This window comes from Ranitomeya imitator, chromosome 4 (genome assembly GCF_032444005.1).
Source record: "Ranitomeya imitator isolate aRanImi1 chromosome 4, aRanImi1.pri, whole genome shotgun sequence".
NCBI classification, from domain to species: Eukaryota; Metazoa; Chordata; class Amphibia; order Anura; family Dendrobatidae; genus Ranitomeya; species Ranitomeya imitator.
This window is the reverse complement of record NC_091285.1, coordinates 571,713,130-571,857,308: the sequence shown is the minus strand read 5'-3', so window position 1 is coordinate 571,857,308 and position 144,179 is coordinate 571,713,130. Positions and strand designations below refer to the sequence as shown.

At 46.2% G+C, this 144,179-nt stretch overlaps 2 protein-coding genes and 2 pseudogenes across 4 annotated transcripts; 2 read left to right on the top strand and 2 right to left on the bottom strand.

Annotated features, from left to right (window-relative positions):
* The first annotated feature begins 23,148 nt into the window (after window positions 1–23,148).
* Window positions 23,149–44,025, top strand: SNRPA1 (small nuclear ribonucleoprotein polypeptide A'). Its single transcript, XM_069766331.1, has 9 exons — window positions 23,149–23,307; window positions 28,755–28,902; window positions 29,839–29,917; window positions 30,000–30,046; window positions 31,458–31,560; window positions 33,254–33,333; window positions 33,770–33,845; window positions 36,553–36,646; window positions 43,857–44,025. Exons 1-9 carry the CDS (start codon window positions 23,226–23,228, stop codon window positions 43,931–43,933), a joined length of 786 nt encoding a protein of 261 aa, XP_069622432.1. The 5' UTR covers window positions 23,149–23,225; the 3' UTR covers window positions 43,934–44,025.
* Window positions 44,026–54,496: 10,471 nt separating this feature from the next.
* LOC138676752 (nucleoporin NUP35-like) lies at window positions 54,497–119,285 on the bottom strand. 3 transcript variants are annotated; one of them, XR_011320818.1, is made up of 11 exons: window positions 119,140–119,285; window positions 117,370–117,528; window positions 101,694–101,821; window positions 99,364–99,412; window positions 85,325–85,463; window positions 84,708–84,777; window positions 76,020–76,148; window positions 74,788–74,928; window positions 58,784–58,898; window positions 58,573–58,651; window positions 54,497–56,044 (listed from the first exon to the last, which is right to left on the bottom strand). XR_011320818.1 is itself a non-coding variant. In XM_069766328.1 (9 exons), exons 1-9 carry the CDS (start codon window positions 119,165–119,167, stop codon window positions 73,334–73,336), a joined length of 921 nt encoding a protein of 306 aa, XP_069622429.1. In that variant the 5' UTR covers window positions 119,168–119,285; the 3' UTR covers window positions 71,412–73,333. The 3 variants fall into 3 exon arrangements, 2 of the variants coding, with proteins under 2 accessions (XP_069622429.1, XP_069622431.1); XM_069766328.1 differs by lacking the exons at window positions 54,497–56,044; window positions 58,573–58,651; window positions 58,784–58,898 and adding an exon at window positions 71,412–73,411; XM_069766330.1 differs by lacking the exons at window positions 54,497–56,044; window positions 58,573–58,651; window positions 58,784–58,898; window positions 76,020–76,148 and adding an exon at window positions 71,412–73,411.
* LOC138673810 (5'-AMP-activated protein kinase subunit gamma-2 pseudogene) lies at window positions 63,482–64,310 on the bottom strand (annotated as a pseudogene).
* On the top strand, window positions 64,384–66,285 carry LOC138676753 (5'-AMP-activated protein kinase subunit gamma-2-like; annotated as a pseudogene).
* Window positions 119,286–144,179: the final 24,894 nt, after the last annotated feature.

The following is a 144,179-nucleotide window of genomic DNA, read 5'->3' as shown; positions in this document are numbered from 1 at the left end:
ATTTACACACATTTTCCCCCAGACCAAGCATTCTCATTTTGTGTACCAACCTCTTGTGCGGCACGGTATCAAACGCTTTGGAAAAATCGAGATATACCACGTCCAATGACTCACCGTGGTCCAGTCTATAGCTTACCTCTTCATAAAAACTGATTAGATTGGTTTGACAGGAGCGATTTCACCCTCACCAGAGCCCCCAGGCCGACCAGGATGAGCCACATGAAAGGCACGAACAAGATCGGGAGCATGGACATCAGAGGCAAAAACCCAGGAATTATCTTCCTGAGCATAACCCTTCCATTTAACCAGATACTGGAGTTTCCTTCTTGAAACACGAGAATCCAAAATCTTCTCCACAATATACTCCAATTCCCCCTCCACCAAAACCGGGGCAGGAGGGTCAACAGATGGAACCATAGGTGCCACGTATCTCCGCAACAATGACCTATGGAATACGTTATGTATGGAAAAAGAATCTGGGAGGGTCAGACGAAAAGACACAGGATTAAGAACCTCAGAAATCCTATACGGACCAATGAAACGAGGTTAAACTTAGGAGAGGAAACCTTCATAGGAATATGACGAGAAGATAACCAAACCAGATCCTCAACACGAAGTCGGGGACCCACACGGCGTCTGCGATTAGCGAAACGTTGAGCCTTCTCCTGGGACAAGGTCAAATTGTCCACTACATGAGTCCAAATCTGCTGCAACCTGAAAGGAAAAAGACAAGTCAATGCCCATCCTACCACAAAAGGCTCGCCAAAACCTCGAAACAAACTGGGAACCTCTGTCAGAAATGATATTCTCTGGAATGCCATGCAAACGAACCACATGCTGGAAGAACAATGGCACCAAATCAGAGGAGGAAGGCAATTTAGACAAGGGTACCAGATGGACCATCTTAGAAAAGCGATCACAGACCACCCAAATGACTGACATCTTTTGAGAAACGGGAAGATCTGAAATAAAATCCATAGAGATATGTGTCCAAGGCCTCTTCGGGACCGGCAAGGGCAAAAGCAACCCACTGGCACGAGACCAGCAGGGCTTAACCCGAGCACAAATCCCATAGGACTGCACAAAAGTACGCACATCCCGCGACAGAGATGGCCACCAAAAGGATCTAGCCACTAACTCTCTGGTACCAAAGATTCCAGGATGACCAGCCAACACCGTACAATGAACCTCAGAGATAACTTTATTCGTCCACCTATCAGGGACAAACAGTTTCTCCGCTGGACAACGATCAGGTTTATTAGCCTGAAATTTTTGCAGCACCCGCCGCAAATCAGGGGAGATGGCAGACACAATTACTCCTTCCTTGAGGATACCCGCCGGCTCAGGTAAACCCGGAGAGTCGGGTACAAAACTCCTAGACAGAGCATCCGCCTTCACATTTTTAGAGCCCGGAAGGTACGAAATCACAAAGTCAAAACGGGCAAAAAACAGCGACCAACGAGCCTGTCTAGGATTCAAACGCTTAGCAGACTCAAGATAAGTCAAGTTCTTATGATCAGTCAATACCACCACGCGATGCTTAGCTCCTTCAAGCCAATGACGCCACTCCTCGAAAGCCCACTTCATGGCCAGCAACTCTCGGTTGCCCACATCATAATTTCGCTCAGCAGGCGAAAACTTCCTGGAAAAAAAAGCGCATGGTTTCATCACTGAGCAATCAGAACCTCTCTGCGACAAAACAGCCCCTGCTCCAATCTCAGAAGCATCAACCTCGACCTGGAACGGAAGAGAAACATCTGGTTGACACAACACAGGGGCAGAAGAAAAACGACGCTTCAACTCTTGAAAAGCTTCCACAGCAGCAGAAGACCAATTGACCAAATCAGCACCCTTCTTGGTCAAATCGGTCAATGGTTTGGCAATACTAGAAAAATTGCAGATGAAGCGACGATAAAAATTAGCAAAGCCCAGGAACTTTTGCAGACTTTTCAGAGATGTCGGCTGAGTCCAATCATGGATGGCTTGGACCTTAAGAGGATCCATCTCGATAGTAGAAGGGGAAAAGATGAACCCCAAAAATGAAACCTTCTGTACACTAAAGAGACACTTTGATCCCTTCACAAACAAAGAATTAGCACGCAGGACCTGAAAAACCGTTCTGACCTGCTTCACATGAGACTCCCAATCATCCGAGAAGATCAAAATGTCATCCAAGTACACAATCAGGAATTTATCCAGGTACTCTCGGAAGATGTCATGCATAAAGGACTGAAACACTGATGGAGCATTGGCAAGTCCGAATGGCATCACTAGATACTCAAAATGACCCTCGGGCGTATTAAATGCAGTTTTCCATTCATCGCCTCGCCTGATTCGCACAAGATTATACGCACCACGAAGATCTATCTTGGTGAACCAACTAGCCCCCTTAATCCGAGCAAACAAATCAGATAACAATGGCAAGGGGTACTGAAATTTAACAGTGATCTTATTAAGAAGGCGGTAATCTATACAAGGTCTCAGCGAACCATCCTTCTTGGCTACAAAAAAAAACCCTGCTCCTAATGGCGACGATGACGGGCGAATATGCCCCTTCTCCAGGGATTCCTTCACATAACTGCGCATAGCGGTGTGCTCAGGCACGGATAAATTAAACAGTCGACCTTTTGTGAATTTACTACCAGGAATCAAATTGATAGCACAATCACAATCCCTATGCGGAGGTAGGGCATCGGACTTGGGCTCATCAAATACATCCCGGTAATCAGACAAGAACTCTGGAACCTCAGAAGGGGTGGATGATGAAATTGACAGAAATGGAACATCACCATGTACCCCCTGACAACCCCAGCTGGACACCGACATGGATTTCCAATCCAATACTGGATTATGGGCTTGCAGCCATGGCAACCCCAACACGACCACATCATGCAGATTATGCAACACCAGAAAGCGAATAACCTCCTGATGTGCAGGAGCCATGCACATGGTCAGCTGGGTCCAGTATTGAGGCTTATTCTTGGCCAAAGGCGTAGCATCAATTCCTCTCAATGGAATAGGACACTGCAAGGGCTCCAAGAAAAACCCACAACGCTTAGCATATTCCAAGTCCATCAAATTCAGGGCAGCGCCTGAATCCACAAACGCCATGACAGAATACGATGACAAAGAGCAGATCAAGGTAACGGACAGAAGAAATTTTGACTGTACTGTACCAATGGTGGCAGACCTAGCGAAGCGCTTAGTGCGCTTAGAACAATCAGAGATAGCATGAGTGGAATCACCACAGTAGAAACACAGCCCATTCAGACGTCTGTGTTCTTGCCGTTCAACTCTGGTCATAGTTCTATCGCACTGCATGGGCTCAGGTTTAATCTCAGGTAATACCGCCAAATGGTGCACAGATTTACGCTCACGCAAGCGTCGACCGATCTGAATGGCCAAAGACATAGACTCATTCAAACCAGCAGGCATAGGAAATCCCACCATGACATCCTTAAGGGCTTCAGAGAGACCCTTTCTGAATATAGCTGCCAGCGCAGATTCATTCCATTGAGTGAGCACGGACCACTTTCTAAATTTCTGGCAATATACCTCTATCTCATCCTGAGCCTGACAAAGAGCCAGCAAATTTTTTTCTGCCTGATCCACTGAATTAGGCTCATCGTACAGCAATCCAAGCGCCAGGAAAAACGCATCGATATTACTTAATGCAGGATCTCCTGACGCAAGAGAAAATGCCCAGTCCTGAGGGTCGCCACGCAAAAAAGAAATGACGATCCTAACCTGTTGAACTGGGTCACCAGAGGAGCGAGGTTTCAAAGCCAGAAATAGTTTACAATTATTTTTGAAACTCAGAAATTTAGTTCTATCTCCAAAAAACAAATCTGGAATAGGAATTCTCGGTTCTAACAAAGAATTCTGAACCACAAAATCTTGAATATTTTGAACTCTTGCCGTGAGCTGATCCACACATGAAGACAGACCTTTAATGTCCATTGCTACACCTGTGTCCTGAACCACCCAAATGTCTAGGGGAAAAAAAAGGCAAAACACAGTGCAAAGAAAAAAAAATGGTATCAGAACTTCTTTTTTCCCTCTATTGAGAATCATTAGCACTTTTGGCTTCCTGTACTGTTGTGATAGGCAATTCATTATCACAATGGACATAGCGGTCAGAGCACATACAGTGATCTGACAATAACCCAAAATAATAGAACGAGCTCTGAGACGTGGGAACTCTGCAGACCGCAATCCCTAATCCTCTCCAAACAACACTAGAGGCAGCCGTGGATTGCGCCTAACTCTGCCTATGCAACTCGGCACAGCCTGAGAAACTAACTAGCCTGAAGATAGAAAATAAGCCTACCTTGCCTCAGAGAAATACCCCAAAGGAAAAGGCAGCCCCCCACATATAATGACTGTGAGTTAAGATGAAAAGACAAACGTAGGGATGAAATAGATTCAGCAAAGTGAGGCCCGACTTTCTTAACAGAGCGAGGATAGGAAAGATAACTTTGCGGTCTACACAAAACCCTAAAGAAAACCACGCAAAGGGGGCAAAAAGACCCTCCGTACCGAACTAACGGCACGGAGGTACACCCTTTGCGTCCCAGAGCTTCCAGCAAAACAATTAGACAAGCTGGACAGAAAAAATAGCAAACAAATAGCAAAGAAGAACTTAGCTATGCAGAGCAGCAGGCCACAGGAATGATCCAGGGAAAAACAAGTCCAACACTGGAACATTGACAGGAAGCATGGATCAAAGCATTAGGTGGAGTTAAGTAGAGAAGCACCTAACGACCTCACCAGATCACCCGAGGGAGGAAACTCAGAAGCCGCAGTACCACTTTCCTCCACAAACGGAAGCTCCCAGAGAGAATCAGCCGAAGTACCACTTGTGACCACAGGAGGGAGCTCTGCCACAGAATTCACAACAGGCGAGTAGAGTTGAAAGCCCAAGGTCTGATAATTGTAGATATTGATCAACGAGAATGTAACCCAATGATGACTCTAGGTACCAATGTGATATAAAATTGTCTTGGCAAGGTAATTGATTTATTGCAGCAGGTAGCCGAAACAGCCAGTTCCGGTGAGCAACAAGTCCTGCAAAAAGAGATCAAAGCCCTGATGCAGAGACAACAGGTAGAGCTGTCTGGTGGAGAAGTCGGCAGTATCAGAGTGAGTGATCCAATCCCCATTGCAACACCCCCTAGGAGTGAAATGTTAGTCTAGTGTCGAGTAGCAATAGGCCTCAGGGGTCAAGACTACCAAGCCCTGGTAGAACCCGTGTACTCTGATAGTAGGCCCTCCATCCTGACAGCCAGAGGGGTAGTAGATGTCTGCAAGGGGAGGGTGCCGATAGGCATCCTGAATTGTGGGGGGAAAGAGGTCCATTTACCCCAATATGCCACCCTTGCTAAGCTGCTCACTGTAAATAGCAACACAATACAGGCAGTAGAACCCTTGCTTCGGTCTGAGCAGGTGGAAGACAATGGCTCTGAGGGGCAGTTGGAGGATTGGTGTCAGAAGTTACACTTAGGCACTGACTCCTCCCTGTTGCACCAAAACCATGAGGCTTACCGGGTGCTCCAAGAATGTGAACGGGTCTTTAGCAAACACCCTCTAGACTTTAAGGAAGTAAAAGGGGTTCAACACCATATCCCCACTAGAGATCATCCGCCCATTAAAGAGAGGTACCGGCCTGTACTTCCAGCGCAATATCAATGTGCCAAGGGTATGTTAGGTGAGATGAAGGAGGCTGGGGTGATCAGAGACAGTTGTAGCCCCTGGGCAGCTCCATTAGTCCTTGTTAGAACGATGGTACAATGAGGATGTGTGTTGACTACAGGCAGATTAACCGCATTACACATAAGGACGCCTACCCGTTACCCAGAATTGAGGAATTATTAGCTGCACTGAAATCCGCTATTTCTCCACCTTAGATCTCACCAGTGGGTATTGGCAGGTTCCCGTGGCAGAAGTGCATTTTATCCCCTTTCTGACCTCGGACGGTATAGTATGTTCGAGGTCAGAAAGGGGTTAAAATGCAATAACGGGCGATCAGAAGAACGTATCTGAACCGAAATGGTATCACTTAAAACGTCAGCTCTGCATGCAAAAACTAAGTCCTCACTCAACCCCAGATCACGAAAAATGGAGATGCTACGGGTATCGGAAAATGGCGCAATTTTTTTTTTCTTTTTTAAAGTTTGGAATTTTTTTCACCACTTAAAGAAAAAATTACCTAGACATGTTTGGTGTCTATGAACTCGTAATGACCTTAGGAATCATAATGGCAAGTCACTTTTAGCATTTAGTTAACCTAGTAAAAAAAGCCAAACAAAAACAAGTGTGGGATTGCACTTTTTTTTGCAAGTTCAACGCATTTGGAATTTTTTCCCCGTTTTCTAGTACACGACATGGTAAAACCAATGGTGTCATTCAAAAATACAACTCGTCCCACAAAAAACAAGCCCTCACATGGCCATATTGACAGAAAAATAAAAAAGATATGGCTCTGAGAAGAAAGGGAGCAAAAAACGAAAACGCAAAATCAATAAAAGCTCTGGGGTTAAAGGGAACCTGTCATGCTAAATAACGCTATTAGCCTGCAGATATTGAGTTACACAAGTGGTCAAAATTGTTAGTACCCTTCGTTTAATCACAGAAAAACCCACAATGGTCACAGAAATAACTTGAATCTGACAAATGTAATAATAAAGATCTATGAAAATGAACAAATGAAAGTCAAACATTGCTTTTCAACCATGCTTCCACAGAATTTAAAAAAAAATATACTCATGAAATAGGCCTGGACAGAAATGATGTGATGTCAGCAGAAATGGGGGAATTGTCAGCAAGAGCCGTGACTGCTCTGAGCCGGCAGAGATCATCGCCAGGCAGAATAGGCAGGTAATTACCAACTACCTTTTAAACCAAAGAATAAGGAGTAATTCAATAACCTAATATAAATTCATACTGTACTATATAAGGTTCAAGTAGACACCAGACACTATAAATAAACTATGAGAACTAAAATTTTAATAAGCAAAAAAATATAATACAAATAGTGTGTATCAATATAACAATGTTTTTATTAGAGATACCAATCAAGATTAAAATTAGAGATACCAATCAAGATTAAAATTAAAAAAGACATGATAAAAAAACATGATATGCAATTAAAAACAGGGGGGTACACAGGTAATGTACACATGATCCAAGATTATATACCAAAATAACACTTTAATAATAATAATAATAATCTTTATTTATATAGCGCCAACATATTCTGCAGCACTTTACAGTTTAACCCCTTTCTGACATTAGACGTACTATCCCGTCGAGGTGGGGTGGGCCCCTATGACCAGCGACGGGATAGTACGTCATGCCCTTTAATGCGACACTGCGACTTAAGTCGCGGTGATCGCATTAAAATTCGTCATGCTCTTTAATGCGACACTGCGACTTAAGTCGCGGTGATCACATTAAAATTCCGATGCCATCTTACCTCCTGAGGTATGGCGTCCCCCCCCCCCCCCGTCTCCCGATCGCTGTGATTGGCTGTTCAATTCTGAACAGCCAATCACAGCCTTTCTCATTGTTTCAGCCAATCAGCTTGGCTGAAACAGTGAGGTCCCAGGCTAGGATCGAGTACCGATGTACTCGATCCTGGGGCCGGTGCCTGGCAACCCAGGCACCGGCCAAAACTCCCCCGGATTGGCGCGATCAACGAAAACATCGATCGCGCCAATCGCAGGGCACAGTGGCGGTGTTATCGCGCTGTGCCCTGCTTGAAAATACCTGATCCGGAGCCTTCCTCAGCTGCCCTTCTGCTCCGGATCCTGCCGCTCTGATTGGCGCGATCGATGTGATCGTCGATCGCGCCAATCAGAGGAACAGACCCGCCGGATTGGCGCGATCGACGATCACATCGATCGCGCCAATCGCAGGGCACAGCGGCGGTGTTACCGCGCTGTGCACTGATTGGAAATCCATGGAGCCTGTGCCCTGCCTCATCTCCCTGCCACCTCCGTTGCCAGATCCTGCAGCTCTGCCAATCAGGGCACAGCAGCGGTGTTCCTGCGCTGTGCCCTGATGGTGACCTGCCGGTGACCTGCCTATGATCGGAGCTGTGAGCTCCGATCATAGGCTGGTGCCTAGCAACACCGGCGTCACCAGGGCCTCCTCTGATTGGTGGGATCGATGTAATCATTCGATCCCACCAATGACAGGTCACAGCAGCGGTGTGACCGCTCTGTGACCTGTCTCACCTGTCCCTGACCTGTCTGACCGCTTTTTAGGAATCCTCACACTTGGTGAGGATTCCTGCAGAGCGGTCACGCTGACAGATTCCCTCCTGTGCTGAGACTTGTGGTGCCACAGTAGCCTGTGACACCACAATTCTTGCTAAAGAAAGAAGACAGAAGAAAGAAGAGAGACTACAAACGTAAGTGTTCATCCCCGATCCCGGCCCGATCTTACTTCACCCCCCCCCTTACCCCCTCCTTACCCTTCCCCCTTCACCCCCACTTTGCGCCGCGTCCGTCCGTGCCCAAATTTAGCAGCCGCCGAGCATTGAATGGTGACGCAGTTCACCGATCAACACTCATTCTCGCTTTTCTTTTTCTCCCCCCTTAGCGCCGCCGAGCGTTGATTGGTGACGCAGTTCACCGATCAACACTCGTGCTCACTTTTCTTTCCCACATCCCCATACACGCACCCAGCCGCTGCATCTAAACCCGTGCCTTTCTTCTTTTTTTTTTTTTTCCACATCCCCTTGCGCGCACCCAGCCGCTGCGTCTAAACCCGTGCCTTTCGTTTCTTTTTTTTTTTCACATCCCCGTCCGCGCACCCAGCCGCTGCGTCTAAACCCGCGCCTTTCGTTTCTTTTTTTTTTCACATCCCCTTGCGCGCACCCAGCTGCTGCGTCTAAACCCGTGCCTTTCTTTTTTTTTTTCACATCCCCGTCCCCGCACCCAGCCGCTGCGTCTAAACCCGTGCCTTTCGTTTCTTTTTTTTTCACATCCCCGTCCGCGCACCCAGTCGCTGCGTCTAAACCCGTGCCTTTCGTTTCTTTTTTTTTTTTTCACATCCCCGTCCGCGCAACCAGCCGCTGCGTCTAAACCCGTGCCTTTCGTTTCTTTTTTTTTTTTCACATCCCCGTCCGCGCAACCAGCCGCTGCGTCTAAACCCGTGCCTTTCGTTTCTTTTTTTTTCACATCCCCGTCCGCGCACCCAGCCGCTGCGTCTAAACCCGTGCCTTTCGTTTCTTTTTTTTTTTTTTCACATCCCCGTCCGCGCACCCAGTCGCCGCCGAACTTTGATAAGTGACGCGGTTCACTTATCAGAGCTCTCGTGCCTGCCGTTTTTTTTCCACATCCCCGTTCACACACCCAGCAGCCGCCGAACTTTGATAAGTGACGCAGTTCACTTATCAGAGCTAGGGCCTGCTGTTTTAGACTATTCCTTTCACAGGTATTTTTTTTTCCCTATTTGCTTTTTTTTCCTTTAGCTTCTTCCTTTCAGAATAGTTTGCACCACACACTATCCCCCCCCCCCCACACGTACACATAGTTACCAATAAATATTACACCCAAGCACCATACTCACAAAAAAATGTCCCGTTCGTCCCAGCAGCGCTATTCATTGGAGGAGGCATATGCTTTCCTTGCCTCCGACACTGATAGCGAGGGAGAGGATCCCACATTCCTTTACTCTTCAGATTCTTCATCCTCTTCCTCCTCCTCCTCATCTTCTACCTCGGGTCCTGCGGAACCGCCACGCAGACGCCCCAGGAGAGAAGATCAGGCAGCGCCCACTCCTGAAGATGAACCAGCGCGACCCTCTTCGGACCCCATATGGACCTCGCCCCCCGAAAATTACGAGCCACTGATTCCTGATTTTGTGGCAGAATCAGGAATCAAGTTTGACACCACCGGCCTCACAGAAATAGACTTTTTTAAAGTCTTTTTCTCTGAGGATTTTATTAACCTCATGGTGGAGCAAACTAATTTGTATGCTCGGCAATTTTTAGAGCAAAACCTCGGCTCATCATTTTCTAACTGGTCTCCTGTAGACACAGTTGAAATGATGCAGTTTTGGGGCCTGGTCCTCCACATGGGGATCGTGAAGAAGCCAGAAATTCGGCAATATTGGAGTGTAGATATTTTATATAACACTCCAGTGTTCCGAATGGTCATGGTTCGGACGCGTTTTGAGGCCATCCATAAGTTCCTGCATTACAACGATAATGCACGGTGTCCCGCACGAGATGACCCCAATTTTGACTGTCTGTTCAAAGTTCGGCCGGTCATCGAACACTTCAGCAAAAAGTTTGCTGAAGTGTACGTGCCCGAAAGGGACATCTGCGTGGATGAGTCCTTGGTTCATTTTAAGGGGCGGCTCAGATTCTGTCAATACCTGCCCAGCAAAAGGGCCAGGTACGGAATCAAACTCTACAAGCTGTGTGAGAGTACCTCAGGGTACACCTACAGCTTTAGAGTGTACGAAGGGAAGGACAGCAGGATTGAACCGCCTGAGTGTCCTTCCATCCTGGGAGTGAGTGGGAAAATTGTGTGGGATTTGGTGCACCCACTGCTGGATAAAGGTTATCACCTCTACACCGATAACTTTTATTCCAGCATCCCACTCTACAAATCCCTCTCTGCGCGAGGTACCGCAGCCTGCGGTACTGTCCGCAAAAATCAGAGAGGCCTCCCGAAGACGCTACTTGGGCAGATGCTCAGAAAAGGTGAGAGCAAAGCCCAATGTAGCGACCACCTGCTGGTGGTCAAGTACAAGGGGGATGTCCTTCTCTTGACCACCATACACAGTGATGGCAGTGCCCTCGGCAGTGTACAGGGTACCTCTACACAGGTCTGCAAACCGGACTGTGTACTGGGGTACAACAAAAACATGGGGGGCGTTGATCTCTCCGATCAACTCGTCCAACCATACAGTGCTTTGAGGAAGGCCAAGGTGTGGTACAAAAAGCTATCCGTGTACATCGTACAAATGGCAATGCTCAACGCTTTCCTGCTGTCACGATGTGCACGACACACTGATACGTCGTACCTTCAGTTCCAGGAGGTAGTGGTTAAGGCCCTGATATTTGGCACGAGGGAAGGAGCGGGTCCCAGTACTTCCGGAACTGAGGGTGTTCGTATCGTACCAGGTCAGCATTTTCCGGGGGTGGTCCCGCCAACTGATAGAAAAGGTAAGCCGCAAAAAAGGTGCAGAGTGTGCTGCAAAAGAGGAGTATGCAAGGACACCATCTATCAATGCGACACCTGCCCCGACAAACCTGGCCTGTGTATGAAGGACTGCTTCAAATTGTACCAAACCTCCATGCACTACTAATTTACTTAACAGGAACCAGTAGATTAGTTCCAAAGAGGGGGCACATCTAAGTAAGTTCCTTGGGGGTCTAGGTTCCAAAATGATGTCACTTGTGTTTTTTTTTACTGTTTAGACACATCAGGGGCTCTGCAAACGGGACATGACGCCCTCAGAACTAGTCCATCAAAGTCTGCATTCCAAATCGTCACTGCTTCCCTTCTGAGTCCCGAAGTGCCCAAACAGTTTTTTCCCACATATGGGGTACCAGCGTACTCAGAACAAATTGGACAGCAACTTTTGGGGTCCAATTTCTCCTGTTACCCTTGGGAAAATAAAAAATTGGGGGCTGAAAGATCATTTTTGTGGGAAAAAAATAGAATTTTTTATTTTCACGCCGGGCATCATAGACTTTAGTGAAGCACTTGGAGGTTCAAAATTCTCACGACACACCTAGATAAGTTCCTTAGGGGGTCAAGTTTCCAAAATGGGGTCACTTGTGGGGAGTTTCTACTGTTTAGGCACATCAGGGGCTCACCAAATGGACCATTATGCCCGCAGACAATTCCATCAAAGTCTGCATTCCAAAAAGTCACTACTTCCCTTCCGAGCCCCGAAGTGTGCCCAAACAGTAGTTTTCTCCCACATATGGGGTACCAGCGTACTCAGGACAAATCAGACAACAACTTTTGGGGTCCAATTTCTCCTGTTACCCTTGGGAAAATAAAAAAATTGGGGCTGAAAGATCATTTTTGTGGGGAAAAAAAATAGAATTTTTTATTTTCACGCCGGGCATCATAGACTTTAGTGAAGCACTTTGGGGATAAAAGTGCTCACGACACATCTAGATAAGTTCCTTAGAGGGTATAGTTTCCACAAGGGTCACTTGTGGGGGGGGGGGGGGGGGGTTCCACTGTTTAGGCACATCAGGGGCTCTCCAAATGCAACATGGCGTCCGATCTCAATTCCAGCCAATTTTAGCTTGAAAATGTCAAACGGCGCTCCTTTCCTTCTGAGCCCTGCCATGCGCCCAAAAAGTGGTTCCCCCTCACATATGGGGTATCAGCGTACTCAGGACAAATTGGACAACAACTTTTGAGGTCCATTTTCTCTTTTTACCCTTGGGAAATTAAAAAATTATTGCTGAAAGAACATTTTTGTGACTAAAAAGTAAAATGGTAATTTTTTCCTTCCATGTTGCTTCTGCTGCTGTGAAACACCTGAAGGGTTAATAAACTTCTTGAATGTGGTTTTGAGCACCTTGAGGGGTGCAGTTTTTAGAATGGTGTCACTTTTGGGTATTTTCAGCCATATAGACCCCTCAAAATGACTTCAAATGTGAGGTGGTCCCTAAAAAAATGGTTTTGTAAATTTTGTTGTAAAAATGAGAAATTGCTGGTCAAATTTTAACCCTTATAACTTACTAGAAAAAAAAAATTTTGTTTCCAAAATTGTGCTGATGTAAAGTAGACATGTGGGTAATGTTATTTATTAACTATATTGTGTCACATAACTCTCTGGTTTTAACAGAATAAAAATTCAAAGTTGGAAAATTGCAAAATGTTCAAAATTTTCGCCAAATTTCCATTTTTTTCACAAATAAACGCAAGTTATATTGAAGAAATTTTACCACTATCATGAAGTACAATATGTTACAAGAAAACAATCTCAGAATCGATAAGATCCGTTGAAGCATTTTGGAGTTATAACTTCATAAAGAGACAGTGTTCAGAAATGTAAAAATTGGCCCGGTCATTAACGTGCAAACCACCCTTGGGGGTAAAGGGGTTAACAGTTTCAAACACAACAGTCATAAGTAACAATGTTAACAATACAATAATTAAAGCAACACAAGATGACCCTGCTCCTGAGAGCTTACAATCTACAATGAGGTGGGGGAGATACAAAGTACAAGTGTGTGTTTACAATGATGTATTTACAATGATGGTTCAGCCATCTTCAGGGGGTGGGGGATAGATGGAGATAGTGAATGGGCTACACACACACAAACATAACATGACTTTGATTAGGGAACGTGATAGGCCGCCCTGAACAAATGTGTTTTGAGGGAGCGCCTAAAACTATGCAAATTGTGGATGGTCCTAATATCTTGGGGTAGAGCATTCCAGAGGATGTGGGTGGTGGATGCATCCAATAAACTGTTGTTACATCTCCATCCCTGGTGTGTGGACATGTATGTGTTGGTGCTTGTACCCTGGCCAGGGTTATCGCATGATTGTATGTGTGTATCACCTATGTCTGTGTAAGCCTTATTTTCCCTGGGACTGCTGTGGCGATGGGTAGGTTAAAAATCCTTGCTGTCGGTGGGGGCCGTGCCTATTTTGCCGTACTTTTGTACAGCAAAATGGATGTTGGAATGATATCTATTTGGTCAGCACCGGCGGCCATTAGAGAAACCACACACTCATCTGGCGCAGGCGCTTTAGCCTATTGTTATATCGCCGGACTGTATGCACCTTATGCATGGGGGAATGTATTCCCCCTGTGGGTGCATGCGCAGTACGGGGCGATGAATGATATGTAAAAAAAAAACCCTTACATGTGGTGAGCTAAGTGCTCCTATGTTAAGTGCCCAGCTGCGCTGTCGGATCCGCGCACTTTGATGTTTTGCGGATGCTTTGTATGTGACTTATGTTTGCGGTTCCCATGGTGATCAAACCCGAACTTTGGCTGCTATGCGCATGTCCTGATGCCCGCGCACAGCCTCTTGGGACTTTGACCTCTCAGCGCCTGCGCAGTACATCGTCCATGACGCCGGGTGGAATTTCCGGCGCCGCCATGCCCTGGCACAGCTGCTAGGTGCTCTACACATTATTTTTGGACCATATATATCAGGTAACAACGTGAGTAGTACCACACTGACCTTGAGGAAGACGCCTTGAGCGTCGATACGTGTGGGTCTTGGCACCCACACAGCTTTACTGATCTGACATGACGTGCCTGCTGGCTTAGGATTGCCTCTATAGGTGTCGGCACTAGGGCTGGGCAAGAGATATTTGTGGATCGCTGAGGAGGACTTAGTGGGGTAACTATTGTGTTCTGAAAATCTTTGTATTATACCCCCACCCGGCAATAGTATATTTGTGGGACCACGTTTTTCTGTGGCCTCTGAGTGACAATCTAATTGCCCAGCACCTTGGAACATTTATCTTTTTAATGTGGACACGTGCATTGGGTGTGCTGTCGGTATCAGTTGTGACTTATACTAAATGGTGATAAAGTATTTGCATTAGCTGTGTAGGGTACATATTTCTGCCAACATTTATTTGTTATTATGGTGGACCCATTATCTTTGTTTATATGTTTTTAGATGTTTTTAAATGTCTTTGTGCAAGTTGTTCTTTGAATAAAGATTTTTTCTACTCTTAGTTATACTGTGGTGATCCCTATCTTTATGCATACGCTTGTTCTTGTTTGCTGTTACTGTTTATTGGTATGCATATGGTGATCCCCTCTCACTAGAATATTTGGATGGTGCCCGCTCAAACCAATGTTTATATTTCATTCCAGAGGATTGGCGCAGCACGGGAGAAGTCTTGTAGATGGGAGTGGGAGGTATGGATTAGTGCAGAGGTTAGTCGAAAGTCATTTGCAGAGCGCAGAGTTCGGTTAGGCCGATAGACAGAAATGATGGAGGTGATGTATGGGGGTGCCGCACTGTGGAGAGCTTTGTGGGTGAGAACAAGTACTTTGAATTGTATCCTGTAATGAATGGGCAGCCAGTGTAATGACAGGCGAAGAGCAGACACGTCCGAGTAACAATTAGCCAGGCTGCCAGGTGGATGACCCTGGCTCCTGCATTAAGGATAGACTGGAGAGGGTAAAGTCGAGTGAGGAGGAGGCCAATTAGTAGAGCATTGCAGTAGTCCAGGCGGGAGTGGATCAGGGCGACAGTGAGGTATTTTTGTTGTTTCCATGGTAAGAAAAGGGCGGATTCTAGAGATGTTCTTTAGGTGTAAGCGGCACGAGCGGGCAAGAGATTGTATATGGGAGGTGAAGGAGAGATCGGAGTCAATATATATAAATTATAAAGAGAATGCCCTAACGTTTAAAATATATACTTTATTGTTAAAACCAAGGCCAACTGCCGTGTACAGAAGAAAAAGAAAACCAACACAAAAAAGAACCAAACAAAACGTGCTCAAAACAACAAAAAATGCTAAAGGGGAAAAAAGACTAGATTGCCCTAGCTACGGCACCTATATACGTCCCTGCCTAGCTGCGGAGGTTGGCACCCTAGGGGGGAGCGTAATGGCGCCCCCGCTCCACGTTGGCTGTCTCTATTGGCCCTGATAAATACTACCACCGCTAGTGAGCACCTCTACCCACAAGCTAAAGGATCCTCTAGCACTAGACAGAGGACTACCTATGCTAGGGAGAATCTAGAACCCCCAGAATAAAAACATTGTATGAACACATAGGCGTATATAAAATAGGGAAACAGATATCACGCCCTTTTAGGGGATCACTTATGTACCAACCTCTATGATCTAGGTATCAATTTAATAAGTGTCCCAAACAGTAGAGCAAAGGTCAAAATGTATGCAGACCAGGACAATGCACAATCTTGATTAGATACATACGTCATTAAGTGCAATGCAGGACAAGTATAGCACATTAATTAAATCCCCTACAAGAACCAGTCTGGTCCTGGTAACAACAAGATCACAATTCAAACGTGCCAAAGTATATGGAATACATAAATATACTCATCTCCCAATCTGTCAGCGGTGGTACCCTATACGCCTTTATTATATAGCGCGCCTCTACGCGTTTCGCCCATGCGGGCTCCTCAGGAGGCCTGATACAAAGATAATCTGTGTCATATCCGATGGTAAGCAATCTGCCATAAGGCACATACCTGCTCTTATAGTCCCCGCCATCTCCAACACAGGAGAAGCTCCCCCTCCTCATTTCCTTTGGTGTTCATCGCTCTCGTCTGCGCATGTCCGCCCTGGACCGCATATGGGGCGCAAACAGAGCCTGAATGCGCATTGCGCATGTCCACCATGGACCGCGCACCACTAACAGTGGTCCACCCTCTAATGACGTCCGTCCGCTGCTGCTTCCGGTCCCCCGGATACATATGCAGCGACATGATCTGCGCATGTCTGCCGTGGAACGCACACAGAGACAGAGCGCATGCCCGCCCTGGACCGCGCTCCGCCCATAGCAATCCACTCTCTGACGTCAGTCCATGCCGGGCAGAAGGCGCACAATACAGGATATCACTGCGCATGTCACCTCTACTCGCAGTCGCCATGGCAGCACTATCCAGTGAGGAGCAACAAAATAGATCAGGCATCACAGACCGCACACGTCGCCTCTTCTCACGAACTGACACCAGTATCCAGTGAGGAGAGGCCCGATAGGTCTAGCATCACAGCCTGCGCATGTCGCCCCTATTCACACTCTAACAAGAGCGGCCAGATAAACCGGGCATGACAACCTGCGCATTCATTCTTTCCCAAATACTAAGCTGCCTTATCGACAATATATCTATAGGGCTCGCGGGCCATCACCCACCGTCTTAAGTCCCAGACAGCCATATGAGGCATTTACAATATAGGGAAGCAGCAGTGGATATACATATTATCACATCACTTACTGTTTGCCATGAAACCAACCCACCGAGCCATACTTTTTGACAAATCGTCGGCTTGTCAGTATATTCTTAGGTCCCAGAGGCCATAGATAAAAAGCACATATAACAGTGCCGGATATACCGACAAATAAAGGGCCTAACGGCCCCAATGCCCAAGTTCCTCCTCATCAGGGAACTGTCGGATCGAAAGAGCGACGTATGGGAGTTTCAAATATTGATAATATTATTCTAAGAACAAAAAAATGGAAGACAGGGGGAACCATAGAATCAGGTATGTATAAAGATATTTTTATTTACAGGGGCAATGCCCACATTAATGTACCATGCAGATCCATGTGATTCCCTAAACTATAAGGAATCCATCAAGGTAATGGTATAGCTCAATACTCTCAGAAGGACACCGACCTAGGATCTATGCACATTTTCGTGCATCTTCCCCCTACGAGCCAGTTATAAAAAGCACATATATGATATCTGCTCATTCAGTCCCTTTGGTTCCAAAGACTCCAACCTAAAAATCCACTCACATTCTCGTTGGAGGATCGTTCTATCATGGTTACCCCGCCTAGGATTCACCTTCACCACCTCTATAACCGTGAACCTCACATCTGTCGGATTCTCATTATGGTAAGTGTGCATATGTTTGGCTAGTGGGGTGTCTCTTTTATTACGGATATCTCCCATATGTTCCCCCACTCTTCTTCTAAACTCCCTCTTTGTTTTTCCCACGTAATCCTTCGGACAGGAGCAAGATGCCACATATACTACACCTTCTGTTTTGCAATTAGAGAATTCACGCTGATAGAAGATTTTACCCGTGGTGGAGCTTTGGAACTTTTTACAGGGTCTCATCCATTTGCATAGGCTGCAGTCACCACATTTAAAGAAGCCACATGGTCTCCTATGTAGCCATGTATCCCTTGGCCTCGGTCTCTGGTACTGGCTATGAACCAGCATATCCCTAAGGGATCTCCCCTTTCTGAAGGTGATGTTCGGACGCTCTCCCACACAGTCCCTCAGGTCCGGATCAAATCTAAGTACGTCCCAATGCCTAGAGAAGATCCTTCTAACTTCCTGATGTTGTGCATCAAATGTACCGATGATCCTCAGGACGTCATTTTGATTTGAGACACCCCACTAGCCAAACATATGCACACTTACCATAATGAGAATCCGACAGATGTGAGGTTCACGGTTATAGAGGTGGTGAAGGTGAATCCTAGGCGGGGTAACCATGATAGAACGATCCTCCAACGAGAATGTGAGTGGATTTTTAGGTTGGAGTCTTTGGAACCAAAGGGACTGAATGAGCAGATATCATATATGTGCTTTTTATAACTGGCTCGTAGGGGGAAGATGCACGAAAATGTGCATAGATCCTAGGTCGGTGTCCTTCTGAGAGTATTGAGCTATACCATTACCTTGATGGATTCCTTATAGTTTAGGGAATCACATGGATCTGCATGGTACATTAATGTGGGCATTGCCCCTGTAAATAAAAATATCTTTATACATACCTGATTCTATGGTTCCCCCTGTCTTCCATTTTTTTGTTCTTAGAATAATATTATCAATATTTGAAACTCCCATACGTCGCTCTTTCGATCCGACAGGTCCCTGATGAGGAGGAACTTGGGCATTGGGGCCGTTAGGCCCTTTATTTGTCGGTATATCCGGCACTGTTATATGTGCTTTTTATCTATGGCCTCTGGGACCTAAGAATATACTGACAAGCCGACGATGTGTCAAAAAGTATGGCTCGGTGGGTTGGTTTCATGGCAAACAGTAAGTGATGTCATAATATGTATATCCACTGCTGCTTCCCTATATTGTAAATGCCTCATATGGCTGTCTGGGACTTAAGACGGTGGGTGATGGCCCGCGAGCCCTATAGATATATTGTCGATAAGGCAGCTTAGTATTTGGGAAAGAATGAATGCGCAGGTTGTCATGCCCGGTTTATCTGACCGCTCTTGTTAGAGTGTGAATAGGGGCGACATGCGCAGGCTGTGATGCTAGACCTATCGGGCCTCTCCTCACTGGATACTGGTGTCAGTTCGTGAGAAGAGGCGACGTGTGCGGTCTGTGATGCCTGATCTATTTTGTTGCTCCTCACTGGATAGTGCTGCCATGGCGACTGCGAGTAGAGGTGACATGCGCAGTGATATCCTGTATTGTGCGCCTTCTGCCCGGCATGGACTGACGTCAGAGAGTGGATTGCTATGGGCGGAGCGCGGTCCAGGGCGGGCATGCGCTCTGTCTCTGTGTGCGTTCCACGGCAGACATGCGCAGATCATGTCGCTGCATATGTATCCGGGGGACCGGAAGCAGCAGCGGACGGACGTCATTAGAGGGTGGACCACTGTTAGTGGTGCGCGGTCCATGGTGGACATGCGCAATGCGCATTCAGGCTCTGTTTGCGCCCCATATGCGGTCCAGGGCGGACATGCGCAGACGAGAGCGATGAACACCAAAGGAAATGAGGAGGGGGAGCTTCTCCTGTGTTGGAGATGGCGGGGACTATAAGAGCAGGTATGTGCCTTATGGCAGATTGCTTACCATCGGATATGACACAGATTATCTTTGTATCAGGCCTCCTGAGGAGCCCGCATGGGCGAAACGCGTAGAGGCGCGCTATATAATAAAGGCGTATAGGGTACCACCGCTGACAGATTGGGAGATGAGTATATTTATGTATTCCATATACTTTGGCACGTTTGAATTGTGATCTTGTTGTTACCAGGACCAGACTGGTTCTTGTAGGGTATTTAATTAATGTGCTATACTTGTCCTGCATTGCACTTAATGACGTATGTATCTAATCAAGATTGTGCATTGTCCTGGTCTGCATACATTTTGACCTTTGCTCTACTGTTTGGGACACTTATTAAATTGATACCTAGATCATAGAGGTTGGTACATAAGTGATCCCCTAAAAGGGCGTGATATCTGTTTCCCTATTTTATATACGCCTATGTGTTCATACAATGTTTTTATTCTGGGGGTTCTAGATTCTCCCTAGCATAGGTAGTCCTCTGTCTAGTGCTAGAGGATCCTTTAGCTTGTGGGTAGAGGTGCTCACTAGCGGTGGTAGTATTTATCAGGGCCAATAGAGACAGCCAACGTGGAGCGGGGGCGCCATTATGCTCCCCCCTAGGGTGCCAACCTCCGCAGCTAGGCAGGGACGTATATAGGTGCCGTAGCTAGGGCAATCTAGTCTTTTTTCTCCTTTAGCATTTTTTGTTGTTTTGAGCACGTTTTGTTTGGTTCTTTTTTTGTGTTGGTTTTCTTTTTCTTCTGTACACGGCAGTTGGCCTTGGTTTTAACAATAAAGTATATATTTTAAACGTTAGGGCATTCTCTTTATGATTTATACCTTTTCCCTAGTATATGCATTTACTATTAGGAGATCGGAGTCAAACATAACACCCAGACAGCGCGCCTGCTGCCGGGATGTTATTATGGTGCCACCCACGGAGAGGGAAACGTCAGGTTTTGGGAGGTTAGTAGACGGCAGGAGCAAGAGTTCAGTTTTGGAGAGGTTGAGTTTCAGATAGAGAGCGGACATGATGTCGGAGACTGCAGACAGTCAGTGGCGTTCTGTAGTACAGCAGGAGTAAGGCCAGGGGATGACGTGTATAGTTGTGTGTCATCAGCATAAACATGGTACTGAAAGCCAAATCTGCTGATGGTCTGTCCAATTGGGGCCGTGTAGAGGGAGAAGAGAAGGGGGCCAAGGACTGAGCCCTGAGGTACCCCGACAGTGAGAGGAAGAGGGGAGCAGTCAGAAAGATAAGAGGAGAACCAGGAGAGAGCAGTGTCCTTAATGCCGACTGACTGGAGCATAGAGAGTAGGAGAGGGTGGTCAACAGTGTCAAAAGCTGCAGAGAGGTTGAGAAGAATGAGCAGAAAGTGGTCTCTGTTACACTTTGCAGTCAGAAGGTCGTTGGTCACTTTGATGAGTGCAGTTTCTGTCTAATGTAGGGGGCGGAATCCAGAATGTGAAGGGTTTTTACTGTACACTTTACTGTGCTCATGTATATATGGACACCGCCATACATGAACTATATAGATTTTTCTATAATTATCCAATAACATTTGAATGACAACTACCTATATGCACAGCACTCCCTGCAACTTCCTGCCTGCCTCTCCGCTCCGTAGCGGACCTTTCCAGCACTGATGGCTTTATTTGGGCTGCCATAGTGCTTCAACCAAACACATTAGGCGCACCCCATGGTACAGGTAGTATTATTACGGTTACATGGGTCGGGCACCCACATGAATTATTTCTCTTGTACTTTTTGCCTTTCACCCTCTTTTCATTTGTGTGCTGGTTTGGTGTATGTGCATAGATCCCGCATTGCAGGCATACTCTCAGCTGACGCTTATGCATGTGTATAGGTCGTATTATAGTCACTGTTTGTGTTGGATATTGAATATATTGCTTAAACCTCATAATGGTATATATTTCACCATAAGGCGGTTGAGGGGTGCGGCTTGTGGTCTTATTACGGACATTGATGTTTGTGTCTGGCTTTTGTTTTTATCCTTGGAGTGTTTTTTGTACGTTACTAAAGATTAAATACTGTAACTTGTTAGTGATCTCTGTGATTAATATGCCTTTTTTCTTGTTGTTATTTATTCTATAAACTACTGACACGTCTCTGAAACTCAATGCTAATTTTTTTTTTTTTTTTTTGCAGCAAATAAGAAATCATCAAAATAATAAAAAAGAAACAGTGCTTTCAGACCACAAATGCAAAGAAAACAAGTTCATAATCATTTAGAAACAACAATACTAATGTTCTAACTCAGGAAGAGTTCAGAAATCAATATTTTGTGGAATAACCCTGATTTTTAATCACAGCTTTGATCACCTAATCAGAAGCACATTACGTACAATGAGGTGTCCTTTGGTTGGAATGGCTGTCAGACATGTAGGGAAGATGATTTTTAGAAAACTGTGCAGTGGTCTCTTAGTTTTTGCCAGAGCTGTGTATAATAATCATATAAAACCCAAAGAAATGTATTAGAATATCTAAAATGCCACCAACCTGTGGCTACACCTGAAAGAAACAAAACACAAAAAAACACTGTGCAAAATAAGTGTAGGGGAACAAGACAATCCCTAGATAATAGCTGTACTGATGGCTGCCTATCAGCGGGGGTTGGCGCCCTAGGGGGAACGTTGTGGCGCCCCCGCTCAACAATGGCTTGCCCTAGGGTCCCTGGATAGCCCTAGTAGATCCACTGGGTCCCTCTACCCACACAATCGGGAATAAACTAAAGGAATCCCTTGACAGCTAGACAAATAACACACCTACAAATAGGGAAGCCTATACCCCAACACTGTGAATATAAAAAACAATGAGAACATGTGGTGGGCTCATGACAGGTGTATATGATCTCCAATATGCACCTAGACGATCTTGCAAAGAACCAAAGATTTTGATACTGATATCTGTTATCATATTATTATGTTACCCTTGCATAACAAACATCAGTATCAAAATCTTTGGTTCTTTGTTCTTTATATTCACTTATTTTGCACGGTGTTTTTTTGTGTTTTGTTTTTTTTTCAGGTGTAGCCACAAGTTGGTGGCATTTTAGATATTTTAATAAATTTCTTTGGGTTTTATATGATTATTCTACTTACTAGCCCAATATAGTTTGATATACGATAGTTTTTTTTTTGCCAGAGCGGTGTATACAGTGGGGAAAGTCTTCAGTCAGCCACCAATTGTGCAGGTTCTCCCTTGGATTTTTCCCGTTTCCCGCCACATTATATGGTGTCACGTTACCCTACAACACAAGGCGCCGTGTTCGTGTCAATGGGAACATTTTAGGAAAGTTGTCACTCGGTCATGAAGGGGTGAGGTGTAGCCGTGGGTGTAATAAGGCGGATACGGGGGCTCTGCGGCCATTTTCTTTCCCATGGGCCTCCACGATATGTCCACAATCCCAATACAAAGATCTAATCCCAGAAATGAATCCGTGCGAGTAATAAGCGCCGCTCTCGTCTCCATTATACACGGATCCTGCTAGTGAGCAGTCGCTGCCGGCCTGACGGTGCTCGGTAACCGCGCACTAGTGAATGAGCAGGCCAGGCTAGCTGATCCTGGATAATCGTGCGCTCGATTCGTTCGTTGATCCTTTTTTCTGTCTAGTCTGACATTCCCCGTCTTGTGATTGGTCACCTCTGAAGCGCGGTACTTCCTTCTCACCGGAAGTGACGTACAAGGCCCGGCCATCCTGTGCAGCGGCGTGTTGCAGACTGTCCTCCGGAGGCGCCACCATGGTGAAGCTCACTGCAGATTTGATCGAGCTGGCGGCGCAGTACACGAATGCCGTGCGGGACAGAGAGCTGGATCTGCGGGGTAAGAGCCGGGGCGGACACCTTGGTACACGGCGCCGCTGGCTGCCACGTAGCTGACGGCTCCAGTGTGCGGCCTGGGAGGTGCACGGTTTGTTGGACCTGTAGGGGGCGCTGTGCTGTTCTCAGCTCATGTGCTCGGCGAGGTTTCCACTACGTGACGTCATTATAGGTCTCTCTCCATTATAAATGGTGCAGGGCCGGAGAGCGCCCCCCTCAGGTCATAATGGAGCGTGCAGTCTAGAGGAGGCCGGACCGCAGGCAGAGATACTGTCTCTGGGTGCAGGTGTGAACATGGCCTGAGGCTTGTGGCAGATGTAGCAAAGAGATCATATTGGGCCACGTAGCTGGGGTACAGGGAACACAGAAGGGGCACATAGCTGGTATGGGGGCTTTTAGTTGGGGGAGCGAAGAGATCATATTGGGGCACAGGGATCACAGGAGGCACAGGGATCACAGGAGGCACATAGTTGGGGGGCACATCACAGGAGGCACAGGGATCACAGGAGGCACATAGTTGGGGGGCACATCACAGGAGGCACAGGGATCACAGGAGGCACATAGTTGGGGGGCACATCACAGGAGGCACAGGGATCACAGGAGGCACATAGTTGGGGGGCACATCACAGGAGGCACAGGGATCACAGGAGGCACATAGTTGGGGGGCACAGAGATGACATGGGTGCACGTAGCTGTGAGGCCCAGAGATCACCAGGGGCTTATAGTTGGGGGGCCAAAGAGATCATGTTCATGTGTAGCATTACAAAGTGACAATTTCAATGAATGTGCTGTGTGTACAATACAGGACCGTTCCCACTTCCCAGGGGCATTACAGAATGCTGTAGATAAGCCCCTGATGGCGGTGACAGCAGTTTATATACGAAATATGAGGTGACCGATTCCCTTTAATAATGATTTTCAGTAGCTATTACATGATTTTTTTAGTTTTATACAACCAATTTTACCCATGGAAGGACATAGGATTAACCCTATAAGTCTGTATGAAGTGTTATGGTTTTTGTGTGTAGGCACTGTTGGCCGTACAGTTCTAGATGGGATGTGTTTATTTCAATACACTTTGTAGCAAAGAAATCTGAGCATTGAATCGTAGGGCAAGGCACAATAAGTTACTGAGGCCCATATCTTAAAAATGCCTATCAGTAGTTTGTTCAAGTGGCATTTATGATCCGAGAATAGGACAGCTCTTCTCCTGTGTGTGACACGGCCCTAAAGCCGGCCTATAGATGTCAATTGGCCTGAATGAAGCTTCAGATGATTGTTCGGCCAACAGCCATCATGCCCGTCTCTCCCAATGAACGATCATTTGGCCCAATCGCTCCTGTATTCTCTGAGAAAGCTGCCAACAGACATCTATCCTGATATCTTATCTCCGGAATAACAAAGTAAATCAATGTCTGAAAATGGACAGAAGGGACCGACTTCTCCTTTCTCCAGCTCGCCGGCGTCCCCATACACATTGGAGTGTCAGACAAACCCATCAGTATTGACAGGCTTGGCCGAAATTAATTCCTCTGTTTATAGGAGCTTTAATGCTTGAGCACCACCACTGTCCTAACTATAGTCATGGCTAGGAGGTGGAACAATATAGGTTTTGTTTTTTTTAAATGTTAGTAAGGTCTCACTCAGACCTCCTCGTTGCACACACCTGTTTTATTCATGTTTTTCACTTACCAATCACGTTCCCATTATAGTCTACTAGCTATTGAACCCGTTCTACGCCCGGGTGGCGAGCATTTATATTGGTATATTGTCTCCATCATGGTATGTGCTGCTCCATCCTGCGTCCCCATCCTGTCATGCGCTGCTCCATCCTGCGTCCCCATCCTGTCATGTGCTGCTCCATCCTGCGTTCCCTTTCCTGTCATGCGCTGCTCCCATCCTGCGTCCCCATCCTGTGATGCGCTGCTCCCATCCTGCGTCCCCATCCTGTGATGCGCTGCTCCCATCCTGTGATGCGCTGCTCCCATCCTGCGTCCCCATCCTGTCATGCGCTGCTCCATCCTGCGTCCCCATCCTGTCATGCGCTGCTCCATCATGCGTCCCCATCTTGTCATGCGCTGCTCCATCCTGCGTCCCCATCCTTATGTGCTGCTACATCCTGCGTCCCCATCCTTATGTGCTGCTGCATCCTGCGTCCCCATCCTTATGTGCTGCTGCATCCTGCGTCCCCATCCTTATGTGCTGCTGCATCCTGCGTCCCCATCCTTATGTGCTGCTCCATCCTGCGTCCCCATCCTTATGTGCTGCTCCCATCCTGCGTCCCCATCCTTATGTGCTGCTCCATCCTGCGTCCCCATCCTTATGTGCTGCTGCATCCTGCGTCCCCATCCTTATGTGCTGCTGCATCCTGCGTCCCCATCCTTATGTGCTGCTGCATCCTGCGTCCCCATCCTTATGTGCTGCTGCATCCTGCGTCCCCATCCTTATGTGCTGCTGCATCCTGCGTCCCCATCCTTATGTGCTGCTGCATCCTGCGTCCCCATCCTTATGTGCTGCTCCATCCTGCGTCCCCATCCTTATGTACTGCTGCATCCTGCGTCCCCATCCTTATGTTCATGCTGCATCCTGCGTCCCCATCCTTATGTTCATGCTGCATCCTGCGTCCCCATCCTTATGTGCTGCTCGCATCCTGCGTCCCCATCCTTATGTGCTGCTCCCATCCTGCGTCCCCATCCTTATGTTCATGCTGCATCCTGCGTCCCCATCCTTATGTGCTGCTGCATCCTGCGTCCCCATCCTTATGTGCTGCTCCCATCCTGCGTCCCCATCCTTATGTTCATGCTGCATCCTGCGTCCCCATCCTTATGTGCTGCTGCATCCTGCGTCCCCATCCTTATGTTCATGCTGCATCCTGCGTCCCCATCCTTATGTTCATGCTGCATCCTGCGTCCCCATCCTTATGTGCTGCTCCATCCTGCGTCCCCATCCTTATGTGCTGCTCCATCCTGCGTCCCCATCCTTATGTGCTGCTCCATCCTGCATCCCCATCCTGTTATGTGCTGCTCCATCCTGCGTCCCCATCCTTATGTGCTTCTCCCATCCTGCGTCCCCATCCTTATGTTCATGCTGCATCCTGCGTCCCCATCCTGTTATGTGCTGCTCCATCCTGCGTCCCCATCCTTATGTGCTGCTCAATCCTGCGTCCCCATCCTTATGTGCTGCTCCATCCTGCATCCCCATCCTGTTATGTGCTGCTCCATCCTGCGTCCCCATCCTTATGTGCTTCTCCCATCCTGCGTCCCCATCCTTATGTTCATGCTGCATCCTGCGTCCCCATCCTGTTATGTGCTGCTCCATCCTGCGTCCCCATCCTTATGTGCTGCTCAATCCTGCGTCCCCATCCTTATGTGCTGCTCCATCCTGCGTCCCCATCCTTATGTGCTGCTCCCATCCTGCGTCCCCATCCTGTTATGTGCTGCTCCATCCTGCATCCCCATCCTGTTATGTGCTGCTCCATCCTGCATCCCCATCCTGTTATGTGCTGCTCCATCCTGCGTCCCCATCCTTATGTGCTTCTCCCATCCTGCGTCCCCATCCTTATGTTCATGCTGCATCCTGCGTCCCCATCCTGTTATGTGCTGCTCCATCCTGCGTCCCCATCCTTATGTGCTGCTCAATCCTGCGTCCCCATCCTTATGTGCTGCTCCATCCTGCATCCCCATCCTTATGTGCTGCTCAATCCTGCGTCCCCATCCTTATGTGCTGCTCCCATCCTGCGTCCCCATCCTGTTAGGTGCTGCTCCATCCTGCATCCCCATCCTGTTATGTGCTGCTCCATCCTGCATCCCCATCCTGTTATGTGCTGCTCCATCCTGCGTCCCCATCCTTATGTGCTTCTCCCATCCTGCGTCCCCATCCTTATGTTCATGCTGCATCCTGCGTCCCCATCCTGTTATGTGCTGCTCCATCCTGCGTCCCCATCCTTATGTGCTGCTCAATCCTGCGTCCCCATCCTTATGTGCTGCTCCATCCTGCATCCCCATCCTGTTATGTGCTGCTCCATCCTGCGTCCCCATCCTTATGTGCTTCTCCCATCCTGCGTCCCCATCCTTATGTTCATGCTGCATCCTGCGTCCCCATCCTGTTATGTGCTGCTCCATCCTGCGTCCCCATCCTTATGTGCTGCTCAATCCTGCGTCCCCATCCTTATGTGCTGCTCCATCCTGCGTCCCCATCCTTATGTGCTGCTCCCATCCTGCGTCCCCATCCTGTTATGTGCTGCTCCATCCTGCATCCCCATCCTGTTATGTGCTGCTCCATCCTGCGTCCCCATCCTTATGTGCTTCTCCCATCCTGCGTCCCCATCCTTATGTTCATGCTGCATCCTGCGTCCCCATCCTGTCATGCGCTGCTCCCATCCTGCGTCCCCATCCTTATGTGCTGCTCCATCCTGCGTCCCCATCCTTATGTGCTGCTCAATCCTGCGTCCCCATCCTTATGTGCTGCTCCATCCTGCGTCCCCATCCTTATGTGCTGCTCCATCCTGCGTCCCCATACTGCCTCTGACCCGCTCGGCGCCGAGTGCTGGGGGGCCTGAGCAGGTGGGGACACCGGCGCGCTGTGGGGGTCAGGTGCCGGTATCGCCGCCAGCTCAGGCCCCCCCAGCACTTACTATACTCACCTGTCCGGCGTTCCATCGCTGAGCGCCGCCATCTTCCCGGTCTCCTGGCCGTGACTATTCAGTCAGAGGGCGGCGCCGGCGCGCATTAAGCGCGTCATCGCGCCCTCTGAACTGAAGGCCACAGACCGAAGATGGCGCCGCTCAGCGATGGAACGGGGACAGGTGAATATGGGCCGATACTCACCCTCCTGGCGGTCCCTGCTTCTGCGGTGGAGATCGCGGTGTGTGTTCAGTGTGAACGCACACCGCGATCTCCCGGGAGCGTCGCTCTGTGAGGCCCAGACTGCGCCGGCGCTTGCGCAGTCTATAGAGGCTTTGGGCAGAGTGACGCTCCCAGCGTTATATTATAGATGGTGTAATTCGCATGTGTGTTTTTTTTTATTTTTTTTATTTTTTATTATTATTATTTTACGCACTGGGTGTCTGTGCACAAATCACTGAGGTGTCCGTTTTTACCAGTAGCATGGATGAAAAGTACGAATACAAGTCTATGGCTCAGTGAAAATCAGACACGGATGGCATCCATGTGCAGTCTGTGATTAACATTGCAGATAGGTGAAGCTTTGTCATCTATTTATCCAAACATGAAAAACACTGATTATGCTGGGGCCAGTTTTTTTTTTCATGTATGTGTTTAAAACCAAATCTCTGAATGAGGCCTAAGTGTTGCACCTTTTAATGTTTTAGTCCCTAAAATCGGTGACTAGAAGTCCTTATATCAAGGTATACATGTCAACCGAGGTGCCTGCATTAAAATTTCGATTTATTTTATTTTTTTTTTTATTTATTTTTTTTTAATCTCTCTCTAGGTTACAAAATCCCAGTGATTGAAAATCTCGGGGCCACACTGGACCAGTTTGATACTATTGATTTTTCAGACAATGAGATCAGGAAGATGGATGGATTTCCACTGCTGAAGAGACTCAAATGCTTATTACTGAACAATAACCGAATCTGGTAAGAGGGTCCATGGTCATCCCCTTTCTTTCTACTTTTCTTTTATGCCAGTATCACTACTAGTTATGAGCGAGTGTGGTCATTGCTTGGGTGGTCTCCGAGTATTTTTGGAGCTGCATGATTTCCGGCTGCTAGACAGGCTGAGCACATGCAGGGATTGTCTGTTAAGCAACCCCCACATGTATTCAAGCTGTCTAGCAGCCGCAAATCATGCAGTTGCGTTGACATAAACTAAATCTCCGAGCATGCCAAGATACTCGAAGACCAGCCGAGCATGCGCAGAGAAACCCGAGTGACGAGCACACTCGCGCATCACTAATTGCTACGTTTAGGCTGTGATGTGGCTTCAGGGAGAATACATGCAGGCAGTACCCGGTCCAAAATGATTAACCATTTTATCATAAGACCTACTGAAACTGGTTACATAATGTTAGTAATGCAGTGAACTTGCATCTGCCTGCATCATTAAAAAAAAAAAAAAAACTAAAATAGTTTCAGTGAGATCTAAAAAAAAAAAACAACACATTTGCTAGTGTTACATCTGCAGAAAACAATTAGCTTGTCATTTTTACAAGACAGTAAAAATCAGACCCAAGTATTTATGGTTAATTCCCACCACCACCTCTGTTCCCATTCCCACTGCATTATTCAGCGGTGGTGGCATTCATAGCACCTCTGGCAAAAAAAGAAAACAGGCTATCGTTCATATTTGTCAGCCTGAAAATCTAAAATGACTCTTGGAAGCAGTGGGGTGAATAAAAAAAAAAGACCACAGCTTTGAGGGGTTAAAAGAAACTGGTGGATTTAAAGACATGGCGACTCTTGTATGAAGTGAACTGAGTAACTCTAGCTACTAATGGGTTAACTATGTCCTTTTATTTATTCTCGCTTTGTTTCAGTCCTGCAAAGTAATTTTTTTTGGTTTTTTTTTCCTAGCCGTGTTGGGGAAGGACTTGAGCAGGTTATCCCTAATCTCAATGAGCTGATCCTCACAAATAATAGTATTGTGGAGCTGGTAAGTTATGTTTTTTTCCCTTTTTGTTGTGTATTTTATTAGAAACTTTACAGTATTGATATATTCTCTATTTTATCTTTAGGGTGACTTGGATAATTTGTCAACACTTAAGAATCTGACGTATCTCTGGTAAGTCATTGTTGCACTACATAAGGCCAGTTTACAGATATTGTATAGTCTGCTCAAACCTGAAGCTTATGGGAGAAGTGGGGCCTGGAACTCCTAAGTTATTCTGGGCTGATCACAGACCGGTGGCTTTTTTTTTTCTACTGGCCCAATACAAACGTGCCAGAAAATGTAGGTTTAGGCGGATATTATGTTGCATTTCCCTAATGTTTAATAATGTAAGATCTTGTATAAGGAGATTGTAACACGCTGACCAAAAAAACAAAAAACCGCGAGGATCCCTAAAATATATCTTTTAATAATTAAACCTAAAATCTGTTTGTTCCAATTTCTGAAACATTGGTATTAAGGGAAATATGAACACAGCTCAAAAACCAAATCCGAACTAACTGACCCTGTCAAATGCCCTAATACTGGTCCCTACCTGACAGCGGAGTTTGGCACCCTACGTTTCTGCGGTAGGTGCCCCCGCTCCTCGACGACTGGCCCTAGTAGCCCTAGATAAACCCTGTGTTCCCTGAAAGAGACGTAATAAATAGTGATATCCTCCCTATTCTGCCCGACGCGTTTTTCCCCCGTGGGAATCCTGGGGGTTCATCAGGGGACATGGAGCAATGCCACAAAATGAAAGGGTGCCTTTGATTATTTTTTTGATTTATTTTATTTTTATTTTTTTGCTAATTTTTACATTTTTTTTTTTTTTTTTTTTATATATATATTTTTTTTTTTCTGGGTATTACTATTTATTACGTCTTTCAGGGAACACAGGGTTTATCTAGGGCTACTAGGGCCAGTCGTCGAGCGGGGGCGCCTACCGCAGAAACTTAGGGTGCCAACCTCCGCTGTCAGGTAGGGACCAGTATTAGGGCACCTGACAGGGTCAGTTAGTTCGGATTTGGTTTTTGAGCTGTGTTCATATTTCCCTTAATACCAATGTTTCAGAAATTGGAACAAACAGATTTTAGCTTTAATTATTAAGTTATATTTTAGTTCCCAAATATTATTTGTTTGAGTGGTTCTCTTTTGATTGTAACACTCTGCTCATGGTAGCAATGTAGAAAGCGACACAGAATGAAGCCCCCTCCCCCTCAAGTGTTACTTGTACGCTTAGGTATTGTAGCCGACATTCATACATGGACATATGCCATGTGCTTAAATCATGCAGGATAGCCTGTGGAGTGCGTAGGGTCCTGATATTACCCGAAACTGCCTCCTGGAAACACTATTCTCTCCTGGAAATACAGCGCACGGGAGTGAATTCCTCCTTAATAGAGAAAATATTCTTCACACTATCCATCTGCTTTCATAATAAACTAAGCCACATGCCTAGGGCTAAAAGACACATTTGGCTGCTTGCTTGCCTTGTAGCCATTGTTTCCAGTCACCGTGACCATTCATTGCTTTCTATTTTCAGTTTATTAAGAAATCCAGTCATTAACAAGCGACATTACAGATTGTACGTGGCTTACAAAATACCACAGGTCCGTGTGCTGGACTTCCAGAAAGTCAGGCTGGCAGTAAGTGGTCTTCTCTGATGTCTTTCCTTGGCACGAATTGATGTTCTCTATAGGAGAAATGCTTTCTTTATTAGCACAAGTATGTGAGAAGTTATGTAATCTACTATGGGGAGTCTGTAAGTACAAAATGACCTTTTTTATCATGGGCACTGTGTGTACCCTTGGTGTGGCCGAGATGTGGTGCTCCTTCCTTCCCACTTGCTTCCTCTCCGTCTATCTTTGGCTCCGGTAAATCCTGAGTCGTAAACCAAGAAGGGTGGGATGCGGCCTTGAACGGTTTGGTCACACCAGGGGTGCACAGACCGCCTGTGCATCGTTTCAGCTAGCATTTTATGCTTACAACCCACCTTTTAGGCATAAGCATGTCCATGCCGAATGTGCTTTTTCTGTAGCAGTATAGGAAAGGCATCAACAGCACATAAGTGTCATGTGTAGGATCAGACTGTTTGCTTCAAGCAATTTTGCATACGAAAATTAGTAAAATATTAAAATGTGAGTCCTCAGTGGAGGATACCTTTTTAATGGCTAACTGAAAAGATGGTAACAAATGGCAAACTTGGAGACTGCTCAGGTGTCTTTATCAGGCTCAGTATAACACGAAGTCTGAAGAGTCACATATTTATACACAACAGGGCAGCAGAATAATGCAGTAATTAGGACACATCAATTGTCTTATGCTTCATTATTCCTGTTGTCCATTAAAAGGTATCCAACCACTGAGGACAGTCAAATTGTAACACTGTGCAAAGATATATTTTTCCTGTGCAAAGAAAAAGAGAATTTATTTCAATATAGAGAATTTATCATAAGAAATCAGAATGAAAGGGATTTAATGACCACTTTGATCACCCGCTGGAGCTCTAGATGAGGCAAATAATGGTGGCCATATATTCGGGGTAGGGTTTTTTTTTGTTTTTTTTTTTTGAGGGTTTTGAACAGATTGGCCACAAAAGCCACATAAAAACTAGCCTAATATAGTCTAGTCTAGACTTGTATGTGCAGTTTTAATGTCGCTCATTAAATAATTCACTTTCTTGTTAGATACCCTGCCAACAAGTGTTTGCTGCATCATCTGAGTGCATCATGATATAGAGGCAGATACCTTGATTCCAGCAATGTATCACTGCTTGCTGTAGTTGTGAAAAAAAAAAATCACTTATTAGTAGATTGTCACTAGAAGGTTGATAAATCTGCTGTCGGGTAGTACTCCATATCCATGAGTTCTGTATAACCCTAAACCTAACCCTGGCAACTTTCTGCATGTGCACAGTGTACATAACAAACTGTCAATGGGTGATGTGATTATACAGAGCTCAGCATTTAGAGAACTTGTTGATCTTCAGCAGGTAAAACCCTTATTTTATCAAAATGACAGCAAGCAGCCGAGTAAGTCACACAACTCTGTAATCAGGGCCTCTGCCCCTACATCGTGCTGCTCTCCGATTCCCTTTAAACTCGAAGGCATCCCTTTTTTAGTGGACTATTTTCTGCAGCAGTGTAATGTTCTGCATGTATAGGACAGTATTTGGCCCACACACACCAGTGTTGGTGCCACCCTAGATGGCTTTGGTTCAGTCTCTGAATCCATGCCGCTTAGATCTCGTGTAACCAGACGATTGCTGAGCAGTTAGTCCCCAGTCTTCCGTTTGCTCTTGCTGATTCTCATTTAACTCTGTGTATGGTATCGCTTCAGGAGCGACAGGAAGCAGCGAGTATGTTCAAGGGCAGGCGGGGTGCACAGCTTGCAAAGGATATTGCCAAGAGATCAAAAACGTAAGATACGAATTTCTCTCTGAAGCTTGAAAGTTTCATTCACAAGCACCTTTCTCTGACACATCTTCATAAACAAAATTCTGCAAACGGCATATATCGTGTTTTGCACTGTTTACCTGCAATTATGGCATCAGTTGCAGTTAAGTCTCAAGAGATCCAATTCGTTTCCCATCTCCAACACTTAAAGGCCAAATGATTACAAACATTGTCTCATCTGACCGTATAGTCATTTCACATCCTTTGTTTCTAGACCACAAATCCGATCTCCACAAGGTGCTTCTGGAGAAGCTTTCTTTATGTATCAGTTGTTAACCAAGATAAGATACTACACTGGGTTGAAATCACTTTCATGGCGACGCCTATGAAAGATGAGAGAAGCCAATAACCTTCTATGAACTGATGTTTTCTAATCCTTTGTCTTCCCTTCTGTCCATAGATTTACTCCCGGTGCTGGTTTGCAATCAGAAAAGAAGAAATCTGGTCCCTCACCGAGTGATGTTGAAGCCATCAAGGTATTCTTCAGGTGTAATTCTATGTCGGAGCTCTTCAGCAGGTCATTAATAGTCTCACAAAGTCTTTGCTGTGGCTGGCTTGCCTGAAGTTGGTGCCCAGGACCCCTTAGTACAGTGTTTAATTTTGAATTGATAAATTGCCCTCTTTTGCCTTCATTTATGTTGACCACAAAAAACATTTATCATATATCCACATTTGTTGAAGCTTTTGAGAGTCAGGGCACAACATTGGGCGCAGGTCTCCCATTCTGACGTTTGGTAGGATTTGCATGGGCTGCCCAATATTTTTATACTGATGACTGGTCCTTTGAGTATCTAAAAGCTTGATGGGTGTCTGACACTTATCATCTAGCATCACTTCCAGTTTAAGCCGGGTAAAGACGTTTTATGGAGCAGAACACCACCACATACACTGTTTAATCCGTAATCTGTAGAAGAGCCGCTATTGAAGAGAATCCGCAGTTCTGCACCTTACAGTGTTTACATTTAGCCACCACAGCCGGTGATGATAGCCCATCGGTGGGCGTGCCAGACACGCAATCCTCTCCCAAATTATTTACCTAGTCTATGGTGTAAAAGTAGGGGGCAATAGTAATGAGCGAGTATACTCTTTGCTGGGGTTTTCCCGAGCACGTTCGGGTGGTCTCTGAGTATTTGTAACTCCTCGGAGATTCTTTTTGTTGATGCAGCTGCATGATTTAGGGCTGCTAGCCAGCCTGAGTACATGTGGGAGTTGCCTGGTTGCTAGGGAATCCTCACATGTATTCAAGCTGTCTAGCAGCCTTAAATCATGCAGCTGCGGCAACGAAAACTAAATCTCCGAGCACTAACAAATACTCGGAGGTCACCTGAGCGTGCTCAGGAAAACACGAGCAACGAGTATACTCGCTCATCACTATTTATGAAGTCCAAAATACCTCTCTACAGGGACTGTTAATGACTGTCCAAACTAAGTCATGCTTCACGGCAGGGCTAATCATTTACATACACCTTCCCACCTGCTTGTTTTCCCTCATTCTCCACCATAGGGTCAGAGAAGGGTGGAGATGGAGGCAAGCCAAGCAGGTGTGAATTAAATTATTGGCCACAGCACGATGCTTAGTTGAACAGTCGTTCTTTGCTGACTGTCCCTATAAGGTGGTGATTCAGTTTTCTACAGAGCTGTTGATTATCTTTGTTAAATAATTTTGAAGCACTACTAAAGAAATGTTAACCCAACGCAACTCATGTCTTCTAAAAAAGAAACAGATTTGGGAGGCAATCCCTTTAGGGTATGTTCACACGTTCCTGATTTCCATCCTTTTTTTTTCAGGACTGTTTTTTAAAAAACTGCAGCTCTTGGCAGAAAACGCAGGTCCTTTTTTTGGTCCTTTTGGTCCTTTTTTGATGCGTTTTTTGATGCAGTTTTCTAGCCAGAGTCTGTGTGTTTTCTAGGAATTTTTTTAGGGTTAAAATGGCTGAAAATACCCTACCCCTAACCCTACCCCTAACCCTAACCCTACCCCTATTCTAACCTTAGTGAAAAAAAAAAATTCTTTATTTTTTTTATTGTCCCTACCTATGGGGGTGACAAAGGGGGGGGGGGGGTCATTTACTATTTTTTTTATTTTGATCACTGAGATAGGTTATATCTCAGTGATCAAAATGCACTTTGTAACGAATCTGCCGGCCGGCAGATTCGGCGGGCGCACTGCGCATGCGCCCGCCATTTTGCAAGATGGCGGCGCCCAGGGAGAAGACGGCCGGACAGACACCGGGAGGCCGGGTAAGTATAAGGGGGGAGATTAGGGCACGGGGGGGGGGCATCGGAGCACGGGGGGGGGGGGCATCGGAGCACGGGGGGGGGGGGGGCATCGGAGCACGGGGGGGTGGGATCGGGGCAGCCACACTCCACCCACGCACTTCCGCCCGCTTCCCCGCACTTCCTGCTGCAGCGGTTCTGCACCACGAACCGCAATAAAACCCGCAGATCTATTTTTGATCTGCGGGTTTTACTGCGGGTTTGACCTCACAATGGAGGTCTATGGGTGCAGAACCGCTGCTGTTTTACAAAAAGAAGTGACATGGTACTTCTTTTTTACCGCAGCTAATCAGTGCGGTTTTTTTTTTTTCAATTCAGGACCATGTGCACAGTGAGTCCTGTTTTCCATAGGGTACAGTGTACTGTACCCTGCATGGAAAACAGCCGCGGAACCGCAGCGGCAAAACCGCTGCGTTTCCGCGGTAAAAAACGCACTGTGTGAACATGGCCTTAATGGTTTGTTTATCTTACAATTCTTCATAAGTTAAAAAGATTTGCCTGACATTCACTGGTGGGCCCCAATAGTCTGTCCCAGCAGTGATGGCATCCCTGACCACCCATGGGATTGGCTGCAGAGGTCACATATAGTCAAATAGTAGCAGTGAAACAAAATAATTCACAGTTGATGTGCACCAAGATTTCAAAATGTCCAATATATTCTGTTTTGAAAAGAAAATCAAAAATCCTCTGGCATATTTTTCTTCAGTGTAGAACATTCCTGTGAATTTGTGATTCATCTAATTATTTAGCAAAATGATAATGTAGAATGTGTCCTCTGCTTTATTCCCTCCCACGTCATTCATTATATAATTGTATAATAGTGTTTTAAAGAATTTTAGTTTTAGACATGTACTGTTGAATTATTAAGGAATTGGTTATATTTGTCAAATTCTTGCCATGTTCCAGAATGCCATTGCTAATGCTACAACCCTGGCGGAAGTGGAAAGGCTGAAAGGTTTGCTGCAGTCTGGTCAGATTCCTGGTAGAGACCATGCTCCTGGTAACTTTTTCCTTTGCTTTCTCGTATTGCTTTTCTTACTAGCTTATTTACCTAATAGGCTGGTCTGTGGATTTTAAGTAATAAACTGATAACAGAATTTTTGGTTGCTTACCGTAGCCTTCATTGGGGGACACAGGAACCATGGGTGTATGCTGCTGCCACTAGGAGGCTGACACTATGCACAAAAAAAGTTAGCTCCTCCTCTGCAGTGTACACCCCACCGACTGGCATTATGCACTTCAGTTAGTGAAAAAGCAGTAGGAGAAAAACATAAGGTTGAAACATAACCACAAACATGAGCACTGTAAACTTGAGAAACAGTCATAGAACACAGAACAACAGGAACTGAATAACATGGGAGGGTGCTGTGTCCCCCAATGAAGGCTCCAAGAAACAGATTTTACGGTAAGCAACCAAAAATCCTGTTTTCTCTATCGCCTCTCATTGGGGGACACAAGAACCATGGGACGTCCCAAAGCAGTCCCTGGGGTGGGAAAAACAGACTTCCATCAGGTCAGAGGACTCACCACTGCCGCCTGCAAGATCCTTCTGCATAGGCTGGCGTCCGCTGAAGCGTAGGTATGGACCTTGTAAAATTTGGCGAACGTGTGGATGGAAGACCAGGTTACCGCTTTGCAAAGCTGTAGGGCGGAAGCCCAGTGGTGTACCGCCCAGGAGGCACCAACTGCCCTGGTAGAGTGAGCCTTTATCCCAGGAGGGGGCACTCTGTTCTTGACCCGGTAAGCCTCGAAAATTGCCGTTCTGATCCAGCGAGCAACAGACGCTTTGGAAGCCGGCAGGCCTCTACGTGTGCCATCAGGAATGACGAAAAGAGAATCAGTCTTCCGGAAAACGGCCGTTCTAGCCAGGTAGATCCTCACTGCCCTGACAAGGTCCAGCTTGTTCAAGGATGAGTCGTAGCTGGACAAAAGGAAGGTAGCACGATGTCCTCGTTGAGGTGAAAGGTGGAAACCACCTTAGGGAGAAAGGAAGGCGGAGGCCTGAGGACCACCTTGTCCTGGTGGATAACCAAGAAAGGAGATCGGCAAGAAAAGCCCAACTCTGAAACACAGCGGATCGAAGTGATGGCCACAAGGAAGCCACCTTCCAAGATAGAACCGACAGGGAAACCTCCCTGAGAGGTTCAAAGAGGGAACCCCTCAGAACGTCCAGCCCAAGATTTAAATCCCATGAATCCACAGGGGACCTGTACGGAGGGACAGCGTGGGCTACTCCTTGAAGGAAGGACTTAACCTATGGCCGAGAAGAGCACGTCTTCTGAAAAAGGATGGAGAGCGCAGAAACCTGCCCCTTCAGGGAACTAAGAGCGAGGCCCGAATCCAGCCATGCCTGAAGGAAGGCCAAAATGGAAGGCAGGGAAAAGGACATAGGTGAAACGCGATTGGACTCGCACCAACGGAAGTAAGCCTTCCAGGTACGATAGTAGATCCTGGAAGATGAAGGCTTCCTAGCCTGGATCATAGTATGAATCACCCGATCGGAAAGGGCGGATGCTCTTAGAACTGCGGTCTCAACAGCCACACCGTCAAACTGAGTCACCGAGAATTCGGGTGGCAGATCCGGACCCTGGGACAGCAGATCGGGTCTGTCTGGAAGGCGCCAGGGGGTGTCCGCGAGAAGATTGACAATCTCCGCAAACCAAGAACTCCTGGGCCAATCCTGGGCGATCGGAATGACCGGCACCGTTTCAGCCTTGATCTTTTTCAACAGCTTGGGAAGCAAGGGAAGGGGTGGAAACAGGTAGGGGAGCACGAACTGCGACCAAGGAATGGCCAGAGCGTCGACGCCCACTGCGAGAGGGTCGCGAGACCTGGAGACTAACCGAGGAATCTTCCTGTTCATTCGGGACGCCGTGAGGTCCACGTCCGGAGTCCCCCATAGAAGACAAATCTGATGGAAGACCTCCAGATGCAAGGACCATTCCTCTGCCGCGAGACCCTCGCGGCTGAGGAAGTCGGCGGCCCAATTATCCACGCCGGGGATATGCGCCGCGGATATCACCGAAACCGTTGCCTCTGCCCAGAGGAGGATCTTGGATACCTCGGCCAGGGCCAAGGATCTCCGAGTTCCCCACCTGATGGTTGACATATGCCACCGCCGTGGCATTGTCCGTCTGGATTTGGATAGGTAGACCCCTGAGAATCCTTTCCCATTAACGGAGAGAGAAAGAAGGCCCGAATCTCGAGGACGTTGAGCGGCAGAGAGGACTCCTGCGCCAATCAACGACCCTGAACAGTCCGGTGCCGAGACACCGCACCCCACCCTAGTAGGCTGGCGTCCGTCGTCACTACCTGCCAGTGAACTGGAAGGAAGGACCTGCCCAGGGAGATGAGGTGACGTCAGCCACCAGTTGAGGGACCGTTTGACCTGGGGAGAGAGTCGGATCGGATGATCCAGGGAGACGACGGACTTGTCCCACTGTGACAGGATGGCCTGCTGAAGAGGTCGTGAGTGGAATTGGGCGAAGGGAATCGCTTCCAATGTTGCTACCATCCTCCACAGAACCTTCATGGCTAATCAGAAGGAGGGAAAACGAGGACCCTGGATCAAGCGTACGTCCCGACTAAGGATGGATCTCTTGTCTTCGGGAAGGAAGACTTTGGTCTGACGAGTGTCTAAGAGCATGCCCAGAAAGATGAGGCACTGGGAAGGAACAAGACAGGATTTCTTCTTGTTGACAAGCCACCCGAAACGGGCTAGTGTCGAGGACGATGGACAGACTCTCGTGAGCCTGAGAAAAGGACGGAGCCTTGATGAGTATGTCGTCGATGTATGAAAAAAGTACCAGTCCCCTGACCCTCAAGATGGCTATCAGCGCTGCCATGATCTTCGGGAAAACCCTGGGAGCGGCTGCGAGACCGAACGACAGGGCGACAAACTGAAAATGCTCCTGATGTACTGCAAAATGCAGGAATCTGTGATGTCCCGGGAAGATCGAGACATGGAGGTAGGCATCCTGGATGTCTACGGAGCACAGGAATTCCTGAGCCTCCATGGAAGAAATTCGAACGAATGGATTCCATCCTGAAGTGTCTCAGACGAACCCTCCTGTTCAGCAATTTGAGATCCAGAATGGGATGAACCTTGCCGTCTTTTTTCGGTACCACAAAAAGATTCGACTAGAACCCTGTGAACCGTTCTTTTTCTGGAACAGGAACAATTACCCTGGATTCGAGGAGGGAAGTGATTGCTGCAAAGAAAAAAACCCAGAACTAGAGCTGGGTCTCTTGGGGGGCAGGATTCGAAGAAACGATCCCGGGGCCGTGAAATGAACTCTATTTTGTATCCTGAGGATACCACTTCCCTGACGCCATGCGTCCTCCACTGAGGAGATCCAGACGTCCCTGAAAAGAGAAGACGGCCGCCCAGCTTGGGAGGTGCGTTGGGGTCTTGCCGTGAGTCATGCTGAAGTGGATCTTCCAGTCCTAGACCTGGAAGATCTACCTTGGGAGTAGCGGGGGATGCCAGGAAGTAGTGGGTCTAAAGGATACCGCCTTCTCTTGACGTGCCTGTGGCCTCTGCTGCTGCTGGGAAAAGGAGTTTGACGCCGCAAAGCGACGAAAAGGTCGAAAGGGACGAAATTGTCACCTAGGAGGATCCCGGCGAGGTTTAGACTGGGGAAGAAGAGAACTTGTGCCTCCGGTGGCGTCCTTAATGATTTGGTCCAGCTTAGAACCAAAGAGACGTGAGCCTTGAAAGGCAGACTGGTAAGGACTTTTTAGAAGACAAATCCGCCTGCCAGGCCTTGAGCCAAACGGTCTGGCGGATGGCAACGGCATTGCTGGACGCCTGAGCCACACAAGATGCGGCGTCCAGTGAGGCGGAGACCAGATAATCACCCGCTTGAGAAATCTGATTGTCAAGCTCTGCCAGCTGTCCGGGTGGAGCTCCGTCCAGCATGCCCCGACGGAGTTGTTTGGCCCATTTAGATATGGATTTGGAAACCCAAGTGGAAGCCAAGGCCGGGCATAGAGTAGCTGCAGCCGCTTCAAAGGCTGACTTCGCAAAGGATTCTATGACTATCGTTAGAATCCTTCAGAGATGCTCCGCCAGACAGTGGAAGGACCGTGTTGGTGGACTGCCTGGAAACTGGGGGATCCACCAAGGGAGAGACAGTCCAATTGGCAGTAAGTTCTGGAGAAAAGGGATATAAAACGCCAAGGCGCTTTCCCCTCTGAAAACGTCTGGTCGGATTCTCTCTTTCTCTGCTCATGATCTCCTCGAATTCAGGGTGAGGAGCAAAAAAACTTGGAAGGTGGTTTAGACCGTCTAAACGAAACCGCCTGATCTGCAGGTTCCGTAGAGGTATCTTTGATGCCACAGGTCTGATTTACAGCTCTGAGTTTCTGAACCATATCCCTCATGCTAGCGATTTGGTTAGAATCCAGCTCCGAAATGTCCTCCGAAAGCGCGTCAGAACGCCTCGCCTGACTCAGGGGAGGAGGACCGGGGAGAGGCCAACTGCAGAGAAGGACCGTGTGGCGAGATGGAACGAGAAGAGGACTCAGATCGGCGTTCCTGTCTGGACCTTTAGCGACCTATAACGGTAGGCTTGGACGGAGCCTTCTGTGACCTGCTGGCTACTGCGGGTGTCTGCAGGGGCAACCTATCAAGCACGGACACAAGGGTTTGAGACACCCGTGTTAGATCCGCTACGGATTGAGACAGAGAAAGCCCAGGCTCGAGTGGAGGCTTCGCTCTGTGGCAGAACAGCAGGAGGGTCCTGGGCAGTGGGCATGATGGGGTTGCTGCAGGTCTGACAGAGGGGAGAAGGAGGACGAGAGCGACTTCCCTTAAGATTAGACATGGCGAATGAACCCCTGAGGAATGCCAGAAGGTTAGGGGACAGGAAAGCAGAGGAGAGTGTCAGACTGCAGAGCGGAGCTACTCACGACATGTGATGGATGGAAAGCTGCCAGCTTAGGAGATGCACCTTAGATGTGGTGATCCTTAACGCAGGGGTGCAGGCTGAGCCGCAAGGGATGAGGACGCCAGGATATGCGCTTTGGAGGAGGCGGAGCAAGGCGTTCCTGACGCCGAAAACAACTTCAGGGGCGCAGGAGAAAGTGGGCGGGGCTAACCGCCAAGAGTAGCGCCAAGATGGCGCTGGTGGGCGGAGCTCGCAGTTTAAACCGGTCGGGCGGGAGAAAAGCCCGCCCGATGGAAGGAAGTGGGCAGAATCGCGGCCGGAAGTAGGCCCCGGCAGAAGCCAGGGCCTAAATTAGAGGCCGGCAACCGCCAGTTCAAGACCCCGGAGCCGTGCGCCGCAGGTAGGAAGCGGCGCAGCAGCCTGTCAAGGCCGCCGCGCTGTAACAATGGCATCGCAGCCGCAGAGAGCGGCCGGAGCAGCGCGGCGGCCTTGGCAGGCAGGCTCTCTGCGGCTGCGATGCCATTGTTACAGCGCGGCGGCCTTGACAGGCTGCCGCGCCGCTTCCTACCTGCGGCGCACGGCTGGCACAGGTGGCAGGGCAGCCGCTAAGGGTGGCCGGAACCGCGCGGTCGCAGGGGCAAAAAGCGGCGCCGTAGCCTGTAAAAGGCCGCCGTGCCGGAACAGGAGGCAGAACGGCCGCAGCCACGGAAGCGGCGCGGCAGACAGAAAGAAGCGCGGCCGCAGCACGACAAAGCGATCCCAGCCCGTGCGGCTGAAAAAGGCCCCTACATCTGCGTGCAGCTGCCCGCTATGCAGCAGGCAACGACCAGTGAGGTCCCCTCAATAAAGCACCCCCTTTGAAGATCTGGGATGGGATGGAATGGGGAAAATACTCACCTTAAACATCCCACGCCGTTACTAACCTGAAGAGGATTGAGACGTCCAGGGAGCTGGTGATCGACGACGTCGTCTCCGCAACCGACAGGCTCTGGTAGGCGAGTGGGTGGGGGACGGATGCAGGATCGGACTTCTGAGCAAGCACGTGTGCTAGGATCTTGGTCCTGCAGAGGGATCTATGAGGATACGGGGTGGCAGTACACGCCGTACTCATAGTCCACATAGTGTGACTACAGGCGTGACTGTTCACGCTGTATCCCTTCTGGAAAAACCTGGAAGAAAACTACGCACATTGAGGTAGATAGGGGTCTAAAGAAAGACCCGTGTCCACCTCCTACTGACACTAAGCTAAACTGAAGAGTATAATGCCAGTTGGTGGGATGTACACTGCAGAGGAGCTAACTTTTTTCGTGCATAGTGGCAGCAGCATACACCCATGGTTCCTGTGTCCCCCAATGAGAGGCGATAGACAAATTAATTTGTGGTAATCAGTAGCGATGAGGGAACGTGCGCTGAGGTGTCATCCAAGCACGCTTGTGTGCTAATAATATCTTTGGCGTGCTCGAATGCTCTGTGGCTGCTGTCGTACAGCCGGGGGACATGCAGCCACGACGACTGGAATATAGCATCGAGCATGCCTAAGATATTCTATTAACACACGAGCATGCTCAGATGACGCCTTATCAGAGCACTAATCGGTATACTATGATTCATAGTCTTTGGGGTTTTTGTTCTCAGTTTAATTCCTGCTCATTTTGGGCTTGAGCCCAGGACTGGTTCTAGTCACTGACAGCTATCTCTGTACACACACACACACACACACACACACACACACACACACACCGATTCTGTCCATCACTAATGACGTCACCCATTTGTCTTCTAAGAGTATGTGCACACGTAGAAAGCTCCTCTGCGGATTTTTCCGCAGTGGATTTGATAAATCTGCAGGTCAAAACCGCTGTGGTCTTTCCTGCGGATTTATCGCGGTTTCTATTGCGGATTCCGCTGTGGTTTTACATCTGCAGTTTTCTATTGGAGCAGGTGTAAAAACGCTGCGGATTCCGCACAAAGAATTGACATGCTGCGGAAAATAAAATGCTGCGTTTTTTTCCGCAGCATGTGTACTGCGGATTTCGTTTCCTATAGGTTTACATTGTACTGTAAACTCATGGGAAACTGCTGCGGATCCGCAGCTGCGGAAACGCTGCAGATCCGCAGCAAAATGCGCAACATGTGCACATACCCTGCCTACAGTTAGCAGAAACATAAAGGGAGAAAAAAAAAGGAAGAGCAGGAGGAAATATACTGAATATTTCACAAGATCGTGTAATCTAACCAAGGCTGCACGCAAATATGGCTGCATGTGCAATGTGACGAGGGATTTCATGGTCTTACTTTGTTTTTCTGCACAATTTTTAGGCAATGAAGTGTTCATTTCGGAGGAGGCAGATGAAGAAGAAGAAATGGAGGAAGGCACAACTGCCAATGGGTCCTGAGCCACCGTCATTACTGATACACTATTGCCAGACTATTTTGTTTCATTGTAAATGTTCTTCTGTAAATTTTGAATAAAAGTTTTTGTATTGTATTTGTATTTTATTTTGCTGTGTGGTTTGAAGTAATTACTATGTTATCGGCTATGTTACCACGATGAACTTTTGGTGCGTTTTTGATACTGCAAAATTTATGCCTCTTTAACCCCTTCCCGACCTTTGATGCCCTGGTCTCACCCCCCTTATACTTACCTGGCCTCCCGGGGACCGTCCGTCTTCTTTCCTGGGCACCGCCATCTTCCAAAATGGCGGGCGCATGTGCAGTGCGCCCGCCGAATCTCGTTCCAGAGTGAATTTTGATCACTGAGATAGATTATATCTCAGTGATCAAAATAAAAAAAAGTAAATGACCCCCCCCCCCCCCCTTTGTCACCCCCATAGGTAGGGACAATAAAAAAAATATATATATATTTTTTTTTTCCACTAAGGTTGGGGTAAGAACTAGGGTTAGGGGTAGGGTTAGGGTTTCGGTATCTCTGCGGATTTTTCCGCTGCGGATTTGATAAATCCGCAGTGCTAAACCGCTGTGGATTTATCGCAGATTTACCGCGTTTTTTCTGCGCATTTCAATGCGGTTTTACAACAGCGATTTTCTATTTGAGCAGTTGTAAAACCGCTGCGGAATCCGCAGAAAGAAGTGACATGCTGCGGAATGTAAACCGATGCGTTTCCGTGCAGTTTTTCTGCAGCATGTGTACAGCGATTTTTGTTTCCCATAGGTTTGCATTGAACTGTAAACTCATGTGAAACTGCTGCGGATCCGCAGCGTTTTCCGCAGCGTGTGCACATACCTTTAGAATTAGGCTATGTGCACACGGTGCGGATTGGCCGCTGCGGATCCGCAGCAGTTTTCCATCAGGTTTACAGTACCATGTAAACATATGGAAAGCCAAATCCGCTGTGCCCATGGTGCGGAAAATACCGCGCGGGAACGCTGCGTTGTATTTTCCGCAGCATGTCAATTCTTTGCGCGGATTCCGCAGCGTTTTACACCTGTTCCTCAATAGGAATCCGCAGGTGAAATCCGGACAAAAAACACTGGAAATCCGCGGTAAATCTGCAGGTAAAACGCAGTGCCTTTTACCCGTGGATTTTTCAAAAATGATGCTGAAAAATCTCATACGAATCCGCAACGTGGGCACATAGCCTTAGGGCTAGGGTTGAGTTGGAATTAGGGTTGTGGTTAGGGGTGTGTTGGGGTTACGGGTGTGTTGGGGTTAGGGTTGTGATTAGGGTTATAACTACAGTTGGGATTAGAGTTAGGGGTGTGTTGGGGTTAGTGTTGGAGTTAGAATTGAGGGGTTTCCACTGTTTAGGCACATCATGGGGTCTCCAAACGCAACATGGCGCCACCATTGATTCCAGCCAATCTTGTATTCAAAAAGTCAAATGGTGCTCCCTCACTTCCGAGCCCCGACGTGTGCCCAAACAGTGGTTTACCTCCACATATGGGGTACCAGCATACTCAGGACAAACTGCGCAACAATTACGGGGGTCCAATTTCTCCTGTTACCCTTGAGAAAATAAAAAATTGCTTGCTAAAACATCATTTTTGAGGAAAGAAAAATGATTTTTTATTTTCACGGCTCTGCGTTGTAAACGTCTGTGAAGCACTTGGGGGTTCAAAGTGCTCACCACATATCTAGATAAGTTCCTTGGGGGGTCTAGTTTCCAAAATGGGGTCACTTGTGGGGGGTTTCTACTGTTTAGGCACACCAGGGGCTCTACAAACGCAACATGACGTCCGCAGACCATTCCATCAAAGTCTGCATTTCAAAAGTCACTACTTCCCTTCTGAGCCCCGACGTGTGCCCAAACAGTGGTTTACCCCCACACATGGGGTATCAGCGTACTCAGGAGAAACTGGACAACAACTTTTGGGGTCCAATTTCTCCTGTAACCCTTGGGAAAATAAAAAATTCTGGGCTAAAAAATTATTTTTGAGGAAAGAAAACGTATTTATTATTTTCACGGCTCTGTGTTATAAACTTCTGTGAAGCACTTGAGGGTTCAAAGTGCTCACCACACATCTAGATTAGTTCCTTTGGGGGTCTAGTTTCCAAAATGGGGTCATTTGTGGGGGATCTCTAATGTTTAGGCACACAGGGGCTCTCCAAACGCGACATGGTGTCCGCTAATGATTGGAGCTAATTTTCCATTTAAAAAGCCAAATGGCGCGCTTTCCCTTCTGAGCCCTGCCGTGCGCCCAAACAGTGGTTTACCCCCACATATGGGGTATCTGCGTACTCAGGACAAACTGGACAACAACATTTGTGGTCCAATTTCTCCTATTACCATTGGCAAAATAGGAAATTCCAGGCTAAAAAATCATTTTTGAGAAAAGAAAAATTATTTTTTATTTTCATGGCCCTGCATTATAAACTTCTGTGAAGCACCTGGGGGTTTAAAGTGCTCAGTATGCATCTAGATAAGTTCCTTAGGGGGTCTAGTTTCCAAAATGGGGTCACTTGTGGGGGAGCTCCATTGCATAGGCACACAGGGGCTCTCCAAATGCGACATGGTGTCCGCTAACAAATGGAGCTAATTTTCCATTCATAAAGTCAAAAGGCGCGCCTTCCCTTCTGAGCCCTGCCGTGTGCCCAAACAGTGGTTTACCCCCACATATGAGGTATCGGCGTACTCGGGAGAAATTGCTCAACAAATTTTAGGATCCATTTTATCCTATTACCCATGTGAAAATGAAAAAAGTGAGGCGAAAAGAAATTTTTTGTGAAAAAAAAGTACTTTTTCATTTTTACGGATCAATTTGTGAAGCACCTGAGGGTTTAAAGTGCTCACTAGGCATCTAGATAAGTTCCTTGGGGGGTCCAGTTTCCAAAATGGGGTCACTTGTTGGGGAGCTCCAATGTTTAAGCACACAGGGTCTCTCCAAACGCGACATGGTGTCCGCTAACGATGGAGATAATTTTTCATTCAAAAAGTCAAATGGCGCTCCTTCCCTTCCGAGCCTTACCATGTGCCCAAACAGTGGTTTACCCCCACATGTGAGGTATCGGTGTGCTCAGGAGAAATTGCCAAACAAATTTTAGGATCCATTTTATCCTGTTGTCCATGTGAAAATGAAAAAATTGAGGCTAAAAGAATTTTTTTTGTGAAAAAATAGTACTTTTTCATTTTTACGGATCAATTTGTGAAGCAGCTGGGGGTTTAAAGGGCTCACTATGCATCTAGATAAGTTCCTTGGGGCGTCTAGTTTCCAAAATGGGGTCATTTGTGGGGGAGCTCCAATTTTTAGGCACACGGGGGCACTCCAAATGTGACATGGTGTCCGCTAAAGAGTGCAGCCAATTTTTCATTCAAAAAGTCAAATGGCGCTCCTTCCAAGCCCTGCCGTGCGCCCAAACAGTGGTTTACCCCCACATATGAGGTATCAGCGTACTCAAGACAAATTGTACAACAACTTTTGTGGTTCAGTTTCTCCTTTTACCATTGGGAAAATACAAAAATTGTTGCTGAAAAATCATTTTTGTGACTAAAAAGTTAAATGTTCATTTTTTCCTTCCATGTTGCTTCTGCTGCTGTGAAGCACCTGAAGGGTTAATAAACTTCTTGAATGTGGTTTTGAGTACCTTGAGGGGTGCAGTTTTTAGAATGGTGTCACTTTTGGGTATTTTCAGCCATATAGACCCCTCAAACTGACTTCAAATGTGAGGTGGTCCCTAAAAAAAATGGTTTTGTAAATTTCGTTGTAAAAATGAGAAATCGCTGGTCAAATTTTAACCCTTATAACTTCCTAGCAAAAAAAACGCAATCCTGCGTTTCAGGAAGGACCGCCAAGAATCACCTGCTTGAAGGGGAAGGCCGCGCCTGACTATCCTGATGGATGACAGGTGAGCAGTAAACTAGTGCTCTGGGTTACCATTGCAACTAAACAGCCATTATTTGAGAAACCAAACTCTGGCTGTTCTGACAACCCTATTGAATCACTGGGGCAAATGAGTGATGTCTCATCCTATCAAGCGGTCTGTGGCCGACACCTTTCTGGGCACAGTTGCCTCAGCCTGCCGCCATCCAGTGCACTTTCTGCAACAATGCAGTGTTCCTGGTTGTGTGCGGCTTCCCTCCAAGGTGGGCTCACGGTATTACCAGCTTCACCTGTTCTTCTAATGATATTTGGAGGCAGCACAGGTAAGTGCACAGTGTAAATCCTGTCTCTAAAGGCAAGGCCTCTGTGCTGATATTGGCCTCATGCCTTTATGCCAAAGCTAGGTCATGTGCTGATGATTTGGCTTCAAAGTTTATCTTAGGCCGATCATGTTTATCCTTATTTTGTGGCTGAATAACACTCAGAGGGTTTCACTGTTGTCCACCAGACCCAGTATAGGTCTATTCCATGTCTGTAGGAGGCACATGGTATTAATACAACACATCCCTGTGAAGGCTGCGCCTCATTATCTGGCCAGTCTGACAATTGTGATGTGAAGGTTTATCCTGAATGGATTATTCTGATAAATGTAAGCCTGAGTTTGGTCTTGGGTGTTGTGGCTCATGGCACCATAGTACCTTATGGTACCTTTAGGGCAGGGGTCCCCAACCTGTAGGTCGGGAGCCACATGTGGCTTGTGATGTGTGGCTCCCGGCTGCCTGTCATCTTGGTGCATTAGCACCAGGTGTAAATAACTATTAGGAGCAGAACTCTAAATGGTGACTTTTGTGTGAAGCCCTGCACAAAATAGCAGATCTGAATGGGGGTGAGATAGGAAACCGTGGAGCTTTCCATACTGCCTTGGTGTGGTTACAGTGGAAAAGCTTTGGTTGTCATTATAATGTCAGTACTGTGAGTGGGGAATGAGCTGGTTGTGGCTCACCATGCTCTATCAGAGCTGAATGTGGCTCTCAAGGTCAGAAATATTGGGGACCTCTGCTTTAGGGCCTCATGTCACCTTTTGGTGCCTAACAGCGCCTCAGGGCACTTCTTAGCTCTTCCGTTCTATGAGGCACTAATAAAGCACAGGAGTCTTAGGCTATGTGCACACTTTGCAGATTCCACTGCGGATTTTTCCGCAGCGGAATTGCAAAATCCGCAGTGAAAACCCATCGCGGTTTTTACTGCGGATTTATCGCGGTTTTTACTGCGTTTTCTTCTGCGGATTTTCAACTGCAGTTTTCTATTGGAGCAGCTGAAAATCCGCAGAAAAGAAGTGACATGCTGCGGAATGTAATCCGCAGCGTTTCCGCGCGGATTTTTCTGCAGCATGTGCACAGCGTTTTTTGTTTCCCATAGGTTTACATTGAAATGTAAACTCATGGGAAACTGCTGCGGATCCGCAGCGGTCAAATCCGCTGCGGATCCGCAGCAAAATCCGCAAAGTGTGAATATAGCCTTAATTCAGCATACTACCTAGTCAGGAATTTAAGACTTGGCCCTTAATGGCTAAAGTTGGGATCCTATTTCATAGTTTATGGTTGAAGAGTCATATGTCTATTGAGTTAATCCTATAACACAGGCTTGGGCAAACTGAGGCCCGCGAGCCACATCCGCCCCGACGGTTCTTGTGCGACCTGCTGACACAGCCAGACAGGTGGAGAAGAACTGATCTTTCTCAGAATCTTCATTGCAACTATAGCCGCCTTCTCATTGGTGGATGTGGGGCTGCTCAGTTCCTGGCTTGCAGACTAGAGCTGCTGAAGCCTGTGCTGGAGGCAGAGCGGACAGGAGGAGGGAAGCAGGACTACAGCACCCATCTGCTGCAGATAATGGGCAAGTAGATTATAAGGCTATGTGCACACGTTGCAGATTAGCCATTAGCCTTAGGAATTTCTGGTGCGGATTCTGCCTCTCCTGGCAGAAAACGCACCTGCGGATTTGTCACGTTTTTGTGCGGTAACGCAGCGTTTTTTTGTGCATTTTTTTTCTGCGCTTTTTGCGGATTTGCTGCATTTTTTTAACCCCTGCGGTTTTCTATAATGAAATGGGTACAAAAACGCTGCAGATTCGCAAAAAAGAAGTGACCTGCTACTTCTTTTAAACCGCAGTGGATTTTCCGCAAAGTGTGCACAGCATTTTTTTTCTCATTGATTTACATTGTACTGTAAATCAATTGCGGATCTGACAGCGTTTCTGCACTGCAAAAAAACGCTGCGGATCCGCAGAGAATCCACAACGTGTGCACATAGCCTAAGGCTATGTGCACAGGATGCGGATTTAGTGCGGATCCGCAGCAGATTTTTCCGAGCAGCAACGCTGCAGGTCCGCAATTGATTTACAGTACAATGTAAATCAATGAGAAAAAAAAAATCTGTGGGAAAAAATCTGCGCGGAAGCGCTGCGGATTTAAAAGAAGTGCATGTCACTTCTTTTGTGCGGATCTGCAGCGTTTCTGCACCCCTCCATAATAGAAATCTGCAGTGGTAAAAACCGCACAAAATCTGCATCAATTCCGCATAAAAAAGCGCATAAAATCCGCACCTGTGGATTCTGCCAGATGAGGATTTTGTGCAGAAAATTCTGCACCCTATTCCGCAACCTGTGCACATAGCCTAAGGCCTCTTTCACATTTCCGTCGGTACGGGGCCGTCGCAAACCATCGGCCCGACGTACTGACGGACGTGCAAAATTGTGCACAACGTGGGCAGCAGATGCAGTTTTCCGACGCATTCGCTGCCCAGTATGAAGTCCGGGGAAGAGGGAGCGGAGTTCCGGCCGCGCATGCGCGGTGGGAAATGGCAGATCAGACGGACGAAAAAACGTTACATTAAACGCAAAAACACGACGCATCCGTTGCACGACGGACGCGACATATGGCCATACGTCGCTAATGCAAGTCTATGGAGAAAAACCGCATCCTGCAGGATACGTGTTTTCTCCAAAACGAGCATTGGGACGTTGGCCAAACGACAGAAGTGTGAAAGAAGCCTAAGAGGAGGCCAGATACCACCTGGGAGGCAGCATCCTGTGTCCGCTGTGCTGAGGAGGTCACCGCACCTGTGTTGCTTCCTTTCACACTGTGGAATGAAAGTTGTGGGACTGCAGTTTATGTTCCTGGCAGCTGATAAAACATTGGGGCTGAGTATTCCTTCTGAATACAGGATCCAGCAGTGAAGTGCCCCCTCACCTCCACTACATACAGCCTGCAGATGGGATATTCTATGTGCTCCCCAAACTGCTCTTGTGCCCCACCATGTACTCTGAAGCATCCTCACCTCTGTATCTGAGGGTTAACCCTTACCGCCCTCTTTGCTCCCAGCTTGTACGGTTGTATATCTTGTGCAGGAGAGGTAAGGGTTAAGCCCCCCCATAGTGCTCTCCCTGTGATCTGTGGCTTATCACATCCCATCCATAGACTGCAGTAAAGGTACCGTCACACTAAGCAACGCTGCAGCGATACCGACAATGATGTCGATCGCTGCAGCATCGCTGTTTGGTCGCTGGAGAGCTGTCACACAGCTCTCCAGCGACCAACGATCCCGAAGTCCCCGGGTAACCAGGGTAAACATCGGGTTACTAAGCGCAGGGCCGCGCTTGGTAACCCGATGTTTACCCTGGTTACCATTGTAAATGTAAAAAAAAACACTACATACTTACATTCCCGGTGTCTGGTCATGTCCCTCGCCTTCAGCTTCCCGCACTGACTGAGCGCCGGCCGTAAAGTACAGCGGTGACGTCACCGCTGTGCTGTACTTTACGGCTGGCCGGCGCTCACCAGTCAGTGCGGGAAGCTGACGGCGTGGGACATGACCAGACACCGGGAATGTAAGTATGTAGTGTTTTGTTTTTTTTTACATTTACAACGGTAACCAGGGTAAACATCGGGTTACTAAGCGCGGCCCTGCGCTTAGCAACCCGATATTTACCCTGGTTACCAGTGAAGACATCGCTGGATCGGCGTCACACACGCCGATTCAGCTATGTCAGCGGGAGATCCAGCGACAAAATAAAGTCCTGGACTTTCCCCAGCGACCAACGATCTCCCAGCAGGGGCCTGATCGTTGGTCGCTGTCACACATAACGATTTCGTTAACGATATCGTTGCTACGTCACAAAAAGCAACGATATCGTTATGTGTGACGGTACCTTAAGGCTTTCTGGGCCCCTGCCTGTCACCTCCTGCCCCATATGTCATGTGGATCTATGCATGTGGAGCAGAGGTGGGGAACAACATTTTTCCAATGTTCCCAATTTATTGCTTGAGCAACTACTATTACTTGTTACAATAATGTTTATTGTAACAAGTATTGTCAGGCTATGTTCACACTACTGTAATATTTGTCCAAGTGCTGTCTGTGGAAAAAAAAACTAAACCCGACCTCAGACAGAGCACTAGGAGCAATGTCATTCAATTGGGCTATCCAGATTACAGTCAGAAAATGTCTGTAAGAAAGATCACAGAATCCTCCGGTCTCTTCTGTATTTCAAATAAGACTCGCTTGTTGAAGTCTGAAAAAATAAATTGATCCCATATGAATTATCCGATTAGCATCTAATTTTTAATAATAATAATCTTTATTTTTATATTGCGCTAACATATTCCGCAGCGCTTTACAGTTTGCATACATTATCATCACTGTCCCCGATGGGTTTCACAATCTAAATTCCCTATCAGTATGTCTTTGGAATGTGGGAGGAAACCGGAGTACCCGGAGGAAACCCATGCAAACATGGGGAGAACATACAAACTCCTTGCAGATGTTGTCCAAGGTGGGATTTGAACCCAGGACCCCAGCGCTGCAATGCTAACCACTGAGCCAAAGTGCTGCCCTTCTATTACTGACAATGGACACGGACTTTTATAAATTTTATTCACTTATGATGTATAAAAATTAATGCTATACAGTTGACAATACTGATGGAAAATCGTCTCTTTCTAGATGAAAATAACCATTTTTTTTATACACTCATGTAAACTTAATCACATAAGCAACTGCTTTTTATAAAGTGACGGAATTAATATTATGCAGAATTAAATAGGTGATCCGAAATCAAAGGCGACTTTCATACTACAGTAAATTTAATTCAATAATCTAATCACTGTTCTAATAGTTCAGTTAAAAAATTTCTACCTTTCCTTTTTTTTTTTTTTTTACTTCCAATTACCTTTTTTTTTTTTTTTTGAGAATCCCAGTGCATTTTGGAGAACTCACATGGGACATCATTAGTGGGCAGAGGCTGCGGTCACTGCCACAGCTGCTTTCCCCACCATGAAATAAAGCGTCATCTGTTTCAGAGACTGGACTGGTCCCTGCCGGGTCAACACTTCTCTTTAGAGCCAGCAAGGGAGCGCACTGTCACTGCATTCAAAGGAATACAACACAGAAAACTCAAACTGAGTATGCGTCAGAATTTACAACCGACGCATTATCAGGTGAGCAGGACTAGCCGAGCCTCCAAAATAGACATCACTGATAGTGCCTCATTTCAAAGAAGGCACAGAGGCTGCCGCAGTGATTGCAGCTTCTGCCCCTGATGACGGCTCAATTGAGTATCCCAGCATGCACTGGTGAATCTCAAGGAAAATGTCGTGGGATGTTAAAATAAAAATAAAGACAAGGAGTCAGAATGTAGAGGGTACAATAGGGAATTTTTCATTGAAGTTTATTAAAAAACAAGATTGGATTAGAACAATGAATAGATATACATTTAATATGAAATTCACCTTTGGTTTTGGCCCGCCCCTTTAATTACAGCCGATTGGTTCGGCCCTCCATAGCAGTGACAGTTTCTCATGCGGCTCCTTGGGAAAATTAATTGCCCACCCCTGCTATAACACAACATACTGCTATTAGAGAAAAATTCCCATGAGGTAGATGTTCTCATGTGGAGGGTTCCTTCCCAACTCCATATACAGCAATTGGATTAGTTTCCTCCATGAACATCCTCAACAAATTCTTGTCCCATAACCTCTAATATTATACTCATCAAAGAAGGCATCCAGGCTCACTTTGTATTTTTTATCGTGGATCAACAGCACACCCTCATGTGGTTGAAGATCCCATACTCGCTATTCTTTCAGTAAAGAAGCCATTGTTGCGGCTCTAACAGTTAAGAACCCATTGTTCCTCTGCCCTCACAGTAGAGAATCTCCCTCTGATTGGAAGGAAACCTTCTTTTCTCTGGTTCTAGAGGATGATGGTTGTACCGATATGATTTAAACTATTATCTCGTGCTGTTATTTATTTGCATGTATATATGTATGGGGCACGACTGATAACGGCATTTATTTAGACCATTTTCATTAATTCCAGACTTCCTGTGTCATTAACATCGACACCACAGGAGTGATGAGCCACACTTCCCTATCGGGTGATCTGATGATGACCCAACGTTGGTAATGACAGGCAGGGCTGCCACTAGGAATTTCAGGGCCCCATACTGACAAAATTTTTGGGGCCCCCTTGAGACACCACCTAGGCTCCACCCCTTGAACTGTCCAGTCAAAAGATTTTTTTAAGTAAAAAGATCAACGTGTGCACAACCTTAAAGAGGTGCATGGGTAGGTTCCCAAACCATAGGATAACTTAATTACAAAACCCAGCACTCAACTTGTTGTGAGAAGAAAATTGGGTACTTTATTTTATCCCAACGCACAATTCAAACGTTTCGGTCACACATGTGACCTTCGTCAGTGACTGTCAAAATAATACATCAAAATAAGGTACAAAAAAAATGGGATATACAAATCCAAAATAATACATAAATAAAGTATATACAACATAAACATGGACACCCGTACATGTATATGGCAAACAAGAGAGATAATATATCTGTGAAGCGTATGTGATATATGAGAGCTATAAGACTATACTGGCACAGTGAATGAAGAGGGAGATGTAGAGAGATACATACCAAAGGTTGGGATAGTAGATATATACTGATGGCTAAATACGTTGCCTAAAATGAAGGTGAGAACATGGCAAATAACCGGTTAAGCCCGGGTGAAGTGAGAAGACAAAGTAGGTGGGAGGATGTAAAAAGATACATACCAAAGAATGGAATGGTACATAAATGCCTATGGCTATAGGCGCTGCCTAAAATGAAAGTGAAAATATGGCTAGAACCAGTGAGTCCTGGTAAAGTGAGGACTAAAAGTCAGTGGGAAGCATATCATTTGAGGCCTACCAGTGTTATCCAGAGTACAGCGTCTATCTTAAATGAGAGTCTCTTAATGCAGCCTAGAGAAAGGGAACAGGTGTCCTAGTCGGTGTGTAGTAGGTGTAATATCCATAATACAGTACCTTCAGGAGAGCTGAATCCGCGGTGTCCACCGCTGTAAAGGTAACAAAAACTGTGTGGATAGGGCATATAAGCCCAGAGGGCGGGATAACCGCCGGAAATGTCAGGGCCGGGAAGCGTTAACGCCCAAAATAGGGTGGAGGTAACGCGCTATGGCTAATGATGCTAGCCGCTCAGTGTAAAATGCCGAACGAGCTGGCAGAAGCCGGATATGACGAACCGGAAGTGGGGCACCGGACGTCATATGGAAAGGTGTTGCCGCCATATTGGATGAGGCTGTATTATATGTAATAGTAGGAAGGGACCGGATATGACGAACCGGAAGTGGGGCACCGGACGTCATAGGAGAAAGTATGGTCACCATATTAGATGAGGCTGTGTTATGCGTAATGGCAGAGACTAAGTGTAGACCGGACGTTGGGCACCGGCTGACGTTTCCATATGGGATATGATAGGGCTGCACTATGTAACGCCGCTAGTGTAATGAAATAAACAGGTCATGACGTACCGGAAGTGGGGCATCGGACGTCATATGAGGGAATACCGATGCCAAATTAAAAGAGGCTGAGTAACCTGATGTGTGAATAACGGTATAGGTTAGGAGCGCTAAACATGGCAAAGAATAGAGGCAGAGACTACAGTCACATGATAATAGGTTATTAAAGTTCCATAGATAGAGGAACGTGGCTATGGGTGACCAAATACAGAGAAAGGACAAAAAAAGAAAAAGAGAAAAGGGAAAAGAAAAAAGAGAAAAGAAAAAGGATGATGAGGGTGGACGTGACCCATTCGGAGCACAGTGATAGCCAGTGGATAGGTTGGTGATCGTGATCCATGGTGCCAACAAATCAGTATAGACGACTCTAGAAAGATAGAAAAAAGCAAATTAAAGATCATATACAATAACAACTGTTAAACAAACGCCATAAGTTCATAGTCACGGTTGAGACCCTTGGGAGCTAACGTCTCCAAAGTATGAATCCAGAATGCCTCTTTTTTGTGTAGTAAAGTGACTCTGTCCCCACCCCTCCTGGGGGGTGGGACAGTGTCAATGACCTGATATCGTAACTGAGAGATGGAATGGCCCAGTGTATAAAAATGGTGTGGGATCGGCAGAAGTAAGTTCTTGCACCGAATTGTAGATTTGTGCTTTGAAATCCTATCCCTTACTGACTGCGTTGTCTCCCCCACATATAATAGCCCACATGGGCACTTGATAAGGTATACCACATAGGATGACTCACACGTAAAGAAATGATTGATTTTAAAGGTTTTACCTGATCTGGGGTGTTGAAACGTATTACCCTTAAGTACGTTGTGGCACTGTGCACAATGAAGGCATGGAAAAGTGCCAGTTTTGGGGCGTGATAGAAATGTTTGTCTTTTCTGGTCCCCTGTCCCAATGTCGGCCCTGACCAAACTGTCCCTCAAATTGGGTGGCCGTTTAAAACACGGTAAAAATGGTGCCCTGAACTCCGGAATGTCCGGATGTGCTGTGGACAGGAGATGCCAGTGGCGTCTTATGGATTTGTGAAGGATAGAGGAGAAGGGGTGATAGGAATGTACAAAGGGAATGCGTTTGCCCTGATCTCTGGTGGGGGACCTAGACGGAGGGTCCCGAGATTGTGCGAGGACCGTGGGTGGATATCCTCTCTCTAAGAATTTAGTGGTCATTTTCTGGAGTCGATCATCACATAAATCTTTGTCTGGAACTATACGTTTCACTCATTGGAACTGTGAAATTGGTATGGAACGTTTGGTTGCTGGTGGATGGAAGCTACGATAATGTAGCAAGCTGTTTCTATCTGTCGGCTTAGAGAAGAGGTCTGTAGTTAGAACACCTGTAGGATCCTTAATCACCATTGTGTCCAAGAAGTTAATACGATGAAGATCATGGCTAATAGTAAATTTGATACCTGGCCAAGCTCCATTGAGGAACTGAAAAAATTCCTGCAGGGACTCCAATGTGCCACCCCAGATGCAGAAAATGTCATCTATGAAACGTTTCCATAAGGAGACGTTTTGAATGAACACAGGATGCCCATAGATGATAGAGGTTTCAAATTCCGCCATATATGTATTAGCATACGGGGGTGCCACATTGGAGCCCATTGCGGTGCCTCGTTTCTGGAGGTAGAAAGTGTCCTGAAAAAGGAAGAAATTGTTATATAGGACAATAGTCAATAACTCAACACACAAATCAATCTGGTCTTTGGTAAGGCCCGCTGTAGTCAAAGAATGATGTACTGCGTTGATGCCATCAAGGTGGGGAATGGACGTGTAAAGGTCCTTAACGTCTAATGTGACTAAAAGGGTGTCCGTGGGTACCCTATGTAATTCACTAATGCACTGTAGGAACTCCCCTGTGTCCAAAATAAAGGAGGGGGATGTCTGTGTAATAGGAGTAAGGAGTTTCTTGAGGTATATTGAAAGCGGAGACAAAATAGAGTCCGTGGAGGCCACGATTGGTCTACCCGGTGGGTTAGACGGATCTTTATGTATTTTAGGTAAAGTGTAAAACACTGGTGTTATGGGGTTGCTTTTCCTGAGGAAGTCACATGTTTTAGTATCGATTATACCTAAAGTGGAATACTTGGATATTACAGCTTCTATTTTGCTCCTAATCTCCGAAGCGGGGTCCCTTGAAAGTTGGATATAAACTGAAGTAAGTTTACACTACCTAAGCCAAAACGTTTTCCCCCTTTGAATCTTTTTCCTGAGATTGAGACATTTGTTAAAGTGGTAACTGAAGACTTCAGGAAAATTCCAGTGGAGTCACAACATGACAACCTGACTGGGGGCAGCGACAGGCACTAACTGAACTACGCTCTTTGAAACCAGTATTAATCAAACCTGCCGATAAAGGTGGGAATGTTGTGTTGTGGCCCACTGAGATGTATGAAAAAGAGGCATTCCGGCAATTACGTGATGAAGACACATATAGGAAATTGAGCTTCAACCCTACCTCTGTTTTTCAGGCCGAACTGTTTGATATACTGGAAGAGGCATTTACTGATGGTTTAATTACGAAGGATTTGAGGGATGGTTTGATCCCTGGTGCACCACGTACACCTTGCCTGTATCTGCTGCCCAAAGTTCACAAGAACTTGATGTGCCCTAGTGGTCGACCTATTGTTTCCGGAAATGGAGGACTCACTGAGAATATTGGTAAGATGTTGGACTTTTACCTTAAACCAATTGTTGAAACCCTACCATCCTATCTTAGAGATACGGGGGATATTTTATCCAAGATCCTGAATATCAACATGGAATCTGATATGTGGCTAGTTACATTAGACGTCGAGTCTCTCTACACCTCCATTAGGCATGCAGACGGCATGGAGGCAGTTAACTTTTTTCTTAGTAATTCTGACACTAATATTAAACTTACCTGCCATTACAGCCGCGACAGTGTTGACTTCCTTGATGTGCGTATCCATAGGGGTGATGACGATCTGCTACAGAGTGACCTACATCGGAAGGAGACATCAGTCAACAGTCTATTACACTCCACATCAGCCCACCCGAGACATCTAAAGAATAGTATCCCCTATGGACAATTCCTTAGAGCGAAACGTATCTGCTCTCAGGAGACATCTTACCAAAAACAAGCAGAAGACATCTCTAACCGGTTCTTGGATCGAGGTTACTCATCTAGGATAGTCAGACGATGCAAAAGGAGAGCTTCTCGGATTGATAGAACAAGTCTTTTGAGGACTAAAAGGGAATCCCAAACATCCAATCAGGGGAGATTTATAGCCACCTATTCAAGTAAATCTACGATGGTAAGAGATATTTTGAGCAAATATTGGCCCATCATTAAATATGATACTACAATTACCAACTGTCTCACCAACCAACCCTCCATAACGTATCGAAGGAATAAAAATCTCCGTGACTTGCTAACCCACAGTTACTACAAAGGTCAGGAATCTAAATGTGCTTTTGGTTCTAAGGGTCCTAGATGGGGCTTTTTCCTCTGCCGCGATTGCACAGCATGTAAGAATCTAGAACGCTGTTTCTCCTGCCTCTCTAGTGATGGATCCAAGGAATTTCGGATAACTCAGCACATTACTTGTTCCACAGATCATGTGGTGTATTACGCCACATGTCCCTGTGGACTCATTTACGTGGGTCTCACATCGCGCCAGCTACGAGTCAGAATTAGGGAACATATCCGGGACATAAAAGCAGCATTGAACTCATCGGCTGATGAATTCTTGAAGCCAATACCTAGGCATTTCAAAGAAAAACATGGCTGTAATAGTCAGTTACTGATGGTACGTGGCATCGATCGGGTGCTGGCTGATGGCCGAGGAGGAGATATGAAGAAACGCCTTGCCCAGTTAGAGGCACAGTGGAAAGTCCGCATTGACTGCATTCGCCCCAAGGGCCTTAATGAGGTCCTTAGTTTTGTCCCATTTTTATAAGGTTTTTTATAGCTTTATGGTTTATTATTGGATTTTCTATATAAAACCTTTTTTTAGTCTAGTGTTTAGTGGTTTTTATAATTGTTTTTCTGTTACTCATTGTCTTTTCCTTTATTTTAACAGATTGTCCTCACTATGTTTTCTTTCATCCCTCATGATCTCAGGAGGCGTTTACTGACTCTTCTTCTTGTTTACCATGAAGCTGAGGATAAACCCCATCAGTTACCACAGTGTTCTTGCGTCTTTTAATTATTTTATTGTGTCTGATTGTTTGTGGCTGTTCCCTGTCGTGTTTTTTATAGGACAGCATATAAATATGCTTTTCACATTCACATACATATATTGTCATTTATTATTCACATTTAGTATGACTCACAGTCATTTTTACGGTCTATTTCCACTGCATAGCAGGGTGACTTGTATTTACTAGTACTTATGTCCCTACACCTTATTTGCATTTTGCATAATGTATCTTGCAACTATTTGATTATATTTGCACTTAACTGTGCACGTCACACATTTCTTTTGCACTTGTAGTTATGCTCTACCATCCAACAGTGCCCCTCATTTATCGGCATCTCTATTCTCCTCTTGCAGGTTATGTCCTTACATGAGTCACGTGCACTGCATTTTCCCATGTTTCTTTCCCACCTTCACTTGCACTGATCTTGTATGTGCACTTGTTTCCCTCAGCTCCTATCTGATCGACACCTTTTGTTCGGCCGCCTCCTTCCTTCATCTCCGCCCCTAGCGGTGTGCGCTTGTCCCGGCCGGCTTGTCCTGGTTGCCGTGGATATGCGTCCTGTTTGCGTCGCGCTTCTGGCCCCTCCCACTGATGCGTCAGTGCGGGGCACAGATGCGTGACGTCGGACGCCGACTCCGCCGCTTCCGGCCACTGCAGTGCTGGGGCGAGCGCCGACATTACCGCACAGGGTGCTTGTTAGGGATATAAAGAGACCCCCATTCCTCCTTACACTAGCACCCCCCGAGGAAGCAACATATGCGAAACGCGCGTCGGGGCTCCCTCTCCCGCACACGGCTGCAGGTTGGTACTCTGTGTATGCACTGTTTTTTCAACATTTCGCAGGCAGACTTTAGGCTCTATTTAATTATATGGGACTCTCCCTCGATGACTCATCCATGCCTTCGGTCTTGGCAAATTTGTGCCATATAGTATACTTTGCCACATTTAACTTATACTTAGTTCTCCACTGATATTACTTGTTACTGCTTAGTATACATCATTCTGCACTAGGCACTTTACTTAAAAATATATTTTTTATTGCATACCGTGTATCTTCCTGCATCTGCACGCTATCTGTGAGCATATATCATTTGTTAATTACTTTCGGTTGCCATATGTTCATATACTTATACATTTAATACATCAGCTTGACCTCTACTATTTGCACTACGCAATATATATTGATCTTATTGGGGGCTGTTTGATATTTGTACTTATGGTATCAGTATAATTGACCTATTTGTTTGCTCTATAAATATATCACTTGTTCCGTGTGTGGCACTAGTGTCGCCTCTTTTATCTTCTTTTTTTGCATCTTGTTACTTGGTTTTTACTCTGAATATCTGTATTTTGTCTATATGGTTTTTCAATAAAATTGTTATATTTTAGCTCTTAGTGTCCATTTCTCTTTTGGGTTTCTATATTATATATTATGGCGGAGCTTTTTACCTCCGGTGCCCTTTTTGTAGGTTTATTGCTTAGTTATTAGGCAACTTCCTTTCCCTTTGTCAAAATGGGTCAGAAGAGAGATTTGACGGCTCTGAAAAGTCCAAAATTGTTAGATGTCTTGCAGAGGGATGCAGCAGTCTTGAAATTGCCAAACATTTGAAGCGTGATCACCGAACAATCAAGTGCTTCATGGCAAATAGCCAACAGGGTCGCAAGAAGCGTGTTGGGCAAAAAGGCGCAAAATAACTGCCCATGAATTGAGGAAAATCAAGCGTGAAGCTGCCAAGATGCCATTTGCCACCAGTTTTGCCATATTTCAGAGCTGCAACGTTACTGGAGTAACAAAAAGCACAAGGTGTGTGTGATACTCAGGGACATGGCCAAGGTAAAGAAGGCTGAAAAACGACCACCTTTGAACAAGAAACATAAGATAAAACGTCAAGACTGGGCCAAGAAATATCTTAAGACTGACGTTTCAAAGGTTTTATGGACTGATGAAATGAGAGCGACTCTTGATGGGCCAGATGGATGGGCCAGAGGCTGGATCAGTAAAGGGCAGAGAGCTCCACTCCGACTCAGATGCCAGCAAGGTGGAGGTGGGGTACTGGTATGGGCTGGTATCATCAAAGATGAACCTGTGGGACCTTTTCGGGTTGAGGATGGAGTGAAGGTCAACTCCCAGACCTACTGCCAGTTTCTGGAAGACAACTTCTTCAAGCAGTGATACAGGAAGAAGTCGGTATCGTTCAAGAAAAACATGATTTTCATGCAGGACAATACTCCATCACAAGCCTCCAACTACTCCACAGCGTGGCTGGCCAGTAAAGGTCTCAAAGAAGAAAAAATAATGACATGCCCCCCTTGTTCACCTGATCCCCATAGAGAACCTGTGGTCCCTCATAAAATGTGAGATCTACACAGGGGTCCCCAACTCCAGTCCTCAAGGCCCACCAACAGGTCATGTTTTCAGGATTTCCTTTGCATTGCACAGGTGATGCAATTATTACCTGGGCAAGACTAAGGAAATCCTGAAAACATGACATGTTGGTGGGTCTTGAGGACTGGAGTTGGGAACCCCAGATTCTACAGGGAGGAAAACAGTCCACCTCTCGGAACAGTGTCTGGGAGGCTGTGGTGGCTGCTGCACGCAATGTTGATCGTAAACAGATCAAGCAACTGACAGAATCTACGGATGGAAGACTGTTGAGTGTCATCATAAAGAAAGGTGGCTATATTGGTCACTAATTTTGGGGGGGTTTTGCTTTTGCATGTCAGAAATGTTTATTTCTAAATTTTGTGCAGTTATATTGGTTTACCTGGTGAAAATAAACAAGTGAGATGGGAATATATTTGGTTTTTATTAAGTTGCCTAATAATTCTGCACAGTAATAGTTACCTGTACAAACAGATATCCTCCTAAGATCTAAAAAAAAAAACCCACTCCAACTTCCAAAAATATTAAGCTTTGATATTTATGAGTCTTTTGGGTTGATTGAGAACATAGTTGTTGATCAATAATAAAAATAATCCTCTAAAATACAACTTGCCTAATAATTCTGCACAGTGTATTAAAGGGATTGGTCTGATCTTCTGGCAATCCAGATCCTCCTTGTGGTATGGTAAGATGGTCTGTAATCAAGGTGTAGTCTGAGCCCAGAAGACAGTCCTGTGTTAAGCACATGTGAGGTTATTGGTCTGCAACGATCCTTGTGGTGGTTGTGGCAGTGGTTGTCACCATACTTTTACTGTGCAATAAGGCTAGCTTCACACTAGCGTTCGGCAGGGCTGCGGACAAAAGCCTTCTTCCTCCGTGAAGCCCCGCCCACTGCTACGCCTCTTCCTTCAGCTCCGCCTACGTCTGCATGCATCCTGCGTACACTATCTTTAATATTGGGTACACAGGCCCTGCGGATGCCTCGGCATGCATCGTCTTGACGCTGTGCTGACCTGTGTCAAATGCAACATGTTGGATTTTGTTGTGGTCGGTACAGCTTCTAAACGACACATGCGGAGGCATCCGCATGGCCTGCAAACCCAATGTTAAAGATAGGGTATGCAGGATGCATGCAGACATAGGCGGAGCTGAAGAGGTGTGGCAGTGGGCGGGGCTTCACAGAGGAGGAAGGCTGCCATCCGCAGCCCTGCCGAACGCTAGTGTGAAGCTAGCCTAAGAGGTGGTTAGAAGTATAATCTGTCTAATAATCTCTGCGGTTCATTGATGTTGGGATACAACAGTGGAGTGTCTCACTCGCTGTTTCTGCTGTATAATTTGTCTACCACATTTATGCGGATTATTTGGACATATATCTAACTTTCCTTCCTTTTGGCACCTGCAGGAGACAACACCAGCGCCTGTAGGATATCCGAGCGTGAAATAATGCCAACAATGCTATGTGCCTCATTCACAACCACCAGTCTATGCACCTCTGCTCTGACTATTCGGTCCACTATAGTCTCCAGTGTTTCTAGCTTATTGCATTTTACTACACCCTCGAAATACTGTGAGCGGTGTTCCAGCACTTGTGTCACCGTGATGTCCATGTTGTTATAGGTTTTCTCAGCAGCAAGGTTAATGACATCAAATTTGGAATAAATATCCACTACTTTACCCGACTCATCCACAACCGGCAACGCAGAAACTTGTCGTTCTACAAATATATTCAAAGCTTTGATGATGGGAGTGTGGGGATGTATGAAGGCAATGTTGTGGTATGTTCCTATCCCAAGATCCTCTAGGTTTTTCTTCATGAAGGCAGGCTTTGGCATTTCTGACACAAAAAGCTGAAGAAACTTGAGGATTCGCTTGTGGGTAAGTATATAAAGTGCATTCCCGCTGACTGGGTCGATTACTGGTAATCTGTGGATTTTGTTCTTGATGAGTGAATACACTGCATCGTATAGGCTTGCATCTGGAGTTATATTCACCAAAGGCTTGAAGGTTTCTTGCAAATACAATTCCCTCCAGGTCTCAATCTTGTGCTCCTGCTCCTGTCCCAGTGCAGTGTGTAGAGACTAGATTTGGTGCCGCCGCCTCTCCTCCCCCTGTATGACTGCTCATCCCCGCTCTCTGCCTTCTCCCCACACAGGCTCAAGGCACCATTGAAGGCATGCTGGAGAAACTGGAGCTAGAAGATGAAGCTGTTGAAGAATCGGAGAGTGACATATACATGCGCTTCATGAAATCCCACAAGTGTTATGACATTGTGCCCACCAGCTCGAAGCTTGTTACAAGTAAAGAAGGCACGGTGGCGCAGTGGTTAGCACAGCAGCCTTGCAGCGCTGGAGTCCTGGGTTCTAATCCCACCCTGGACAACATCTGCAAAGAGTCTGTATGTTCTCTCCGTGTTTGCGTGGGTTTCCTCCGGGTACTCCGGTTTCCTCCCACATTCCAAAGACATACTGATAGGGAATTTAGATTGTGAGCCCCATCGGGGACAGCAATGATAATGTGTGCAAACTGTAAAGCGCTGCGGAATATGTTAGCGCTATATAAAAATAAAGATTATTATTATTATTAAGGCCTTTTTTGCGCTGGTAGCTAATGGTGTAAGGGCTGCACCATTATGGGAAACGAAAAACCAGAGTTTTGTAGGAATGTTAACTATTACAGATTTCATCAATATATTGCATCGATACTACAAGTCTCCAATGGTACAAATATATGAATTGGAGGAGCACAAGATTGAGACCTGGAGGGAATTGTATTTGCAAGAAACCTTCAAGCCTTTGGTGAATATAACTCCAGATGCAAGCCTATACGATGCAGTGTATTCACTCATCAAGAACAAAATCCACAGATTACCAGTAATCGACCCAGTCAGCGGGAATGCACTTTATATACTTACCCACAAGCGAATCCTCAAGTTTCTTCAGCTTTTTGTCAGAAATGCTAAAGCTTGCCTTCATGAAGAAAAACCTAGAGGAACTTGGGATAGGAACATACCACAACATTGCCTTCATACATCCCCACACTCCCATCATCAAAGCTTTGAATATATTTGTAGAACGACAAGTTTCTGCGTTGCCGGTTGTGGATGAGTCGGGTAAAGTAGTGGATATTTATTCCAAATTTGATGTCATTAACCTTGCTGCTGAGAAAACCTATAACAACTTGGACATCACGGTGACACAGGCGCTGGAACACCGCTCACAGTATTTCGATGGTGTAGTAAAATGCAATAAGCTAGAAACACTGGAGACTATAGTGGACCGAATAGTCAGAGCAGAGGTGCACAGACTGGTGGTTGTGAATGAGGCACATAGCATTGTTGGCATTATCTCGCTCTCGGCTATCCTACAGGCGCTGGTGTTGTCTCCTGCAGGTGCCAAAAGGAAGGAAAGTGAGGCAGATTGATCCACCCTAACCCATCATCACATTTTCTCAAAGACGAAAAAAAAAATAAAAAAACTTGAATGATGTTTTTGTGTCAAACATTCACCTTGGAAATACTGACATATATCTAACACTTGCTACGGTGACTTGTCTTTGCATAGTTGTCTATTTTCTTCTGGTTTTACAGATCATTTCTAGATCTAACCTAGTTCTGCCCTGGACTTCTGTACCCACCCTATTTGGTTTCCAGAATTCCCCAGGACAGCACCCTTATTTGACCTCCCTTATGTTTATCTTTGGCTCCACATCATTGGTCACTACTGAGCATGTGCATAAAGTGCAGCACAGATTCATCTCATCTACGATCTCACAGCCCTGGTCACTACTGAGCATGTATATAAAGTGCAGCACAGATTCATCTCATCTATGACTCCACAGCACTGGTCACTACTGAGCATGTACATAAAGTGCAGCACAGATTCATATCCTCTATGACCCCACAGCACTGGTCACTACTGAGCAGGTCCATAAAGTGCAGCAGATTCATCTCACCTACAGCTCCACATTATTGGTCACTACTGAGCATGTACATAAAGTGCAGCACAGCTTCATCTCATCTACGACCCCACAGCACTGGTCACTACTGAGCATGTACATAAAGTGCAGCAGATTCATCTCATCAACAACCCCACAGCACTGGTCACTACTGAGCATGTACATATAGTGCAGCAGATTCATCTCATCAACAACCCCACAGTGCCAGTCACTACTGAGCATGTACATAATGTGCAGCACAGATTCATCTCATCTACGACCCCACAGCACTGGTCACTACTGAGCATGTACATAAAGTGCAGCACAGATTCATCTCATCTACGACCTCACAGCACTGGTCACTACTGAGCATATACATAAAGTGCAGCACAGATTCATCTCACCTAGGATCCCACAGCACTGGTCACTACTGAGCATGTACATAAAGTGCAACACAGATTCCTCTCATCTACGACCCCACTGCACTGGTCACTACTGAGCATGTACAGAAAGTGCAGCACAGATTCATCTCAACTAAAAGCCGAGATCCCTAGATCAGGAACAGAACTGAAACCAATTTATTATATATTTTAGAAGTCTGAGTCAGTCCATTTTATTCCAACTCCAGGACTCTGACTCGCAAGCCTGGAATGTAAGTCTGTGTGATCCAGTGTTACTCCAGCCACTGATACATCCTAGGACTTGCCACCCATCAGTGCTATCCATTGTGAAGGTTGTGACGCGCTCCTTTTTGTCCATGGCTGGCCCTTGGTGAAGTACTGGTGACTTACACAAGCAGCAAGGATAATAGCACAATTTGTTTTTAATAAAATGTTTTTTTTTTACATATCAATAACCAAAAGAAAAAAAAAAATCAGTAATGTGACTATTAATGCCTTTACTTTCCCCATATTTTAAATATATTAAGCAATTCATCCCCCGCCACCCCCCCTCCAAAGGAAAAAAAAAAATCTGCAGTTGGTCAAAACAGTGATTCAACATGAATACTTACATAAAACATTGCAGGTTAGATGTGAATAGAAAAAAAAAAAGCTCCATTCATATTTGTCTCCGGCCCATATTATAGCAAATGTATATTGCACTCTTAAGCCCCATCTCCAATAATGCACTAAAGGTTAAATGTGTTTTGATACAGGACCGGCCATACTGATCCACTGCAAAAATAATTTTGTGTTTTTGCTTTGATGGTCAGGCTTTTTTTTTTTTTTTATCTGGGGCACTTGGTATTTGGCTACCTTATGGTAACTACTAGGGATGAGCGAATGCATGGACAGCCTGTGTATGGTGACTGTCACACAGCCCTGACACATGCAGCTGCGGCACCGAACAGCTGAGTATCGGGAGCGGTCCAGGTATCCGGGTTCCCGATGCAGTTATTCGGGACGCGCTATAGCTATTCACAAAAGGAGTTATCCAAAGCTATTCGCTCATCCCTAGTAACTACCACTCTTAGTATTGGGGATTGCATCTATACATATACTCTTTAATGCAGCCAGCCACTACAAAATGCCACTTCCTGTGCCAAATTATTCTCCCAAAAGGAAAATTCTCAGCTTTCTTCCCTCTGGAAAAACTAGTTTACATATCTTTTCCCACAAAGCATTGCCAATACGGCTCTACACAACTGGTTTGCTCAATAAGAGCCAGCACCTTTTCCTACCCTTTCAAAAGAAAGATCACAAAAGTAATTAACATTCTGCCAGTAAAAGCGCACGTAGACAGGCTGACCGTCGCAGTTATACCACCATCGATCAGCTACATGTAAGCCTATTGTTTGATGGTCTGCTTAGACAGGGAGATCGCACTTGACATGAACAGAGAACAATTCTTGTGTGCCCAAGTCATAATTCTCGTGTTTCTCAATGCAGTGATTCCAGAACACTGCCCCCATCCCTTATGGGAAATATGCAGATGCATGTAAAGAAGCTGCGGAGACAATATCACGTGTTTCTCGACGCAAGCAGTGAAAAGCCAGGCCTTTCCCCGGGAAGGAACAACCACGGGAAGGGCAGCATCCTATGAAGGAAAGCCACCTATGCCAAGCATGGTATCCATCCACAGACAGCTGTTTCGGGGTTTTTGCCCCTCATCAGTGTGGAGTAGGAATCTGGCCATTAGGAGCAGTGCCTAGTAAAAAGGCTATAAAGGCACAGATGATTGGCCTCGGGGAGACCAAAACATCCAACACCGCGGAGACACCATCACGTGTTTCTCAACGCAATGATTCCAGAACACTGCCCCCATCCCTTAGCCAGGGGAAAGGCCTGGCTATTCACTGCTTGCGTCGAGAAACACGTGATGGTGTCTCCGCAGCTTCTTTACATGCATCTGCATATTTCCCATAAGGGATGGGGGCAGTGTTCTGGAATCACTGCGTTGAGAAACACGTGATGATGTCTCCGTGGTGTTGGATGTTTTGGTCTCCCCGAGGCCAATCATCTGTGCCTTTATAGCCTTTTTACTAAGCACTGCTCCTAATAGCCAGATTCCTACTCCACACTGATGAGGGGCAAAAACCCCGAAACAGCTGTCTGTGGATGGATACCATGCTTGGCATAGGTAGCTTTCCTTCATAGGATGCTGCCCTTCCCGTGGTTGTTCCTTCCCGGGGAAAGGCCTGGCTATTCACTGCTTGCATCGAGAAACACGTGATGGTGTCTCCGCAGCTTCTTTACATGCATCTGCATATTTCCCATAAGAGATGGGGGCAGTGTTCTGGAATCATTGCATTGAGAAACACGTGATGGTGTCTCCGCGGTGTTGGATGTTTTGGTCTCCCCGAGGCCAATCATCTGTGCATTTATACTAGGCACTGCTCCTAATAGCCAGATTCCTACTCCACACTGATGAGGGGCAAAAACCCCGAAACAGCTGTCTGTGGATGGATACCATGCTTGGCATAGGTGGCTTTCCTTCATAGGATGCTGCCCTTCCCGTGGTTGTTCCTTCCCGGGGAAAGGCCTGGCTATTCACTGCTTGCGTCGAGAAACACGTGATGGTGTCTCCGCAGCTTCTTTACACAAGTCATAATTCTCGGCAGCAGAGACAATGTGCTGTTGAGACTGAATATATATATTTTTTAATGGTGTTCTCCGGCCTTAGGCTACACGTATGCAGCCACTGACTGCAGACTAATGAATCTTCTCACTGCGCATGCACTGGCGGTGGGTGCGGGTGGTCACATGACTGCAAGTATGCAATTTCTGTAAGTATGCAATTTGCATACTTCCAGCCACATTCAGACTAGTCTTGTATTAAGAGAGACTGCACCTTTCTACTTGGCATATAACCAAATGTATTCAAATCACATTCTTGTACCCACCGCTCCCAACGGAGAATCTTCATAGCACGCATTTTACACGATGTGAGGACTCACAAGTCTGCAGCCAGAGTGACCCGAGGCCAGACGATTCCTTTAAGTAAACTTGAAAGTATCATTCCTGACAAAATGATCTTACCAGCCTGGCTAAATCAGCCCTGATGGGATGTTAGTAATGTAGCAAAGCTTCTATAGACAGGTAGATTACACAATAATTACATTATTTCCATACACATCATCTGGAAATATCCATTGAGTAAATAAGGCAAAGACAACAGAACATATCTTTTACAGATAATGATTTGACAAAGTGTCCGAGGCACTGATCTCTGGGACGGAATCTTCTTTGGTATGCTTGTAATGGCTTCACCCGATTTGTCTGCATGAGCCTTCCTAATAAAGTGAGTCGTGTACAGCTCCCTTTGTTTAAATCTGACTTTTGTTCTTTGTTGTACAAAGCTACGTAAAAATTGGTTAAAGTATAAAAATAATTTAGAGGTTATTAAAAAGTTTGGTATATATACAGTTGAAACCAGTTTACATACACTATATAAAAAGACACATATGCATGTTTTTCGCAATATGTGACATGAAATCAGAATAAACCTTTCCCGTTGAGGTCTATTAGGATTACCATAATTATTAATACTTGCCAAACGCCAGAATAACGAGAGAATGATTTAAGGCATTTTTATTACTATGCAAAGTCAAACGTTTACATACATTTCATTAGTATTTGGTACCATTGCCCTTATACTAAAGGACTTGGGTCAGACATCCTTCCACAAGCTTCTCACAATAGTTGGTTGGAATTTGGGCCCATTCCTCCTGACAAAACTAGTGAAACTGATCCAGGTTTGTAGGTCGCCTTGCTCGCACCGGCCTTTTCAGCTTTGCCCATAAATTTTCAATAGGATTGAGATCAGGGCTTTGTGATGGCCGCTCCAAAACAATGACTTTGTTATCCTTAACCCCCTAGTGACAGAGCCAAATTTTTTTAAATCTGACCAGTGTCACTTTGTGGTAATAACTCGGGAACGCTTCAACGAATCCCACTGATTTTGAGAATGTTTTTTCTTGACACATTACACTTTATGACAATGGTAAATTTAGGTCGATATTTTTTTTATAAATAAACACAAAACATATCAGAAATTTGAGAAAAATGTAAAAAAAAAAAATAGCAATTTTCAAACTTTTAATGATTATCCCTTTAATCCACATAGTCATACCACAGCAAAACATTAATAATAATCTTTATATAGCGCTAAGATTCTGCAGCACAATGTTTGCACACATTATCATCACTGTCCCCGATGGGGCTCACAATCTAAATTTCCTATCAGTATGTCTTTGGAATGTGGGAGGAACCCGGAGGAAACCCACGCAAACACGGGGAGAACATACACACTCCTTGCAGATGTCCTTGGTGGGGTTTGAACCCAGGACTCCAGCGCTGCAGTGCTAACCACTGAGCTGCCCAAACATTTAATAAATAACATTTCCCTCATGTCGGCTTTTCATCAGCACCATTTGTAAAATGTTATTTTATTTTGTTAGCATTTTAGGAGGTTTAAAAATGTAGCAGTAATTTTTAATTTTTTCAAGGAAATTTACAAAATTTATTTTTTTACGGACCTATGCATGTTTGAAGTGTTTTTAGGGGTCCCATATATTGGGGAACCCCCCCCCCCCCAAAGTTATACCATTTTAAAAACAGCACCCCCTGACATATTGAAATCTGCAGCCAAGAAGTTTATTAACCCTTCAGGTGATTTTCAAGAAATAAAAGGGAACCTGTCACCCCCAAAATCGAAGGTGAGCTAAGCACACCGGCATCAGGGGCTTATCTACAGCATTCTGGAATGCTGTAGATAAGCCCCCCCCCCCCCCCCCCCCCCCGATGTATCCTGAAAGAATTCTGTAGATAAGCCCCTGATGCCGGTGGGCTTAGCTCACCTTCGATTTTGGGGGATGACAGGTTCCCTTTAATTCAAAGTGGTATGAGAGACATGAAAATGTGTGTTTTTACCACCTAAATGCCTCTAAATTCTGAACAGGTTACAACAGCTGTCAGACTCTAAGGCCGCTATTTGGCCGTGAATTGCCATGGCAAACATCAGGGTCACACAATCATGATCTGAGGGCGCCAATGGGGACAAACAGGAAGCCCCCACACTGTTAACCATTTATAATGATGTAGTCACTATTGACAGCCACGTCTAAGGGGTTAAACAGATTTGGACAGTGCAAACACTGATCGTGGCTGATGCAGTAAGTTGTCAGCTATAGTGCACAGCCGACAGCTGCTGGATTGTCTCCTGTATGGGGAGGCTAGTCTCATATCTCAGGTCAGTTAAAAGACGTATTGGTGGTCATTAAGAGGTTAAGCCAGTTTGTTACCATTTTGGTCATTGTCTATTTGGAAGACCTATTTTCACCTAAGCTGTAACTTCCTGGCTGATGTCTTGAGATGTTGCTGCAGTATTGCCACAGTCTTCTGTTCTCCCGATGTCATCTATTTTGTGAAGTGCACCAGTCCCTCCTGCAGCAAAACAACCCACAACATGATGCTGCCACCCCCCGTGTTTCAGGCTGTGCGCACACATTGCGGATTTTTCGCTATAAAAAACGCATACATTATGCATCTCATCATTTAGAATGCATTCCGCAATTTTTGTGCACATGATGTTTTTTTTTCCCGTGAAAAAAAACGCATTGCGGTAAAAAACGCAGCATGTTCATTAATTTTGAAGATTTTTCGCATTTTTCCCGCTATTTAATGCATTGGGAGGCTCTGGAAAAAAAACACGTCAAAAACGTGTCAAACACGTGAAAAAAAAAAAAAACCATGCGGATTTCCTGCAGAAAAAGTCCAGTTTTGTTCAGGAAAATTATGCAGAAAATCCTGAACGGGTGCACATAGTCTCACAGTTGAGGTGGTGTTCTTAGGCTTCCAAGCTTCTTCCTATTTCCTCCAAACTTAGCTATGGTCATTATGCCCAAAAAGTAAATTTTTAGTTTCATCAGACCACAGGACATGTCTCCAGAAATTAAGGTCTGTGTTCCTGTGCGCATTTGCAAACATTAATCTGGCTTTATGTTTCTTTTAGGGTAATGGCATCTTCCCGGCAGAGTGGCCTTCAGCCCTTGTTGACACAGTTCTCACTTCACTGTGGATATTGACACCATCTTACCAGCTTCCGCCATCTTCTTCACAAGCTCTTTTGCTTTTGTCCTTGGGTTGATATGCACATGTTGGACCAAAGCACATTCATCTCTGGGACACAGAACCCATCTCCTTCCTGAGCGGTATGATGGCTGGACATTTCCATATTGTTTGTACTTGCATATAATTGTTTGCACAAAAGAACGAGGCACCTTCAGGTATCTTGAAATTGTACCCAACGATGAGCCAGACTTGTACAAGTCCACAATTCTCTTCCTGATATCTTGGCTGATTTCTTGAGACTTTCCCATGATGCTACACAAAGAAGCAGTGTGCTTCAGGTGTGCATTAAATACATCCACCGGTGTGTCTAACTTAGGTGTTGCCAAAAACCCCCAAAAAACTATCACAAGCTTTCAAATACATGACATCACCATATGGGCAGTCCAGAATTGTTTAAAGGCATAGCAGTCTTAGTGTATGTAAACTTTTTACTTTGCAGTAAGTAATTAAAAAGTGGCTAAAAACACTCTCTCATTCTAGCATTTGGCAAATATTAATAAATTATGGTAATCCTAATAGACCTAAAAAGGGAAAAGTTTATTCTGATTTCATGTCAGATAATATGTATGTATCTATCTTTATATATTCCACTACCATCCAAAGAGATATTCAAGAGCTTTAGATACTAATGTGTTATCCTTTTTTGGGGTCTGTCTGTTCATGAATACCTGCAAGACAAAAAAAAAGGTTTCTGTTTTAGCAGGTTTTCTTTTTTTAGAACAATTTTTTAATTAATTTTAGTATTATTTTGTACAGATGTCTTACACCTGGCCTTTTTGACAATCCATAGATAAAGCAAAGGCAGAGCTATAGGAAGCATTTAACTTCACAGCTCTACTGATCTCAAAATACTTTCTGTAGACATTCTGATTTTCCACATTATACCCCCTCCCCAACATAAAAAAAAAGCATAAATGCTATTCAGGATACAGAAGTGATGTGATCAGTGATGGTTCAAAAGAGCCTAATTCCATTTCAATACAGCAAAAACAATCAAACATTGAAAATATTACATATAACCCAAATACATATTCCTATCAGAAAGTGAACTATTATTTCAGGTTTTTGCACACACTTAGGCTTCAATACTAATGATGGGGTCAGAGTCTGATCATTGTTGATAATTTACATGTGTTGTTTCCTGAAACAGGAAATTAGAGTTCTAAAATAACCTCAGTGTGAAAATTACAAGGTTACTAATTTTTTTTTTTTTTTTTTTTTTAACAAAGATTGTGATTAGTGATGAGCGAATGTGCTCAGACATGGTCTTATCCGAGCACGCTTGTGTGCTATCAGAGTGTCTTCGGCGTGCTCGAAAAATATTAGAGTCCCCACAACTGTTAGACAGCTGCAACACAGGCAGGGATTGTCTACAAACAGGAAATCCCTTCACGTGTTGTGGCTGTCTAACAGCCGTGAGACATGCAGCCACGGAGACTCGAACCTATTTTTCAAACACACCGAAGACACTTCGAGCATGTTCTGATGACACCTGATGACACCGGAGCATGTTCTGATGACACCTTATCCCAGCACATTCGCTCATCACCAATTCTAAACAAAAGAGACCTACCAACAATGTAAAAAAAACAAAACAAACAAAAACATTTTGTCACAAAAATCTGGTTTCAATAATAGGTCATTTTCTGAAGATACAGAAAAAAGCAGCTTCCTTTCAAGATCTACTTTGTTGTTTTCAAAGGTCAAGTAATCCTCTGTGCAAGTGTATTGGGGTACACAATGTGTGGGGTCAGCATACCTTTATCAGAAAAGAGGAAGAGAAAGGTTGCAGAAACCTTGGATGCATCAGTAAAGACTTTTCCACAATTCCATTATAATGGGATATAAGCATCCTCCACCTACTCAATGTATTGGTAAGCTGTGTGTCGCAGGAGAAAAATACTAATTATAAGTGCTCGGAGGCAGGAAATACTATGGTGGTCCTCACTGGTAATGTTATGCCCCTTGGCTGGGCTGGTCAGTAGGTGGAAACAGTGTACAGCACACCAAAGATGAAGAGCCTGGTCGGTGGAAAAAAAAATACCTTGTAGGGACTAGTTGTGGCCCTGTAAGCTGCAGCAAGAGGTCTCATTCCTGATCGAGGGGAGCTTATGGATTTTACCCGAGGCGTGACGCATGAATACACTGAGGACACAGGCGCCTTCTCAGTACTTTCCATTAAATTCTGAAAGCAAGATCGCAATAGATTAATCTAAAGTCCAAACTGTTAAGAATACCAGTAATAAAATGATTATACACATTCTAGACAAACATCCCTTTATTAAAAGATTATTCCCATCTCAGCCTTTTATGGCCGAGATCGAATTAGCTGCATCCGATCCCTGGAAGTGGAGATACAGAAAGACTACAGATGTAGAAATAAATGGCTACTGTTCAAACCAAGCACAGGCATTGGCGTCACCGCGCAGTTCACTGCTCATTCCCAGCTAATGGTTCTCCACTAGTGATGAGTGAAGGACAGCTGTTCAACAGCCACAACACACGCAAGGACTGTATCTGGTAGGCAATCCCTGCCTGTGTTGTGGCTGTGGAATAAGTGCGAGACATGCAGGCGAGGGGGCTCGAACATATTGTTCAACACACCGAAGACACTAGGTTAGCACCTGGGCATGCTCGCTCATCACTATTTTCCACCTACCTCCGTCCAGTACTTCACTCGTTTTATATAGATCAGGATCTATGTGTGAAAATTAATTTGAGAAGAAAATACATTCCAGTGGCTGGAGCCTAGACAGTTACTTTCAACTCAGGCACAAAAGGCTGATGTAGGAAAGACCCTTTAAATCTAGTGACTTATGGAATTGGGGTTATATTCAACATTCACAGCCCTCATGTGTTTACTTTGCTGCAGTTACCAAGATTGCTTCTCAGTAACCCTACAGATCAATATTTAAAGACTTAAAAAGGGTTTTCCGTGATTTTACAAAATCCTTAAATTGGGGAGCCCAACAGCAGGACAAAAGGGCATGAGAGATTGTAGGAGCACAGCGGCCGATTCCCTGCAGTAACTTACCCAGCACGTCTATATGTGGCCATGTCTGGGGCTGCACCTCAGTCTTCTGAACTTAAAAAAGGAGTTTGTCAGGATAAAATGACTGGTCAAACCAAGCACAGGTGCTCGGTGCACCCTTGGTGTGCCTAAGCAGTGCACTGTCTGACCTACTTGTTTTCCATCTATTTCCACCCTCCATTGCTGCACCTGTTTTATATAGATCTGTATCTGTGTGTGAAAACTCGAAGAAGAAGGACGAATACCTTATCTATACAAGGTTTTACACCGATCATAATGCAATCGCCAAATATCTTGCCATCTTTACTTAGAGCCTTTCTTGCCTGCAGCTTGGACTGGTATTGTAAGTGCATCCAGTTTCCAGCATTTGACATCTAACAAACAGAAAAAAATATATATTTTGACAGATCAGATTAAGCTTATTTTTCAGACCATAAGACGCACCCGACCATAAGACGCACCTAGGTTTTAGAGGAGGAGAATAGAATAAAAAATTGAAGCACAAAAATGTGGTCATGACACTGTTGTGGGATGGGGTGGCTGCTGTTGACACTGCTAGTAAATCCTAGCACAAAAACAGGATTCAAAGATCCTCCAAAAATTCAGAAAAATAGCAAAAAGGGCAGGAGATGCTTACCTGCCTAGGCCTCCAAACAAATGCACTATCAGGATGCAGTGGACCCATGTGATAAAGATGGCAACACAGGTGCAGAAATACCGATGAGGCAGCCACTCACAACCTACCAAATTAATGGAGGGGGTGGCTGCTTGGCATATGACTGCACATTAGAGACTTGTATGTGGCGCTGTTCACACAATGAATGCATTGGTTAGAGTAGGACTCGTAAGCGTGGGGACCCGTGACGTTGGGTTACGAGCTTATATATTTTGGCCAGAATATAAACATGATCGCAGTGTGCCCTGCGGGCTTCCCTGAGACCCCCGAAGCAACGCGATGTGATCCAGTGTGCAGCAGGCCTGGATCCAAAATGGCCACGGCATCCGGGTCCTGCAGGGAGGTGGCTTCACTGCACCTGCTCAGAGTAGGCGCCGGGAAGCTAGGAGAAGGGCACGTCAGATCGCTGATCTGACACAGTGCACAGCAAAGTGTCAGATCAGCGATCTTACACTATTAACATGATGCCCCCCCCGGGGCAATGTTAGAGTGTAAAAAAAAATATTCACATGTGTAAAACATTTTTTTTAAAATTCCCCCCCCCCCCCCCCCAAAAAAAAAAAAAATAAAAAAATAAAAAAATTTCTTCCTATAAATACATTTCTTTATCTAAATAAAAAAAAAAGAAATAAAAGTACACATATTTAGTATCGCCGCGTCCGTAACTACCCCTCCTATAAAACTATATCACTAGTTAACCCCTTCAGTGAACATCGTAAAAAAAAAAAAAAAAACAAGGCAAAAAAAAACAACGCTTTATTCTCATACCGCCAAACAAAAAGTGGAATAACACGCGATCAAAAAGACGGATATAAATAACCATGGTACCGCTGAAAACGTCATCTTGTCCCACAAAAAACGAGCCGCCATACAGCATCATAAGCGAAAAAATAAAAAAAAGTTATAGTCCTCAGAATAAAGCAATGCAAAAAGTTATTTTTTCTATAAAATTGTTTTTATCGTATAAAAGCGCCAAAACATAAAAAAATGATATGAGTATCTGAGTAATCGTACTGACCCGAAGATTAAAACTACATTATCAATTTTACCAAACGCGGAATGGTATAAACTCCTCTCCCAAAAGCAATTCGTGAATAGCTGGTTTTTAGTCATTCTACCTCACAAAAATCGGAATAAACAGCGATCAAAAAAGGTCACGTGCCCGAAAATGATACCAATAAAAACGTCAACTCGTACCGCAAAAAACAAGACCTCACATGACTCTCTGGACCCAAATACGGAAAAATTATATATGCATTATATTATTATATATTATTATGCATTATTATATATTATTATGCATAATGCATAACCGTGCGGGGCGGGGATTCCAAAGGTGGCTGGCCGCAATGCCCGCGCAGTCTGCAAGCCTGGCTGGGACGTCAGACGGCCAGAGCTTACTGCGTCTGCACAGCACAGCACTACACTGTGCAGGCGCCGGTTTTGAAACGTACACAGCGCTGAGGGGGAGGCGCCGAAAGCGCAGGAAGATTGGAGTGATGGCAGAGGAGCGGTTAGAGCTGGGGAGTGAGGACCCGCCTCCCTGGCTAGAGACAGGAATTGTGGCCAAGTATAAAAACGCTTTATTTGGGGTGTACTTGAACCTAAAACTAAAAGAGCCACCTTGTTAGAATGCAGCATTACTGCTGCACTAGGTAGCTCTTTTAGTTTATAACGGCTGGAGGGGGGGGGGGGGGGGGTGACAGTGGCCCTTTAACCCTTATAACTCCCTAGCAAAAAAAAAAAGGGGGTTCCAAAATGGAGCTGATGTAAAGTAGACATGTTGGAAATGTTACTTATTAATTATTCTACATGACATATCTCTGATTTAAGGGCATAAAAATTCAAAGTTGGAAAATTGCAACATTTTCAAAATTTTCCCCAAATTTCCATTTCTACACAAATAAACGCAAGTTATATCAAAGAAATTTTACCACTATCATGGAGTACAATATGTCACGAGAAAATAATGTCAGAATCGCCAAGATCCGTTGAAGCGTTCCAGAGTTAAAACCTCAAAAGGGACAGTGGTCAGAATTGTAAAAATTGGCCTGGCCATTAACGTGCAAACCACCCTTGGGGGTAAAGGGGCTGTGTGTGTGTGTGTGGGGGGGGGGGGGGGGGGGAGGGGGGTGTTATGGTTTTATTTTGAATAGGGCGAAAGGGAGGAGATTTTAACTTTTATATTTTTTTGTTTTCCTACATTTATTTTTTTTTAAACTTTTGACTTGCTTTAATAGACTCCATGGGAGACTAGAAGCTGCAATCTTCTAATCGCCTGTGTGTGTCAGAAATGCTCGCTTGCTATGAGCACCGACAGCTGGGTGGTGCACATAGCAATCCGGCAATGACAACGACAGGGGTCTGCTGGAGACTTCTGGTTGTCATACCCACCGATCGGTCACTGGCGATCATGTGACATGGGCGCCGATGGGCGGGATTAGTGACGAACTTCTGGCGCAATCACATTAAAAGCCGCTGTCAGAGATGGACAGTGGCATTTAACAGGTTAGCAGCTGCGGCAGGATCACAATTCCACCCGCGGCTGTTAGGGGCACGTCAGCTGTTCAAAGGGAAAGACACGACATGTGCCGTACAAGTACGGTGCATGTCGTGAAGGGGTTAAAGAAAATAAATATTCACTGCTCCACATGGCCATAGTCCCTCCCACCTCTTTGCGTCAGCTTCAATGCATAGAGGTGGGAGGGACTATGGGCGTGGGGAGCAGTGAATATTAATTTTCTTTAATAGCGGGGACAGTGTTAGCCGCAGCTGCCAACTCCTGCCTCCTGTGACCCGCTCCTTAGCCTTTGATCTACCATCTAGAGGGAATAGGTTGATATACATTATATTTAAAAATTTATATTTATTACATTTGGATTATAAGATGCACCCCTCACTTTCCTCAAATTTTGGTGGAAAAAAAGTGAGCCTTATGGTCTGAAAAATCCGGTAAATGGTTTAGGGTTTTGTCGACAAAATTACCTTTGGCATAAGTCCTAATATAGCTCATTAAATTTGGCAGCACAAGGGCGGTCTGAATGCGGCCTAAGGCACAGGAAAAAACAGATTACAGCCCAGTGTTCTCCATATATTAAAAAAATACACATTTTTCCTCATGGATTGCAAAATATGCCCTCTAAAAGTTCTCGCCATTCTAAGCCATAGTAAGCAAAATATGTTTCCCTTAAAACAGGGATTTTTGTGTACTCACCATAAAATAATTTTCTAAGAGCCACAGGACCATGGGTGTATGCTGCTGTCGCTAGGAGGCTGACACTACGTGAATACAAAAAAGATTAGCTCCTCCCCTGCAGTATACACCCACACACTGGTTCTAGCCGAACCAGTTCAGTGGCAAAGCAGTAGGAGAACAAACATCAAATAAGGTTGCAACATGTCAAATCAAAGAACAAAACCAGCCATCAGGCTAATAGGGTGGGTGCTGTGTCCCCTAGTGAATGGCTCAGAGAAAAGGATTTTCCGGTGAGTACACAAAAATCTTTCTCCTTCACCTCATTGGGGGACACAGGACCATGGGACGTCCAAAAGCAGTACCTTGGTGGGAAACCGATGTAACAGATCAAACCTCAAGTATCAACTGTCTAGAGATGCGCTAACGCAGCTTGCAATATCATCTGCCCAAGCCCGCATCTGCAGAAGCCTGGGTGTGAATATTGTAGTGCTTTGAAAATGTATGCAGACTGGACCAAGTCACAGCCTTGCAAACGTGTTCCGCCGACGTCTGGTGCTGAATCGCCCAAGACATGCCTACCGACCGAGTGGAGTGTGCCTTAATCCCCGCTGGGATATACTTGCCTCTGACACAGTAGGACTCCTGAATCGCCGAGCGAATCCACCTGGCTATTGTGGACTTTGAAGCGGCTAGTCCTTTCCTGTGACCCTCCGGGAGAACAAAGCATCCGACTTACGGAAAGACGCTGTCTGAAACACGTATTTTCTGAGGGCTCTCACCAGATCCAGAGTGTGAAGGGCTCTCTCCACTCTGTGTACTGGCGCTGGGCAGAGTTAAGGCAGGACAATGTCCTTATTAAGGTGGAAGAAGAGACCACCTTTGGCAATAAGGATGGGGACAGCCTAAACCACCTTGTCCTGGTGGAAAATTAGGAAAGGAGCTCGACAGAACAGGGCAGCAAGCTCCGAGACCCGCCTGATTGACATCACCACAAGAAAGGTGACCTTCCAGGAAAGGTAGGTTAGCGAGCCGTCCTGCAGTGGTTCGAATGGCGCCTCCTGCAGGACACCCAGGACCAAGTTAAGGTCCCAGGTTTCCAGCTGCATTTTATAGTGGGGAATCACATGGGAGACTCCCTGAATGAAAGTTCTCACTTGTAGATTGGAAGCAATTCTGCGCTAGAACAAAATGGATAAAGCCGAGATCTAGCCCTTGAGGGAACTAAGCGCCAGACCTGAATCCAAGCCGATCTGGAGGAATTCCAAAATGGTTTAATGAGAAAAAGGCTTTCCATATGCGGTGATAAATGTCCACCGATGTAGGCTTCCGGGCACTAATCATGGTGGAAACCACCGATTGGGAGAAGCCAGCTTGGGTTAGGACCCAGGATTCAACGGCCAAGTGATTAAACACAGGGCCCCTGAGTTCTGGTGTGAAATCGGACCCTGGGAAAGCAGATCTGGTCGATCCAGCAGTTGCCAAGGCACGTCGGCGACGAGCTGCACAAACTCCACGTACCACACTCTGCGTGGCAAGTCCAGAGCGACTAGGATCACCGAAACCCCCTCCGCTTTGATCTTCCTGATGACTCTCGGGAGCAACGTAAGCGGGGGGAAAACACGTATAGAAGATGAAACTGACACCATGGAAGGACCAGAGTGTCCGCCCCGATGGCTTCTGGATCCCGATACCGAGCTACAAACTCTGGCACATTGGCATTTAATCTTGAAGCCATCAGATCCACATCTGGAGTCCCCCAAAGAAGACAAATCTGGTGGAAAACCTCCGGATGAATAGCCCACTCCCCAGAGGAGAGACCCTGGCGGCTGAGGAAGTCTGCGGCCCAGTTTTCCACGCCTGGAATGTGAACTGCTGAAATGACAGAATGGTTCTTTTCGGCCCAGCGGAGAATGTGAACTACCTACTGCCCCCAGCTAAGGAGTCTGGCGTCGGTAGTAGTGACCACCAGCCATCGAACCGGAAGAAAGGATTTCCCCTGGCTGAGGGAAGACTGCAACATCCACCACCTGAGCGCTTGTCTGACCCGCGGGGACAGATGGCACAGCCGGTCGAGGGAGAACGGGTTCCTGTCCCAGGCCGCCAAAAGCGCATGCTGCAGAGGGCAGAGGTGTAGCTGGGAGAAAAGAACAGCTGCCATCACTGCCACCATTTTCCCCAGGACCGTCATGCCGAAACGGATGGAGAGAGGGGATTGACGACAAAGTGCCCGGGCTCCCTGTTGAAGGGCTAAGACTTTGTCTCGAGGGAGAATCACCAACCCTCGGGAGGTGTCCAGGAGCATCCCTAAAAAGGATATCTGCTGAGCTGGAACGGGAGAGGACTTGCTTAGATTTATAAGCCAGCCCAGACAAGAAAGAGTATCCAGAGTGATACACGCACACACTCCGCACAGGCCTGGAAAGATGGTCCCTTGATCAGAAGGTTAATAAAGTATTGCAAAACAACCATGCCCCGAGAGTGCAGAATGGTTATGACGGCCGCCATGTCTTTCGTAAACATTCTGTGGGCGGTGGCGAGTCCGAATGGAAAGGCTGTGAACTGGAAATGCTCTTCGCCCACAGCAAAGCGCAGGAACCTCTGGTAAGGGGGAAAGATCGGAATATGGAGGTACGCATCCCAGATGTTGAAGGATGCAAGGAACTCCTTTCCCCCCCCCCCCTTCTCCATGGAGGAGATGACCAAACGGAGGGACTCCATTCTGAAGTGCCTGACCTTGACAAATTTAAGAGTTTCAGATCCAGGATGGGCTGCACTGTTCAGTCTTTCTTTGGAACCACAAATACGTTCGAGTAGAAGCTTTCGAACCTCTCATTTTCTGGGACCTGAATAATGACCGCGTCGTAGTGTAACAAATCGATGGGTCGGTAAAAGGACCGTGCCCGCACCTCTGTTTTGGGGGAACGAGAGGGGAAGAATAGTGTCAGGGGACAGGAAGAAAATTCTATTCTGTATCCAGAAGACACCAGGTCCCTGACCCATTCGTCGTGAACGACGGAGAACCAAGCCTGACGAAACAGGAGTAGACGTCCACCTACCCTGCAGGTGCTGACCAGATGAAGCGATGAGTCATTGGGTCAAGAATCTATGGGATCTAGATCCCATAGTTCTGGACTGTCCCTACGTGGTTAGGGTCCCGATCCGGAAGAGGCGGTCGTAGTTGACCAGCCAGGGTTGGTGCGAAATGACCGGAAACAAGTTTGTTGCTGACGGCAAAAAAGGTTGTCTGGTCTTTGGCTAGGGAGGAATTAACTTTTTCCCCTGTAACATCAGTGATAAGCTGATCCAGCTTCTCTCCAAATAAACGACGGCTCCGATAAGGCAGAGAGGTTGCGCGAGAGGGTTCGGGAGACGTACTATGGGTCAGTTTCCTAGCTGTCCATGTATTTTGTGCCAGAGTGCAGCCCCTGCTGGCCGACGGTTCCCTTGTAGAAGAGGAATCTTCTAAATCAGGCAGACGAATGCCCGGACCTGTGGAGGGGTCCTGGAGGAACTCAAAGGCTTTAGCCAGTGAGGCCATGGACTGCAACAGTGACGAGGCCCACTCAGGGGGACTAAATACGCTGGGTTCGGTAGTGGCGGAGGACTCCTGAGCGCATTTGGGGTCACCAGCTTTGCCGAGAGGGTTACTCTGTCCCCGGGGGAACCGAAGACTGACAGATGGTACATGAGGAGAAAAACACTGTATGGGTCTTGGTAGCCCTCCTGGATGTCTTAGAAAATGACATGGTGTACCCCAGTATATCCTGACTCTGCCAAGTGCCCCAGTGAAGAGAAATGCCCAGGAACATACTGCAGGGAAAGCCAATAGTGTCGCAGCACAGCTCTTACCCATGGTCCTGTGTGCCCAAAGCAGTCCTTTGCTAGAAACCCGGCTGGGATATGGAGAAGTCTGCAGTGCAGGGGAGCATTCGGAAGCAAAGTAATGGCCGCCGGGAGCAAGCACAGTAGTTTGCGTTGTGAAGATGCGGTAAGAGTGGGGGGAGCTGGCTGAACGAACACAAGCGAATGGGCGGAGCTTCTGGCTTGTGGCCTAGCAAAGGCCGAAGCCGGGGAGTAAATTTCCGGCACCAGCCGGAAGGTACCTTGGCCTGGGGAAGTGCAGCGCAGTCAGGAGCCCTCCTGCCGAACCTGATCCGGAGGGCCGCTGTGGGGAATCGCAGAGCTTGACCGCTCTGTCTGCAGGTCACGTGCTGCAGATTAGACGGTGCAGGGACCCTCCATCCCCTTGTTAGGGATGTGGAGAGGGACCGTCCGCCTCCTTACATCACCGCTGTTCTATCAGTGGTGATGCAGTGGTGGGCGCTCAGATGCCATCGATGCCTCTGTACTTCCTAGGGGGTTAACTCCCCCAGGATGGGACAGGGCTGTTGTCCGGCTCTAGCGAACCTCACTGCAGAAGTGGGTACATGGAGTTGACACTCCATGTTACCGTCTGTTGATGGTACAGGGAGAGTGGTGCACTTAAGGAACTCGTCGCCCCTAGAATAGAACTCAGGCATGGCTATAGACTGTGCAGGAGGGGGTACGTGGAAGCGACACTCCACGTTCCCGCCTGTTTGTTGTGGGAGATCGAAACCCTGAAGGGATCCGTCACCCCTATAATCCTTGAGAAAAATTGGTAAAAAAGTAAAAAAATAGAATAAAAAAAAAAAAAAAAAGATTTTTTTTTGTCTGACTATCAGACTCACGTGCCTCCTACGGACACTAAGAATGAACTGGTTGAGCTGGAGCCAGTGTGTGGGTGTATACTGCAGAGGAGGAGCTAACTCTTGTATCAGCCTCCTAGTGGCAGCAGCATAACACGCATGGTTCTGTGTCCCCAATGAGGTTTCTGTGTCCCCAATGAGGTGAAGGAGAAAAAAAACGTTTACCCTAGCAAAGAAGGGAAATGAAAAAATACATTACAAATGAATTGCTAAATAATTGTAACAATCGTCAATTTATTTATAATAATGCATTGTTTCATTTATTGATTTGTTTTTTGCTTCATTAAAGGTGTTTTTCAGGAAATAAACTCAAAGACAGGAAAATCATCCTTACCACATGTTTTATTATATTCCCATACTGAGCAAACTGTAGTAAGATGTAGGAAGAAGAGGCTTGAGGAAACCTATAAATTAAGGGAACAAGAAGGAGATGTAATGAAATGAAAACACAAGAAAAACATTCAAGCTTTCTGCAGATGGCCATGATACTGTATGATGGCTTCCTACAAGAGTCATAACACAGTTTGCACATCTCAGTAATATAGAACCACAGAAGCACCATATTCTCTCCCCAAAACCCAGAATGCCAACAACTCGCTCCAGCTTTGCAATCTGGATGAGGCATTGCGCATAATATATTACATGTTTAAAGACTTTCCTAACACTTGGATGTAGATAACAGACCCGCTGCCATCGGAGTACATCATTTTTATTTATTTTTATAAGTTTCTCTGACATTCGGCTGCAGTTTACCTTCTCGCACAGGAATGTGATTAACATGCCCCTACAGAATATGCTTCTGTTAACTATCAACTTCATTACTACAGTGTATAGAAACTTGTAGTGATGGACAATAGATGACATCCTTAGATTCCCCAAACATATCTCACCCTCATTTATTCTCTAGTCCTATAAGTTGGGAGGAAAAAAAAAAAAAACAGCATAGCTCACCCATATACCGTAACCCACGTATCATCCAGGTGGTTATTTGAGGTCAAAGCGTCACCTTGTGTGTGAAATGGGTCGAGCTGAGCAGGTGATAAGGCTTTTCTGCTCTGTATCATGGTCGATGGACTGAATGCTCTTGAATCTGTATACATAAAGATTAATTTACTAATTAATTATAAAACCAGACTAAAATAGGGATTTTTGTGTACTCACCGTAAAATCCTTTTCTCCGAGCCATTCATTGGGGGACAAAGACCGTGGGTGTATGCTGCTGCCAATAGGAGGCTGACACTAAGTGATACAAAAAAAGTTAGCTCCTCCCCTGCAGTATAAACCCTCCTGCTGGCTCTCAGCTAACCAGTTCGGTGCAAAAGCAGTAGGAGATCAATAACAATATATGAGCGTATAGCATGTCATATTATATATGAGAGTATAGCATGTCAGATTATAAAAAACAATCATAAGCTAATAACAGGGTGGGAGCTGTGTCCCCCAATGAATGGCTCTGAGAAAAGGATTTTACGGTGAGTACACAAAAATCCCTATTTCTCCTTCGCCTCATTGGGGGACACAGACCGTGGGACGTGGCACTGTGTAACCGCTACTTACAAGTGCGCCACCGCGGCCTCCAGAGTCCGCCTGCCCAGACTCACATCTGTGGAAGTGTGGGAATTATAGTGCTTCAAGAATGCATGCGGACTGGACGAATCCGCAAGCTTGCAGGCGTGCCTTGCTGACGCCTGGTGCCTAGAACCCTTGATAGACAGGGAGATAGGCTGACATCTAGCACGGAAGGACTCCTGGATGGTGAAAAGAATTCGTCATGTTATCATGGTCGATGAAACGGCTAAACCCTTCCTGAAAATGTCAGGAAGCCTTCCTCTACCGTCAGGAAGCCCAAATAAAATGTGCAACCTTCAGAAGGACGCCGTCCTCAAGACGTACCTACTCAGAGCACTCACTTCGTCCAGAATATGGGGGATCTTATTCCATTTTGTGGACTGGAGCCAAAAGAGATGAAGGAAGAACTATGCCCTCATAACAGTGGTAATACAGTACCACCTTGGTAACAAGGGATGGAGATGGCCTGAGGACAACCTTGCCTCGAAGGTAATAAGGGAAAAAAGTCTGAAAGAGCAGAGAAGCTAGCTCCGAAGACTCGTCAGAGTGAGAATATCGCAGAGGAGAACGGGACGACTTTCCCTGATAGTAAAGTCTGCCCGGATGAAAAAGGAGCCTACTGTAAGGCTCCTAGGAATAATAAGGTCCCAATGATCTAACGGTATGCGATAGGGAAGAACTACGTGTGAAAACTCCCTGTGAGAAAGTCCCTACTTGCGGTTGTGCTGCGATAAGGCGAGAAGATACTAGCTCCGCAAACAAAAAAACGGACGTGGTCAGTGCGGATCTCTGAGGATTACTGGGGCCCCTTTCTGCTTCCGAAAGGCTTTCGGAAGCAGTGGAAGGGGAGTTATGGAAACTGGTACCACGGCAGAACCAGAGCATGGAGAGCGATGGCTCTTGGATCTCGAGGCCGAACCACGAACTCGAGTACATTGGCCTTCAGTCTGGATGTCATCCCACCTACAACTGGAGAGCTCCAGTAAGAACAGATCTGATGGAAGACTTCGAGGTGAAGTTCCCACTGACTTGAGGCGGAACCCTGACGGCTGAATTTGTTTGCCGTTCAGAGTTCTACTTCTGGGATATATACTGCCGAGATCACCGAATAATAGACTTCGGCCCATCAGAGAAAGTGAGGTACCTCGGTCATGGCGCCTGACCGTGGGTACCTGCTAGATGACTGACGTAAGGCACCGCCGTGGCATTATCCAATTGAATTCGGATAGGGAGACCCGCCAGAAGGCAGTGGACCTGCTGTAAGACTACCGTTCGGATCTCCAGAACAATGATGGGGAGAAGACGACTGGCATTGGAAGTTACTACGGTAATAACCATTGAACCGGGAGAAAGGCCCTGGATGAAGAAGGAGCTCAGAGACTATTGTCTGAAAGTCTGCTTGACTTGCTGAAAACGAGCGGAGCGAAGTAAACCGCTTCCATTGTCGTCACCATTTTTGCTCAGAACTCTCTTAGCAAATCGAATGAAAAGAGGGGGTGAGTAATCAAGTCCTCAGAACTCTCCTTGAGCGAGCTCCCTGTTGAAGGGCCATGACCTTGTCTCGAGGAAGAATTACCATCCTTCTAGAAGTCTGCAGGATCATCCTCAAAAAGGATATCTGCTGGGCTGGAAATGAGGAGAACTTGTCTAAGTGTAGCTGCCAGCCCAGGAGAGAAGGTATCGCAAGAGATATAGACGACTCAGCGTAGTCCTGGAAGGGCGGCTAGACAGACCAAACAGGGCAGGACGAGCACGCCTCTAGAGTGCAAGAGAAACATGACATCCGCCATGACCCGAGCGAACACTCTGGGTGCGGAAGCAAGGCCGAAGGACAAGGTTGTGACTGGAAAATGCTGTTGACGAATGGAAAGGCGAAGGAATTTTTGCAGAGGGCAAGCAACCCGAATGTCGATGGATGCCGGAAACTGCACCTTTTTCTGTTGAAGTAATGGCTGAGCGGAGGGACTCCATCCAAAGAAGGAGGACCATGTCAAAGGTTGTTAGAAGTTTGAGGTCCAGGGTCGATCTTACTTTTCGTTCCCCTGTTTGGAACCAAGATCCCTTAGATCTAGACTGTGCTGGACAATCCTTATACAATCCTTTGTCAGTCTCCCGCTCAAAAGATTTGATTGGCCAGTTGTTGCTGGTGTGAATCAAGGTAGTTAAGGTCTCCAGCCAGGAGACCATTGCTCTAGCAATCCATGCGGCCGCTAGGGAGGATAGAGCGCTGGACCCAAAGCCGCAAGACGGAACGAACCAGATTTGCTATCTGACAGTCCGTGGTATTTTTAATTGATGACCCATCAGGTAGGGATACTGGTAGGTATACCACAGGAGATTCTACCCGGTTAAACTGCCCCATGGCAGAATGTGCGGCTGCATCCAGCAGGTCATAGTCTCTTGCCATCTCCTCTTTTCACTGTGCAGAGATAAAAATTAGGAACCCTCGATCCATCAACCTCTTAACAGGGAAGTGGAGAGGAATTGTCCGCCCTCTTGCATCATCCACTAAATAGTGGTGATGCAGAGGGGGGAGCTCGTACGCCAAAAAGGGTGCCTCTATATGTCCACAGAGTTCAGGTCTCCAGGTGGACAGGACAGGTTGTCTGGCGTTAGGCCTGGATGCAGAAGAGGAAACATGGAGACGACACTCCGTGTGCTCGTCTGTTGATGGTGTGGGGAGATCGGTGCCCTTTAAAGGACCCGTCGCCCTTAAAAAACAGGCCAGGCATGGCATCCCACGTAGAGGCTTCTGTCCAGTGAATCGCTTATCCGAATTGAATGGCAAATGCTCTCGAGGGAGTTTAGTCTCTGAAGCTCTGGCAAGCTCAGGCAATATCCAATCCATATTCAGAGCCTTGTTGTCATCAAATCATTGGTGAGGGAGCAGGAAACGAAAAACTTCCGTTTTCTAGATGCCTGTATGTTTCTAGACGTCTGCACGTTTCTAGAATACTTGCGGCCCCTGCTAGCCGACGGCTCCCATGTAGGATAGGGACCATGTATATTGGTCCTGCGAGCACTCCAAACACAGAGGGTACACAGAGGGATTCTCTTGGTCCGAGAACCATGGATTGGTCAGTGAAGAAGTCCACTGAGGGGAACTAGAGGATAAAGCTGGGGTCGGCGGCGGAGGGCTCCTCGGACTGATCAAGCGCCTTTAAGACCAGGGAATACTGGTCATGCACCTTTAAGACCACGAAATACTGGTCATACGCCTTTAAGACCAGGGAATACTGGTCATGCGCCTTTAAGGCCAGGAAATACTGGTCATGCGCCTTTAAGACCAGGAAATACTGGTCATGCGCCTTTAAGACCAGAGAATACTGGTCATGCACCTTTAAGACCAGAGAATACTGGACATGCACCTTTAAGACCAGAGAATACTGGTCATGCACCTTTAAGACCAGAGAACACTGGTCATGCACCTTTAAGACCAGAGAATACTGGTCATGCACCTTTAAGACCAGAGAATACTGGTCATGCACCTTTAAGACCAGAGAATACTGGTCATGCACCTTTAAGACCAGAGAATACTGGTCATGCACCTTTAAGACCAGAGAATACTGGTCATGCACCTTTAAGACCAGAGAATACTGGTCATGCACCTTTAAGACCAGAGAATACTGGTCATGTGCTTTTAAGACCAGGAAACACCGGACTACGTACCAGTAATGCTCTTTTATAGAGCCACGACAGCACCCACTTGAGAGAGGGGATCCGCCCCTAGGAACAGGAAACCCTATGGAGAGAATAAAAGGGGCGGTCCCCCTCGCTCCCACAGTTGGGTTTACAGAGATTGCGAGGAACCGCCCACCAGACTTTAGTAGGTCATTCAATATCATCATTTATAATTAGTTAACTTAAGCATGGCTAACTATAAGAACCAAACACCCTTAACCGTGCTTATAAATAAAAACCTATAAGGGTGGGAAGTGAAGGGGTGCTGTCGTGGCTCTATAAAAGAGCATTACCGGTACGTAATCCGGTGTTTTCTCTTCGCCACGACAGCACCCACTTGAGAGACTTTCAGAGATAGTCATTTGGGAGGGATCACCGTGTTAAGGACTGATCTACCGAAGGACAAGTCAGATGAAGCAGATAGATCTAATCTATAGTGATTATAGAAGGTAGTAGGTGAAGACCAGGTTGCGGCCTTACATATCAGTTCTATCGGAACCTCGGCTCGTTCAGCCCAGGATGATGCAATCGCCCGGGTGGAATGTGCTCTTGCGGTCTCAGGCGGATTCTCCCCTTTGGATGAATAGGCCAGACATATTGCATCTCGAATCCACCGAGATAAAGTACCCTTCGTAATTCCAGCCCCTTTTCTATGACCCTGGAACGAAACAAAGAGAGCCCCGCTTTTCCTCCAGGCGCTAGTCCTATCCAAATAGGCTAATATGGCTCTCCTCACATCTAATGTGTGGTATCTTTGTTCTTCCTGACTTGTAGGGTTATCATAGAAGGAGGGAAGGTAAATTTCTTGTGTTCTATGAAATTTAGTGCATACTTTGGGTAAGTATGAAGGGTCTGTTTTAAGGACAACTCTGTCTGGGAAGACTGACATAAAGGGAGGATCTATCGATAGTGCCTGTATGTCACTTACTCTTCTTGCTGACACTAAGGCGACGAGAAGAGCTGTCTTGAGGGAGACATGTTTTATGTGAGCTGAATGTAGAGGCTCAAAAGGGTGATCTGTAAGAGCTTCGAGAACTAAATTAACATCCCAAGGTGGTACATGGGGAGTTCGAACTGTTTCTGACCTCTGGCATGCTGCAACAAATCTGGCTACCCACTTATTACCTGCGATATCAAGACCATATAAAGCCCCCAGCGCAGAGATGTGTACTTTTAAGGTACTGACTGCCAGACCTAGATCGCGCCCTTTTTGAAGAAATTCTAGAATCATGGGAATGTGAATTTCGTTTGACAGGGCCGTTGGGTAGAGGTTTAGAAATTTTTTCCACACTCTTGCATAGATGGAGGTAGTGGACTTTTTCCTACTTAGTAGTAGAGTGTCAATCACTTTGTTTGAGAACACCCTCATCTTTAGCAGCTGCCTCTCAAGTTCCAGGCTGTTAACCGTAGACCCTTCACCTGAGGGTGGTTGAAGGGGCCCTGGAAGAGAAGATCCCGATCCTCCGGGAGGATCCAAGGGTCTGAGATTGACATGGCTCTCAGCCAGGAAAACCATGGCCTCTTGGGCCAGAATGGAGCAATTAGGATCACGTTTGCGCTGTCCTCCCTTATCTTCCTGATCACTGTCGAAGTAGTATCAGCGGGGGAAAGGCATATGCCTTCTTGAATACCCATGGTACTTGTAGGGCGTCGAAGATATCTGGATTGTCAGATCGGAACAATGATGCGAATTTTTTGACTTGCCTGTTTCGTCTTGTCGCAAAGAGATCTATTTCGGGAGTGCCCCACTTTTTTTATTATCATACAAAAGATACGACGATTTAGAATCCACTCTCCTTGATGGAGAGTGTGGCGACTGAGGAAATCTGCTCTCGAATTGTCGATTCCTCTTACATGTAGCGCTGATATGGACAGGAGGTGTTCCTCTGCCATGGCTAGAATATCGTTGGCTATACACATGAGTCCTTCCGATCTTGTTCCTCCTTGGTGGTTTATATAGGCTACTGCTGTCATGTTGTCTGAGAAGACTCTTGTATGTGTTCCGTGTAGCTGCGGAAGAAATTCAGATAAGGCATGATAAACAGCCTTCAGCTCTTTTTTATTAGAAGAATCATCTGATTCTGTAGGAGACCACAGACCTTGCACTATTTGATCTTCTAAATATGCTCCCCACCCACTAGGACTGGCGTCAGTGAAAACAGTTTTCGATGGTTTTACCACCCAGGGGACCCCACTGGAAAGATGGTTCGGATTTAACCACCAAGTGAGAGATTGTATCACGTCTGTCGTTAAGGAAATACGAGAATCTAATCGGCCAAGTAACCTTTCTTCCTCACGAAGTATTGTATACTGCAATTTCCTACTATGGAATTGGGCCCACGGAACAGCTGGAATACAAGAGGTGAAGGAACCAAGAAGGGACATACCTTCTCTTAGGGAAATTAGAGGGTGGTTAATCACTGATTGTACTTTGTTTATGATTGCTATTTGTTTTGACTCGGGAAGAAAGCACATTTGATTTGTAGAGTCTAGAATAATTCCTAAAAATTTTTGATCAGTTGTGGGGGACAATCTAGATTTTTCCCAATTCACTAACCACCCTAACCCCTGTAAGGATGAAATTGAATCAGACACGCGTTGATGACATTGAGAAAGAGAGTTCCCGACTATCAATAGGTCATCCAAATAAGGTATTATGAGTGTATCTTTTAACCTCAAATATGACATTACTTCTGACATCAGTTTTGTGAAAACTCTAGGGGCTATTGATAGTCCAAAGGGCATTGATGTGTATTGATAATGCCGTATCTGACCTTTGACCATAACTGCCACCCGTAGATATTGTTGATGCTCTCTGAAGATTGGCAGATGATAGTATGCATCTTTAAGGTCAAGAACTGCCATGAAGCAATGGGGAAACAGAAGCTTGATAGCTGACCGAATGGATTCCATTTTAAACGTTTGGTTCTCTAAGAAGACGTTTAGTCTTTTGAGGTTAATTATTGTTCTTTATGATCCGTCAGGTTTTTAAATCAAAAATAAAGGGGAATAAAATCCCCTTCCTTTTTGATGAAAAGGGACTTCCACTAATACTCCTTTGGACAGGAGAGTTATTATTTCCTGTTCCAAGGCCTCTTGTTGTGAAGGTGAACCTAAGGCAGTCAAACAAAACGAGTCCGGCGGAACTTGAGAAAATCTTAGTTTTAGGCCTGTAGTTATAAGGCTAGTTGCCCATGAATTAGAGGTTATTGCCAGCCATTGTGTGGAGAAGAAGGACAACCTACCACCAACAGGTAGATCTGTCCTAGCGGGGTTTATCCTCAGGTTTGAAGGGGCGTTTTCCGAAGAAGGCTCCCTTCTGCTTAAAGTCCTTATTAGCCCAACGGTCCTGGTTTTTATAGTCCCGTCTTCTGTTGAACATGGGCTTTCGGAATGCTCTCCTATAAGATGGAAGATAAGAGTTATTGGGGAACCCTTTCTTCCTCTCACCCGCTTTGGTAAGAATGTCATCCAACTGAGCACCAAATAGGTACTCACCTTGGCAGGGCAGACCACATAACTTGGATTTTGTTTGTGGATCGCCTTTCCACCCCTTTAGCCACAAGGCGCAGCGAGCCGCGTTGGTTAGGCCTGCTGATTTGGCTGCTAGTCAGATGGAATCAGCCGAAGAATCTGCCAAAAAGGCAGTAGCTCCTCTAATCAACGGAATGGATGACACGAGTTTATTGCGGGAAAGGCCACCTTTTAAGCCTTCTTCCAGATCATTCAACCAAACCATCAGGGACCTAGCAGTACATGTGGCCGAGATAGCTGGTCTAAAGGCTCCTGTACAGGTTTCCCAAGCTCTTTTTAAAAGGGAATCTGCTTTCCGATTGAGCGGGTCTTGCAGGGATCCTGAATCTTCAACAGGCAATAAAGATTTCTTAGAAGTGGATGCCACTGCCGCATCTACTTTTGGGGCTTTTACCCATTTGGAGAAATCCTCGTCATTAAAGGGATAGCGACGTTTTGAGGAAGACGGCAACCCTCTTTGCCCCTGGCTTTCCCACTTTTTTTTAACTAACTCCTTTATTGCTGGAATAATAGGAAAGGAAGGTCTCTTTTTCTCGGACAGGCCAGCAAACATCACGTCCTGTGGTGTTTTAAGGGTCTTAGTATCTTCTATACCCATGGTGTTACGTACTGATCTGACTAAATTGTCAATGCTTTCTGTAGGGAAACATGTATCCTGTTCACCCTCCGAGGATATAACCTCTTGGGAACTGTCCGACTCCTTATCCTCAACCTCAGATGACTGTTCAGATATAGGAGAGCTGTATTTCTTCCTACTTCCAGGAATTTTATCCGAGTTTCGAAAGGCTCGCAACTCCTCTCTTATCATACTACGTATATCATCCGACCTTACTGAAGGTGGATTCGATGCAAGACTGGAATAACTTTTTTAAGTAGGTATCCGGGAGCGGCTGAGAGCATAAGGCACATTGCTTATGTTTTGATTTCCCTGTTCTTTTAACCTAGGGAATTAGACGAAAGAGGGAGTATAATCAGCTTAGAATAGGGTAGACATACACTCACCCCTGAAGCTGTCATAATACCGGCTGGAGAGGAGGAGACGGAGGCACAGATGGAGGAACCGACCGGTCCGATCTCTTTTCCCTGGCGCTCTTGGAGGATGATCTGCGGCTGCTAGTCCGGCTTCCTGGTGTGACAGCGTTAACCTCAGAAGAAGGCAACGTTGTCTCTTGAGGAGATGCCATGATGGACGCCGGGAATCAGCGCCGGCGTCCTTTTGTTATGGGGGCCGCCATCTTCTTCCTGCCGCACCCGGAAGTGACCACTACATCCGGGTTGCGGCTCTGCTGTGCGCGCCTGCGCTCCCACCCAGCGATCGCGCAGGCGCCGTCCTCCTCCTCTATCACCCCGGAAGTTGTAGTAATACTTCCGGGGGAGAATTACTGGGCCCCATGCTGCCTGTGCGCCACCCGAGGCTGGCGTCACAGGATCTTACCCCAGCGGTCCGGCCCGCAGGTCTGCTGGATGCCTCTCCGTGAGCCAGGCGACTCCCCGATCCTGGCCTCACGGTACCTGCCAGCAGAGGGGGGAAGCTGAGACAGGACCCCCGACGCTGCTTCCAGCTCTGGAGCCCTTGCCGTCCCTATTCAGGTAAACCGCGCAAGCGGCGTCCAGGCTGGGAATCCTCTTCTCTCCAGGTCTCCCGTAGGAACAGGAAACCAACTGTGGGAGCGAGGGGGACCGCCCCTTTTATTCTCTCCATAGGGTTTCCTGTTCCTAGGGGCGGATCCCCTCTCTCAAGTGGGTGCTGTCGTGGCGAAGAGAAAATACTGGTCATGTGCCTTTAAGACCAGGCCAGGTACTTCCTTATCCGGGTACTGATGTAGAGTCGATGTGCCCGTTTAATGCAAAAATACTGTCACCCCAGTGTGAGCTGGCCGGGTGGACCAAGATTGCCACCGGGAGCTGCAGAGTTGATAAAATCTCGCAGAGAGCGAGAAGCGCCAATTTGGGGAGCGGAGCCACAGACACGATGTTGAATAGGCCTAAGCCGGGGCCTAAATTTCTGTAGCCGGCGGAAGTCACCAGTGGGTCGTTCCAGGCAAGACTTCCAGGATGCGGCCTACAAATCGGCCGAAGCTGGGGACTAAATTTTTGCAGCCATCCAGAGCGTTACCTCAGAGAGGTGGGCCACAGGGAAGTGGCTGAGGCTGCCTGTCAGCATGTGAATATCCCTCTGAAGATGGATCCACTCACCATTGATGCGCGTCCCGGCATGGAGCAGCCGCGGATGTGGGTTTCAGCGCTGTTCTGTGCAGCGTGGACGGTGCAGGGATAAGCCTCAATCCATCATCCGTTTGTTAGGGAGGTGGAGAGGACCCGTCCGCCTCCTTGTGCCATCCGCTTTCACAGTGGTGGGACAGTGGGGGCTGCTCGGACGCCATAGAGAGGGGCCTCTGTACAGCCACGGAGTTCAGTCCGGGTGGACAGGGCCAGTTGTCCGGCATTAGGCCTGGCTCCAGGAGAGGATACATGGAGGCGACACTCCATGTGGTCGCCTGCTGCTGGTGTGGGGAGATCGGGACCATGAAAGGAACCGTCGCCCCTGAAGTGAGCTCAGGCATGGCTTCCCACGTCGCAGGAAAGGGTACGGGGAGGTATACTCGCCGTGCTCGCCTGTTGATGGTTCGGGGAGATCGGAACCTTGAAAGGAACCGTCGCCCCCTTCACTCCGTTAATTAAAAAATAAAAATTTACAGAAAAGTAAACAATAAAATAAAAACATTGGGGTCTGAAACAGACCCATGTGCCTCCTACAGACACTAAGCAAGAACTGGTTAGCTGAGAGCCAGCAGGAGGGTGTATACTGCAGGGGAGGAGCTAACATTTTTTTGTATCACTTAGTGTCAGCCTCCTATTGGCAGCAGCATACACCCCACGGTCTGTGTCCCCCAATGAGGCGAAGGAGAAATAGATAGTTATAGCTCCTTTATTAACTTGTATGAAAAACAGCTGCTGCAGATCTACCAAAGAGATCGTAAGCAAACTTGGAGATGAAAGTGGATGTAAAACCCGCCTTGCCGTGGATATAATATACAATAGAGGACACCTGATATGGATGCGGTTTTGTCAACGTGTTTTAGGCTATGCGCACACGTCCGGAATTTCCGTGGCAATTCCGAAACTGTGCCGCGGGTAAAACGCATGCGGAATTGGCATGCGTTTTCCCGCTAAACACTAGCGTTTTACAAGCGTAATTAGCTTGCAGAATGCTAGCGTTTTCCAAGTGTATCATCGCTTGGAAAACTGATTGACAGGTTGGGCACACTTGTCAAACAGTGTTTGACAAGTGTGACCAACTTTTTACTATTGATGCTGCCTATGCAGCATCAATAGTAAAAAGATCTAATGTTAAAAATGATTAAAAAAAAAAAAAAAAAAATCGTGACATTCTCACCTTCCGGCGTCCCCTGCAGCCTTCCCGCTCCCAGAAATGCCTCGCGGCAATGACCTCAGATGATATAGCGAGACTACTACGTCATCACAGGTCATTGCCGCAAAGCATCCCTGGGAATGGAAGAATCGCGAGAAGCAGGAAGGCTGCAGGGGACGCGGGAGGGCTGCAGGGGACACCGGAAGGTGAGAATATCACGATTTTTTATTTTAATTCTGTTTTGTTTGTTTTGTTTGTTTGTTTTTTTTTTTTACAGGTATATGGTTCCCAGGGCCTGGAGGAGAGTCTCGCCTCCTCCACCCTGGGAACCAACCGCACATGATTCGCTTACTTCCCACATGGTGGGCATAGCCCCATGCGGAGAGTAAGAGGATCATTGCATTCCTAGGTGTGCGGAATCCCCGCGATTCCGCACAAAGAACGAACATGCTGCGTTTTTTTTCCGGAATGCGATTCCGCTGCGGAAAAAAATGCAACATGTGTACAAAAATTGCGGATTGCATTCTAATAATAGGATGCTTAATGTATGCTTTTTTTCGCAGTTTTGTCGTGTTTTTTAAGCGAAAAACCGCAAAAAAAAGTGAAAAATCCTAAACGTGTGCACACAGCCTTAAAGGGATACCTCTTCATCAGGACAAACCACAATAATAGGTATTACTGTGGTTTGTCCTGATGAAGAGGAATGATTGTTCTTTCCATTTGATGATAATGGATTTGATTGTGCTCCAGGGGGATCATCGGAAATTCAGAATTTTTTCATTATTTTTGTTTAGAATAACCCAACCCTGACTTGCACTGCTCAACAAATTTACCGCTGACTTGTTTGTAGATCTCTTTGATCTTCATGATGTTTGGTTAGTGGTGCCTCTTGCTTAATGGTGTTGCAGCCTTTCAGAAAAGGTGTGTGTATGCAAGGGGCTGCCATATGACTCTTCCTCTCTAAGGCTACGTTCACATTAGCGTTGCGCGCCGGTGCGTCGGCGACACAACGGCGACGCAACGCACGACGCACCAAAAACGCACGCAAAAACGCTGCGTTTTGCAACGCGTGCGTCGTTTTTTGACGAAAATCGGACGCACGAAAAATGCAACTTGTTGCATTTTCTTGCGTCCGACGCTAGCGTCGAAAACGACGCACGTGTCGGAAAACGCAACAAAAAAAACGCACGCGTCCCCCATGTTAAACATAGGGGCGCGTCGCCGCTGTGTCGCCGACGCAACAGCGACGCACATTAGCGGAACGCTAATGTAAACGTAGCCTAAACAATGTTTGTACCAAGTTTATGGTTTTATTGTATTTTTGTGACTATTACTATGTGAATCTGCATAGTTTGATAGGCACTAATGTAATGTATGTGGTTATTGTATTGTGATTAATGTATAATGTTATTCATGTGTAGTGCATAGAGAAAGTCTAGGGTATATAAAGCATAGCATAGGACTTAAGGATGAAGTTAGCAGGGGGAAACATTTAGTTGGGGACACATTACAGGAAGTTCAGTGCGTAATGTTAGAAGGCAGTGACTGAAGTTAAATAGGTGAAAGGTGAAGTGTGCCCAGCAACCAACTACTGGGGCAGACAGAGAAAAGATACAGTTGGTGATTGGTCCAGCCCAAAGTGGGAGGGGTTAGGGCAAGTAAAAAGCAACCACTTCCTTGTTTAGTCAGTTAGCAAGGAAAATTTGTTGGTGATAGTTGCTAGGGCGAGTTCAAGTTGCAAAAAACTGAAGCACAGCGTGGGCAAAGGCGTTCCAGCGGTATAAAGTCATTCAAAGCTCTCTATGGACATTCCTGCAACATCCGGAGCCTAAGGCTCAAGTCGGGGTCTATGGAGAGCACTGACAACACTTCCTTACAGTGGAAGATGGAATGTTGAGGATCTTGAGAATACTGCCGAACTGGATTGGAAAACTCTGGGGCTGACAAGAGGATCAAACGTAGGGGTAATCTGTGCTGAACGTGAGAACAGGAATAAGATGTACTGTATGTTGAAAGCACGTGACGCAGGGTGCTGTGCCTGACACTGAGTGTTAAACATGCGGATTTTGTGCAGATTTCACCTGCGTTTTAACACCTGCGGATTCCAAATACGGAACAGGTGTAAAACGCTGCAGAATCCGCACAAAGAATTGACATGTTGTGGAAAATAAACCGCAACGTTACCGCGCGGTATTTTCTGCACCATGGGCACAGCGGATTTGGTTTTCCATAAGTTTACATGGTACTGTAAACCACATGGAAAACTGCTGCGAATCCGCAGCAAAATCCGCAACGTGTGCACAGACCCTTAGACTATTTAGTGCTGATGCATCTCACACAAATCGGATCACAAAAATATTTACACACAGAATCTTAGAATGGTAGCGTTGGAAGGGACCTCCTGGGTCATCTGGTCCAACCCCCTGCTCAATGCAGGATTCAACAAATCATCCCAGACAGATGTCTGTCCAGCCTCTGTTTGAAGACTTCCATTGAAGGAGAACTCGCCACCTCTCGTGGCAGCCTGTTCCACTCATTGATCACACTCACTGTCAAAAAGTTTTTTCTAATATCTAATCTGTGTCTCCTCCCATTCAGTTTCATCCCATTGCTTCAAGTCAGGTTGTAATGTAACAAAATAGGTAAAAATCCAAGGGAGGTATATACATTCCCAAGCCACCATACATACTGGAGGAGATCTAAATCAGGGCCGAACATACAATTCCCTAATAGATCAGCAATGGCTCAGAAGCGTGGAGCTTCATGAATCCAGTAGAAGTGCTCAGTACACAAAACACTTATCGCTTGTGTATTGGGACAGTATCTTACTTACGGGCATATGGAGTTGATGGGCTTGATGGCATTTCTGCATTAAAATTTGTCTGCAATTTAAAACAAATGTAAAACATTAATAGACATGCCAACATGATTTGTTCCAGAGGCACCTAAAGAAGATGCCGCAGGCTGGACAATACGTTCTCGGGCCTCAGGGACAGAGTTTGGAGGGAAAGTATTTGTGGTATGGGCACTACAATTTTTCACTAAAGCAGCTCCACCTATAAGACTGCTGGCAAGTTATTTGCAGGGATAACATGTCTTATTTTACATACAATAAAGATACGGACATGCTTGAAAAGCTCACTTTAAAATGATATTAATTCTGATAATGGAAAAAATGTAGTCCCCCTAAATCAGTGTCTAAACCCACACCACACAAAAAGGAAAAGAAGACTGACCAGTATCTCCAGTTCCTCTCTAAAGGACAGGAGATGTACACATACCACCCATGGTTTGGGCAGAATACAGACGCTGAATATATTCAGTCAGCAAATATAGTACATATACAGTTAGGTCCAGAAACATTCGAATAGTGGCTAAATCTCCGTGATTTCAGCTTTACATGATTTTTTAAAATTAAACAAGTGAGATGCAATTCAAGTGTAGAATTTTAGGTTTAAGGGGGTTGAACAAAAAATATCCTGTGAAACCTTTAGGGGCTCAAAAGTAATAGGACAAACAAAATGTTCATTTTTAATACTTTTAGAGAATCCTTTGCAAACAATGACTGACCGAAATTTAGAAGCCATGGATGTCACAGAATGCAAAGTTTCCTCCTTTGTGATGATTTGCCGGCTTTTACTGCAGCCGACTTCAGTTGTTGCTTGTTTGTGGTTCTTTAGGCTTTAAATTTTGTCTTATGTATGTAAAATGCTAATCAATGGGGTCGAGAGCTGGGGATTGACTCTGCCATTGCAGATTATTTCACTTGTTTACTGCAAAAGCAACCCAGTATTTTAAGGCAATGTTTTGGATCATTGTGCAGCTTTACTGGGGAGCACCATCCAATCGACCTTGCTGCATTTGGTTGAATCTGAGCAGAAAGTATCGCCCTGTACACGTCAGAATTCATCGGCATGCTTCTCTCTCCAGTCACATCATCAATAAACAGTAGTGACCTAGTGCCATTAGAAGCCATCACACTGCCTCCACCATGCTATACACAGGATGTGGTGCGCTCTGGATCATGAGCCGTTCCAAGTCTTCTCTATTCTTTCTTCTTCCCATCATTCTGGTAAAGGTTCATCCGGCTTCATTAGATATTTTACATCTGAGGTCAGATCCCCTGCTTTGATGCGGGCTCCGGCGGTGAGCCCGCATCAAAGCTGGGACATGTCAGCTGTACAAAACAGCTAACATGTGCCCGCAATAGTGGTGGGTGGAATCGCGTTTCACCCGCCGTATTAACTAGTTAAATGCCGCTGTCAAATGCTGACAGCGGCATTTAATTAGCACTTCCGGCCATCTGGCCGGAAATGAGTGCATCGCTGACCCCCGTTACGTGATCGGGGGTCAGCGATGCGTCAGCATGACAACCAGAGGTCTCCTCCTTGAGACGTCTATGGTGGTTGACGCCGGATTGCTGTGAGCGCCACCCTGTGCTCTGCTTTACGGCCGACGCTGACAGTCAGTGCAGGGAAGCTGACGCTGGGGCTACGTGACAGACATCGGAATGTGAGTATGTCGTTTTTTGTTTTTTTTAACTTATACAATGGTAACCAGGGTAAATATTGGGTTACTAAGCGCGGCCCTGCACTTAGTAACCCGATGTTTACCCTGGTTACAAGTGAACACATCGCTGGATTGGCGTCACACACGCCGATCCAGCGATGACAGCGGGTGATCAGCGACCAAAAAAAATGTCCTGATCATTCCCCAGCGACCAACGACCTGCCAGCAGGGGCCTGATCGTTGGTTGCTGTCACACATAACGAGATTGTTAGCGGGATCGTTGCTACGTCACAAAAAACGTGACGTTGCAACGATATCGTTAACAAAATCATTGTGTGAAGGTAGCTTTACTCCAAAAAAGATGCGAATAACCTCAAATTAAAGCTGCCCTTTAGGCCCATATTGATCATATAATGATCGTGAATATGTCTTGTTTAAAAGTTAAAATGCCTAAAGTGTCACGATCCAAATATTTCTGGACCTAACTGCATTACTATTCACTAAGCAGTAAATAATGAAACTCCATAATAAGTAACAAAAAAATAACAGTGAGAAAATAGGGGGAAGAAGGAAACTAATTACATAGGATACAGGAATGCGATTATGTAATGAAAAGTGGTCAAACTAAACACAGGAAAGTAGAAAACAATTTACCAGCCTTCTGGAACTCAAAGGGGTAGTGTTAAGACCTGGAAGTAAAACGTCATCGTATATGCTTCCAACAGGGGGCGCACCACTCTTCTCTTTACGAGAAGGAACCATTGGCTGAGGAGGAGAACCACCTAAAGTTGCATGAAAAAAAGCGTTGTTAGTTAAGAGTTTGCTCCCTATGGGTCCCACACTTGAGTCTCCCGGCACCGGCTGTGATGGCTGTATTGTCTCGTTGACTACAGTCATGGACAAAAATTTTGAGAATGAGACAAATATTAATTTTCCCAAAGTCTATTGCTTCATTTTTTCTAATGGCAATTTGCATATACTCCTGAATGTCAGAGTGTCAGCAATTACTGTACTTGCAAAGTCAATATTTGCCCAGAAAATGAACTTTAACCCCCAAAACACATTTCAACATCATTGCAGTCTTGCCTTAAAAGGAGCAGCTAACATGGTTTTAGTGATTGATCCATTAACACAGGTGTGGCTGTTGATGAGGACAGGGCTGGCGATCAGTCATGATTAAGTAAGAATGACATCACTGGACACTTTAAAAGGAGGCTGGTGCTTGGTATCATTGTTTCTCTTCAGTTAACCATGGTTATCTCTAAAGAAACACGTGCAGCCATCATTGCACTGCACAAAAATGGCCTAACAGGGAAGAGTATCGCAGCTACAAAGATTGCACCTCAGTCAACAATCTATCGCATCATCAAGAACTTCAAGGAGAGAGCTTCCATTGTTGTCAAAAAGGCTCCAGGGAGCCCAAGAAAGACCAGCAAGCGCCAGGACCGTATCTTAAAACTGTCTCAGCTGCGGGATCGGACTACCAGCAGTGCAGAGCTTGCTCAGGAATGGCAGCAGGCTGGTGTGAGTGCTTCTGCACGCACTGTGAGGCGGAGACTCTTTGAGCAAGGCCTGGTTTCAAGGAGGGCAGCAAAGAAGCCGCTTCTCTCCAGAAAAAAACATCAGGGACCGACTGATATTCTGCAAAAGGTACAGGGAGTGGACTGCTGAGGACTGGGGCAAAGTCATTTTCTCTGATGAATCCCCTTTTCGATTGTTTGGGACATCTGGAAAACAGCTTATTCGGAGAAGAAGAGGTGAGCGCTACGACCAGTCTTGTCTTATGCCAACTTGTAAAGCATCCTGAAACCATTCATGTGTGGGGTTGCTTCTCAGCCAAGGGAATCGGCTCACTCACAGTCTTGCCTAAAAACACAGTCATGAATAAAGAATGGTACCAGAATGTCCTCCAAGAGCAACTTCTCCCAACCGTCCAAGAGCAGTTTGGCGCCCAACAATGCCTTTTCCAGCATGATGGAGCACCTTGCCATAAAGCAAAGGTGATAACTAAATGGCTCATGGAACAAAACAGATTTTGGGTCCATGGCCTGGAAACTCCCCAGATCTTAATCCCATTGAGAACTTGTGGTCAATCATCAAGAGACGGGTGGACAAGCAAAAACCAACAAATTCTGGCAAAATGCAAGCATTGATTATGCAAGAATGGACTGCTATCAGTCAGGGAGAATTGCAGAGGTCTTGAAGAAGAAGGGCCAACACTGCAAATATTGACTTGCTGCATTAACTCATTCTGTCAATATAACCTATTGGTACTCATAATAGGATTGCAATTATATTTCTGTATATGATATAAACATCAGGCAAACACTAATAAAAACCAGAGGGCAGCAGATCATGTGAAAATATAATTTTGGTGTCATTCTCAAAACTTTTGGCCATGACTAGAATAGAGCTGTGCTGCACTCTTCTAAACACTTTTCTTCTCTAGATCAGTATGGATATAAGAAACTAAGCCATCAAAATTTACTGGTGCTCATTTAGAACTTTTTGTGTAATAAATGTATTCTGCTGATGTACACATATGACGGCTCATTAGCTGAAATACAAGGCATAATTTGGGGGTACACAAAGAATTCTGGCACGGTTTTTTTTTAAGACAATAACTGTGGTTGCACTGATACTAAATATGTATTTTTTCCCTTAACGGAGTTCTCCCAAGAACCAAGTTCATTTTAATCAATAGATCTTGGGATTAACCCCTTCATGACCCAGCCTATTTTGACCTTAATGTAAAGAAGCTGCGGAGACACCATCACGTGTTTCTCGACGCAAGCAGTGAATAGCCAGGCCTTTCCCCGGGAAGGAACAACCACGGGAAGGGCAGCATCCTATGAAGGAAAGCCACCTATGCCAAGCATGGTATCCATCCACAGACAGCTGTTTCGGGGTTTTTGCCCCTCATCAGTGTGGAGTAGGAATCTGGCCATTAGGAGCAGTGCCTAGTAAAAAGGCTATAAAGGCACAGATGATTGGCCTCGGGGAGACCAAAACATCCAACACCGCGGAGACACCATCACGTGTTTCTCAACGCTGCGTCAGATTGTGGTCTCCAGCCGTGGCCGATGATATTGCAGCATCGGCCATGGCTGGATTGTAATATTTCACCATATTTCATAGGTGAAATATTACAAACTAGATGGTGGCCCGATTCGAACGCATCGGGTATTCTAGAATATGTATGTATGTATGTATGTATGTATGTATGTATGTATGTATGTATGTATGTATATGTATGTAGCAGCCACATAGTATATAGCACAGGCCACGTAGTATATAGGAGCCATGTAGTATATAGCAGACAAATACGACGTGACCTGTGCTATATACTATGTGGCTGCTATATACATACATATTGTAGAATACCTGATGTGTTAATACAGGCCACGCAATATATAACACAGCCCACGCAGCATATAGCAGCCACGCAGTATCTAACACAGGCCACGCAGTATCTAACACAGCCCACATAGTATTTAGCAGTGTGGGCACCATATCCCTGTTAAAAAAAAAAATAATTAAAATAAAAAATAGTTATATACTCACCCGCCGGGATCCAGAGAAGCTCTGGCGATGCGCGCGCAGCTGCCGCCATCTTCCGTTCCCAGGATGCATTGCGAAATTACCCACATGACTTAGCGGTCTCGCGAGACCGCTAAGTCTTCTGGGTAATCTCGCAATGCATCTCTGGGAACGGAAGATGGCGGCAGCCGCGCGCGCCTGGGAGAACTACGGAAGGTGAGAATAGCAGGTTTTTTTTTGTTTTTTTTTTATTTTTAACATTACATCTTTTTACTATTGATGCTGCATAGGCAGCATCAATAATAAAAAGTTGGGGACACACAGGGTTAATAGCAGAGTTAACTGAGTGCGTTACCCACGGCATAACGCGGTCCGTTACTGCTGGCATTAACCCTGTGTGAGCGGTGATTGGAGGGGAGTATGCGGGCGCCGAGCACTGACTGCAGGGGAGAAGGGAGGGACTAATCGGACTGTGCCCGTCACTGATGGGTCGCGGCAGCCATGACAGGCAGCTGGCGAGACCAATCAGCGACTTGGGATTTCAGTGACAGAAAGAAAGAAGGACAGACAGAAAGACGGAAGTGACCCGTAGACAATTACATTACAAATTGCTCTGATTGGCTGTTGAAAGTGCAACAGCTAATCAGAGCGATTGTAGCCATGTGGGGGCAAAGTACCACTCCCCCTGTCCCCGCAGATCGGGTGAAATTGGAGTTAACCCTTTCACCCGATCTACAGGGACGCGATCCCTCCATGACGCCACATAGGCGTCACAGGTCGAATTGGCACCGACTTTCATCACGCCTACGTGTCGTCACAGGTCGGGAAGGGATTAATAACTTGCACAATTGGACCTGTTTAAATAAAATGTTCCTGTGCTGAGATAATTTTATAGGTGCCACACAGAAATTTATAGCATGGAGACGTGGAAATATTAGATTTTAGTGGTAAAAATGTAATTTTTGTATTTGCTGCAAAATTTGTCAGGTGCACAAGGGGTAATAGATGAAACTAGACCCTGCAATTTCTCGTGAACACGGTGCTGCCCCATATGCTGTAAGAACTTACTGTTCGGCCGCATGTCATGGCTGAGAAGGCAGGAGCGCCATTTGGCTTATGCAGCACAGATTTTGCTAGAATACACAGAATGAGCAATTGACGGCACTAGAGAAGCACAAATCAATATGGACATACACTCCTTAAAGAACATCCGAAAAATACGCAGGTGGCACGAATGTTCTGGGTATATGGTGCTCAGCACTGATAGGCAATCCAGAGTAAATACGATGAAACAAGAAAAGAAAACAGTGCGGCACTCACCCTTATTATTTGAAGCTGTGAAATCGTGCTCTTTATTGGAGAAAAATGTATAAAACATCCATTAGGACATCAGGTCAGCGAGAGGGTGCGGAGGTGGAGAGTGGTCCACTGGGGCCTGGGGCAGCACGGTGGCGCAGAGGTTAGCACAGCAGCCTTGCAGCGCTGGAGTCCTGGGTTCTAATCCCACTCAGGACAACATCTGCAAAGAGTTTGTATGTTCTCTCCGTGTTTGCGTGGGTTTCCTCCGGGTACTCCGGTTTCCTCCCACATTCCAAAGACATACTGATAGGGAATTTAGATTGTGAGCCCCATCGGGGACAGCGATGATAATGTGTGCAAACTGTAAAGCGCTGCGGAATATGTTAGCGCTATATAAAAAAATAAAGATTATTTTGCTAGAATAGTTTACAGGCGACATTTGCGGAGCCCTGAAGGTGCCAGAACAGCAGAAAACCCCTCAAGTGACCCCACTGAAGAAACTGCACCACTCAATGAATTAATCTACGGCTGCAGGGGCTATTTTGTAATATCCACACCATGCTTTTTACTCAGAATTGTAAATCTGCCAGTCTAGTACCCATACATTGTACCCACATACAGTGTAGCGCCACATTGTGCCCAGCTTGTGCTCCTGGCGTTGCGCACCGGTAAATTAAGTGCCTTCTCTCCATTACATTAATGCCAAACATGTGACTGCGTCCTGTGGTTTAGGCACAGTGGGGCTCAGGAGGGGTGCATTTAGATTTGGAGCACAGAATTCAGTGGATTTTATTTGAGGGGTGGTGAGCCATGTCACTTTTCCAGCATCATTCTTCTAACAGTAACGTGGGAACCCCCTATAATTCCAGTAACAGATGACGCACCTGAGTGGGGGCTGTTTTTTTGCCAGATAAATTAAGGTTTTTATTGATAACATTTTGGGGTACGAAATATTTTTCTATCGCTTCCAGAATAAGGCCGAATCACATTCTTGTGTTCTACTCTAAGCACTTACCTTGGGGCTTCCGTGTAAGTCCCACAAAAATGGATTTCAGACGAAACTGACTTCTGCTCCAGTGGTATCCATTTTTTTTTAGGCGTGCACAGATCTGTAGTCGCCCACACTTGTGCGCTAAAAAGGCACCTAAAATGATGAGGCACTGCCAAAACAAATACCATCTTCCTCATAAGTGAGCATTTCCGTCCAGGGTTTGGTCTGAATCGCGGTTTTGGGGAATTTACATGGAAACTCTGACGTAAGCGCTCAGCAAAGAGCACAGAATAAATGTGAGCTGAGCCTTATTCCGATTTTCGGGAGGTAGAATGAACAAAGAGTAGAACAAGAATATTTCTTATTTTTATTTTGGCGTGGTTCACCGTGCGGTATAAGTGATGAGGCGGATTTATTCTTTGGGTCGGGGGCAATTTCAGCGATACCAGATTTATATAGTTGGAGTTGTTTTTAGGTTTTGCTGCCATCACAGTAAAAATGCTTTTTTTTTTTTTTTTATAAAAAGTGGGGGGTTTTGTCGCCATATTCTGACAGCTAACAAAAGCACAAGAAACAAGAGCCATCAAAATATCTGCACACCACCAAAGTTATGATAAAAATAATATAAGCTTTATTGGGAACATAATTAAAAACATCTAAAATCACACATAACCTCCGTGCAGATGCCCCTGTGAACACTGTATGCCAAAATATACATAGATATATAAACGTATGAAATCTTACAGACGTGTCCCTGCCCTCTGCACTTAATATTATTAATGTAACTATATATAGTCAAAATTTGGAATGAACACGCTGTATACAACCATATAACAACAATTATGCACACAGTCAAGTATAATACAAGCCACACAGCATGCAAATAGCATGCAACACCCCACCACAATATGCAGCTTCCAGCAAAAAAACCCCTATGGACCCAGAGGAGCAGATAAAATAAACTGCCCTAGATATCCAGAGAAAGGGACAGGGGAGGATGTCCAAATATATACCCTGAAATACCCTGCATAGTCTGATCCTAGGAGTGGTCAAAAGGTGAAAATAGTGCTGGAGAAAGCACCATAGGATAAATCCTGCTGCAGGAGGCTGTGAGGCTGAATAGTCACAGGGCAAATGCGACCGGAGGAGAAGCCCAACGCGTGTCGCTGTTCTAGGACAGCTTCGTCAGGGGAAGTAGTGCAAATACCCCCAATAGCGCTTAAATACCTTATAATCAATTGTGTGGTCAGGTCAGGTGTGGCTGGCAGAGCATGGGGGCCGGAAAACCGGAAGTGACTCACCAGGAAGAAGGGAAAATGAAAGTGTCCTGAATAACACACTGAGCATGTGCAAATGGAAGGTCAAAACAGCAGAATGGATACAGGCAAAAAGCCTGAAGAAACGTAAGTGTTTATGACAGCGCAGCTCCCGGGAGCAGATGTGGTGACAGTCCTGCAATGCATGACTGTCAGCACATCTATGGGCACAAGAGAGGAAGCATACTTGTACAGTCCATAGAGAGAGGCAGCAAGTACACAGCAAGGAAGAAAAAGCAGAACCAATCCTATAAGATTAATATAGAACCAGAAGATTAAATCCTGAAAAATTTTTTTTTTTTTTTTTTTTTTTATGATTATGTACATATATATACCAATAAATAAGCTCATATATGAGTCATAGTGTTATAACATGAAACATATACATATACATATATATATATACACATACATACACACACACATATACATACATACATACACGCATTCCGGTGTGCAGACTTCACTAGAACATACAGTACATAGAAGACAGAATTAAATACCATCAAACTATGCTGAATCAGATTAAGAGGAAAAGACTCTGGACCTAAATGGAACATTATATGGGGGGAGGGGAGAGGGATCTAATTCTTCTCCTTCCCCATTGGACCATATACTACATAACAGGACAATTGAAGTATCCGCCTGTAATCCTGTGTAATATCATATCATGGAAGTTTTATCCATATGTATTGTGAGGGTGCTGTATATATATTGATGAATTAATCTGATTCAGCATAGTTTGATGGTATTTAATTCTGTCTTCTATGTACTGTATGTTCTAGTGAAGTCTGCACACCGGAATGCGTGTATGTATGTATGTATGTATGTATATGTGTGTGTGTATGTATGTGTATATATATATATGTATATGTATATGTTTCATGTTATAACACTATGACTCATATATGAGCTTATTTATTGGTATATATATGTACATAATCATAAAAAAAAAAAAAAAAAAATTTTTCAGGATTTAATCTTCTGGTTCTATATTAATCTTATAGGATTGGTTCTGCTTTTTCTTCCTTGCTGTGTACTTGCTGCCTCTCTCTATGGACTGTACAAGTATGCTTCCTCTCTTGTGCCCATAGATGTGCTGACAGTCATGCATTGCAGGACTGTCACCACATCTGCTCCCGGGAGCTGCGCTGTCATAAACACTTACGTTTCTTCAGGCTTTTTGCCTGTATCCATTCTGCTGTTTTGACCTTCCATTTGCACATGCTCAGTGTGTTATTCAGGACACTTTCATTTTCCCTTCTTCCTGGTGAGTCACTTCCGGTTTTCCGGCCCCCATGCTCTGCCAGCCACACCTGACCTGACCACACAATTGATTATAAGGTATTTAAGCGCTATTGGGGGTATTTGCACTACTTCCCCTGACGAAGCTGTCCTAGAACAGCGACACGCGTTGGGCTTCTCCTCCGGTCGCATTTGCCCTGTGACTATTCAGCCTCACAGCCTCCTGCAGCAGGATTTATCCTATGGTGCTTTCTCCAGCACTATTTTCACCTTTTGACCACTCCTAGGATCAGACTATGCAGGGTATTTCAGGGTATATATTTGGACATCCTCCCCTGTCCCTTTCTCTGGATATCTAGGGCAGTTTATTTTATCTGCTCCTCTGGGTCCATAGGGGTTTTTTTGCTGGAAGCTGCATATTGTGGTGGGGTGTTGCATGCTATTTGCATGCTGTGTGGCTTGTATTATACTTGACTGTGTGCATAATTGTTGTTATATGGTTGTATACAGCGTGTTCATTCCAAATTTTGACTATATATAGTTACATTAATAATATTAAGTGCAGAGGGCAGGGACACGTCTGTAAGATTTCATACGTTTATATATCTATGTATATTTTGGCATACAGTGTTCACAGGGGCATCTGCACGGAGGTTATGTGTGATTTTAGATGTTTTTAATTATGTTCCCAATAAAGCTTATATTATTTTTATCATAACTTTGGTGGTGTGCAGATATTTTGATGGCTCTTGTTTCTTGTGCTTTTGTTAGTTTGCATTATTAGCCATCAGTCTTGCACCCCCTTTATATATTATATCTGCATATTGCAGTGGTGCGTCAGCTATCCCATATATTCTGACAGCTGTAACTTTGTTTTTTTTTTTTTTTTTGCCGAACAGAGCTGTATGAGGGCTTATTTTTTGCAGGATGAGTTGCAAATTTTTTTGGTACCATTTTGGGGTACATAATATTTTTGGATTGCTTTTTATTCAGATTTTTCAGACACGGAATGAACAAAATCCAGCAATTCAGTTATTGATTTTAATTTTTTCTTTGCGCAGTTCACCATGCGGTAAAAGTAATAAGACCGATTTGTTCGTAGGGTCTGTGCGATTGCAGCGATACCAGATTTATATATTTTTGTGCTTTGCTATTTTTACACACTAAAAACAATATTTTACCAAATAGGGATTTTGTGTACTCACCGTAAAATCCTTTTATCCGAGCCATTCATTGGGGGACAGAGACCGTGAATGCTGCTACAACTAGGAGGCTAAAGGTACTGTCACACTAGACGATATCGCTAGCGATCCGTGACGTTGCAGCGTCCTCGCTAGCGATATCGTCCAGTGTGACAGGCAGCAGCGATCAGGCCCCTGCTGGGAGATCGCTGGTCGGGGAAGAAAGTCCAGAACTTTATTTCGTCGCTGGACTCCCCGTAGACATCGCTGAATCGGCGTGTGTGACACCGATTCAGCGATGTCTTCACTGGTAACCAGGGTAAACATCGGGTAACTAAGCGCAGGGCCGCGCTTAGTAACCCGATGTTTACCCTGGTTACCAGCGTAAAAAAACAAACAGTACATACTTACATTCAGCTGTCTGTCCCTTGCCGTCTGGTTCCTGCACTGACTGCTGGCCGTAAAGTGAAAGCAGAGCACAGCCACAGCGGTGAGTCACCGCTGTGTGACTCACCGCTGTGCTGTGCTTTCACTTTCACTTTACGGCCAGCAGTCAGTACAGGAACCAGACGGCAAGGGACAGACAGCTGAATGTAAGTATGTACTGTTTGTTTTTTTACGCTGGTAACCAGGGTAAACATCGGGTTACTAAGCGCGGCCCTGCGCTTAGTTACCCGATGTTTACCCTGGTTATCGGGGACCTCGGGATCGTTGGTCGCTGGAGAGCTGTCTGTGTGACAGCTCTCCAGCGACCAAACAGCGACGCTGCAGCGATCCGGATCGTTGTCGGTATCGCTGCAGCGTCGCTAAGTGTGACGGTACCTTAACACTAAGTGATTCAAAGAAAGTTAGCTCCTCCTCTGTAGTATAAACCTTCCTGCTGGCTCTCAGCTAACCAGTTTGGTGAAAAAAAACAGTAGGAGATCAATAACATATGAGTGTATAGCATGTCATATTATATATGAGTGTATAGCATGTCAGATTATAAAAACAAGCATAAGCTAATAACCAGGTGGGAGCTGTGTCCCCCAATGAATGGCTCGGAGAAAAGGATTTTACGGTGAATACACAAAAAACCCTATTTCTCCTTTGCCTCATTGTGGGGACACAGAACGTGGGATGTCCCAAAGCAGTCCCTGGGTGGGGACAACAGCAGATCAGGCCCTGTGTAACCGCTACTTACAAGTGCGCCACCGCGGCCTGCAGAGTCCGCCTGCCCAGACTCCCATCTGTGGAAGTGTGGGAATTATAGTGCTTCAACAATGCATGCGGACTGGACGAATCCGCAAGCTTGCAGGCGTGCCTTGCAGACGCCTGGTGCCTAGAACCCTCGATAGACAGGGAGATAGGATGACATAGTACGGAAGGACTCCTGGATGGTGAAACGAATCCACCAGGCTATCATGGCCGATGAAACGGCAAAACCCTTCCTGAAAACAACAGGAAGCCTTCCTCTTACCGTCAGGAAGCCCAAATAAAGCGTCCAACCTTCGGAAGGACGCCATCCTCGAGACGTACCTACTCAGAGCACTCACTTCGACCAGAATATGGGAAACTCATTCCATTTTGTGGACTGGTGCAGAAAGAGATGAGGGAAGAACTATGCCCTCATAACAGTGGTAATACAATACCACCTTGGAAACAAGGGATAGGGATGGCCTGAGGACAACCTTGCCTTGAAGGTAATAAGGGAAAAAAGTCTGAAAGAGCAGAGCAGCTAGCTCCAAAGACTCGTCAGAGTAAGGATATTGCAGAGAAAAAAGGGGGACCTTCCCTGATAGTAAAGTCTGCCCAGATGAAAAAGGAGTCTACTGTAAGACTCCTAGGACCATTAAGGTCCCAATGATCTAACGGTATGCGATAGGGAAGAACAACGTGTGTAAAACTCCCTGTGAGAAAGTCCCTACTTGCAATTTGCTGCAATAAGGCGGGAAAATACTAGCTCCGCAAACAAAAACGGACGTGGTCAGTGCAGATCTCGGAGGATCACTGGGGCCCTTTATGCTTCCGAAAGGCTTTCGGAAGTAGTGGTAGGGGAGTTAAGGAAATTGGTACCACGGCAGAACCAGAGCGTGCAGTGCGATGGCTCTTGGATCTCGAGGCCGAACCACGAACTCGAGTACATTGGCCTTCAGTCTGGACGCCATCCGATCTACAACTGGAGAGCTCCAGTGAAGGCAGATCTGATGGAAGACTTTGGGGTGAAGTTCCCGCTGACTTGAGGCGGAACCCTGACGGCTGAATTTGTTTGCCGTCCAGAGTTCTACTCCTGGGATATATACTGCCGAGATCACCGAATGATAGATCTCGGCCCATCAGAGAATGTGATGAACCTCAGTCATGGCACCTGACCGTGGGTACCTGCTAGATGATTGACGTATGGCACCGTGGTGGCATTATCCATTTGAATTCGGATGGGTGACCCGCCAGAAGGCAGTGGACCTGCTGTGGAGCTACCGTTCGGATCTCCAGAGCAATGATAGGGAGAAGAAGACTGGCATTGGTAGTTACTAATAACCATTGAACCGGGAGAAAGGCCCTGGATGAAGAAGGAGCTCAGAGACTATCATCTGTGTGACTTGCTGAAAAAGAGCAGAGCGAAGGAAACCGCTTCCATTGTCGTCACTATTTTTCCTCAGAACCCTCCGATCAAATCGAATGAAATGAGGGGATGAGTAATCAAGTGCGCGAGTTCCCTGTTGAAGGGCCATGACCTTGTCTCGAGGGAGAATTACCATCCTTCTGGAAGTGTGCAGGATCATACTCAAAAAGGATATCTGCTGGGCTGGAAATGAGGAGAAATTGTCTAAGTTTAGCTGCCAGCCCAGGTGAGAGGGTATCGCAAGTGATATAGACGACTCAGCGTAGTCCTGGAAGGGCGGCTAGACAGTCGACCAAACAGGGCAGGACAAGCACGCCTCTAGGGTGCAAGAGAACCATGACATCCGCCATGACCGTTGTGAACACTCTGGGTGCGGTAGCAAGGCCGAAGGACAAGGTCGTGACTTGAAAATGCTGTTCACGAATGGAAAAAGCGAAGGAATTTTTGAAGAGGGTAAGCATCCCGAATGTCGATGGATGCCAGAAACTGCACCTTTTTCTGTTGAAGTAATGGCTTAGTGGAGGAACTCCATCCGAAGAAGGAGGACCTTGTCAAAGGTTGTTAGAAGTTTGAGGTCCAGGATCGCTCTTACTTTTCGTTCCCCTTTTTTGGAACCAAGATCTCTTAGATCTAGACTGTCCTGGACAGCCCTTATACAATCCTTTGTCAGTCTCCCGCTCAAAAGATTTGATTGGCCAGTTGTACTGTCTTCGGGAAAAGGTTGCTGGTGTGAATCAAGGTAGTTAAGGTCTCCAGCCAGGGGACCATTGCTCTAGCAAGCCATGCGGTGGCTAGGGAGGATAGAGCGCTGAACCCGAAGCCGCAAGACGGAACAAACCAGATTTGTTATCTGACAGTCCGTGGTATTTTTAATGGATGATACATTGGGCAGGGATACTGGTAGGTATACCACAGGAGATTCTACCCGGTTAATCTGCCAAGTGGCAGAATGCGCAGCTGCATCCAGCAGGTCATAGTCTCTTGCCATCGCCGCAGAGATAAAAATTAGGAACCCTAGATTCATCAACCTCTTAACAGGGAAGTGGAGAGGAATTGTCCGCCTTCTTGCATCATCCGCTAAATAGTAGTGATGCAGAGGGGGGTGCTCGTACGCCAAAAAAGGGGTGGCTCTGTACATCCACAGAGTTCAGGTCCCCGGGTGACAGGGCAGGTTTGTCTGGCGTTAGCCCTGGATGCAGAAGAGGATGCATGGAGGCGACACTCCGTGTGCTCGTCTGTTGATGGTGTGGGGAGATCGGAGCCCTTTAAAGGACCCGTCGCCCTTAACAATCAGACCAGGCATGGCATCCCACGTAGAGGCTTCTGTCCAGTGAATCACATATCCGGACTGAATGGCAAATGCTCTACGAGGGAGCTTTCCATATTCAGAGTCTTGTTGTCATCAAATCATTGGTAAAGGAGCCCTGCTAGCCGACGGCTCCCATGTAGGATAGGGACCATGTATATCGGTCCTGCGAGCACTCCGAGCCACAGAGGGTAAACGGAGGGATTCAATCTCTTGGTCAGAGAACCATGGATTGCGGTCAGTGACGAAGTCCACTGAAGGGAACTAGGTATTCTTGGATAAGCTGGGGTCAGCGGCGGAAGGCTCCTCGGATTGATCATGCGCCTCTACGACCAGGGAATACTGGTCATGCGCCTCTAAGACCAGGGAATACTGGTCATGCGCCTCTAAGACCAGGGAATACTGGTCATGCGCCTCTAAGACCAGGGAATACTGGTCATGCGCCTCTAAGACCAGGGAATACTGGTCACGCACCTTTAAGACCAGGGAATACTGGTCATGCGCCTTTAAGACCAGTGTGGCTTTAGGTCTGGTACTTCCTTACACGGGTACTGATGTAGTACCAGGCGAGAAATGCCAGAAAAGCAGGCGGAGCCGCCTTAGGGCGCCATGGTGCGGACGCGGCTTCCGGCCTACACATCGACCGAAGCCGGGGGATAAATTTTTGCACCCGGCCGGCGCGTTACCTCAGAGAGGTGGGCCACAGGGAAGTGGCTGAGGCTGCCTGTCAGCATGTGAATATCCCACTGAAGATGGATCCACTCACCATTGATGTGCGTCCCGGCATGGAGCCACCGCGGATGTGGGTTTCAGCGCTGTTCTGTGCAGCGTGGACGGTGCAGGGATAAACCTAAATCCATCATCCCTTTGTTAGGGAGGTGGAGAGGAACCGTCCGCCTCCTTGTGCCATCCGCTTTCACAGTGGTGGGACAGTGGGGGTTGCTCGGATGCCATAGAGAGGGGCCTCTGTACATCTACGGAGTTCAGTCCGGGTGGACAGGGCCAGTTGTCCAGCCATAGGCTTGGCTCCAGGAGAGGATACATGGAGGCGACACTCCATGTGGTCGCCTGCTGCTGGTGTGGGGAGATCGGGACTCGAAGGAACCGTCGCCCCTGAAGTGAGCTCAGGCATGGCTTCCCACGTCGCAGGAGAGGGTACAGGGAGGTATACTCCGCGTGCTTGCCTGTTGATGATTTGGGGGAGATCGGAACCTTGAAATGATCCGTCGCCCCCTCCCCGCAGAAGTGGAGTCCCAAGATGGCGCCCGAGATTTGCAGGGCTCTTCTTGTTCAGAGCGAGAAGAACCTGAGTAGTGGGTGGGGCTCCAGCTATGGGCGGGGATTTTAACTGTGGCCTAGTCCAGCTGAAAAAGCTGGGGACTAAATTTATGGAGCCTGCCGGCGAAGTGCGCCGGAGGCCGCGACGTAGCGCCGAGTGATCGCAGCTGGCGTCCAGCCAGCGGTGCCTCTCCCCAGGGACTCGGACCGCACCTTCCCACGCAGGCAGCGTGAGGAAGAGAACTACTCACCACCACCGAGCAGAGATGCAGCCACCATTGCGAGGGAATAAGCTCAATCGATCCTCCCTTAGCCGGGGGGATGGAGAGCGTCTGTGCATCTTCATATGTGCCTGCCACAGGGGACTTATGGCTGTGCCTGCCACAGCGGACTTACGGATACTGTGGGGACTACATGACGCCAACAGGTGAGGGCTTGAGTGTGGTGGAGCCCGGGAGATGCACATAAGAGCCCATACTCTATGTGCTCGCCATCTTACAGGGGGGAGATCGGGACCGTATAGGAACCGTTGCCCTAGCGTAGATTAGGCGTGCCCCAGTTGTCGCAGGAGTGGTACGGGGAGGTATACTCGCCGTGCTTGCCTGTTGATGGTTCGGGGGAGAGCGGACCCTAGAAAGGAATCCGTCGCCCCCTTCACTCCGTTAATAAAAATTTACAGAAAATAAAAAATAAAAAAACTGTGGGGTCTGAAAACAGACCCAAGTGCCTCCTACAGATACTAAGCAACAACTGGTTAGCTGAGAGCCAGCAGGAGGGTGTATACTGCAGGGGAGGAGAGAACTTTCTTTGTATCACTTAGTGTCAGCCTCCTAGTGGCAGCAGCAGCATACACCCACGGTCTGTGTCCCCCAATGAGGCGAAGGAGAAACTAATTTGTTTTTGCATTATCAAATTCTGAGAGCGGTAACTTTTTTCTGTTTTTGCGGAATGGGCCATGTTAGGGTTTGTTTTTTGCGGGACGGTTTAGCGTTTTCATTTGTACCATTATTTTATTTTTTTTTACATATTTTGACTTTTTTACTGTGGGACATGTATCATTTTTGCTTTAATCACCAGTCTCATATTCTGTACTCTTGTGCAGTAGTGTATGAGACTGTCAGTGTGTCACTGAGACCCACTGACTCAGCCTGTGAGACCCAGCTTATTCCTGGATCTCACAGGTCACCATACCCTGGGGTCATCAAATGACCTCAGGGTACCATGGTAATCATTGGGACCTGCGATTCTCATTGCGGAGATCCGATGATTACTAAGGGTGTCTTGTGACCCCTTGTAACAACTTAAACACCGCGGTTGCAGTTGACAGCGGTATTTAAGAGGTTAATCAGACTTGATCGGTCATAAAACTGGTCGGGTCCGATACGGCAGGGTGTCAGCTGTCATGTACAGCTGACACCCGCAGAAATCGCCGCCGCAGGGCGGCGGTTTTCTTCTTCCCAATCGCCGTTTTAAAACTGCAATGAGGGAATAAGTACCCTTAACGACCGCCATTTTAATGCGTATTGGTGGTCTTTAAAGGGTTAAATTCATATCTGTCACAGCATACATTACCTCCCAATAGCGGTGATCGTGACTCCATAAATGACAATGATGGCCGTGGCTGTGGTGCTATGGGAGCAGGAAGATCACCCATTAGAAAACCAGGTAGAAATTGTGCATTGACACCTGGTTTTGGAGATGTTGGTGAACCCATTGTCATAGATTCTCCACCTGAAAAAATAAGTAAAGTATCAAAACCCAAGTGTATACTGTATACCAATTCTCAGGAAGACATACCGTTTAGCCTCACACAATAATTGCAAAGTCAGTAACCTGCGTTACATACAAGTTTGGAAGATTGACTTGGTAAGGCTCCTCTTATAGCCCCTTGATTATGACCAAATGTTTTTTTCTGTCATTGCCTATTCCTACTAACTGATCATCCACCCATCAGCACCATGAGGGTTGCAATATTAATAATAAAAATCAGATAAAACTAACAACCTCGGATAACTCTGTAGCTGTGCTGTCTTCCACAATCATGTGGGTGAATATGGCAGAAGCCACTGGGGAGTGCTGGGCAGTGGCGGGGATCATGGGTAGGTCAGGTCGTGGCTGGGTGTGTTGGGCAGTACAGGGGGTCATGGGTGAGACAAGTCGTGGCTGGGTGTGTAGGGCAGTACAGGGGGTCATGGGTCAGACAAGTCGTGGCTGGGTGTGTTGGGCAGTACAGGGGGTAATGGGTCAGACAAGTCGTGGCTGGGTGTGTTGGGCAGTGCCAGGGATCATGGGTCGGACAGGTCGTGGCTGGGTGTGCTGGGAAGTACCGGGGGTCATGGGTCAGACAAGTCGTGGCTGGGTGTGTTGGGCAGTGCCAGGGATCATGGGTCAGACAGGTCGTAGGTGGGTGTGTTGGGCAGTGCCAGGGATCATGGGTCAGACAGGTCGTAGGTGGGTGTGTTGGGCAGTGCCAGGGATCATGGGTCGGACAGGTCGTGGCTGGGTGTGCTGGCAGTGTCGGGGGTCATGGGTCGGACAGGTCGTGGCTGGGTATGCTGGGCAGTACCGGGGGTCATGGGTCGGACAGGTCGTGGCAGGGTGTGCTGGGGATCATGGGTCAGACAAGTCGTGGCTGGGTGTGTTGGGCAGTGCCAGGGATCATGGGTCAGACAGGTCGTAGGTGGGTGTGTTGGGCAGTGCCAGGGATCATGGGTCGGACAGGTCGTGGCTGGGTGTGCTGGCAGTGTCGGGGGTCATGGGTCGGACAGGTCGTGGCTGGGTATGCTGGGCAGTACCGGGGGTCATGGGTCGGACAGGTCGTGGCAGGGTGTGCTGGGGATCATGGGTCAGACAAGTCGTGGCTGGGTGTGTTGGGCAGTGCCAGGGATCATGGGTCGGACAGGTCGTGGCTGGGTATGCTGGGCAGTACCGGGGGTCATGGGTCAGACAAGTTGTGGCTGGGTGTGTTGGGCAGTGCCAGGGATCATGGGTCGGACAGGTTGTGGCTGGCAGTGCCGGGGGTCATGGGTCGGTCAGGTCGTGGCTGGCAGTGCCGGGGGTCATGGGTCGGACAGGTTGTGGCTGGGTGTGCTGGGCAGCGGCGGAGGTCATGGGTCGGACAGGTTGTGGCTGGCAGTGCCGGGGGTCATGGCCACTGATACACAACGCCACAGCTCCGCTCCTGTCACCCCCCAATCTCACCAATAACAATAGTGAAAGTAAATAAAGCCACTCTATAATCCACAGTCGGCGCTGACAGCTCAGGTCACTGCACAGACCTGGCCAGTGGGGGGCGTTAGCGTACAAATACAAAGCAGCCAACCAAGAGGAAGCTCCACTCACCCACAGACTCCAGAAGGAAAGCTGCCATGTCTCCGGGACCCGTACAGCGCGCGCCTCACAGGGGCCGGACACCTCCGCCCAGAGCCCGGCGGGTGTCACTGCTCAGCGAATCACAGCCGCGCCCCATAATCACAGCGAGGGCTGGAGGGAGGGGGCGTCTAGAATGGAGCTGCTCCTGTGACGGGGAAATGTCACAGGAAAAGGCGGGGCCTCCTCCAGCGCAGAAGCGGACAGCGGGGAAAACGTGGCTCAGCGCTCAGTGGTGAGCCGGCCTTCACGTCACAGAGCCGGCTCTTCGTCTCCGATAGTTCACGAACGACACATCTCTAAATTTGGAGCACTATGTGGGGCCGTTATACTGTATGGAAGGCAATGCAGGGCCCTGCGATACTGTATGGAGCACTTTGTGGCAGATGACCCTACTGTAGCCCCCCCAACAAAGAATAGTACCCCTATCACAGTATGATTCTCCCATCTGTAATCTCCACACAGCTCTCCATCTATCTGTCTATATACATAACTAGCTATTGAACCCGTTCTACGCCCGAGTGGCGAGCATTTATATTGGTATATGGTCTCCATCCTGTCATGTGCTGCTCCATCCTGCACCCCCGTTCTGTCATGTGCTGCTCCCATCCTGCACCCCCGTTGTGTCATGTGCTGCACCCATCCTGCGCCCCCATTCTGTCATGTGCTGCTTCCATCCTGCGCCCCCGTTCTGTCATGTGCTGCTCCCATCCTGCGCCCCTGTTCTGTCATGTGCTGCTTCCATCCTGCGCCCCCGTTCTGTCATGTGCTGCTCCCATCCTGCGCCCCTGTTCTGTCATGTGCTGCTTCCATCCTGCGCCCCCGTTCTGTCATGTGCTGCTCCCATCCTGCGCCCCCGTTCTGTCATGTGCTGCTCCCATCCTGCGCCCCCGTTCTGTCATGTGCTGCTGCCATCCTGCGCCCCCGTTCTGTCATGTGCTGCTGCCATCCTGCACCCCCGTTCTGTCATGTGCTGCTCCCATCCTGCGCCACCGTTCTGTAATTTGCTGCTCCCATCCATGTGCCCCATACGCTGCTCCATAAAGGTTTATGGCCCCCATAAGATGCTCCATAGTATATGCCCCCGTACACTGCACCATTATGGTTGATGGCCCCCATAAGATGCTCCATATTATATGCCCCTGTACACTGCTCCATAAAGATTTATGGCCCCCATAAGATGCTCCATTTTATATGCCCCCGTACACTGCTCCATTATGGTTTATGGCCCCCATAAGGTGCTCCATAATATATGCCACCGTACACTGCTCCATTATGGTTGATGGCCCCCATAAGATGCTCCATATTATATGCCCCTGTACACTGCTCCATTATGGTTTATGGCCCCCATAAGATGCTCCATATTATATGCCCCCGTACACTGCTCCATTATGGTTGATGGCCCCCATAAGATGCTCCATATTATATGCCCCCGTACACTGCTCCATTATGGTTGATGGCCCCCATAAGATGCTCCATAGTATATGCCCCTCTACACTGCTCCATAAAGGTTTATGGCCCCCATAAGATGCTCCATTGTATATGCCCCCATACACTGCTCCATTATGGTTTATGGCCCCCATAAGGTGCTCCATAATATATGCCCCCGTACACTGCTCCATTATGGTTTATGGCCCCCATAAGATGCTCCATAATATATGCCCCCGTACACTGCTCCATTATGGTTGATGGCCCCCATAAGATGCTCCATAATATATGCCCCCGTACACTGCTCCATTATGGTTGATGGCCCCCATAAGATGCTCCATAATATATGCCCCCGTACACTGCTCCATTATGGTTTATGGCCCCCATAAGATGCTCCATGATATATGCCCCGTATGCTGCTGCGATATATAAAAAAAAAAGTACCATACTCGCCTATCGTCGCTGGGCGCCGAGTGCTGGGGGGCCTGAGCAGGCGGGGACACCGGCGCGCTGTGGGGGTCAGGTGCCGGTATCGCCGCCAGCTCAGGCCCCCCAGCACTTGCTATACTCACCTGTTTGTCCCGTTCCAGCGCTGCCCGCCGCTTCTTCCGGCTCCTCTGGCTGTGACTGTTCAGTCAGAGGGCGGCGCACATTAAGCGCGACATCGCGCCCTCTGAACTGTGAACGTCAGAGGCAGAGGACCGGGAGACGGAGCCGCACGCAGCGCTGGAACGGGGGACAGGTGAATATACTCACCCTCCTGGCGGTCCCTGCCTCTCCGTTGGAGATCGCGGTGTGCGTTCAGTGTTTACGCATACTGCGATCTCCTGGGAGCGTCACTCTGTGGGGTCCAGACTGCGCCGGCGCTTGCGCAGTCTATAAAGGCTTCGGACAGAGTGACGCACCCAGCGTTATATTATAGATTGTCTAAGGGTCACTTCCGTCTGTCTGTCCTTCTGTCACGGTTATTCATTCGCTGATTGGTCTCGGCAGCTGCCTGTCATGGCTGCCGCGAACAATCAGCGACGGCCACAGTCCGATTAGTCCCTCCCCTACTCCCCTGCACTCACTGCCCGGCACCCGCACCGTTATCCCCTCCACTCACCGCTCACACAGGGTTAATGGCAGTGGTAACGGCCCGCGGTGTAACGCACTCCGTTACCGCTGCTATTAACCCTGTGTGTCCCCAACTATTTACTATTGATCCTGCCTAGGCAGCATCAATAGTAAAAATATGTCATGTTAAAAATAATGAAAAAAAAAAACCTGCTATACTCACCCTCCGCCACCTTTCTCGCTCCTCGCCACGCTCCCTGGATCGCTCCATTGCAAGCGGCAGCTTCCGGTCCCAGGGCTGGTGTGCGACAAGGACCTGCCGTGACGTCACGGTCATGTGACCGCGACGTCATCATAGGTCCTGCTCACACCAGCCCTGGGACCGGAAGCTGTCGCTTGCAATGGAGCGATCCAGGGAGCGTGGCGAGGAGCGAGAAAGGTGGCGGAGGGTGAGTATAGCAGGACTTCAACGGGCTATAGGTGAGTATATGTTTTGTTTTTTTTTAAAGTCTTTATACTAGGTGGCTCTGTGCTGGGCAATATACTACGTGACTGGGCAATATACTACGTGGCTGGGCAATATACTACATGGCTGGGCAATATACTACGTCACTGGGCAATATACTACGTCGCTGGACAATATACTCCGTGACTGAGCAATATACTACGTCACTGGGAAATATACTACGTGGCTGGGCAATATACTACGTGGCTGGGCAATGTACTACGTGGCTGGGCAATATACTACGTGGACATACATATTCTAGAATACCCGATGCGTTAGAATCGGGCCACCATCTAGTACAGTATAATGGCCCCACATAGTGCTCCATACAGTATTGCAGGACCCTGCATTGCCTTCCATGCAGTATAATGGCCCCACATAGAGCTTCATATAGTATAATGGAGTGGACCCTCAGTGCTCCATACAGTATAATGGCCCCACGTGGTGCTCCATACAGTATAATGGCCCCACGTGGTGCTCCAAACAGCATAATGGCCCCACGTGGTGCTCTATACAGCATAATGGCTCCACGTGGTGCTCCCTACAGTATAATGGCCCCACATGGTGCTTCATACAGTATAATGCCCCCACGTGGTGCTCCATACAGTGTAATGGCCCCACATAGTGTTCCATGTGGCCACACATAGTGCTCCATACAGCATAATGGTCCCACATAGTGCTCCATACAGTATAATGGCCCCATGTGGTGCTCCATACAGCATAATGGCCCCACGTGGTACTCCATACAGAATAATGGGCACACATAGTGCTCCATACAGTATAATGGCCCCACGTGGTGCTCAATACAGTGTAATGCCCCATATAGTGTTCCATGTGGCCCCACATAGTGCTCCATACAGCATAATGGTCCCACATAGTGCTCCATACAGCATAATGGCCCCACGTGGTGCTCCATACAGCATAATGGCCCCACGTGGTGCTCCATACAGTATAATGAGCCCCATATAGTGCTCCATACAGTGTCATGGCCTCATTATACGTCAAATGCAGAGGAGAAGTGATGGGAGAGGGAATGTCAACTAATACAGGTCCTTCTCAAAAAATTAGCATATAGTGTTAAATTTCATTATTTACCATAATGTAATGATTACAATTAAACTTTCATATATTATAGATTCATTATCCACCAACTGAAATTTGTCACGTCTTTTATTGTTTTAATACTGATGATTTTGGCATACAACTCCTGATAACCCAAAAAACCTGTCTCAATAAATTAGCATATTTCACCCATCCAATCAAATAAAAGTGTTTTTTAATAACAAACAAAAAAACCATCAAATAATAATGTTCAGTTATGCACTCAATACTTGGTCGGGAATCCTTTGGCAGAAATGACTGCTTCAATGCGGCGTGGCATGGAGGCAATCAGCCTGTGACACTGCTGAGATGTTATGGAGGCCCAGGATGCTTCAATAGCGGCCTTAAGCTCATCCAGAGTGTTGGGTCTTGCGTCTCTCAACTTTCTCTTCACAATATCCCACAGATTCTCTATGGGGTTCAGGTCAGGAGAGTTGGCAGGCCAATTGAGCACAGTAATACCATGGTCAGTAAACCATTTACCAGTGGTTTTGGCACTGTGAGCAGGTGCCAGGTCGTGCTGAAAAATGAAATCTTCATCTCCATAAAGCATTTCAGCCGATGGAAGCATGAAGTGCTCCAAAATCTCCTGATAGCTAGCTGCATTTAGGGCATTTAGGAAATAGCGACCACAATATTGTGCAGTTTCACCTGTCTTTCACTAGGGGGACTTGTCAGGGAGTCACAAAAACATTGAACTTTAGGAAGGCAAAGTTTGAACAGCTTAGAGATGCCCTTAATCTGGTAGACTGGGACAATATCCTCAGAAATGAGAATACAGATAATAAATGGGAAATGTTTAAGAACATCCTAAATAGGCAGTGTAAGCGGTTTATACCTTGTGGGAATAAAAGGACTAGAAATAGGAAAAACCCAATGTGGCTAAACAAAGAAGTAAGACAGGCAATTAACAGTAAAAAGAAAGCATTTGCACTACTAAAGCAGGATGGCACCATTGAAGCTCTAAAAAACTATAGGGAGAAAAATACTTTATCTAAAAAACTAATTAAAGCTGCCAAAAAGGAAACAGAGAAGCACATTGCTAAGGAGAGTAAAACTAATCCCAAACTGTTCTTCAACTATATCAATAGTAAAAGAATAAAAACTGAAAATGTAGGCCCCTTAAAAAATAGTGAGGAAAGAATGGTTGTAGATGACGAGGAAAAAGCTAACATATTAAACACCTTCTTCTCCACGGTATTCACGGTGGAAAATGAAATGCTAGGTGAAATCCCAAGAAACAATGAAAACCCTATATTAAGGGTCACCAATCTAACCCAAGAAGAGGTGCGAAACCGGCTAAATAAGATTAAAATAGATAAATCTCCGGGTCCGGATGGCATACACCCACGAGTACTAAGAGAACTAAGTAATGTAATAGATAAACCATTATTTCTTATTTTTAGTGACTCTATAGCGACAGGGTCTGTTCCGCAGGACTGGCGCATAGCAAATGTGGTGCCAATATTCAAAAAGGGCTCTAAAAGTGAACCTGGAAATTATAGGCCAGTAAGTCTAACCTCTATTGTTGGTAAAATATTTGAAGGGTTTCTGAGGGATGTTATTCTGGATTATCTCAATGAGAATAACTGTTTAACTCCATATCAGCATGGGTTTATGAGAAATCGCTCCTGTCAAACCAATCTAATCAGTTTTTATGAAGAGGTAAGCTATAGGCTGGACCACGGTGAGTCATTGGACGTGGTATATCTCGATTTTTCCAAAGCGTTTGATACCGTGCCGCACAAGAGGTTGGTACACAAAATGAGAATGCTTGGTCTGGGGGAAAATGTGTGTAAATGGGTTAGTAACTGGCTTAGTGATAGAAAGCAGAGGGTGGTTATAAATGGTATAGTCTCTAACTGGGTCGCTGTGACCAGTGGGGTACCGCAGGGGTCAGTATTGGGACCTGTTCTCTTCAACATATTCATTAATGATCTGGTAGAAGGTTTACACAGTAAAATATCGATATTTGCAGATGATACAAAACTATGTAAAGCAGTTAATACAAGAGAAGATAGTATTCTGCTACAGATGGATCTGGATAAGTTGGAAACTTGGGCTGAAAGGTGGCAGATGAGGTTTAACAATGATAAATGTAAGGTTATACACATGGGAAGAGGGAATCAATATCACCATTACACACTGAACGGGAAACCACTGGGTAAATCTGACAGGGAGAAGGACTTGGGGATCCTAGTTAATGATAAACTTACCTGGAGCAGCCAGTGCCAGGCAGCAGCTGCCAAGACAAACAGGATCATGGGGTGCATTAAAAGAGGTCTGGATACACATGATGAGAGCATTATACTGCCTCTGTACAAATCCCTAGTTAGACCGCACATGGAGTACTGTGTCCAGTTTTGGGCACCGGTGCTCAGGAAGGATATAATGGAACTAGAGAGAGTACAAAGGAGGGCAACAAAATTAATAAAGGGGATGGGAGAACTACAATACCCAGATAGATTAGCGAAATTAGGATTATTTAGTCTAGAAAAAAGACGACTGAGGGGCGATCTAATAACCATGTATAAGTATATAAGGGGACAATACAAATATCTCGCTGAGGATCTGTTTATACCAAGGAAGGTGACGGGCACAAGGGGGCATTCTTTGCGTCTGGAGGAGAGAAGGTTTTTCCACCAACATAGAAGAGGATTCTTTACTGTTAGGGCAGTGAGAATCTGGAATTGCTTGCCTGAGGAGGTGGTGATGGCGAACTCAGTCGAGGGGTTCAAGAGAGGCCTTGATGTCTTCCTGGAGCAGAACAATATTGTATCATACAATTATTAGGTTCTGTAGAAGGACGTAGATCTGGGTATTTATTATGATGGAATATAGGCTGAACTGGATGGACAAATGTCTTTTTTTGGCCTTACTAACTATGTTACTATGTTACTATGCATTGACCCTGCCCTTGATGAAACACAGTGGACCAACACCAGCAGCTGACATGGCACCCCACACCATCACTGACTGTGGGTACTTGACACTGGACTTCAGGCATTTTGGCATTTCCTTCTCCCCAGTCTTCCTCCAGACTCTGGCACCTTGATTTCCGAATGACATGCAAAATTTGCTTTCATCAGAAAAAAGTACTTGGGACCACTTAGCAACAGTCCAGTGCTGCTTCTCTGTAGCCCAGGTCAGGCGCCTCTGCCGCTGTTTATGGTTCAAAAGTGGCTTTACCTGGGGAATGCGGCACCTGTAGCCCATTTCCTGCACATGCCTGTGCACGGTGGCTCTGGATGTTTCCACACCAGACTCAGTCCACTGCTTCCTCAGGTTCCCCAAGGTCTGGAATCGGTCCTTCTCCACAATCTTCCTCAGGGTCCGGTCTCCTCTTCTCATTGTACAGCGTTTTCTGCCACATTGTTTCCTTCCAACAGACTTACCATTGAGGTGCCTTGATACAGCACTCTGGGAACAGCCTATTTGTTGAGAAATTTCTTTCTGGGTCTTACCCTCTTGCTTGAGGGTGTCAATGATGGCCTTCTTGACATCTGTCAGGTCGCTAGTCTTAAGGTACCGTCACACATAGCGACGCTGCAGCGATACCGACAACGATCCGGATCGCTGCAGCGTCGCTGTTTGGTCGCTGGAGAGCTGTCACACAGACAGCTCTCCAGCGACCAACGATCCCGAGGTCCCCGGTAACCAGGGTAAACATCGGGTAACTAAGCGCAGGGCCGCGCTTAGTAACCCGATGTTTACCCTGGTTACCATCCTAAAAAGTAAAAAAACAAACGCTACATACTTACCTTCTGCTGTCTGTCCTCGGCGCTCTGCTTCTCTGGTCTGGCTGTGAGCGCCGGGCAGCCAGAAAGCAGAGCGGTGACGTCACCGCTCTGCTTTCCGGCTGACCGACGCTCACAGACAGTACAGGAGGAGAGCAGAGCACAGCGCTGGAGGACAGACAGCGGTAGGTAAGTATGTACTGTTTGTTTTTTTACTTTTAGGATGGTAACCAGGGTAAACATCGGGTTACTAAGCGCGGCCCTGCGCTTAGTTACCCGATGTTTACCCTGGTTACCGGCAAAGACATCGCTGAATCGGTGTCACACACGCCGATTCAGCGATGTCTACGGGGAGTCCAGCGACGAAATAAAGTTCTGGACTTTCTTCCCCGACCAGCGATCTCCCAGCAGGGGCCTGATCGCTGCTGCCTGTCACACTGGACGATATCGCTAGCGAGGACGCTGCAACGTCACGGATCGCTAGCGATATCGTCTAGTGTGACAGTACCTTAACCCATGATGGGGGTTTTGAGTAATGAACCAGGCAGGGAGTTTATAAAAGCCTCAGGTATCTTTTGCATGTGTTTAGAGTTAATTAGTTGATTCAGAAGATTAGGGTAATAGGTCGTTTAGAGAACCTTTTCTTGATATGCTAATTTATTGAGACAGGTTTTTTGGGTTATCAGGAGTTGTATGCCAAAATCATCAGTATTAAAACAATAAAAGACGTGACAAATTTCAGTTGGTGGATAATGAATCTATAATATATGAAAGTTTAATTGTAATCATTACATTATGGTAAATAATGAAATTTAACACTATATGCTAATTTTTTGAGAAGGACCTGTAGTTGAAAGTGCGATACTGTGTGAAAATACCCGCCCAGCATTGCAGGCAACATACTCGGGGACCCACTCGGCATCGTGGGCCAAATATATGCTCACCCTGCAGGCCAGAGTTTGACATGCGCTTTAAAGGGACTCGGTCAGCACAGGATGACTGTTCAAACTACTTCTGCTGCTTGGTGCTTTATGGCAGGGCATTTACATACACCTTTATAGCTGCTTGTTTTCCCTCAATCGCCACCCCCTTTTCTTTGACTGACAGCTCTGGCTTCATAGAGAAAGAAATGTAGACCATAGATGGAAAACAATCAGTCGGGAAGGTGTAGATAAATGACTGGATGCGCCATGAAGGCCCTCAAACACATTAGAGAGCTCTCAGCCCTACAAGCGTTTGGCCGGCAGCTATCTCTCCTGACAATCACATACACAGGAGCACTTCACCAAAAGTTCTTGTGCTCTCTATTAGCAGATGTCAAAATCCTCTGGCAGTGGCTTATCTTTAGTGAAAACAAGAGGATCAACCATTTAACCCCTTCCTAACCGGAGGTATTTTCATTTTTGCGTTTTCGTTTTTCTCTCCCCTTCTTCCCAGAGCCATAACTTTTTTATTTTTCGGTCAATATGGCCATGTGAGGGCTTGTTTTTTGTGGGACAAGTTGTGCTTTTGAACGACACCATTGGTTTTAACATATTGGGTACTGGAAAACGGGGAACAAATTCCAAGTGCGGTGAAATTGCGAAACAAAGTGCAATTCCATTTTTATTTTTATTTTTACCATGTTCACTAAATGCTAAACCTGACCTACAAATATGATTCTCCAGGTCATTACGAGTTCATAGACACCTAATATGTCTAGGTTCTTTTTTATTTAACCCCTGAGAGAGCCAAATTTAAAAAATCTGACCAGTGTCACTTTATGTGGTAATAACTCTTTAATGCTTCCACAAATTCCAGTGATTTTGAGTTAGCTTTTTTCGTGACACATTATACTTTATGATAATGGTAAATATAGGCCGATATGTTTTGTGTTTATTTATAAAAAATATCAGAAATTTGACAAAAATGTAAAAAAAATTAGCAATTTTCAAACTTTGAATGATTATCCCTTTAATCCAGATAGTCATACCATACAAAAACATTAATAAATAACATTTCCCTCATGCCTGCTTTACATCAGCACCATTTGTGAAATGTTATTTTATTTTGTTAGCATTTTAGGAGGTTTAAAAATGTAGCAGTAATTTTTCATTTTTTCAAGAAAATTTACAAAATTATTTTTTTAGGTGGCTATCCAAGTTTGAAGTAACTTTAGGGGTCCTATATATTGGAAAACCCCCAAAACTGATACCATTTTAAAAACCGTACCCCCTGACATACTGAAAACTGCTGTCATGTAGTTACCTTCAGGTGCTTTTCAGGAATTAAGGCTTCTTTCACACTAGCGTCGGGCTCGGCCCGTCGCAGTGCGTCGGGCCGAGGTTACGGACGCTAGCGTTGTAAGCGCCGCACAACGGGTGCAGCGGATGCAGATTTTAATCGCATCCGCTGCCCCATTGTGAGGTGCAAGGAGGTGGCGGAGGAGTTCCGGCCGCGCATGTGCGGTCGGAAAAAGCGGTCCGTCGGCAGCAAAAAACGTTACATGTAGCGTTTTTTTGTGCCGACGGTCCGCCAAAGCACGACCCATCCGTCGCACGACAGATGCGACGTGTGGCAATCCGTCGCAATGCGTCGTCAATGCAAGTCTATGGGGGAAAAAACGCATCCTGCAAGCACTTTTGCAGGATGCGTTTTTTCTGCAAAACGACGCATTGTGACGGATTGCAGTTAACGCTAGTGTGAAAGTAGCCTAATACAAAGTGGCATGATAGGAATGAAAAAGGTGATTTTTACCACCTAAATGTCGCTGACTTTTTAACAGGTCAGTATAGCCGGCAGACTCAAAGGCCGCTATTTTGGCCCTGAATTGCCATGACAAACATCAGGACCACGCAATCATGATCTCAGGGTGCCGATGGGGATAAAGAGGGAGAAGCCACACTCTTTTAAACATTTATATGATGTAGTCATTCGTGACAGCAGCATCTAAGGGGTTAAACAGATATGGACAGTGACAACACTAAAGCTATGTTCACACTTTGCGGATTTTGCTGCGGATCCGCAGCGGATTTGACCGCTGCGGATCCGCAGCAGTTTCCCATGAGTTTACAGTACAATGTAAACCTATGGGAAACAAAAAACGCTGTGCACATGCTTCGGAAAAAACCGTGCGGAAACGTTGCGGATTACATTCCGCAGCATGTCACTTCTTTTCTACGGATTTTCACCTGCTCCAATAGGAATCTGCAGATGAAAATCCGCAGAAGAAACCGCAGTAAAAACCGCGATGGGTTTTCACTGCGGATTTTGGAATTCTGCTGCGGAAAAATCCGCAGTGGAATCCGCAAAGTGTGAACATAGCCTAATTGTGGCTGATGCAGCAAGTTGTCAGCTATAGTGTACAGCCAACAGCGGCTGGATTGTCACCTGTATGGGGAGGCTATTCTCTTATATCTCAGGTCAGTTAAGATGTATTGGCGGTCATTAAGGGGTTAAGTAATGCAAAAAAAAATCCAAAGTTTGGTAAAAAAAAAAGGTGCCATTTTCTGAATCCTGTAGTATCTCCATTTTTCTTGATCTTGGACTGGGTGAGGGCTTATTTCTTGCGCACTGAGCTGATGGTTTTACTGATTCCATTTTGGTCTATACAAAAAAAGGTTGCACTCTATCGTGCCAAAGCATGTCTAATATGAAATACATGAAAAATGAATAGCAAAATGGCTTTTGAACATTAGGAAAAATATTTGAGAGACGCGTTGCTTTGGCACGATAGAGTGCAACCTTTTTTTGTATATTGTAAATGGAGGTAGCTGCTCCTGGTATGCACTTATTCATACTAGTTTGGATGTGCCAGTCGTTTTTCTGTCATTTCTATGTTAGCTTACTGACTGAGCACTCCTCCCTTCACCATGTGGTTTTTAAAGGGACTCTGTCACCTGAATTTGGCGGGACTGGTTTTGGGTCATATGGGCGAAGTTTTCGGGTGTTTGATTCACCCTTTCCTTACCCGTTGGCTGCATGCTGGCTGCAATATTGGATTGAAGTTCATTCTCTGTCCTCCATAGTACACGCCTGCGCAAAGCAATCTTGCCTTGTGCAGGCGTGTACTATGGAGGACAGAGAATGAACTTCAATCCAATATTGCAGCCAGCATGCAGCCAGCGGGTAAGGAAAGGGTGAATCAAACACCCAAAAACTCCGCCCATATGACCCAAAACCAGTCCCGCCAAATTCAGGTGACAGGTTCCCTTTAATTACATCTATTCACACTTGGTTCCGGCCAACCCATATATCTAGGCTTTACTGAGAGAGGTGTCCACATTCACCCATGCATACAGACATTAGCCTTCGGTAAGTGTTCACATTTGGACAGGGAGGTCAGGGATCCATCAGATTAATGAGACCACCTTGACGATGGTTGATGGGCTCACACTATTTGGCCAAATTGTGTGCAAAGCGTCTCTCAAATATTTTTCCTAATGTTCAAAAGCCATTTTGCTGTTCATATTTCATATATTTCATATTCGACATGCTTTGGCATGATAGAGTGCAACTTTTTTTTTGTACACCATTTTGGTGTAGATACAATATTTTGATTTCCTGTTATGGCATTTTATTGCAGTGTAACGGTGACCAAAAAAACGTAATTCTGATATTTTGAATTTTTTTTCTCCTTACGCCGTTTAGCGATCGGGTTAATATTTACTTTTTATATCGATAGATCGGGTGATTCTGAATGTGGAGATACCAAATATGTGTATGTATATTTTTTTTATTGTCATTTTGAATGGGGCAAAAGGGGGGTGATTTGAACTTTTATTTTTTAAACTTTTTCTTTTTTACTTTTGGCATACTTTAATAGTCTCCATGGAAGACTAGAAGCTGCACTTGTATGACCGGCTCTGCTACATACAGGCGATAATCAGATCGCCTGTGTGTAGCAGAAAAGCTCACTTGCTATGACAACCATAGAGGTCTGTTGGAGACCTCTTGTTATCATACCAACCCATCAGTGACCCGCGATCATGTGACGAGGTCACTGAGGGGCAGGATTAGTGATGCGCTTCCAGGAAGCTCAAGTCGAATGCCGCTGTCAGAGATTGACAGCGGCATTTAACTAGTTAACAGACGCAGGTGGATTTTGCGTTTCCACCTGCGGCTGTTGCAGGCACGTTAGCTGTATAGATCAGCTGAGATTTGACCAAAATACACATCAGATTTGACTGAACCTGCCGACTTTAACCTTGTGTGCATGGAAGCCTTAGTGTAAGGGCTCGCTCACACTGGTGAGCAGCATTTGATAAGATTCTTTAGTGCGAGAAAATGGGATGCTATATGCAAATGACCCTTGGTTTAAACTCTGCTGCGAGCGGGAGCCGAGTGTCATTTTACTGTGCGCTGATTCTCTCGCATGATTCTCTCGCATGAGAGAATTGCAGCACAGGTTCAGAGCAGATGGAGAAGGTAGTTTCTCCATCTCCTCCATTGCCGGAGTCTGCGATAATCGGACTGCACTTGGATGACATTCAAGTAGAGATGAACGAGCACTAAAATGCGCAGGGGCTCATTGCCCGAAGCAAGCAATTCCTAATACTCGCATGTTTGTTTCGAATAAAGAGTATACTAGAAGTCAATGAGAAAGCCAAGCTTTTTTATGGCAGACCCCACAGAGAGGTCTGGGGGGTAGTGAAGATGACAAAAGTGCAAAATGGAATGAGTACAGCATGTGGAAGACCCCTGGAAGCATTTCTGACTCCCAGATCGCTGCTGAGAACAATGGTGTCATATTTTTATTTCACTTTAAGGACTGCCAATAAAACATTTCAAACCAACAAAAAATTTTATTTTACAGGGAAAAAAATGTTAAGAAACATATTTCCTGTATAATGACTGGTATATAAGGCAAAATGTAAAAAGTATTTTAACCCCTTAATCCCATATGACGTACTATCCCGTCCAGGTGACCTGGGACTTAATTCCCATGGACGGGATAGTACGTCATATGCGATCGGCCGCGCTCACGGGGGGAGCGCGGCCGATCGCGGCCGGGTGTCAGCTGCCTATCGCAGCTGACATCCGGCACTATGTGCCAGGAGCGGTCACGGACCGCTCCCGGCACATTAACCCCCGGCACACCGCGATCAAAGATGATCGCGGTGTGCCGGCGGTGCAGGGAAGCATCGCGCAGGGAGGGGGCTCCCTGCGGGCTTCCCTGAGACGATCGGTACACGGTGATGTGCTCACCGTGTACCGAGCGTCTTCTCCCTGCAGTCCCCGGATCCAAAATGGCCGCCGGGCTGCATCCGGGTCCTGCAGGGAGCACTTCCGGGTCAGGATCAGGCTGCAGCTGCAGCTCTAATCCTGCCCGGCTGTATGTCAGATCACCGATCTAACAGAGTGCTGTGCACACTGTCAGATCGGTGATCTGTGATGTCCCCCCCTGGGACAAAGTGAAAAAGTAAAAAAAAAAATTTCCACACTTGTAAAAAAAAAAATAAAAAAAAAATTCCTAAATAAAGCAGAAAAAAAAAAATATTATTCCCATAAATACATTTCTTTACATAAAAAAAAACAAAAAAACAATAAAAGTACACATATTTAGTATCGCCGCGTCCGTAACGACCCGACCTATAAAACTGGCCCACTAGTTAACCCCTTCAGTGAACACCGTAAGAAAAAAAAAAAAAAAACGAGCCAAAAAACAACGCTTTATTATCATAACGCTGAACAAAGAGTGGAATAACACGCGATCAAAAAGACGGATATAAATAACCATGTTACCTCTGAAAACGTCATCTTGTCCCGCAAAAAACGAGCCGCCATATAGCATCATAACCAAAAAAATAAAAAAGTTATAGTCCTCAGAATAAAGCGATGCCAAAATAATTATTTTTTCTATAAAATAGCTTTTATCGTATAAAAGCGCCAAAACATAAAAAAAATGATATAAATGAGGTGTCGCTGTAATCGTACTGACCCGAAGAATAAAACTGCTTCATCAATTTTACCAAACGCGGAACGGTATAAACGCCTCCCCCAAAAGAAATTCATGAATAGCTGGTTTTTGGTCATTCTGCCTCACAAAAAAATCGGAATAAAAAGCGATCAAAAACTGTCACGTGTCCGAAAATGTAACCGATAAAAACGTCAACTCGTCCCGCAAAAAACAAGACCTCACATGACTCTGTGGACCAAAATATGGAAAAATTATAGGTCTCAAAATGTGGAGACGCAAAAACTTTTTTGCTATAAAAAGCGTCTTTTAGTGTGTGACGGCTGCCAATCATAAAAATCCGCTAAAAAACTCGCTATAAAAGTAAATCAAACCCCCCTTCATCACCCCCTTAGTTAGGCTAGGTTCACATTGCGTTAATGGGTTAACGCTAACGGACAGCGTTGCACGGCGAAAATGTCACAATTAACGCCGTGCAACGGGTCCGTTAGCACAACCATTGACAGCAATGTGATTTTCAGGTGTAGCGCATCGCTAGAGCGTGCCATTTTCGGCTCGCGCTAGCAAGGTGCCATTCTTTTGTGGCGCGCCTCAGACGCTGCTTGCAGCGTCCGCGGCGCGCCCGAGGTCCGATCCCCGATCTTCCAGAGCGGGGACGTTAACGCGACCACTAAACACGACACCTAAAAAGACATTGTGTTAGCGCAATCCGCTAGTGCTAAACGGATTTCCCTAACGCAATGTGAACCTAGCCTTAGGGAAAAATAATAAAATTAAAAAAAATGTATTTATTTCCATTTTCCGGTTAGGGCTAGGGTTAGGGTTAGGGTTAGGGCTAGGGTTGGGGCTAGGGTTAGGGTTTGGATTACATTTACGGTTGGGATTAGGGTTGGGATTAGAATTAGGGGTGTGTCAGGGTTAGGTGTGTGGTTAGGGTTACAGTTGGGATTAGGGTTAGGGGTGTGTTTGGATTAGGGTTTCAGTTATAATTGGGGGGTTTCCACTGTTTAGACACATCAGGGGCTCTCCAAACGCGACATGGCGTCCGATCTCAATTCCAGCCAATTCTGCATTGAAAAAGTAAAACAGTGCTCCTTCACTTCCGAGCTCTCCCGTGCGCCCAAACAGGGGTTTACCCCAACATATGGGGTATCAGCGTACTCGAGACAAATTGGACAACAACTTTTTGGGTCCAAGTTCTCTTGTTATCCTTGGGAAAATAAAAATTTGGGGGGCTAAAAATCATTTTTGTGGGAAAAAAAAGGATTTTTATTTTCACGGCTCTGCGTTGTAAACTGTAGTGAAACACTTGGGGGTTCAAAGTTTTCACAACACATCTAGATAAGTTCCATGGGAGGTCTAGTTTCCAATATGGGGTCACTTGTGGGTGGTTTCTACTGTTTGGGTACATCAGGGGCTCTGCAAATGCAACGTGACGCCTGCAGACCAATCCATCTAAGTCTGCATTCCAAATGGCGCTCCTTCCCTTCCGAGCTCTGCCATGAGCCCAAACAGTGGTTCCCCCCCCACATATGGGGTATCAGCGTACTCAGGACAAATTGAACAACAACTTTTGGGGTCCAATTTATTCTGTTACCCTTGTAAAAATACAAAGCTGGGGGCTAAAAAATCATTTTTGTGAAAAAAAAAAAGAATTTTTAATTTCACGGGGTGCGTTATAAACTGTAGTGAAACACTTAGGGGTTCAAAGTTCTCACAACACATCTAGATAAGTTCCATGGGAGGTCTAGTTTCTAATATGGGGTCACTTGTGGGGGGTTTGTACTGTTTGGGTACATCAGGGGCTCTGCAAATGCAACGTGACTCCTGCAGACCAATCCATCTAAGTCTGCATTCCAAATGGCGCTCCTTCCCTTCCGAGCTCTGCCATGCGCCCAAACAGTGGTTCCCCCCCACATATGGGGTATCAGCGTACTCAGGACAAATTGGACAACAACTTTTGGGGTCCAATTTATTATGTTACCCTTGTGAAAATACAAAACTGGGGGCTAAAAAATTTTTGCGAAAAAAAAATAAATTTATTTTAACGGCTCTGCGTTATAAACTGTAGTGAAACACTTGGGGGTTCAAAGCTCTCAAAACACATCTAGATAAGTTCCTTAGAGGGTCTAGTTTCCAAAATGGTGTCACTTGTGGGGGTTTTTAATGTTTAGGCACATCAGGGGCTCTCCAAACCAACATGGCGTCCCATCTTAATTCCAGTCAATTTTGCATTGAAAAGTCAAATGGCGCTCCTTCCCTTCCGAGCTCTGCTATGCACCCAAAAAGTGGTTTACCACCACATATGGGGTATCGTCGCACTCAGGACAAATTGCACAACAACTTTTGTGGTCTAATTTCTTCTCTTACCCTTGGGAAAATAAAAAATTGGGGGCGAAAAGATCATTTTTGTGAAAAAATAAGATTTTTTATTTTTACGGCTCTGCATTATAAACTTCTGTGAAGCACTTGTTGGGTCAAAGTGCTCACCACACATCTAGATAAGTTCCTTAAGGGGTCTACTTTTCAAAATGGTGTCACTTGTGAGGGGTTCCAATGTTTAGGCACATCAGGGGCTCTCCAAACGCAACATGGCGTCCCATCTCAATTCCAGTCAATTTTGCATTGAAAAGTCAAATGGCGCTCCTTTCCTTCCGAGCTCTGCCATGCGCCCAAACAGTGGTTTACCCCCACATATGGGGTATCGTCGCACTCAGGACAAATTGCACAACAACTTTTGTGGTCTAATTTCTTCTCTTACCCTTGGGAAAATAAAAAATTGGTGGCGAAAAGATTATTTTTGTGAAAAAATATGATTTTTTATTTTTACGGCTCTGCATTATAAACTTCTGTGAAGCACTTGTTGGGTCAAAGTGCTCACCACACCTCTAGATAAGTTCCTTAAGGGGTCTACTTTCCAAAATGGTGTCACTTGTGGGGATTTCAATGTTTAGGCACATCAGGGGCTCTCCAAACGCAACATGGCATCCCATCTCAATTCCAGTCAATTTTGCATTGAAAAGTAAAATGGCGCTCCTTCCCTTCCGAGCTCTGCCATACGCCCAAACAATGGTTTACACCCATATACGGGGTATCAGCGTACTCAGGACAAATTGGCCAACAATTTTTGAGGTTCAATTTCTTCTCTTACTCTTGGGAAAATAAAAAATTGGGGGCGAAAAGATCATTTTTGTGAAAAAATATGATTTTTTATTTTTACGGCTCTGCATTATAAACTTCTGTGAAGCAATTGGTGGGTCAAAGTGGTCACCACACATCTAGATAAGTTCCTTAGGGTGTCTACTTTCCAAAATGGTGTCACTTGTGGGGGGTTTCAATGTTTAGGCACATCAGTGGCTCTCCAAACGCAACATGGTGTCCCATCTCAATTCCTGTCAATTTTGCATTTAAAAGTCAAATGGCGCTCCTTCCCTTCCGAGCTCTGCCATGCGCCCAAACAGTGGTTTACCCCCACATATGGGGTATCAGCGTACTCAGTACAGATTGTACAACAATGTTTGGCATCCATTTTATCCTGTTACTTTTGGTAAAATAAAACAAATTGGAGCTGAAATAAATTTTGTGTGAAAAAAAGTTAAATATTCATTTTTATTTAAACATTCCAAAAATTCCTGTGAAACCCCTGAAGGGTTAATAAACTTCTTGAATGTGGTTTTGAGCACCTTGAGGGGTGCAGTTTTTAGAATGGTGTCACACTTGGGTATTTTCTATCATATAGACCCCTCAAAATGACATCAAATGAGATGTGGTCCCTAAAAAAAAATGGTGTTGTAAAAATGAGAAATTGCTGGTCAACTTTGAACCCTTATAACTCCCTAACAAAAAAAATTTTGGTTCCAAAATTGTGCTGATGTAAAGGAGACATGTGGGAAATGTTACTTATTAAGTATTTTGCGTGACATATCTCTGTGATTTAAGGGCATAAAAATTTAAAGTTGGAAAATTGCGAAATTTTCAAAATTTTCGCCAAATTTCCGTTTTTTTCACAAATAAACGCAAGTTATATCGAATAAATGTTACTACTAAAATGAAGTACAATATGTCACGAGAAAACAATGTCAGAATCGCCAAGATCCGTTGAAGCGTTCCAGAGTTATAACCTCATAAAGGGACAGTGGTCAGAATTGTAAAAATTGGCCCGGTCATTAACGTGCAAACCACCCTCGGGGCTTAAGGGGTTAAAAAACATAATTTACCTTTAACGGACTGCTAAAACGCTATGTGGGCGGGGGCGTGGCTATGTAGCTGAAGAAGAAGGAAGCATCCTAGGAGAGCTCCATATATCCTGAGCTGATTTTGCTATAAATACTGTGAGTGACCGAGCGGTACTAACCCGGATCGGGACCCCATATACCGGAGAGTCTGGTGGACCTTCTGGGAGACCGCTGTGGAGATTCGTGGAGCCGGGAGCTGCGGAAGCCAAACAGGCAGGAGAACCCCATGTGCAGTGGCGGCCATCTTGGGAGCGCGCGCTAGGGAGCACAGGACGCGGCGCTGCTTATTGCCGGAACTGGGCCTCCTGCCATCTCGGAGGCAGCGGTGACCGACCGCACTGGTGGGCGCGACGAGGAGCCTGCAAGGGGAAGCAGGGAAGACATACGGGACACGGTGCTGCTCTCTGCTGGAGCCGGGTCCCCCTCATCTTGGAGGCAGCGGTGGTGGATAGTGCCGGTGAGCTGTGAGGACTGACACAAGTGGCGGTACGTGCCTGGGGTAGCGGCCATCATCTCAGCGCACACCCTGACAGATAGGGAAAGTGCGCCTCTAATCTTATCAGTGGCGCTGGGCGGTGAGTGTGCGCCTGAAGAAGTAGGGGTGGTGCAGTGTGTGCCCTGAGAAAGTGGGACCTGCGCCCCCCTGTCGGGTGGACATTTTCCCTGCCAGCGCCATAACATTACAGGGATTAACCCCTTTCTAGCTGCTCCCCTTATGGTAACTGTGGAATTGCACGGCTTGAGTGTTACAGCAGCTATCTTTATATACCGGATACCCTAAGCTGCCTGCCCAGTGGACTCCTGTCTTATAACCTTGGGCTCCATAATACAAGACTCAAAATCGGAGTACAGCTTATCCATAATTACCCCTTGGGTCGCTTTGTGAAATCCCCTTGTGAATATCCATCATGCAGCACCCTAGAGGAGCATCGGCTGCTGAAAAATTAAAAAAATATGCCAAAGATGATCCTCATGATAATGTGCGCAATCTTAGAAATAATCCTACACCGTCTCAACGTAAAGGACGCCCCTCTGACAGTAATGAGGAGGGAGGAGAGGATGAACTGACTCTTAGCCTGCATCAACTGCTCTGATGCCTGTTTATCTCCCTCACTAGATCAGCTCTTACGGAGAAAATAGAAGATGTGCATACTGAGGTGGGACGCCTGCGACATGACATGCAAACTATGAGAGGGCGCATCACGGAGGTTGAAACGAGGGTGTCTCATATTGAAGACACTATCACCCCTATGGAGGCTAAACTGACCAAAGCTGCCGGATCCGTAAATGCCTGGAAGCAAAAGGCAGACAACTTGGAAAATAGACTGCGCCGCAATAATATCCGAATTATAGGTCTCCCGGAGCGGTCGGAGGGTCAGCAGCCTGAACAGTTTCTGGAGGAATGGCTCAAGTCATCATTGGGAGATGGATTCTCCTCGACATTCGCGGTGGAAAGGGCCCATAGGGTCCCGACCAGGCCTCTTCCTCCTGGAGCCCCGCCGCGGCCTTTCCTGGCGCGTCTCCTTAATTGTAGAGACAGAGATATCATCCTCCGCTTGGCACGACAGAAGGGCCTCATCAAATTCGATAACGCTACCATATCGATTTTTCCAGATTTTTCCATGGAACTTCAAAAGCAGCGGGCACGATTTATGGATATCAAGAAACAACTTAGAGATAAGAACATCGTTTACTCCATGCTTTATCCAGCCCGGCTTCGTATCGTTCATAAGGGCTCCTCCTTATTCTTCACGGATCCAGCAGAGGCGACCGAGTGGCTGCGGTCTCGCGGGGGGTCGAATGTGGAAGACTCCTAACCTGAGTTCCCTGATTAATGGCAACATAGATAGAGCTTTCTGCCTGGGTGCGGAAAATGTCAACAATACCGGACACTGAGTCCAGTGAGGGTATCCCCTATTCAATTTGACTGTGGGAGTATGGAAATATGCTCCCCTACTGTTCAAGTTTTGTTTAGTTTGGTTTTATATACTAGTTTTGGATGTTTACTAAGCATGGTTGCCTCTAATGCTAACTCTTTGCTCTGTGTGATGCTGCAGGACTGCACCCGAATGATAATGATATGTATCAATTCTTCCTCTAAGAGTAAATATGGGGGCTGAACTTATATGTATGACCTGGAACATACGAGGTATAAAAACCCCTCGAAAGAAAATTAAGGTGTTTTCGCAGATTAAAAGATATCACCCTCAAGTTGTAGCACTAATAGAGACACATTTGACAAGAGAAACGGCTCGATGTATGCAAAAGCCATGGGTACAATGGTCCCTACACGCATTCCACACTAGCTATTCAAGAGGGGTCTCTCTGCTGATACACAAAGAGGTCAGATGGGAGGCTAAAGAGGCGAGACGTGATCCAGAGGGTCGTTTCGTCTTTGTGCATGCATTTATTAACTCACGAGAGTATGTGTTGTTGTGTATCTATAACCCCCCTCCTGCTAACATGTCAATCCTACGTATGGCTCTGGGCTTCTCCTTAAAATATCCGGAAGCCAATGTTATCTGTATGGGGGACTTTAATTTAATTATGAATCAGTCCATGGATAGATTGAGATTGGACGATGTGGACTCAGGGGAAGCTGTGCCTCAAGACCCCTCACAATTAGCGCTGTTTATGGAAGGGAGTGGGTGGCTAGATTTATGGAGAATAAACTATCCAGAAGTTAAAGGGTACACCTGCCACTCGTCTACTAGGCAGTCTTTATCTCGAATAGACTATATATTTGGGTCGGGTGGCTTGGCGTTACGGGTAGATAGCATTGAACATGGTAACCGGGGGATCTCAGATCATAGCCCGATCATTCTTAAACTTAAATATGGGCAATCCGATAATAGCAATAGGTCCTGGAAATTAAATCCCTTTTGGTTAAAATTGATAGACTCTAGTGATAGGACGGTTGATCAGTTGAATGGCTTTGTGCTGACACATTCAGAAATCCAAAACCTTGGTCTATTCTGGGATACCCTGAAGGCATACCTGAGAGGATGCTTGTCTTCTACTATTTCCTATATTAAGAGGGTGACAGCGAGGGAGGACGAAGAGATAGAGCAAAGATTAAAAGACTCGGAGGCCACTTATATAGCTAATCAGTCCAGCAGTAACAGAATTGAGTGGCTTACTTCCCAGAGATTGTATACCCAACATACAGATGCTAAGTCAAAGCGCAAATTATTTTTTACTCGTCAGTCCTACTTTGAGCTAGGGAATCAGGCCAGCACACTCCTGGCCTTCTTGGTGCGCCAACATAGCACCTCCAACACAATATTGCAGATCCGGGTGTCCGATGGCTCATTGGTGTCCTCTACTGATGGAATACTTCAGGGCTTTTATGATTATTATACTTCGTTGTATAAGTCTAATAGTGGTTTAGATGTCGATGAATGCCTGGATTATTTATCGGATATAACATTCCCCTCGCTGAGTCCATCCCAACGAGCTCTTATGGAGGCTGAATTTACTCTGGAAGAGGTAGAACATGCTATAGCAGATATGGCTACTGGGAAGGCCCCGGGACCTGATGGATTTCCCATTGAATTTTATAGGAAATACCGTGATAAATTAGCACCTATATTGCTGAAGGTACTTAGGGGAATATGGGAGGGAGAATCGATACCCGAATCGTTTTATGATGCTAATATTATCATGCTTAGGAAGGAGGGGAAGGATCCTCTGGATTGTGGATCATATAGACCAATTTCTTTAGTGAATGTGGACTACAAAATTTTCACTAAAATTCTGGCTACTAGATTGAATGCGATCATATTAGATCTCATACACCCAGATCAAACCGGCTTTATGCCCGGGAAAAATACTTCTATTAATATTAGAAGAGTGCAATCGGTCATTCAATATAGTTCATTAGAGCCGGACAATAAGTGGGCATTGGCTTCGTTGGATGCAGCCAAGGCTTTTGACTCCCTTGAGTGGTCCTTTTTAACTGCATGCCTACGGAAATATGGGTTTGGGAATAAATTTCTAAGAGGGATAGGTACACTATATGCGAAACCTGGGGCACGTATGTTGGTAAACGGTTCTATATCTGCACCATTTTCCTTGCATAGGGGAACTCGCCAGGGATGCCCTCTCTCCCCAGCTCTATTTGCCTTGGCTATAGAAGCCCTGGCAATACGGATGAGGTCCTCTGTAGACATTAAAGGGATACATATTGCTGATCGAGTGGACATTATTGGTCTTTATGCAGACGATATGGTGGTGTTTATGGACCAGACAGAAGATAGTAACATAGTTAGTAAGGCCGAAAAAAGACATTTGTCCATCCAGTTCAGCCTATATTCCATCATAATAAATACCCAGATCTACGTCCTTCTACAGAACCTAATTGTATGATACAATATTGTTCTGCTCCAGGAAGACATCCAGGCCTCTCTTGAACCCCTCGAGTGAGTTCGCCATCACCACCTCCTCAGGCAAGCAATTCCAGATTCTCACTGCCCTAACAGTAAAGAATCCTCTTCTATGTTGGTGGAAAAACCTTCTCTCCTCCAGACGCAAAGAATGCCCCCTTGTGCCCGTCACCTTCCTTGGTATAAACAGATCCTCAGCGAGATATTTGTATTGTCCCCTTATATACTTATACATGGTTATTAGATCGCCCCTCAGTCGTCTTTTTTCTAGACTAAATAATCCTAATTTCGCTAATCTATCTGGGTATTGTAGTTCTCCCATCCCCTTTATTAATTTTGTTGCCCTCCTTTGTACTCTCTCTAGTTCCATTATATCCTTCCTGAGCACCGGTGCCCAAAACTGGACACAGTACTCCATGTGCGGTCTAACTAGGGATTTGTACAGAGGCAGTATAATGCTCTCATCATGTGTATCCAGACCTCTTTTAATGCACCCCATCATCCTGTTTGCCTTGGCAGCTGCTGCCTGGCACTGGCTGCTCCAGGTAAGTTTATCATTAACTAGGATCCCCAAGTCCTTCTCCCTGTCAGATTTACCCAGTGGTTTCCCATTCAGTGTGTAATGGTGACATTGATTCCTTCTTCCCATGTGTATAACCTTACATTTATCATTGTTAAACCTCATCTGCCACCTTTCAGCCCAAGTTTCCAACTTATCCAGATCCATCTGTAGCAGAATACTATCTTCTCTTGTATTAACTGCTTTACATACATAGTAACATAGTAACATAGTTAGTAAGGCCGAAAAAAGACATTTGTCCATCCAGTTCAGCCTATATTCCATCATAATAAATACCCAGATCTACGTCCTTCTACAGAACCTAATAATTGTATGATACAATATTGTTCTGCTCCAGGAAGACATCCAGGCCTCTCTTGAACCCCTCGACTGAGTTCGCCATCACCACCTCCTCAGGCAAGCAATTCCAGATTCTCACTGCCCTAACAGTAAAGAATCCTCTTCTATGTTGGTGGAAAAACCTTCTCTCCTCCAGACGCAAAGAATGCCCCCTTGTGCCCGTCACCTTCCTTGGTATAAACAGATCCTCAGTGAGATATTTGTATTGTCCCCTTATATACTTATACATGGTTATTAGATCGCCCCTCAGTCGTCTTTTTTCTAGACTAAATAATCCTAATTTCGCTAATCTATCTGGGTATTGTAGTTCTCCCATCCCCTTTATTAATTTTGTTGCCCTCCTTTGTACTCTCTCTAGTTCCATTATATCCTTCCTGAGCACCGGTGCCCAAAACTGGACACAGTACTCCATGTGCGGTCTAACTAGGGATTTGTACAGAGGCAGTATAATGCTCTCATCATGTGTATCCAGACCTCTTTTAATGCACCCCATCATCCTGTTTGCCTTGGCAGCTGCTGCCTGGCACTGGCTGCTCCAGGTAAGTTTATCATTAACTAGGATCCCCAAGTCCTTCTCCCTGTCAGATTTACCCAGTGGTTTCCCGTTCAGTGTGTAATGGTGATATTGATTCCCTCTTCCCATGTGTATAACCTTACATTTATCATTGTTAAACCTCATCTGCCACCTTTCAGCCCAAGTTTCCAACTTATCCAGATCCATCTGTAGCAGAATACTATCTTCTCTTGTATTA

Excerpts from the sequence above, each read along its gene's own strand:
- SNRPA1 (XM_069766331.1), top strand. The coding sequence starts at position 23,226 with ATGGTGAAGCTCACTGCAGATTTGATCGAGCTGGCGGCGCAGTACACG. Across the intron at positions 28,903-29,838 it reads CTGAACAATAACCGAATCTG|CCGTGTTGGGGAAGGACTTG; the intron begins GTAAGAGGGTCC and ends TTTTTTTCCTAG. Across the intron at positions 29,918-29,999 it reads ATAATAGTATTGTGGAGCTG|GGTGACTTGGATAATTTGTC; the intron begins GTAAGTTATGTT and ends TTTTATCTTTAG.
- LOC138676752 (XM_069766328.1), bottom strand. The coding sequence starts at position 119,167 with ATGGCAGCTTTCCTTCTGGAGTCTGTGG. Across the intron at positions 85,464-99,363 it reads CCCATCAACTCCATATGCCC|ATTCAAGAGCATTCAGTCCA; the intron begins GTAAGTAAGATA and ends TTATGTATACAG. Across the intron at positions 76,149-84,707 it reads GGAATATAATAAAACATGTG|ATGTCAAATGCTGGAAACTG; the intron begins GTAAGGATGATT and ends TCTGTTTGTTAG.